General features: G+C 35.5%; 4 protein-coding genes, 1 non-coding gene and 1 pseudogene across 16 annotated transcripts; 3 read left to right on the top strand and 3 right to left on the bottom strand.

Moving 5' to 3' along the window:
• Window positions 1-35,817: 35,817 nt before the first annotated feature.
• LOC136232819 (uncharacterized) lies at window positions 35,818-42,067 on the bottom strand. 4 transcript variants are annotated; one of them, XM_066022272.1, is made up of 3 exons: window positions 41,871-42,067; window positions 37,935-38,088; window positions 35,818-37,486 (listed from the first exon to the last, which is right to left on the bottom strand). In XM_066022272.1, exons 2-3 carry the CDS (start codon window positions 38,077-38,079, stop codon window positions 36,147-36,149), a joined length of 1,485 nt encoding a protein of 494 aa, XP_065878344.1. In that variant the 5' UTR covers window positions 38,080-38,088; window positions 41,871-42,067; the 3' UTR covers window positions 35,818-36,146. The 4 variants fall into 4 exon arrangements, with proteins under 4 accessions (XP_065878344.1, XP_065878335.1, XP_065878320.1 ...); XM_066022263.1 differs by lacking the exon at window positions 41,871-42,067 and adding an exon at window positions 39,371-39,651; XM_066022248.1 differs by lacking the exon at window positions 41,871-42,067 and adding an exon at window positions 38,834-39,650.
• Window positions 42,068-52,413: 10,346 nt separating this feature from the next.
• LOC136232805 (plant intracellular Ras-group-related LRR protein 7) lies at window positions 52,414-58,333 on the top strand. Of its 2 annotated transcripts, none has more exons than XM_066022230.1 (10): window positions 52,414-52,868; window positions 53,489-53,558; window positions 53,747-53,793; window positions 54,280-54,388; window positions 54,562-54,647; window positions 54,964-55,054; window positions 56,474-56,559; window positions 57,355-57,441; window positions 57,539-57,677; window positions 58,147-58,333. In XM_066022230.1, exons 1-9 carry the CDS (start codon window positions 52,770-52,772, stop codon window positions 57,647-57,649), a joined length of 786 nt encoding a protein of 261 aa, XP_065878302.1. In that variant the 5' UTR covers window positions 52,414-52,769; the 3' UTR covers window positions 57,650-57,677; window positions 58,147-58,333. The 2 variants fall into 2 exon arrangements, with proteins under 2 accessions (XP_065878302.1, XP_065878309.1); XM_066022237.1 differs by having other exon boundaries at window positions 58,144-58,333.
• LOC136218119 (F-box/kelch-repeat protein At5g26960-like) lies at window positions 58,110-64,929 on the top strand (annotated as a pseudogene).
• Window positions 64,930-66,112: 1,183 nt separating this feature from the next.
• On the top strand, window positions 66,113-70,588 carry LOC136232790 (zinc finger transcription factor YY1-like). 3 transcript variants are annotated; one of them, XM_066022222.1, is made up of 6 exons: window positions 66,113-66,375; window positions 67,330-67,388; window positions 69,095-69,294; window positions 69,500-69,535; window positions 69,628-69,771; window positions 69,915-70,588. In XM_066022222.1, exons 1-6 carry the CDS (start codon window positions 66,290-66,292, stop codon window positions 70,440-70,442), a joined length of 1,053 nt encoding a protein of 350 aa, XP_065878294.1. In that variant the 5' UTR covers window positions 66,113-66,289; the 3' UTR covers window positions 70,443-70,588. The 3 variants fall into 3 exon arrangements, with proteins under 3 accessions (XP_065878294.1, XP_065878280.1, XP_065878287.1); XM_066022208.1 differs by having other exon boundaries at window positions 69,451-69,540; XM_066022215.1 differs by having other exon boundaries at window positions 67,295-67,388; window positions 69,451-69,540.
• Window positions 70,589-78,318: 7,730 nt separating this feature from the next.
• On the bottom strand, window positions 78,319-89,110 carry LOC136232762 (uncharacterized). Of its 6 annotated transcripts, XM_066022172.1 has the most exons (20): window positions 88,900-89,110; window positions 88,365-88,510; window positions 86,142-86,280; window positions 83,728-83,813; window positions 83,285-83,640; window positions 83,124-83,190; window positions 82,853-83,037; window positions 82,722-82,788; window positions 82,319-82,626; window positions 82,169-82,235; window positions 81,886-82,055; window positions 81,741-81,804; window positions 81,309-81,655; window positions 80,792-81,230; window positions 80,602-80,699; window positions 80,398-80,441; window positions 79,775-79,949; window positions 79,445-79,589; window positions 79,074-79,195; window positions 78,319-78,836 (listed from the first exon to the last, which is right to left on the bottom strand). In XM_066022172.1, exons 4-20 carry the CDS (start codon window positions 83,783-83,785, stop codon window positions 78,681-78,683), a joined length of 2,868 nt encoding a protein of 955 aa, XP_065878244.1. In that variant the 5' UTR covers window positions 83,786-83,813; window positions 86,142-86,280; window positions 88,365-88,510; window positions 88,900-89,110; the 3' UTR covers window positions 78,319-78,680. The 6 variants fall into 6 exon arrangements, with proteins under 6 accessions (XP_065878244.1, XP_065878237.1, XP_065878254.1 ...); XM_066022165.1 differs by lacking the exon at window positions 88,365-88,510; XM_066022182.1 differs by lacking the exon at window positions 88,365-88,510 and having other exon boundaries at window positions 86,142-86,235.
• A 15,372-nt stretch (window positions 89,111-104,482) lies between these two features.
• Window positions 104,483-104,589, bottom strand: LOC136215883 (small nucleolar RNA R71). Its single transcript, XR_010682886.1, has one exon. It is a non-coding gene; the product is annotated as a small nucleolar RNA R71 (small nucleolar RNA).
• Between the last annotated feature and the right edge of the window lie 8,376 nt (window positions 104,590-112,965).

Genomic DNA, 112,965 nt, shown 5'->3' with positions numbered 1-112,965 from the left:
ACTGGAGGGAGAACCCGAAGACTTCCATGACCGAAGGAAGTTCCAATCAATAGTATCGAAGGCCTTCCTGATATTAATTTCAGAGCCATATTCCCACCAAAGCATCGTTTCTGAACATGTTAACCCCTTTGGAAGCAACAATAATGCAGTGATAGTGCTACGACGCTTGACAAAACCGAACTGATTCATTGAAACTATCCAAGAAGCAATCACTACTAGCAGGTCAACTAGAACTAAAACTATCCAAGAAGTAATCACTACTTGGTAATGATTTTGTAGCTGAAGTTACTCATCATAATAACCCTGAAGTTTTCAATCTGATTTGCCCCGTCTTCCTTAGGAATATGAGCCATAATGTTTGGGTTAAGGCTAGGAAAAATGTTACTGGTACCAAAGAAACTGTGCACCATTCTACAGATGTCCAAATCAACCACATCCCAGAAACGCTGGTAAAAAACATTGTTGAAGCCATCCGGACCAGGGGCACTATATATCCCTATTCAAGTTGAAAACTGACTTACAGATATCCTTGTCCGAGGGGCCGGCAGTCAAGAAAATAGTATCGTGATTAGAGACGAGGGACGAGACAACTGTAGCAATCAGTTTAAGACAAACAACTTCAGAAGTACCTTTAAAGAGATTGGAGTAAAATTCCACTACATGCTGCGATATAGAGATCAGGATATATAGTGTTGAATGCCATTATTGCTGTCTAGCCAAAGGATGATGGATCATTCTCATTGATTGAGAGTCTCATCTAGGCGACTTATATGTGTGGACCATTGGTGTATGATAGACGTGTTATGGAGATCTGGATTGCAAGCGGTTCCTTATAGTAAGAAGCCAGACTGATTGATCCAAATATGTTAGTACATTCGGTTTAGTCTCGTAGATCCCGTTATATGTTATCACATGATATTATACAATCTTAGATAATTTTTGTACACATTTGTTAATTTTGTATTGAAGTGTATATATACTATAATAAGGTTTTTCAACCAAAAATTGATTATTTGAAAAAGAAAATTAATGTTAGCATAGGATTATTAAATAAGAATGATATGAGCCTGCAAGCAAATACAAATGAGGCAGTGTGTGATAGATAAGCTAGCTAGTGCAAGTACAGCTACATCTGCCACATTTGGTTCCATTAACTAATTATATTTCTTAATTTATTTTGTATTTCTTATTTTGATATTTCTTAGTTTCAGTCCAATTTATTTTGTATTTCTTAATTTCCAATGGTCCTTCTAAATCATAGCATGGGTTGAAGCAGTTTTTTTTTTTTTTTTTTTTTTTTTTTTTTGCTGTTGTTTTTATTTTGATATGATTCCTAGCAATTATATCCCTTTGAAAAAAAGGTAGTGTCGTTTTTGATGGTGTAATTCACATGCCTATTTGTATTGCATACTTGAGTATTTTCTTCATCACAATTTCCATGCAATTATAAGAGATATTCCTTTTTTTAACTTTTTATTTCTTTTAATTATTTGAAAGAGCAAACATAATAAACTGCTACATTTTTCTGGATCCTAATTAAATTAAATCATTCGAGGATTAATTTTCTAGACATCCACGGACTGTTGATGTCGAAATTATTCTATTTTTTTAAGCAGATTAATTTGATTTGTGTTTTTCTCATTTTTCACGTTTTTTTTTCTCATTTTCATGTTTTTCGTTGATTTTAAATGTGTAAATAAAATTTTGTGACTATACATTTAAGTTAACTAAGTAAACTTGTAATGTTAATTACATTTTAAATTTGACAACCAAACATAGTAATAGAATCACTATTCTATTCCATTATAACTTTGATTGCATTACAACTTTGATTATATTAATTACATTGTATCACAGCGTATCAAACCAAATGAAGCCTTATATTTTATATCTAAGTAATCCGTAAACACTTCAATTAAATCATCTTCTTGTAGAAATGGAATTGTAGATATAATATAAACTAGTAAAGTCTCTTTCAACAAGAGTTGATATTCTTTAAATTATAATATAATTGAAGAGAATTGTATAATACAGAAAGATGTTAATAAGGTTGTAATGTGAGAAAAGAGGGCAGGCAGCAATTGCCAAACTGTAAAAGAGTGCCGGCCTTTTGCTTTAATGAATTAATAGCAATACTACACTACTGCCGGCCTGCGCTGGCCCCTGGCTGGCTTCTAATTGAAATTCCTAGCATTAATCGTTATGCCAAAATGTCTCATTAGCTCACTCTCTTCTCATTAATACTTTCTTTCTCCATTTCCACTAATTTAAACTAAACTATCTCTCTCCTCTCCCTTGTTGCCGGCACTCTACTAGCTGTAAGTTGTCTCTTTTTCCATTTTCTTTATTCAAATCATCAACTGTGCTCCTGCTTACGTTTTGCACTCTTAATTCTGATCATTAGAGAGATAATCAATTATTTAATTAAGGTATATATTCATCAAATGAAGCTACATGTGCATGCACATTATATGCTATATGGTATTTAGCATAGGCAATTACCCAATTATTGATCAACTACTACTTCAGTATCATTTATTTTATTAATTAAGATTCTTATTACTTTGTTATTTTTTCTAAAACAAACCTAGCACCACTGCTGCTTTTATAAAGGGCCTAATCATTGGAAGCTGCTCACCGGAACAATCTACTTTACTATATATGTTGCTTTATAAGGAGCATAATATCAAAATAAATAATAAATTCAAGAAATCAAATAGGCTTAAAACCAATATGTTATCCTTCAGAACCTTCATTGAAGCTAATTATTTCTCTAGGCATCTTATCTTTTCTTGGCTTCTTTGGATTCCAACCGACAGGTCACTCTAGTATTTTAAAGGTTTAAACCTCTACTTTTGTATACTCTATTTTTTATAAATTAAAATTTAATTAATTTTTTTATAGAATCAAGAAATAAACATCAAATTTTTGAGCTATTGGTAGAGAAAGAAGCACTTAGAAGTTGTATTACGGTTAGAATAAACTAAAAAAAATGTCGTTTAACTTTTTTTTTCTTTTTGCAAACGTAGGTCCGTGATTTGAAAAGTTGCAAACACTAGGACAGAAATAGTGTTTAGCTATGCCTTATTAGCGACGCTTGCAATTACTAATTGTAGCTAAAGATCATTGGAGTCGATTGCTTGAAACAACCAGCTCCAATAATACCTTATTGGCGTCAATTATTGAATTTAACCATCTTTAAATGTCCTGATTTTAGAATACGTATTTTTTTGATGGTCATTAACGTTGGTTGTTTCAAACAACAGAACCCAATGACCCCAATAATTAGGGTCGGTTAATAAAAACCCGACACCAGTTAGTGTTATTGGTGTCGATTGATCACATAACCGACGCAAATAACCCTCTTTAGAGTCGGTTATTCATATAACCAGCCCTAAAGATCTAATATATATAAACCCAATTTTGTCTCTCTCTCTCTCTCTCTCTCCATTCCACACGTTCTCCTCTTCTCTCTTCTACGACACTCTCTCATGCTCTCTACTTGTGATGAACACTGTCGATCGGCAGTCTCATGATGAGGAACCCTTTATTTTCCCGTAGCGGTGGCAGAAGATGATGGAGGCATCACTAGGATGATGATGATGATGATATATAGATGAGATTTATGAGTTCTCAGCCCCATGATTCTTCGATTTCATAGTAGGCGAATCGGAACAAGATATGCATAAAGCCGAACTCTAGTTCGAAAAGGGTCTCAGCTATGCCCCTTCGTATGTTTTCCTTCGGCTTTTCCTTCTTCTCAATCTCATCTTTATGTCTTTTTGGATGTTAATTTATGCTATCACTTTGTTTTTAAACTTAAGGTTTCTGCGTAGTTCTTTATGTCTGTTGGGTATTTCCTTAATAGTTGGATTTATTTATTTAACTAAAAGATATTTAATAATTATAGGTTATTAACCATAATATATATATTTCCAACCGACTCCAATACCTGGTCATTGGGGTTGGTTGTTGCAAACAACCAACCCCAATGACCCCCTTTAGCGTCGGTTGTGCATAAAAATCGAAGCTAATAACCAGCAAAAATGACTCCGAAAAGAAAGGTATTGGAGTCGGTTGTTCCAACAACTGACTCCAATGACCCTCTTTAGCTTCAGTTACAATCGACGCTAAAGACTCTGTTATTAGCGTCGATTTTTCGACCGACGGCAAGCATTAGCGTCACCCCCTCTTTGGAGTCGGTGGCTATAGGTCATTTCTGTACTAGTGAAACGAAGGTATGTAGTGTAGTTTGTGAAGTTTGGAAATTCAAACATTTCGTTAAAAATTATTATCGTGGCTATTTACCCAAAAGGGAGCGATTTGGAGAAATTAAAAAGTCTAATTTTGCAAATTGCCTCCTATATAAGACTCAATTTCATAAATTAACTAAACCGCGTATGTTTTTTAACCGAAAAATTGACTCACTAATCCTTTACACAAATCACAACTTAATGTTTGCAAGTTTTTAACCGCGGGACAGACTTTTCAAATCAAGCAAACCGCAAGGTTTTTCTCCTTTTGTACTTTACCATTAGTGTTAATAGAGAAGTTGTGAAATAAATTTTGGAGGGCTCCTATTGTGTTGTTCTTGTTGAGAGTCGATGATTGAAAAAATAGATGTATTATATTGTTATTGATTTTCGATTCCATTTTAATTTACTACATTCCTGTTATATATATATGATTACTATTAAAGTCAGATACAAAATAATAATAATTTATGTACATATTTTTTAAAAATTGAGATCTAAATAATTGTTGTAATTAACATATATTTAGGATTGGAGACACTTTTTCAAGGGTAGACCCTATATGAAATATATTTCAATTGAAGGCCTCTTTGAATCAGAGGCCCTAGACGACCGCATAGATCAACTCGCCCTAAAGTCGGCTCTATTCCAACTGTAGCCAAACCTACGATGTTTCTCATCTTTCCAAAGGTTACCGTTGGCGTATTGGTGATGGTCTTTTTGTTCGTATCTAGGACAGCCCCTGAATCCCCTATAACAATTTCTATTTTCCTCCTCCACTGCTCTGTTGAACTTAAGTATTAGTGTTTCCCCTACAATTATGCGGGAACTAATTGAAAGGGATCAACATAGAAAAAGTGCCAAACAGAGAAAGAGTCGGAGAACACCGCTCAATCAGAACCATCCGCAAGAAACAAAGGAGGCTGACAAAAAACGACAGAGGAAGCAGAGTTTAGGTGAGCAGTAGCAGGCCCCACGAACCAAAGCTAATAGAACTCAAAAGCATAAAGAACGTGGAGCAAGAACGTGGGCAGGTGGAGATCGTGGATAGTCCACAAAGAAATAGAGCCCGTCGCACAAAAGGGAACCGACTGAAGGAACGTGGGTTAGTGGAACAAGAACATGGGCACAGCAGTTACCAGCATTAACAAGCCACAGTATTTAAAGAAGAGAAAAAGCAAGGAAAATGATCCAACTCAAACTGATTCAACAAAATGAAATCAAATCAAGCCAAATCCTAATGGAAATCAAACAATTCTTACATTACAGACTCTAGCTATTATGCAACCTTAGTATATTCATTCGAATTTAACTTTTAACTTGTAAGCTCTAGCTCTAGCCTCTCAGTTTCTATCAACAAAACCATTCGAATACAATGCAAGCAATGATTTTCCCTTTGAATTCTCTCTTTTGCAACATCTTAGTGTATGCATAATCGGTCTTCTAGATTCCACTATGAACTCTAAGCACTTTTATGTCCTTTAAGCTTTTTACACTTTCATTTGATTAGAAGTTAGATCTAGCTCTTAGTTCTTTTGTAGTTTTTTGACAAAGCTACTGGCACGCTCGCAATCCAATCCAATCCAGACAAGAAAGGCACCAAACAATTAGTAGGGTCTGTGATCTTTCTGCAAGACTTGGGATGTGATATGTGTATATTATACTTATTTTTACACCTTAATTCTCATGATTTAATTGGATAATTAAGCTACTAATGGGAATTTTTAGTGATTTTTCTATAGATTGAAGAAAGAGGACGTTGGTAGATCACTTGTGCTTAATTGGAGTGAAATTGATATTTTGGAGGAACAAAAAGACCAAAATGGAGAACCAAGGATCAAAGAGATATTTGAAGAAAAACATATTCTGCTTGTTCAAGGGTCACTGCCTGTTCAGTGGAAGAGCTCATGTTGTGCACAAGGAGAAGAACAACCATGAATAAGTGAGAACAACTGTTCGGATGAAAGATGAATCCAAAAATGTGGATTATCACTCTTCCCTGAATTATTAGAGATCCTTCTTGAAGGAGAAATTGAATTTGCTGCAGAACAGCCATGATTGTGAAAGAAAATAATAAAGCATGGGCTGTCTGACTGTTCAGCAGACTGTTTCTGTCTGTCAGAACAGTCTGGCAGACCATATCTTCAATATTTTAATCTATCTAGAACAATGATTTCTGCTAGATTTTTTTGGCTATTTAAAGAGCCCTCTTGTATGTTTTGAATCATTCAGATTTTAGATCTGAATCCTTAGTTTGTAATTGTGTTTCTAGTTATTTTAATGCATTGTTGTTCTTTCATTATTATTTTGTCTTCCCTCATTCAATTATGAGTGAGTAAATCTATCAACAGGTATGCAGCTGAGCAAAAACAGGTAAAAGGGCAGGTTAACTTCCCTCTAAAGTCATTAAGTATAATTAGCTTGGCTGTTCAATGAGTAATTAACGTTAAATAGGAGTAGCTAACCTGTTTCTGAGCAGAGCAATCACGAGGAGACTCTCTTTGCAAAGCTGAACTTTCATTGAGCACATTTAATTATGAAACGGAGACGTAATTAATTAAATGTTAAGGGTTTTAATTGTTCAAATTAAATGCTTTCCCGTTCTTAAAGCTTAAAGATATATTAATCTCAAGGAGACTTATTTTGATTGTTTTTAAAGAACGTTGGGAACAAGGGACACCTGACTCAACCGATTTTCGTGAAAGATACCTTAAGCCAAAGATGTTTCTACTTAATGAACAAGGAGCGAAGTGCCTGTTCACTATCATTTTTGTGCATGCTGTCTGCTTGTTCTTCCCGAATCTGTAATTAAACTTCTTTTTAACTTGCTTTATCTTTTTATTTTATCAAATCAACACCAACTCAGTTCAAGTGATTAGTTACCTTCAAACTTGACTGTTCTCATCCTTTTAAGTAATTATATTCAATTGTTCAATCCCTGTGGATACGATAATTTACTTACACTTTATTACTTGTACCTAGTGCACTTGTTAGTGTTCACATTATATGACAACAAGTTTTTGGCGCCGTTACCGGGGATAGAAAAAATTAAATATATTACTTTTAAGTGCACCAGTTGGTTTTGACCTGTTTGTTTAAGTGTGCAGTGTTCAACTTGTTCTATTCACCTGTTCACAGAGTTCAACCTCGAATAGAACAACGACCTGGATTTGAAGAACAACCAGAGGAACAACCACCCGAACAAGCAGAGAACAGAGAGGAACTATTCTTGTAAGGAGGAAATGGCCTCAAATTTCCAGTTATTGGTAGGATGCTTACATGGAGGCTACCAATCTTGAAGATCTTGCAATGGAAGATTTCTTTAATCAATCTGATTCCAATTCATGGAAGCCAAGCCTTGAGGAACAAAGCAAAAGTTCTATCCCTTTGAAAGAATATAATTCTCATGTGGAGAAACTATTATTGGACTTTATGGCAACCACAAGGGATCAATTTCAATCATTGGAGAATAGAATGAATGAGCTTATCATTGCTTTCATGAATCAAGAGCAAGAGGAAGAGGAGGGCAAGCTTCTTGAACAACCAAGTGAACAAGTGAGATCTCCCAATGAAGAAGAATTTGCGCCTAAAATGGAGGAGTTTCAACTTGAACTTGTAGAATGCGAGCTTGATCCGACTCAATGGGCTCTAATTGAAAGCCACATGTCATCCTCATCAATTGAGGACCTTCTTACTTTTAGTTTTAAACCTCTTCATTTTTATTTTTATTTCTTAGTTTCTGCCCATCCACCATCCTTATGGACATTTATGCTTAAATCTTTGATAGGTTCGGTGGAGGAAGTCTCCATAATGTTAAGCTTCAAGGAGAAATTGATGGAGTTGAGCAAGGTGTTTAAAAATCGCCGACACCTTTACCTCTACCTCATTTGGAGAATTTGTGCATTATTTGAATTAAACATTCATGGAGAGGTAATTAGTCCCGTTGTGGACTACACATTAAGAATTTGTGAGGTAAAGTAGTGTAGATTTAATTTCAATTTTAAATAAACGGTAATAATTAGTTTAGAAAAGTAGTTTATTTATTTTATGCTTTATTTCTAGATTACATTTAGGCTGTTAGCACACTCAGTTGTTCATGTCCTATTATATTTTGTATACTGATGTATTTGCTAGTTTTGTTTTGTTTATTCTCCTTATTCTTCTATTGCTTAGTCGGGCATTTGTGAGAAAATGTAATTTATGGCGTGTCCCATTGTTCAGGAAGCCTTTCTCACCCCTCTTCTTATGCTTTTACTATTATATCTTGGTCCAGTGAGGACAATGTCATGCTTAAGTGTGGGGGAGAGGGTAATTTTAGAAAAATCATGATCTTGTGCTTAAAGCTTGAGAAGCTTAAGAATTGTTTGATTAATTTTTCTAGCATCAATTAAAAGACTATGTTTGAAAGTTTATTTTAGCATTGAGACAAATAAATTAGTATTTTAGTTTATGAGTTTTGACCTTGTCAACTGTTGAGGTTTTATTTTATACTTTTGTGTAGATATCATGCTTTTAAATATAACTTTTACTTTGAGAATGCTTTATTCTTGTTGATTTGTGAAAAGTAAGTTGACTTAGTTATTGAAGAATCAAATGTAAAAATTTAACCCTCAAATTGTGAGTTTTTGAGCCTAAAATCAGTTAATTTTTCTTTGTGAGTGAGTCTTCCATAGCTTGTTAATGTCAGAACTTGCTTAGTTGCCATGCCAAAATTGCATGTTTATTCCCAAAGTAAAGTGCTAGAGGCATAGGGGTAACCATTTGGCTTAAATTAACCTACCTATGTGCAAAATTGAATATCCTCATTGTAGTGAGCCCACTTGAGCTTAACCTTTCCTTGATAGCCACTAGATTGTTTTTCCTTAGCCTATTCTCAATGTCTTTTCCTAAACATACCCACATGGCTAATATTTTGCTTTGTAAAAATTTCCAAATGTGTTTTGTTAAAGAAAAGTGCTTTGCTAAGAGAATTTGTACTTCATGAAATTTGCCTATGTAAAAAAAATTTAAAAAAAAAAGAGAAAGAAAAAAAATAAAAAAAGGCAAAAGTCCCCTTCTCGTGGTATCAATTTGTCAAAATCATAAGTGACATTTTAAAACATTCCCTTGTAATGTAAATGTTCTGAGCATAGTCGTGCAAGTTGGGAATCGTAAGATTATAGCCATGATTAACCTTAATATTTCCTATCCATACCTAATCACCCTAGCCCCATTACAACCAAAATGAAAGACCTCTTGATTGCTTTTGGGTTTGGAACAAAGCAATGGAGTTTTGACAACTTTGCAAGCCTATGGGATTAAGCAAGTATGCCTAGACTGTTGAGTGCTTCAATTTTCAATACCTTTAAACACATTTGAGTGATTGAGTGGCCACTTTGTGAGACATTTTGATTCGAATTGGCTTTTTCTTCTTCTTTTGCATTTTGGCTTGTTTGAGAGAATTCTTGGATAAAGTTAAATTTGTTTGTTTTGATATCTAAAAGCAAAAGTATGATTTCTAAACCTTTCTTAGTTGACAGTCTCTTCTTTCATTATCTTGTTGCTAGTTTAATTTATCTTTCATGCTAGAATTACTTACCCAAACCATTTCTTTTATTGTTGCTAAGAATAAGTTTTCCTTTTCTTGAGGACAAGCAAAGATCTAAGTGTGGGGGTATTTGATATGTGTATATTATACTTATTTTTACCCCTTAATTCTCATGATTTAATTGGATAATTAAGCTAATAATGGGAATTTTTAGTGATTTTTCTACAGATTGAAGAAAGAGGACCTTGGTAGATCACTTGTGCTTAATTGGAGTGAAATTGATATTTTGGAGGAACAAAAAGACCAAAATGGAGAACCAGGGATCAAAGAGGTATTTGGAGAAAAACATATTCTACTTGTTCAAGGGTCACTGCCTGTTCAGTGGAAGAGCTCATGCTATGCACAAGGAGAAGAACAACCAGGAATGAGTGAGAACAACTGTTCAGATGAAAGATGAACCCAAAAATGTGGATTATCACTCTTCCCTAATTTATTAGAGATCCTTCTTGAAGGAGAAATTGAATTTGCTGCAGAACAGCCATGATTGTGGAAGAAAATAATAAAGCATGGGCTGTCTGACTGTTCAGCAGACTGTTTCTGTCTATCAGAACAGTCTGGCAGACCATATCTTCAATATTTTAATCTATCTAGAACAATGATTTCTGCTAGATTTTTTTGGCTATTTAAAGAGCCCTCTTGTATGTTTTGAATCATTCAGATTTTAGATCTGAATCCTTAGTTTGTAATTGTGTTTCTAGTTATTTTAATGCATTGTTTGTTCTTTCATTATTATTTTGTCTTGCCTCATTCAATTATGAGTGAGTAAATCTATCAACAGGTATGCAGCTGAGCAGAAACAGGTAAAAGGGCAGGTTAACTTCCCTCTAAAGTCATTAAGTATAATTAGCTTGACTGTTCAATGAGTAATTAACGTTAAATAGGAGTAGCTAACCTGTTTCTGAGCAGAGCAATCACGAGGAGACTCCCTTTGCAAAGCTGAACTTTTATTGAGCACATTTAATTATGAAACGGAGACGTAATTAATTAAATGTTAAGGGTTTTAATTGTTCAAATTAAATGCTTTCATGTTCTTAAAGCTTAAAGATATATTAATCTCAAGGAGACTTATTTTAATTATTTTTAAAGAACGTTGGGAACAAGGGACACCTGACTCAACCGATTTTCGTGAAAGATACCTTAAGCCAAAGCTGTTTCTACCTAATGAACAAGGAGCGAAGTGCCTGTTCACTATCATTTCTGTGCATGTTGTCTGCCTGTTCTTCCCGAATCTGTAATTAAACTTCTTTTTAACTTGCTTTATCTTTTTATTTTATCAAATCAACACCAACTCAGTTCAAGTGATTAGTTACCTTCAAACCTGACTGTTCTCATCCTTTTAAGTAATTATATTCAACTGTTCTATCCCTGTGGATACGATAATTTACTTACACTTTATTACTTGTACCTAGTGCACTTGCTAGTGTTCACATTATAAGACAACAGGATGACATTTTTTAGCCTATGATTACCGAAGCCATGAGTATAAAGGAAGTTTTCAATTGGCTAATTGCTAGTGGTTATGCAAATATTACCATGGAGACCGACTCTTAGCTTGCAACGGCTGCCTTTTGCCATGATTTAAAGACTTTTTTAGAGTTTGGTAGTATTTTACAAAGTTGTTATCTTCTTGTTATCAAATATATGGTTTAAACATTGTTTTACCCTCTTTGGTAAAAAAAAATATTGGTTTTTTATCTATCTAAAATGTTAATCTTTTATGTCTTGATTTATTATTTGGTAATATTTGCATCATGACCTATTTAAAATATTGGTCTCTCCTAACTTATTATTTGATAATATTTATCTTCCGACCAATCAAAATTGATGAAATTTCAATTAATGTAGATGTATAAATTAATAGTCATGTTAACACCTTAACCTACCTAAAAGAAATCATAAAAACTTAACGGAACTATTAATGGAACTGTTAAAAATTTAACAAAATTGTTAACTTACCATCAACATTGGTTGCGATTTCACTAATTTTGTTGGATCATTGGGAAAATATTACCAAATAACATGTCAAGAGGCCAAAGATTAATATTTTGGATAGATAAAGGGAATAATAGGCAAGGTTCTTAAAGGGATAGCGATTCTCCGAAAAAAAATCTCCACGGGACAAGGAGAGAGCTTTTTTTATCCTTAGATTAAAATGGGGAAAAGGGATCATGGAAAATGCCCCTCTCCACCCCATGATGGTCAATTTCCAATTTTATTGGAATTCTCAAAATTTTATATATATATTCTTTAAATATTAATTGTTTATACTTAATAAATATAATGATAGTAGTAAACAAAAATAAAAATTATATTATTTGTATTTTAATTAAAATGTTAGATTATGATATATAGTTTTCTTTTCTTAATTTGTTTTTTATATAAATTTTAATTAATATTTAAAATGAAAAACAAAATGATAAAATCTCCACCGAGAATTTTTTACTATTAGATGTCATTTAGGGATCTAGCTCAAGATAGTTTTATCTTAATGAATAGAGCTTAGACACTGATACCACTTGTTGGTCCATTGTGAGATAGAATTAGTTCCAAGAGAGGGAGTGAATGGAACTATTGGGTTAATTTAACCATTTATAAATTTTTCTCACTTATAGTTCAATAACACAGCATAGAGGCAAGTTCCGTTTACTAAGTTAATCAATCAACAGAGCTTGATTCTGCTTCTGACCTTACTACACAGAAGATAGCCCGCATATAAGAGCTTCTATTAGAGACTTAAGGATTTGCGATCTATTGATACACAATAGTCGGAAGCGTTACGTATGACATTAATTTTAATGCAAGCAAATATCAAAAGTAAGTAAAGTAAGCATATATCTCCTTCTGGGTTTTAATCCACTAATGAACTCTTTCAACAGTAAAGCACAAATTTTTACCATAGATACAGAGATTGTATAAAGTACCTTTCTTTACACTCCACACTCAGCTATCTATCTCTCTCTAGTGTTTACTTAAAACCGAAGTAAACAGAAGAGCTTCTGATCCTTTTTACTATTGATGATTTTTGTTCTAAAAACTAGAACACATACTTAATCACTCTCTCTAAAAAAATATTATACTATGAATTATGAATGTGTATTTTTTTGCTTTTGCTCTTTTGTTGCTTGAATGCTTGAATCTCTATATTTCTCTTTGATGATCAAGTGTAAAAGGAAGCTTTTTCTTGGGCTTTTATAGTGAAGCTTGGAGGCTGGAGCTTTCGATATTCAAAAGGTTCATTGGAGACAAAAACGACTTCTGTCGCTTTCACCTTCTGACTTCTGATTCAAAAGTTTACCGTTGCGAACGCCCATGCTTCCATCTCTTTAAGTCGTGCACACTTTTGACTTCTGCTGAGGCAGACTGATGGCTTGAGCATTTATGCAAATAGTAGAAGTTGTTGGCAGGAACAAGCTTTCTGTCACTGTACTTCTTTCTCTTTTGGGACGCGCTGTGTCAAACACGGAGTCAAAGCTAGTGTTTTCTGTCTTTCGGCTTCTTTGCTTTTAGGCCTTTCTTGCTTCTAGATTATTCCAGCTTATGGGCCAGAACCAAGGCTTTGGGCCTTTATTTCATTTAAGGCCCTTCTTTGTTTCTAGCCTTATCTTATGGTTAAACACAACAAAACCCTATGTGGAAATTGTGTTTCAATAGTTTCATCTCCCAATTAAAGCTTTTTGTGCACATATGACTCGAACTTGGTCGAGACTCTAGTTTAAGCGGCTCACACTCTTAACCATTGAGGTTAACTTTAATTATGTTAATAAAAAATAGTTAAATATTACATTTATTGTTTTTTAATGTAACATGTAACAATTAGTTTTTTTAATATATTAAATTATCGAACATTATGGAAAACTGAAGTAATTTATAGTAGATAGGTAAACTATAGATATGGTACAATTTGATAATGTGACATATGGTACAATTTGATAATATGACGAGGATTATGGACACTCTTTCGGGAAAAAAAATCTGGATTGGATGCCTATTTAGAAGAAAGAGTTGTTATTCATAATGATGAAATAGACCCTTAATTTGATGCATTGAGTTGATGGAGAGAGTATAGTTTGAAGTTTTGTATTTTGTCGAAGATGGCTTGTGATATCATATCAATTTCAATCATAGTTATGGCTTCAGAATCAACTTTTAATATTGGTGGTAGAGTTGTTCATCCTCATTATATATCTTTGGACACTAATATAGTTGAGATGTTGTTTTTTGGTGGTGAATTGTATATGGACTTTTATGGTTTGAAAATGGAAATTTTATGTTTCTTATTAAATTTAAATTTTTTTTGTAAGTTGTCAAAATATTGATTTTGTATTTTGTTTTATGTAGAATGTTTGAGAAATTCACATGATTGAATATCCTATTCGATTACTTCATAATTTTATTATGCTTGTATATTTATTGTTTGTCAACAAAGGTTAGTATTTTCAAATATTTGAAGAATTGATGTTAATCGGTTTTTGTGTGTGATTGAAACAGAACAAAACGTAATTGAATTTCTAAGGTGATGGAGGGACAAATTTAGGATTTTGAGATCATTGATGAATTAATTATTTATACATTTTTTTATGTAGTAAATATTTAAATTTGATATTATTTCATTTGTTATTAGATGAGCTCATTCACGAATACAATAAATGAAATGCTCGTGAATAGCTCATTTATTTGTTCAGGAGCTTCGCTCGTGAGTTTGCTTATATCATTAATGAGTTGTCTAGAAGGCAAGTGCTTGAACAAAATTAATGAGCTGCTCGCGAGTAAAACTTGTGAATAAATAAACAAGCTACTCATTAACAGCTCGCGATCATATAATTTTCTTAATGAATCGAGCTCGAGGTTGAGCTCATCCATTTTCTGCCAAGTGGAGCATGAGCATGCCAAAGCTCAACTCGACGTATCTCAATTATAACCCTACATATATATATATATATAAATTGTTGTTTCCATTAAAAAAAATTAATAACTTATAATAACCTATAAAAAGTTATCAATGGTTTAATGTGAATTTAAGAACCACATAATGAGTTAGAAATTTTATTACTTAATAAAAGAAAATTGATTTTTTTTAAAGGAGAAAACTGAATTTTTAATGAATAAAAAAATTGATGACTATATATAGTTGTCTCTATAGTTAAATTTTGCAAAGAGCCAAATAAAATAAAATGAAAATAAAAATATATATTAAAAAATGAGAAGCTTGGTGTTGTTTTTTGTTGCTTTTTCTATGGGAGCTACAATTGCTTTTTCTCAACGTGGTTTGTTCAATTTCTAATGCTCTTCCTTTTTTTTTTCTTTTTTTTCTTATATTTACACATTCTTTTTTACATATATACTCATTAATCGGTTTAAGATTGCTTATACGCCCTTTAATAGCTTTTCCCTCAATTAAAATCTATTGTATATATTTCCAACTATTAGTTTCTAAAATAACATTATTATTTTAAAAAATTTAAGAATAATAACCTACTAATGAGTAATATATTTTTGGGACAAGTAAAAAAAAATCTCGTGTGTTTTATCAATTTGTAAGTAAAAAAATGTTTGTTTTCGCAAAAAATTTTGTGTATATTTTACATAAGAAAAAAAAGAATTTGACTATAACACTATTTTTCATGTCATTAAAGTCAATATTTTATTGTACCACATCGTTAAAGTCAATGTATCATATTATCAAAGTCAATTTATCACATTATCAAAGATTAATATCATTACTCAAATTTATTCTTTTTGCTAACCGTGCATCCTCTTTTGCAAAAAAAAAAAATATATTCTATTTACAAATTGATGAAACCACAGAGGTTTTTTATATACTTTCCCTTTATTTTTTTTATATAACATATCAAATTTAAATGTGTAAGTGTTTTTTTTTCACAAGATAAAGTACTAAAATAGCCTCATGATTTTTGAAAAATTGTCAATTTTTCTCCGTCGCATACAAAATTTATCAAATAACACAATTAAAGTTCTTACTATAGTAGATTTTTGAGATGTCAAATGACAAAAATGTTTGTCAAGTTGTAAGGCTGCAAAATGAAAGTGGGATTTGAATTGAAATATGTGTTGCCTAAGTGCAGAGTGGTTAACGACACATTCATCTAATGTTCAATTTCTATTAGTAAGAACTTTAATTATTATCATTTGACAAACATTAAAACCGAAATTGTGATGTTTTATATGCGAGACAAAATCAAGTCTTCTTAAAAAAAAAGTTAAACTATTTTGATACCTTATTTATTTTTTCAATTACTCTCGATGTATGCAACTCCTTTCGTAAGTTTTACTATGGGTTTGAGGCTTTATTTGCTTTTGGGCTGGAGATAGATCTTTTACTATTATAAAATACGAATGATAATTTAGGTTATTGAATCATTATAAAATCGTATTTTCATGTCAGAAATTATTATCTTCCTATATAATTCAATATTTATTGATTTATTAATGTAAAAAATGTTGGAAAATGCAGATTGCAAGGGGAATGTGAACATACAAATTACACAAGGCAAAGTAGCTTCACAACCAAATGGGATTCCAACATTCAAGGTTGACATCGTAAACATGTGTTCAATTAACTGTTCAGTTTCGAATCTCCATTTTAGCTGTGGAAATTTCAGCTCTGCGATTCTTATTCTTCCCAACATTTTTAAACGACTTGCCATCAATGACTGCCTTGTCAACGATGGAAATCCGTTAGCTTCCGGAAAAGTTATCTCGTTCTTTTATGCCACTTCCTTTCAATATCTTCTCTTTGTTTCTTCTTATACTTGTATACTTTGATCTTTTTTTTTTTGTTATGTTCTTTAAAACCTCAACTTCAAAAGTTTTGTAATCAACTTAGTTTACACTTGTGTTTGTTTTGAATGAGGAATGGAGATTTTAAAGAGTTGTCTAGAAACTTTCTTTTAAAGAGAAAGGAAAAACTGAACTAGTTGCTTAATTTTATTAAATCGCCATTAGTAGTTTGTTACAACTTTCTTGTCACATGAGGCATCTCTAATAGAGCTGCAAATATGCAGCTAGACTTTCCATATATACTCCAAATCTATAGTAGGGAATTTCTTGCAACATATTTATACAAGGTAATTTTTTATTAGGTTTAATAGGCACTCAACCCTTTAAACTTGTATTTTTTTTTCACCTGACCTCCTCAACTTAGGGGACAACCTCTCAACCCCCTCACTCTCCAAAAACATCACATACAACCCCTTACACCACTGTGTTCAGTCAAAATATTGACCCGTGTAGAAAACGCGCTCGACTGTTGACCACACCAATGCCACGTGTCATTTTTTTATTAAATTTTTCCATATTCGTGCGAGGTGCTGTCGCTGTTTTTCGTCGCAACTTTATCGAGGTGCTGAGGTTGGCGACAGTGGTCGTCGAGGTGAAATGTATCCAAGTGATTGTTACAAAAATGACACGTGGCATTGGTGTGGTCAACAGTCAAGCGCGTTTTCTATACGGGTCAATATTTTGACCGAACATAATAGTGTAAGGGGTTGTATGTGATGTTTTTGGAGAGTTGATGGGGTTGAGAGATTGTCCCCTAAGTTGAGGGGGCCAGATGAAAAAAAGTTACAAGTTTAGAGGGTTGGGTGCCTATTAAACCTTTTTATTATTATTAAAATATTTATACTTTATTACTTTTAAAATTTTAAAATTTTATTAGGACTTCTTCAAAGTTTTGAAGAGTAGCTTATGGTCTAGCCCACGAGCTAAACCTCCGGCCATAATAGTTTCTTACATCAAAGTTTGTATCTTTGCAATATGAGACGATATTTTCTATATATCATCTCTTCTGCCCAACCGACTCATTTTACATCGCTTGATTTCCTTCCTCAAATTATTTAACCTGATAATCTAATTAGGATAACGAGTGATAACTAAAACTCGGACGAGAATAGTCTTAACTGCTAAAAAACATAAACATGTTATAGTTTACTTAGCTTTTATCATCATTTTAATCAAAAACAAATTTGGATCCACTCTATTTGGTTCCAAATATTTTTCTAGAGTTTTCTGCAATTTTTCTAAAATATTATGTATGTAATTTCTGAGATTTAAAACTATTTTCTGTACTTTTAAAATATTTTTAATATTCCAAAAATCAAAATAAATATTATGTTCGTCCAAAAATTAAATAAAATACTCTAAAAAATCAAAAAAATCGCAAAAACACATGGTCTTCCCGAAAACTGAGGTTAAAAACCGCATGCCTTGTGCCACAATCGCTACCTAGACCGTCGGTGCGTGTGGGAGACGTGTTGCCAAGTGGCGAAATCTCATTTTCCACTTATGATGCGAGGCATCTCTCCCTAGGATCGGGTCCGAACAAGAGAAGTCGAAGGAAGAACCAAACACGAGCAACAAGCGAGTAAGGAGGCCAAAACAGTGCCACACAACAGCTCAGGCACGCTCCGCGTAGATTGAGTACTCATCCGGAGAAGAGTTCAGCAGCCAATCTACGCTCCGCGTAGAATTAGGCACGCTCCGCATACCTTCATTTTAAGGAACTTGCTCCTTACTCCAGCTTCCTCCTTAATTACAATCCTGCCACTCTTTATTTACAACCCATGCCACTCTCTATTTACAATCATGCCACCCCTTTACCATTAACCCATTTTACCCTTACCTTTATATTTTAATTAGTTATGTAATTTGCCCTTTTATGTAATTTGGCAATTAGGTTTTTGAGATGATATAAATTCATCTCTTTCTCTTTGTAATGTTTAACTTTTATCAATCAAAATTATATCATCTTCTTCAAGAAGTGTTTGTTAAGGTTTTCACCTTCAACAATGGGGGATCTTTGATTTCCTACGGATTTAGTCCGTAAAACCCGGGATTCACTCCTTCTAGTTTAGCTAGAGAAGAACATCTTTGTTAGTTTACGATTAAAACTAACACGTCCCGAAACCGATCTATATCAGTTGGTATCAGAGCCGATCGTTTTCCTTAACGGAGAATTTTTTCGACTATGGTTCAACCAAATTCATCTCCAAGATATGAAGAGACCTTCAACAAGGGGTTGGAAAATCTAAAAGCCATGGTGATAATGTATCATGAGAGTTGTAAGGAGGATTTTTGGGTGATAAACGAGCTATCGAGGAAGCTTGTGGCACCCATGGAGAGCCACAAGCAAGGATACCGAAATGATCCCCAACCCGCCATAGAAGTTCCTCTTGAAGATCCATCACCCATCTTTTCTCCTTTGCACATTGAAGAGGTAAGTCCTAAACTTCCAATTTCTCATATTGAAGTTGTGGATAGTCCTATTGCTAGGAAGAGATTGGATGTTTTTGATGTTGTTTATGATGTTGAAGTGGATTTAGATTCTCACTGTGGATTTGTTGATAATGATGCTATGAATGAGAATGTGAGTTCATGTATGGATGAGGAGGAAGGAGAGTTGGTAGGTGAGAATATTGGGAAAGCCCATGTAGCAAGTGATGCTCTTCAAGTGTTTGATGAAATGCCCCTTAAGCATAACTTTACTTGTATGTGTGAGGAGAGTGGGGGTGTTATCCTTGAGGAATGGGAGAGTGAGTTTGGAATTGTCCATCTCTTTGTGGAGGATGAAGAAACCACTTGTTGTGTGGAGGTTGATGACTATGGAGATGGGAGAGATGTTGGTGGTTCAACTATAGTTGGTTGTAACATGTCGTTTGGGTCGGGTAGCTATTCAAATGGGTTAGCCAGCTTGAACTATAGGGAGAAGTGGGAGGAAATGAAAGGTCGTGGGAAAAGATGGATCATTGATAAAGATGGAAATGAATGTGAACACAACCATGAAGAAGAGGAGATTGATGAAGAGGAGAACCAATCCGAGAATGAACTAGTAAGACATGAGGAGTGTGATTATTATGAAGGCGAATTTGAGGATGAGGTTGGAGAGAGAGAGCACGCTTCCAAAGATGAAATATGTGAGGATGGTGAACTTTGTCATAGTGCATATAAGTTTGATTATGATGAAGATGGTAGAGTTTACCATGGGGAGGATGAACGTCGAAGCATTGAGTGGAACCAATATGGGGCCGCTTATAAGGAAGACGAAGATGGGGTCTACTATGATGAGAATGGACGTCGGTGTGTTGAGTGGGATCGACACGGGGCTCCTTATGAAGAAATGAGGGTAGAGTATATTGTGATGATGAGTTGGAGGATGTTGAACTGAACTACCATGAAGATATCTACGAGTATGATGGAGGTAGATTCCATCATGAAGATGAGTTTGAAAATGTTGGGTGGAACCGAAGTGAAGATGCTTATGATGATGAAGAAAATCGGTTCCAAGATGAGGATGAGTCGAGAAGTGTTGAGTATGAAGACACCTATGAAGTTGATGATGATGGCAATGAGCATAATGTGTATTTGGTGATGAGGGTGCCAATGCCTAGTGAAGAGGAGCCTAGCCAACGTCATCGATTATTTAGAACTCGATGCTTAGTTCTTGGGAGGAAGTGTGAGATGGTGATCGACGGAGGAAGCCAAGTGAATCTCATTAGTCGGTCCGCCATGATCAAGTTTGGGTTGGTTCTCGAGCCATATCCTAGACCTTACCGCCTTGGTTGGGTCAACGAGGTGGAAAAACTTCAAGTTACTCATTGGTGTAAAGTTTCTTTCACTATTGGAGCTTATGGGGATGAAGCTATGTGTGATGTTGTGGAGATGGGTGCTTGTGATGTGCTACTTAGTAGGCCATGGCAATTTGATTGTGATGCCTCACATGCGGGAAGAAGCAACACCTACACCATATGCAAAGGCGGAATCCGATATGTCCTTACACCTTTGAAGAGTTCTCCTAGTAAGAAAACGGAGACCACTTTGGAAGATTGTCCAACTCGGGAGTTGAATGTGAATGTGTGCATTGGTGGAACGGTTGAGACATTGAATCATCTTGACTTGGGTTCCATAGATGAGCTAGCTAGCCACTCTCCTCGTGAAGTCAAATCCAACGAGAAGAATGAGGTTGAGAAGGGGGGTAGCAAAGTTGGAAGTGAGGAAGTAGAGCCGATGTTCAAGGGTGACAAGCACGTGTCTTTCAATGAGCCACCTAAAGGGCTTTCTAAAGGGCTTCCACCTTTGATGAAGCTACCACGAGACATAGCTTGGGATCCGGGAGATAGCGCACCTAGCTTTACATATGGTGAATTGAGCTCTAGAGAGGAGGATAAAGGTTGCTCTATGAAGCCTATTGATAGCACCGAGATGCCTAGCACATGCCACATGCAAAAGAATCGAGTCGCTCATTTGGTAAAATCTGAACTTATTCTTTTGTGCTTTGTTGAGATATTTGTGTTGGAATCTTGGATGTATATGTTGAGGGAGAACCTTCCCTATGATGAACCCATGAGAGGTGATATTGTTGTGAGGGATTTGAACTTTATGTTGAGGGAGAACCTTCCCTATGATGGGACCATGAGGGGTGATCTTGTTGTGGGCTTTGGTGATTGTTTGTTGAAGGGGAATGGCTTCCCGTGGAATATAGAGAAGATGGAAGGGAGTCAAGACTTGGTAGATTCAGAATTCACTATTGTGTGCCTTATTGACATGTATGTATATGGGTATATGTTGTGCTTATTGACGAAGCATCAACCTTATGTGGAGTCAATAAGAAGCAATCTTGTGATAAAGAGAGTGGAGTTTATGAAGTCTTTGATGAATGGGGATAGCCGCCCAAGAGATGTTGAGAAGGTAGAAGAAATTCAAGATTTGGGGATTGATGGCCAAGTTAGTAAGGTGGCAAGTCTTGAAGTTCCGGGATCGTTAACCCAAGGTGAGGGAGGAGCTAATCTAAGTGTCCTTGAGTTCACTATGAATTGGGTTGACAAATGTCGCCGGGATATTCTGTTTGATGTGGGCTATGGGCAAGGAGAGATTGAGCATTGTAGCCGGGTTAGTGGAATGAGTGATAGAAAAGTCCGGGCATATTCAATTCAAAGTCATGTTTGGGTTATGAAGAGTACTCAAGGGATCGCTCCAATTTGGGTTGATATATGGTACCGAGACATGGCATTTGAAGTTGGCTATTAGCGAGTGGAGATTGAGCCTAGCATCCGGGTTGATGGCGTGAGGTATATTGAGGTCCGGGCATATTCAACTCAAGGCCATATTGGGGTTTTGAAGAGTGCTTATGGGATTGATCCTAGTTGGGTTGATACGTGTCGTCGGGACATTCCATTCGAGGTAGACCAAGAGCGGAAGAAGAGTGTGTTGATTCCTCAAGTTCGTGATGGGGAGATCAAGAGGATCCAATGGTGGTCCGTTCAACAATGTGAGGGGCGTTGGAAGACCATCCAAGCATTTATTGGGAAGTGGTTTGACAAGCTTCGCCAAGACATACCATTCGATGTTGGTAGAGCATTCGATATTGGTGGGGATTGGGAGATGAGTACCACGGAAGATGAAGTCTGGGGTGAGGCACTTGTTGAGATATGGGGAGAAGCTCGTGAGGAGAAGGTGAGTCCGGTAATATGTGGAGTGGACTTCTTGAATTTATCTCGAACAACACCTTGGTTCGATTTGAGGGCTTGGTTCCGCTCAAAACGAGCACGTCTCATCAATGTGTGGCAAGTAACTTGAGGTCAAGTTCTTTTTAAGAGGGAGTGTATGATGCGGGGCATCTCTCCCTAGGATCGGGTCCGGATGAGGGAAGTCGGAGGAAGAACCAAGCACGAGCAACAAGCGAGTAAGGAGGCCAAAACAGTGCCACACAACAGCTCAGGCACGCTCCGCGTAATTTATAGCACGCTCCACGTACTTGAATGTCTGATTCGGAGAAGAGTTCAGCAACCAATCTACGCTCCGCGTAGATTTGGGCATGCTTCGCGTAGATTGAGTACTGATCCGGAGAAGAGTTCAACAGCCAATCTACGCTCCACGTAGAATTAGGCACGCTCCGCGTACCTTCATTTTAAGGAACTTGCTCCTTACTCCAGCTTCCTCCTTAATTACAATCATGCCACTCCTTATTTACAACCCATGTCACTCCCTATTTACAATCATGTCATCCCTTTACCATTAACCCACTTTACCCTTACCTTTATATTTTAATTAGTTATGTAATTTGCCCTTTTATGTAATTTGGCAATTAGGTTTTTGAGATGATATAAATTCATCTCTTTCTCTTTGTAATGTTTAACTTTTATCAATCAAAATTATATTATCTTCTTCAAGAAGTGTTTGTTAAGGTTTTCACCTTCAACAATGGGGGATCTTTGATTTCCTACGGATTTAGTCCGTAAAACCCGGGATTCACTCCTTCTAGTTTAGCTAGAGAAGAACATCTTTGTTAGTTTACGATTAAAACTAACACGTCCCGAAACCAATCTGTATCAACTTATGCGCCACATGGCTTCAACTATGAAAAACTGCTAATCTAATTAACAAGTGGGTTTGATTGAAAATTAAAATGAGTTTAAGCTTTAACTTAAAACCTAGTTAAACCAAATTAATAATGTATATATAACTGAAACAATTTCAATTTTAAATGTGATTCTCAAATGCAACAGTTTTGCTGCCTAAATGCAACACTTTGCTTGCTGCACCAAATGCAACAATTTCAGAACTGGTGCCTTTAGTGCAGCAGCTCCATATTTGATATTTCCCAAGGATTTCTAACCTAGCCTCCTTTATATAGGCTAAGTTTCTTTGTTCCATAAGGATTAGACAATATTAATCATATGTCAAATATATTCAAATATATTCTAATTTCCTTATTAGGCTAGTATTTGTATTTCCATTAAATAAGTAGATAGGATTAATGCAACTAGAATTCCTAATTATCACAATCGTATTTCACTCAAATTCGAATTAGTACATGTAAATAATTCCTAGAAAAAAAATATAGATAATAATATTATTTTATTATTAATATTATTTGCATACTTACTTTAATATAATAATAATAAAATCTTAAAAAGATTATCAATATAAATTAATTAATCATATAAGAATAAACTTGTTATTTATATAAAAATTTATCAAAACTTAGAAACACTCGTATAGTTTGTTTTTAAAAACAAATAAACTACTTAGTATAATATATATAAATCTAAATACTAATATAGATTATTTATCCTAATTTTTATTAGGTAAATAAGTTTTTTTTTTTGTAATATAAGGAAGGTGTTTATCCCAGAGAAAAGAAGAAAGAGAAAACTAAGAACGAACCACCTGACTCAGAACTGATCCCCTACAATCAGATGCAAGGATCTCTTGGAGACTTGAAGGAGGCACGTCAAATTCATGGTGACCCAAAGGATACGATCCTGCAAAATTCGCCAACTAGTCAGCTGTCATATTTCCTTCCTGATACGTGTGCACAAAGATGACACCACATTGCCTGCCCCTAGGAGCTTTACATGTACTGATAAACTAAGAGAAAGGATGATGATCGCCTGTATCACCAGTCATAAATTGCAAAGCAATTTTCGAATCCAATTCCACTATCAGGTTCCTTATTCCTTTCTCCCAATCTAGCTGTAAACCCAAAAAGAGGCCCCATAACTCCGCTACGAAAGAGGTCTAGAGGCTAATATTCTCTCCAAATCCACCACACTATAACCCAAGCTCGTTTCTCAATAGTCCACCTGCAGAGGCTAACCCAGGGTTCCCTTTGCAGGCTCCGTCAGTGTTTAATTTAGTCCATCCCGGGTTCGGAGGGTGCAAAGAGATCCAAATTAAGCGTTGACCAATCAAAGGTCCATCATTTAGTGTTCTTTCGGCCCGAATATATTCCTCACAGAGTATTCTCAGTTTATCAATTGAATATGCATTAGGAGAGTTAGAACTGAATACCTTTTCATTCCTCCACTTCCATATCCACCAAACACCAAATGCAAAAAAGGTTGGCCATTGAATTGTTCTGAAATGTCCCGTATGCACCAGTGTTAAGCCCAAAATATACCTAAAATATCATATATAAATATGTTAAATTTACATTGAAATCGTGCTAATTATATTCATTTAGAGTACTTTTACGTCTGTATATACTTCTTTGATGCAAGGTACTTAATTATTTGGTTAAATCCAAATAGGAGCTAAAACGGAGCTAAAACGAGGGAAAAACCTAAGTTACGTGCCAAAAATACGTGTTAATCAGAAGACCGACTCAAGGAGACAAGAAGCAGCCGAGAGACGGGGAAGAATGCCTCTGTCGCGACTGAGATTTTTAAAATCTCAGTCGCGACACGCTGATGCCAGTCACCGAGAAATCGAAATTTTCAGCCTTCCTACGTGCCCCCTGTCGCGACTGAGATTTTCAGAATCTCAGTTGAGACATCGAAGAATTCTGCACAGCTTTCACATGTTTAAATCCAAAAAACGCGTCTGTTCGTTTGGATAAAAGCGACCCTTCACCAGCGGACACGACCCTTCAATTACAACCCTTCACCAACTATAAATAAGTGATTCATTTCAGAAATCAATGTTGGTTAAGTTGGAAAAAGTTAGAGAAATTAGAGAGTTGTTATTATGTTGAAGAAACTCTGATTCAAAAAGAGTTAAAAGCTTTAATGTTGGAGATAAAGTTTTGCTTTTTAATTCCAGATTAAAGTTATTTCTAGGTAAGCTCAAGTCTAGATGGAATGAACCGTTTTTGGTTGTTAAAACATTTGATTATGAAGCTTTAGAGCTCGAAAATTCCAAAGGCGATCGATTTAAGGTTAACAGTAATCGATGCAAAATTTATTACGAAGGAGCCCCAATTCAAGTAATTGAATTCGTGGACGAATTCTATGAAAATTAATTTATTTAGTTTTCATATTTTTAATTTTTTAGTTTTTCTTATTATATGTTCATAATTTTTATTTTTCTTTCTTTTTAATTCATCTATTTTTATTTTTATTTTTAGGTTAATTTATTTATTTTTTTTATTTTTATTTTTATTTTTTATTTTTTTTTATTTGTGTACAAATAAGGTTTTGTAAAATTAAATTCTAATCTAGTCATGTTTTGAAAATTTTCCTAAAGTGTTAAGTGTTTTTGAGAAAAATATATATCTAGAAATCTCAGTTGAGATTCTCCATGTTTCAGGATTTGGGAATTCTCAGTTGAGATTGCGGAAATCTCAGTTGAGATTTTCAGTATTTTAAACATTTTGAAATTAACTGTAAGAGATTACAGACATCTCATTTTAAATATTCAGTCAGTTAAATCCAAAATGTATCAGTTGGACATCTTTTATTCTTAACAGACACAACCTTTCACTTATGAAACCTATATATTCCTGTAGGTTCAGAATTCTTTCATTTCATTTCATCTCTTTCAGATTTCTGAATTTCTTTCTTCAATTCTAAATCCTACAGACACAATCTTATTTCACAAACATGACCAAATCCCTAAAAAATGTTAGGAAGAACACTTCTGCTCGAAGCAAGAGAGTTGATATCTCTTCACGCTATGGAGCATGGTTTCCAATCTACAATCATGATGAGGGAAAATGATATTTGCAGTTTAGATATGCACAATTTTGTGGCATGCTGTATCTGGACGAGTTCCTGAACGAAGAACTCGGGATAAGCGATGACATGAATCGCTATCTGAAAAATTTGGGATGAACCAAGTTTGCTTCCATGAAGTTTCCTATTATTGGAAACTGGGTACTAGAGTTTCTGTCTACTGTTCGTTTCGTCAATAAGAGGCGTGTTCGTCTCATTTTTCGATGTGAGGGTAAGATGTTCACTTTTGGATACCCTGAACTTCATTCTTGGTTTGGTTTTCCTCCACGGGACACCACTCCGCATCATCCTGGCAGAGATATGACTTCTACAGATATCTGGAGAATGTTGACGGGATTTTGGAGATTCAATCCACATCTTGCCTACAACAAATCAATAAATTCTAACTCCATGCTGTTTCTTCACAAATTTCTCTGCCATAGCCTATTTGGTCGAGTCAGAAGCAGTGTCATCCAGGATACTGATTTGTATGTTCTAGGTGATATTTTCCAAGGTAACACAATTAATTCCTCAAAGATTTTGATGGAGGGATTAGTTGTCGCTTCCCGTTCGAAGAATCGGACAATAGGGTTTGGGAATATTATATGTGGAATCATTCTGGGTTCCAAGGGATCAATTTCTGTTCCTTGGACTGATAAGGAACCATTTCCCATAATGAATTACGAGTTTCTGGAAAATGAGGGACTTGTAAAGAGAGAGTTTTGTTCTGGTCCAAAATTTCTTTCTCCTGCAGAAAGGCAAATCTTCATTCAAGCGAAGATTGATAGGGCCACTGCACGTCGTATTCCAATTCATAGGGATACTATTTGAGTTTATGTTGTTTGTTTGTAAATAGTGTACATATGATTGATGTTTTAATGCATTGATGTTTTTATGTATATATGTAATAAGGTATTTTATTGTATTTCTTTTCATTATGATTAATAAAGTGCATTAATTCTTTCATTCATTTCTTTTAATTAAGGAACAACCTTTGGTTTTCCTTCAATTTAATGTTTCAGTTTTGTTTATTTCAGTTTCAGGAATTAATACTTATCATTAATGTCACTTAATTACAAGAGGATTTGAATTAATCATGTTGATATTGTCAAATAAGTCCAGTTTTTAGCCAGCAATTCCAGAATCTCAGTTGAGATTCTGAAATCTCAGTTGAAATAGCGAAAGAACCAAGTTTTAGGAGAGTTACCCCCCTGGAAGGCTTACTGTTGCGACTGGTATGACGGGAATGGGGCTGATTTTTGCACTTATTCCTATTCCTACTCTAATTACATACCTATTAATCTATCCTAATCAATACCTATACCTTACACCTATATAAATCACCTCTATTTACACTAATCAATCATCTTTTACTCTTCCCAATACCAAGATTCACTCACCTTCCCAGTATATCTTTACCCTGTTCATCTTCTTCTTCCCTAAATCGCCACCATTATCTTTACTCTACCATTTATCTCTTTCAAATTTCTTCATCTCTTTCACCAAATTTCACAAAAAATGCCTAGACAAAAGACAGTTGCTAACAAAACCAAAGCCACTGAAGTCAATAGATTACGGGTTCAATATGGAGCACCGTTTGATATTGCGACGGAGGCCGAAGGACGTAAGTTTCGCCATTTTTCACATACCCAAATTGAGTTCGTCGACATGCCTTTTCTCGATACTGACACGGTAAACGTATTTTCTTTTACCGAACGTATTGATGAATTTTTATCCGTTCTTGGTTGGACAAGATTTACTAGTATGCATTTTCCTAGTACTAAATCGCATATTAGGGAATTTTTGGTCACTCTAACTTATGATAAGAATAGAGGTATTATTTCTTTTCGAAATAATGGTGTTCGTTTTAAAGTCGGGTATGCGGCGATGGGCCGTTGGTTTGGTTTTCCTAGTAAAGATTTTTATTCTAAACCAAAGAAGTTTGATGCACACACGGTTTGGCATTCTTTGACCGACCTAGATGTTTTTCATCCGAAGAACACATCTAGCAAATTAATTAAGGATAATTGTATCTTTTTCTTTCACAAATTTTTATCCTTCTCTTTATTTGGTCGGGTTGAAAGTTCAAAGGTGAAAATCCGTGACTTGTTTGTGCTAGATTGTATTTTTAAGAATTTGACCATCGATAGTATTGGAATGATATTTAATAATTTGGTCCGAGCTTTCGCTTCACGTAATAAGCAAGTGCCAATGGGTAATTTAATTACCGGCATTGTTTTGGGTGCTCGGGGTGAATTAATGGATTATCAAAATATGCCTCATGTTGGTTTGCCTTCCTTGGATATTATGGCACTTCAAAGAGCCAATTTGTTGAAAAAATTGGGACCACCCGCTTTTATCTCATACGAGGATCGTACAAGACGTGTTTTTGCTACTTTGGGTGGTGAAGCTTCAAGTTCACAAGGTTTAGGTGCCCAAGATGATGATGAGGAGCATGATGAGGAATATGAAGAGGAGGCGGAGGAGAATGTTGATGCAAATGCCCAAGAGCAAGCAAATGAGGAACCAAATATTGAAGAACAAGTTGGATGGCAACGTGTTTTGACACAAATGAACGAGCATAACCGTCACATGAATTTGCGGTTAGATGAAGTTGTTGCCAATAATACCGAAATGAGTTCGAGGATAAACACGGTGGATGCCAATATCACTACTTTGAGACGTGAGCACAAATCTACTCGTCGCCGGTTGCTATCTTTCTTCCGACGCCAAGGAGTTGAGACTACGCCATCACCACCGAGTTCACCTTGATAGGTTTTATCCTTTCTATCTTTAACTCATTTTCGTTATTATGTTTTATTAAGTTTGGTACAATATTTCTAATTATGTTTGGTACAATTATCTTTATTATTTTGTTTGAATGATATCGTACCATATTTTTAATTCCCATTCGTATGATTTAATTTCGTACTATTTTTCGTGTTTTATCGCTTTTTGCACCAATGAGGACATGGTCCAAATTAAGTGTGGGAGGAGATATTTCATATTCGTTTTAATTTTAAGTACGAATGAATGCAACGAATGAGAATGAATGCTATATATATAAATGCATGTTGTTATTAATGTTTAAGTAAAGTATATAATGCAACATTTTCAAAACAAGAAATGCAACATTTTTCAAAAATAATGACAATTTTTCATAAACGTAATTTTTTTTTGTCAAGTATATTTTTCTTATGTTTCAAACACTTTAACTTTCAAAATAATGTTAAACATATTTTAAGGTTTTCATTATTAATAATATTTCTATACGGGCAATTTTTTTTACACATATTTTTACAAATCTCCAAAACGCTTTTTATCAAAACGTCTCGAGTAAATGTATATAAGTAAAATTTCTTTAGTTTCAAATCTCTATTTTATATCATGAATTCATGATAAATATAAATCTTATTTTCAATTTTCAATTAGGTTTATAGGCATAAATCAAACTAACAACTTTAGCTTTTTAGCTCGGTATGATTTTCGTCTTACATTAAAAACCAATTGAAGTTTTTAAGGAAACTTTAGCCATAATACATGTTGAATTTCAAGTCAATATAGGATGAATGTGCTATTTCTCTTTTCCCAATTTTTAATTTTTTTTCATTTTTATAACTCGTGTTAATTAAATTAAGTAGTCGTATTCTTAACTTTTGGCCACGATTGAGACCAACCGTATCACAATCGAGGTATGAAAGGGAAGAACATTAAGTACCGTTTACTTTTGGCCACGATTGCGAGCACCCTTATTACGGTCGAGGTATGAAAGGAACCTTAGAAATTAAAGCAAAATTAAACGTGTTTAAAGTTTTAAGTAACGATTGCATCCACCCATGGCATGGTCGGTACCTCTTAAACAAACACAAAAGCAAATTAATTCATATAAAGTCACGGACGAGACCACCCTTATCACGGGCGTGACTAAGTAAATATATTAAACCTAAGTCCTTAATAAATCTATATTTGTAATAGTTTAGGTTTGGGAAAGGAAATTTTGTGCTTTGAAATGCCTTGAGACGAAAGATTCAAAAACATGCGTGCTTACACCGTCCCGAATACTTCAATATAAAAATTGAGATACAAGACGAATGATATATCTCTTTTACACTAGCTAGTTTGATACTTTGCGTATAAATTTACCATGAAAAGTTTATCTTTCGGTTTAACTAATTTAAAGAGGAATATATGGATATATGTTCTATTTATAAAGAGATTGATTAAAGAATAAATTCAGTGAAATTTTGCTCGGGACTAGCAAAAGCTTAAGTGTGAGAGTTTGTTAAGCCCAAAATATACCTAAAATATCATATATAAATACGTTAAATTTACATTGAAATCGTGCTAATTATATTCATTTAGAGTACTTTTACGTCTTTATATACTTCTTTGATGCATGGTACTTAATTATTTGGTTAAATCCAAATAGGAGCTAAAACAAGGGAAAAACCTAAGTTACGTGCCAAAAATACGTATTAATCAAAAGACTGACTCAAGGAGACAAGAAGCAGCCGAAAGACGGGAAAGAATGCCCCTGTCGCGACTGAGATTTTCAGAATCTCAGTCGCGACACATTGATGCCAGTCATCGAGAAATCGAAATTTTCAGCCTTCCTACGTGCCCCCTATCGCGACTGAGATTTTCAGAATCTCAGTTGAGACAGCGAAGAATTCTGCACAGCTTTCACATGTTTAAATCCAAAAAATGCGTCTGTTATTTTGGATAAAAGCGACCCTTCACCAGCGGACACGACCCTTCAATTACAACCCTTCACCAACTATAAATAAGTGATTCATTTCAGAAATCAATGTTGGTTAAGTTGGAAAAAGTTAGAGAAATTAGAGAGTTGTTATTATGTTGAAGAAACTCTGATTCAGAAAGAGTTAGAAAGTTAGATTTCATTTCTGTATAAACAAACTTGATGTACACAAGTTGTTATTAGATTAGTTATAAACACAGTAGTATTAGTTTAGTTTCAAAGGTTGATCAGAGACAAGTTTTCATTCTGGTAGTGGACCTAGCGGTCTCTATTCCGAAGATTCAGCGAGAAGAACTAACGGCTGAAGTGCAAAAGGGTCTGACAAACCTACGGAGTTTGAGGGAAAGATTGACAACCCGGATCTCAAAGATTTCGTCAAAATGCTATCCATGTTTCTTCCTCTCTGTTAACTTGTGAAGATTAACAATTCACTAATAATACATTTATTTTATTCAATATATTCTTCCTGTTGTTATTTTGATATTGTTCTGACAAAATGATTTTCAAAATGATAAATTGGTGTTTTTATTAAAACGTTTTATACAATCATATTTACAAAGAAACTTTGTTGAACACTTGAAAGAATTGGTTTTTACGGATGATATGATCGTGATCGCGGCTTATCGGATATAAAATACTGATTTGATTAAGGTAGAAATCTGCTCCGATCTAGAGAGATTTCTACGCTTCAAAGCCATCTAATTGCATAAATTCTTGTATTATTCCAAGTTCATAATCTTACCAAAGTTATAGTTGCTTTCTTTGCTTAATGAAAATAAGTTTTATACCTTTGATTTATTTCAAATACGAAAGCGTCTGTCTTGTAATCAAAATCTCAAGACAGAATTGTTCTCTAAGTTCAATATAATATTCTCATCTAATCCTAATTAATCCGAACCAATACAATTAATTAAACGATTTTTTTAAGTTAAACCTAAAGACGTGAATAAAACTAAATTAAATAAGTTTTAGTTAAAAAGCGTTCCATGTGGGTTCGATATCTTTTATTACTACAAGCGTATACCGTGCACTTGCGGAAATCGCTCAACAACTAGATTAGACTGTAGCCAACTATCAAGAGGAAAATTGAAAAAACTCGTCTGATCTCGAGAAAGAACCATCTTGTTCCAAATTAATCTTGCAACCCCTTTGTTCTGTAACATGTTTATAAGTCTCCTTTGTGGCCCTTTTGTGAAGTAAAGGCATTCCCAAGTAAAGACCCAGATCAGTAGTGCCAGTGAAACCTAAAATATCACAAACCCCTTGCCTAGCAGCAATTATAGTATTGTCAGAGAAGAAGACTTTAGATTTATTGAAGCTAACCTTTTACCTTGAAGCCGCACAACAATTGTGAAGGACACAGCGAATGGTCAGTGCTTGAGTTTCAAAGATGTTCTTTAATTGGTGCCTCATTAATTACAGTCAGTGACTAGTTTATGTGTTAAATTCATAGTTGTTAAATCGACATTCGACTCGTGACTCGAAATCTCATTTTGTGAATCGGACTCGTGAATCGAATCGAATCGTAAGGTTCGGATCATTTTCAAAATGCTATAAAAAATAAAATATTGACCATATTTAACTTTCAATATTAGTCCAAATATGCAATTCTAATATCTAAATAGAAATTATATCAAGTTATAAAAGAAAGTAGAGACAGACATAACATAGAAAATAGAAAGAATAAAGAATAGAAAAAGATAATAATAAATACATAGAAAAGAAGAGGGAAGGTTTTGGAATTTGTAAAATGAAGAGACATCTAATTGAAACTATTTGTGTTTCATAACTTCTGTACGTTTTTTTGTTTTGTTTTTGTAAAATGAATAGTCATTTTCTTATGTGTTCATTTTTTAGTTGTTAAAAATTGATTTTTTTTTTAAATGGTGACTCAAGTGACTCGGTGACTCGTACGATTCTAACAATTATGTTAAATTTCAAAGATGTTATTTAATTGGTGGCTCATTAATTTAGACACACACATTTTCACTTTGCTTGGTTGATATATGTATATATATATTTAAAAACAAAAATGATTAAAGAGTTTCATATTATGAGCATATATCAGTATTTGGCGGTTGGACTATTCTTACTCAACCTTCTCCTTTTCCAGTTCAACTCATTAACTTAACCATTTAGCTATATAGCTTCACAATTATGAAACCGAAAACAAAAAGCAATTCTTTGCTTTTTTTATTAATTAGGTTAAGATATAAAAAAATATATCATGTCCGTGTTCACAACTTGATCCTAAAAAAGTAGTGTTAAGATAAATAATTTGAGTACGTAATAGTTCTAAAAGATAGCGATGAATGTAGAAATGAACTGGGGAGGTGTTTGGTTGCTTTTTTTCATGCTCCTTTTTGCCTTTCACTTTAGAAGGGAGAGTTTTAGGTGTTTAGTTAGTGACGTTAATGATCTACTGTTTACCTTTTACACCCAAAAAGCAGCATTTTACGAAAGCAGAGAATCTCTGGTTTTTGAAAAAACAGTTTTTTCTAACAGCAAACCGTAATAGCAACAGCAAACAACAATAACAAATTGTAACAACAAACAACAACAGTATACAGTAAGTAAAACAAACCGACCCTGAATCTAATATCGGAAATAGAAAGAAATTTGCTGATATATATTATAGTAGATGTATTGTTGCATAAATTGCATTTTTAATGGATATATATATGTATATAAAAAGGTGCATGTGTATGTGTTGTTGATAAGAGTACTGGTAAAGGTGCATGTGTAGATCAGCAAGTTTGCACCAGCAATGCTTCCGGAATACTCATAATTATCATTTTAATAAATTAACAATTACATCTTAATTATTTTCTTCAAAAAAAAAAATAAAAGAATATAAGTATTTGTTTTTATGGGATGGGACCCATTTCTTACCTAGTCTCCTTCTCAGTGAGTTAGCACACCACCACTATCACACTATAAATATAAATATAAATTTGTTGTTTTTTTTTTTAATTTTAAAAATATGAGTTAGGAAATTAGCAAAATTTGCATATTCCTTTATCCCTCCGGGATAAAAAAAAAAATTATTCAGTACTTATTTCGTTTACATGTTTTTATTTGTTGTTAGTTGTTTGCTATTTATTATTGTACTAATAAATAGTTTCTGTTAAAAATAATTATTTTAAAATTTTATCAAACAATTTTTATTTCATATTTAGACTTTTTTTTAAAATCTCATATTTAGACCAAAAAAGCAAAAAAGCAAAGGAAACTAATATTAATGTTAGTTGATGCAAGTAATGTATTGTTGCTTTGTTTCCACTATGTACCTGAGTTTTAATTAAAGCCTCCATTTTCATTCAATTTAACTATATACTTAATCCATTCCTGAATAATTAGTAAGTACACTTATAAATACATAAAACAAAATTAGGGTAGTAGGTATGGTGCTGAAACTTAATTGCATAAATGCCCACTAACCTAATTTTATTAATTACACTTCCTGTCCTTCCTTAGCCCTTCCAATCCAATACTTGGTTTGGAATTGCCAATTTCATTTTAACATTTTTTCTTTTTTCTTTTAACATTTTTTTTTATTTCTTCAATACACAACTAGCTAGCTAAGGTTTGACTTTTTGAATGATTATAATAACATACAGGACTGATCATTTAATGAAAGGACATGAAACATCAATTATCAAATCACATACATAATACTTCAAAATATTATAGACAAAATAAAAAATATTTTATACGAGGATTTTATTTAAAAAAATGTTGACTGGATGGTCTTTAAAAGAGAAAATCCAACATTGGTTTTCATTTATCAATATAGAGAGAGAGGTGTTCCATCTATTTATATACTGTACTTAGTTTCATCATAATTAAATAAGATGAAAAAAATTGAAATTCAATTATGGAGTTAGTTTAAAATTCAACTAAAATCACTCTAATTTAGTTGGAGTTTACTGCAAGAATTCTGATAGACATGCTCAAAAATTCTGATAGATAGCCTAAAAGCATATATAATAATAAGGTTAATAAAAAGCTCATTAACCCCTCAATAAAAAAAAAAAATTGACACCATTAAGAATAGTTTAAGTTTATTAAACTTTTCTCATCTGCTTAAGCAGAACGAGGCTTTCAAAGGCAGCCTTTTGAGTTTTTCTAAAAAAAAAAATTTAAAAAATATAAAATATATTATTAAATTAATTAGTAGGTCTTATATTATTAAATGGTTGCAGTGTTTAAATATTGGAGAAAATAGTTTAATAAAATGAAAAAAATTTAAATTAGTATATGACATGTGTATTGAGTGATTGATAATAGAGTGTGAATAGATATAAATAATCAATAGGAGTAATTATATTTACTTTCATAGCTTTCCTTTAACTTTTTAGATTTATTATTCTATCTTGACTTCTCGAATAGGAAAGAGCTTCTATTAGCACCTTATTTTCTAATAGCACCTTATTTTCTAATAGCAGTTGTCTAGCTTATTCATCTTTTTCTTCTTATTTCTTATCTTATCTTTTCCTAAATTTCAAGTTTCCATCAAATTCATTATTTGATCATGTCCACAACTTGAAGCATTTTTTTTTCCTTTGTTTAAAGAAAGAAAATAGCATCTCAGAATTAGTATTTTTTTTTTCTTTAGCATATCAGAAAAGATAGCAATCTCATTCAGTGGAATATCATATCAGCCTTTTCAATTTGACCATCACTGTTTAAAGATGCTGGGTCAATAGTCTATTTTGTTCAAAATAATCCAGCATGCTACAAATATAAATATATGCTACAATAACAGTAATCTCATTATAAATTTCAACTTTAATTTGTCAAAAAAATACTATTGCTCCATTAATTAATGGGAAACAATATTATTCCTTAATACAAGTTTGTAATCCCTTAATGAGAATCCAAAAAATGCAGATTCAACATATCAATCAAATAATTCACCTTTAACTAATGAACTCATCTTCTATTTTACAGGCTATGTACAAATGAACTCTCTCTATCTCTCTTCCCCATTTTTCTTGGTTCAAAAATTACTACAATCTATGGTGTGAAGCTAATGCCTAAGACAACAAGTTCTTATTTACCTTTATTTGGTAGCTTAGACTTATGTCATCTCTTGACTTCTACTTCAGTGATCCTCCTCCAAATACCTCCTCAATCATGCTACAAGTTGATAACAAGTCATCATCAATTTTTGGGCATTCCACATCCCATAATTTCACATTGCAACCTTCTAATTCTTCATCATCTTCCCTACTTCCATAGCTTAATCCATTATACCTACATGACCACTGGGTATCACTTTCTTCCCTGCCCGTATCAGACGACGTGCAGGACTCGTCTTGGACTTCTCCATCTATCATTCTACCGTAATTGGGTGTCAAACTACACCTATCAAATGATATCTTTGGGCATGTAGCTAAAAAGTTGCTGCCATCCCTATCATCAGAGGTATCATCTGCATCATATCTGTCACAGGTATGTTGATCGTCTTTCTTGCTTTGAATATGAGCATGATCATCTAGGTGTAGAGGAGACTCAAAAATAGAGTCACCATTGTCTTCTGTAATTTCAAGCTCATCGTCATTGTAATCATCACTCCCTTGCCATTCATCATCATCACTGTCGTAAATGCCATTTGACTTGCATCGGTTCTGTTCAGCTCGCATTCGAAGCATAAAGACATTAAAGTAGTAGCTCACAATGTCCTCTTTGGTTCTAGAAGGGAAGACAGCAGAAAGACGGTTCCAAAAGTTCCTGCCCAGTGACATAGGATTTGACAATACTACCTCATAGAACAATTGTTCTTCCTCCTCACTCCATTTCGCTGCCACTTGCTCTCCCATGACACTGAACCCCAACCCTTCAAATCTCTCCGTTCCAACAGTTCTCTCGAGTTCATCTCTTGCTTCAACTATGTGCTGTCTGACACATCTGATAGAACCATCATCCAAACAGCAGCAGTCAATCTTAACATTTTCAAGCTCATTAACACTTCCCAAATCAGGCATGGGAATGACACAAGTCCCCATCAACCTATCCTCGTCATTCTGGGGAACAAGACGAGCATCTTGAAGTGATCCAGGTGTACCTGAAAACTTTGTTTTTAACTTATAATCCTGAGGACTCCATTCTGGGATGTCAGCTTGATGATCTGATCCAATTGGAACAGCTTTTGTTGGAGGATAACGCAAAAGCAAAGAATATATGTCCTCATGGTGAGTTACAGCCCTACTCGGATGCTGAGGGCTAGGGCTAAAATATTCAGAGCGACAAGATACATACACTGGTAGCCGTGGATGGGAAGCTTCTTCATTAAAACCAATGTTAGAGGAAGAAATTAAACTTCTTCCAGGAACATTGTCCTCCACATCATTCCTGGCACTAATTGGAAATCTACCATTGATTTCACTGCCAAGCTTTTCATGGTGTTCAATAGCATTTTCAGTGAGTCCAGACTCACCTTCACCAAATAATAAAGTAACCTATCAGGTTTATTACAAAATAAATAAGGAAATTTTTCCAATCAAGCTGTCTCGGCATTTGACAACATTATCAGAGCCAAGACTTCAGTGATTTTGATGGAAGTCAATGCAAAAGAACTAGAAGCTTCCAAATATCTGATAAATCAGTCATTACGGGAAGAGAAGGGACAGATAAGGGAAGGAACTAATAGAGGGCCATGGAAACCATCAACGAACCAAATTCTGAGTTCAAAATGTTAACCGCATTGAAAAAAAAAAGAAACTAATAGAGGGGCCAAACAAAATTCTGATGATTAAGGCTCTAGGTCCTAAATGTAAGTGGTTTTGAACATAAAAGATAGTGACTTATTGAACTTTGAATTGTAGGCCAAACAACGTGATTTTTCATTCCTAAAATCCATTAGAGATCAAATAACCTTGACTCACCTTGAGCATGAATTCTCGGAGAACGAACCTCCATCGGAACAAATTCCGAAAATGAGACTAGCTCATTATTGTATTCCACTTGTCTTGGGTGCTTACAGGAAATGCTATATGTTTCCTCATCATAAAAAGATCGTTTTTGCACCATTTTAACTGCCTAGAAAGATTAAAACATATTAATGAATGCAGATGAGGCCATGAAAATGATTAGCATCCAGAAAGTGAGAGTCCAATACTTATGGAGCACATGAAGTAAAACAAAAACACATCTTATGATGCATAAAACACAAAAGCAGCAAAACACATTTTGCAACACATAATGTATGTTAGACTACAATATTCCATAACTTAGAAGTGTGAAGCAGAATTAATATTAATGCAAGTTGCATTGGCATTATATAATTCCATAAAACTCATATATGCAACTTCTCCACCTTATTCACACCTAATCAGCAATTAAAAGCAACTAAGAAAAATAACTTAAAATGCAATAAAAATACATTAGAGGAAATAAAAAACATAAATTGGCATGGTCTTTTAATTGAAAGCAACACTTAAAGTGTACATGTAATAAAGCTTTGTCCTTAGTCAATAAATTGCATATATATGATTCGGTAAACATCTACACAAGTTATTTCATAACTATAAAATTGTTATGTAGGGAAGTGGGGTCAGCTCAATCTATAAAAGGGACTCCTTTTCTGTTCAAGGGCAAGTTGGTAAAATATATAATATCACATCACCTAAATTAAAAAAAGAAAATAATTGCCCAGCTCTCTATAATTTTGCCAAATATTATCAATAATCCTCTTTTCTTTTCTTTTTTCCATATATCCCCAGATTTTGACTTTTATCAATCATATTTCAAATCGAACTTAACGAAAATTAAATCGTGTTTATACCTCAAAAAAGGAAGTCTCCTTAAATTGATTGAAGGAATCGCTAAGATAGGAAAACGCAGCGCAGAGCAATTAAGGAACCTCAGGAATTAAAATTTACTTTATCCCCAAAAAAATTAAAAAAATTAGACAAATTCCTGATGTAACCCTAGATCTCCAAATTCTTGAAGAATTTCAAAAATTACAACTCAACGAACAGATGAATAGAAACCTCCCAAAGAATACGAGTCAAGATCTAGTAGATCTATGGATCGAAAAACCTTGTAAATAAAATTCCGAAAGAAACAAAAATTTACAAGACGTAAATGAACGATTGATTAGAAAACGAAACCCAGAAGAAGAAAAAATCGCATGTGATTTCAAGGATCTCGCAAGAAAGATTTTAAATTAACCCTAAAAATGGGCAGAAAAAAGGTAAGAGTGAAATTGAGATCGATGAACAGAAAAACAAAAAAGAAACGAGGAGGATTGAAATCACAGATTTAATTGACGATCGAGAAGGAAGATTAGATCGAAAAAAGGGTGAAGGTCAAGAGATACCTTTTTTTCCGCGATAGGTTGCCCGGGAAACCAAAAAAAAAACAATAAGGGCACGTTTTTTTTGCTGTAATTACGAGAAATGCCCTCTAATTTTGGTAAATGATAAACGTATAGTGCTTGATAATTTTATAATTGTATGGTGGCCAAAACTCACAAGAATGTTAAAATTACCTTTTCATCCCTAATATTATAATAGCCATATGTATAACTTTTACAACGTTTAATACATAATTATACACCTAGAATTTTTACAATTTCCTGTTTAGGACCCTCAACTTATATTTGGACTTATTACACATCTAAACTTATCAATTTGAACCTCTATCAATTTGAACCTCTATCGCCCGCCCTAATTTACTCAATTTGCTTGAAACGTGTTTAGGTGGAAGTTTGACTTGATAGTGTCATGTCAACTTTGAATCTGAAAAGTCATCAAATAAGGGTATTGGAAATCCAAAATTAATAAGTTTAGGTGTGACAAACCCGAGACCATAGATGCCCCGTAGCTTTAGGCATAAACCGACCACAACTATCCCAAGCCACACAATACCCCGATCATATAGAGTATATTCCATGTTTGTCAAAATGCATATCAATTTGTCAGGAATCGTTACATCTCCTTTATGTAATTGCAGAATACTGCACACTCCAAGAAAATCATTTAGATCCGTGAAATATCCCAATCACATGAATTTGCGCACCGTAACTTTGCTAACATCAATTCCTCAAACCCAATCCTCATGTCGGACAAGGCCGAAACTCCAACGAATCCCCTATCCAAGGTGCATGCCAAATATAAAAACATTTATATGATGTCTGTCACACCCGACCCAAATCGGCATCGGGTATGAATGAAAAACAAGGTAACGAACTTTTAACAGTCTAAAAGCTAAACATATTTTCTAATAGATAAAAATTCATTTAGACTACCTAAAGTTTTATTAATTATTAGGCTTGAACTCGATAATTCTATCAAGCTTCCTACGTATCCCGAACGTCTTTTAATCTTTAAATCGGGAGCCACATAATTCTACCTATTTTAGGTAGTTCTAATAGGTAGTTCTCTTAACTTATTAACTCATTTTAACTTATTGATTTGTTGATTGACACGCTAATAACTTAATTGTATATTTCACTTTATCACTATATAATTTAATAAATATATATATATATATATATCATTTTATCAAAACAAATCAAATCCAACAAACCGCTTTAACAAACCGACTCGTAATTAAATAAACGTAAAACATTATATTTCAAATCACCAAGCATTGAAAACGTAATACAAATTTACGTGTCCATCCTCGAATTCCACCCGTGTAGCTTATCATAAGCTCAATCATATCAATAATCGAGATATCTCATTCATATCTCGCCTTGCCTAACGTTAGGACTACCAGCCGTGCACTCTGGCCATACCGCCCTTAGGTATGGTCTTACAATTAATACCCCTACCCCGGGCAACCCTAGATGGACAAAACCATTTTATCTTTGGCAATCCTAGATGGACAAAACCATTTTATCTTTGGCAATATCACAACATAAAAATCATATTGGATTTCGATCCAAATCACATAAATAATAACAATATCCGTAATAGCTTTCTCAATCCAAAAACAATTCGCATAAGATTATCAAATTCATTTTCTCGACCAAATTTCCAGAACACCACGATAATAATAATTATTCTTCAAATAATCAAAATCAAAAGTATCGGAATATTTAAACAATTTAATAAAACGTATTCAAAACTACTTAAATCATTAAATCATTTAAAACTGAGACTTATTTTTATCTGTCACCAGAATAGCTATTTTAGTCCAAATATAGTTATTTTAGACCAAATATACCGTTAGACTCCTCATATGATCATAAGTCTATTCGAACTAATCTTACATTCAAATTATTTATATTCAACTTTATACCGACTTTAATTGGTAAATATCGGTATTAGTCCTTCTAATTTATAATTAATTCGATAAATTAACGTCACTTAATTATTATAAAATTAAATTTTAAACCAATATTTTTTTTATCAGACTATTTATATTCGTTACCGAAATTGTCAACTGTACACTAAACTGGTATCATAAATTCATATCGTTAATTCTGACCAAAGATTCAGTTAGATTTATTAAACCACGCTAAACTACGCCCTAATTTCATATTCAACTTATTCTACTACTTTTACATTCAAATTATTGATAAACTTTAAAATGATCAAATATTCTTATTGGTCCATTTTGGACTATGAGATAAAACAACGTACCTAATTCAGACTAATCATACTTTTAAACTCGTTACCCGACTAAAAGTCTTAATAACAAAATTTACTTCGATAAATCTAAACGACAGCTAGTCTAAAATTTATATTTTATTAGTAATTCATAGACGCTAAATTATTAATTATCAATCTTTGAAGAAACTATCGAAACTATACTTACTCAAAATCATATTTATAACATTTTAAAAATAATTAGATATAAAATACAGTTACCGAAATGTCGTCGTTCGTCACCGAAAATTTGTCGTTGTTCCGTTAACAGCCGCCGGATTACACCACTTCCCCACCCATATATCTTCTTCTATCAATTTTATGTGTCCCTAAAAGCTACAGTTAAAATTTGATCTTGAAATCGATCGGTCGGTTCGATTTCCGGCAACCGGGAATTTCGTGAGGCTGGGCATCATTTAGCCCCTTTAACCATCACCACTCTTGCTCTCTCTTTTTCTTTTTCTTTTTTTTTTTGTTTTAGGTTAGTGTATCCTTCCCTTCCTCCTTCATATATAAGATGGAGCTTCTTTTTTTATAGAGATAAATTTAATTATAATATTAAGTACAACATTCTTTAATAATTGACACATGTAATTTGAATTAGTTGTATGATTGACACCTATATGATGATTAATACCTATGTTTTACATTTAAAAATTATTCATTAAAACATTTATATTAATATGTGTCACATTTGTAGTAAACATATGATTGGACGGAGACATTAGTCTTTGCTTTATAATGACAAGTGGTGTAAACTTTTTTTTTTTTTGGTAGAAAAGGAAAAGAAAAATGAATAACAACAAACTACCCAGGAATTAGCCTAGGGAAGCTAACCCCAATCCTATCTTCTAAGAGAAGATGAGAGATGAAACTAGGGGAAACAGGAAGGGTAGTAACGCCTAACGTCCCTTCATGGCCCGCCGCCGCCAAGTGATCAGCAACACGATTCTGCTCTCTAAAAATGTGTCTGAACTCTACGAACTCAAAGGAGGAGCAAAGCCTTATAATAGCTTTGATGAGGTTGCGACTGTTAAGACCCATAGAATGATTCTCAGAAATCATTTTGATTGCTTCCAAATTATCAGACTCCACAGAGAGCCTCTTAACACCCAGCCTTTTAGCAAGATTGATTCCAGTAAGAATAGCCCAGAGCTCCGCAGAAAAGGAAGAACCCAACCCTAAATTCTGGGAGAACCCAGAAAGCCAGACGCCCCCTACATCTCTAAGCACACCTCCAGCCGCAATCTTACCGTTACTGAGGCAGGAACCATCAGTATTCAGCTTCACAACCCCCTCTCTTGGCCTGCTCCATCCCACGAGATGGACATCACAACACTGAGAGGCTCTGGCAAGGGACTCTCCTTTGAAACTATCGATAATAGAGAAAAGTTTTTTCGAGAAGAAATCAGCTAAGTTTGTCATAAAAACAGTTTTATCTCCAAAAATCTCCTCGTTTCTCCATTTCCAAACTTGGTGACAGATAATAGCAAAGAAAATGTCACCATGCTCCATGTATGGAAGCAACTTTCCTCTAACACCATCAGAGAACCAGTCGACCTCAGAATGTGCCATGAAGGAAGAGAAAATATGGTGTGGGAGAATTTTCCTCCAAACCTCTTTACTATTAGAGCAATCTCTAAGAGCATGGCACAAAGTCTCAACATGGCCTCTGCATCTACTGCAAGCTCCAGAATCAGCCAAGTGCCTTCTGTGCCTATCCGAATTAGTAAGAAGCCTGTCCTTAACGCCCAGCCACAGGAAACTCCTAATACGGAAAGGAACTTTAAGGGTCCAAATCGACTTCCACACATCCGAGGGAGGGTCAGATCTAAAGAGAGAGAAAGCTTCAAAGGCCGATTTGCAAGAATAAACTCCATTGTTAGTCAGCGCCCAACAGTGCCTATCCAAGTCTTCCTCTTGATTACTCACCTTCACTCCCCGCATTCTAAGGAGAGTCTCAAGGCTAAAGAAAGTATCAAACTTTGACCAGATCCAGTCCCCTTCCGAGTCAACCACATCGGCAATCCTCCAGTTGCGTATATCACTAGGCGGGGGGGAAGAACACACCTCAATTAACGGTTTATCCCCAATCCAGTTATCAAACCAGAAACTAATGGACTTACCATTCCCCACCTCCAGGCCAACTCCCGAGCAGAACTCATCAAACACAGCACTAAGTCCTTTCCAGAGGAAGGAACAATTAGCAACTCTCTCTTTCGGGCCCCCGAAGATTTTGTCTTTCCGATACTTACCACAAAGGAGGCGAACCCAAAGAGAGGAGGGGTTTTGCCACATACGCCAAAGGAGTTTCATTAATAAAACTTTATTATTGTCCTTTGCTTTCCTAATACCCAGACCCCCAGAATCTTTAGGCTGGCAAACCTCACTCCAAGGCACAAGATGGATCTTCCTGCCCTCCGCAGCTTCCCCCCACAGGAACCTACGGTTAATCTTGTCAAGATCATTAAGCACAGGATCCGGAAGCTTACAAGCCTGCATGATGTGATTGGGAGCAGCACAATTAACAGATTGAATTAACGTGAGGCGGCCAGCGAGAGACAGAGTCTTGGCTTTCCAAGTGGCACACTTCGAATTAGCTTTATCCAAAGTCTCTTTGAAGGAGCCTTTAGACACACGCTCACTATGGAGGGGAACGCCCAGATACTTCCCAAGAGAATCAGTAAGAGGAATACCTGAGAGATCACTTAATCTCTTACAGACTCTCTGATTCATATTCTTAGAGCACATCATCCTAGATTTCTGGATATTAAGCTTCTGCCCAGAGGCCGAACAAAAACAATCCAGAATATCCATAATGACTCTCAACTGCTCCTCATTACCCTCAAGAAAGATAAGGACATCATCTGCAAAGAATAAGTGAGTCACCTGGGGACAGAAGCTGTTGATCGCCACAGGGTGGAAACTCCCATTATCAATCGCATCCTGAATCAGGTGAGAGAGCCTCTCCATAGCAATAACAAAAAGGAAAGGGCTCATAGGATCCCCCTGACGGATTCCTCTGCCCGGGGAAAATTCCTCCGACATATCCCCATTGACCATAACTTGAAACACAGGAGAAGAAATACATACCTTAATTAAACTTCTCCAGCTGTCCGGGATTCTAGCTCTCTCAAGGCTCTCCATCAAGAAATCCCAATTAATTCGATCATAGGCCTTATCTAAATCCAGCTTCAGAGCCACAATGCCTTTCCTCCCCTTCCTAATCTTCATCGTGTGGACCATCTCTTGGGCGATCACCACATTATCCATCATTTGTCTACCAGGCACAAAGCTACCCTGATTCTGACAAATGATCGCAGGAAGAATGCCACGGATTCTATTAGCCACAATCTTTGTAACAGTTTTGTAAAGAACATTACAAAGACTGATAGGTCTCATATGCAAAAAGGAAGAAGGCTTATCAATCTTAGGAATCAGAACCAGGAGGGTTCTATTAACCAGCTCAATATCCTTCGAACCACTGAACACCCCCAAGACAAAATTATAGATGCCTTCCTTCACTACATCCCAATGCTTATGGTAAAAGCCCGCCGGAAGACCATCAATCCCAGGAGCTTTAGAAGCCCCAATGCTGAAGATAGCTTGGTCAATCTCTTTTCGGGAAATAGGTTGAAAGGCCTCCTGACTACAATCCTCACTGATTAAAGGAAATGTAGCAATAGAGTGAGCCCTCTCCAAAAGAACAGGTTCCTCTTTGAACAGCTCTCTGTAGAAATCCAGGGCTAAGTTTCGAATAACCTCATCTTCATAAACCCAATCACCATTAGAATCCTTAATGGCCTCAATTCTATTTCTCTGCCTTCTAATCAGGGTAGAGAGATGGAAGTATTTGGTATTACGATCGCCATCTCTAATCCAGGACTTCCGAGACTTCTGGAACCAAAGGAACTCCTCCTGCCTAAGCACAGCCTCCAGCTCCTTCTGAAGGGTTCTGAGGAGGCCCTCAAGGCTATGATCAAACCTCCCCTCCAACCTGCGTTGAATGCCCTCCATCCTCTTTAATAACTTGTTCTTCCTTCTGATAATATGCCCAAACACATTCCTATTCCACCCCTGCACCTTATTAATATGCCCAAACACATTCCTATTCCAACCTGCGTTGAATGCCCTCCATCCTCTTTAATAACTTGGTCCACAAGTGGTGTAAACTTTTAACTCCATTTATTATTTATTTATTTATTATTTTTTTTAAATAAAATAAATCTGAAATTTGCTTTTACGTGTAAGTGTAAAAGTCATTAGAAAATATTAACTTTGATCCTTTTAATTTATAACTTTTTATAACATTTACCTAAAACTTTTAATTTACATCTAAAACACATTAAATTGAACTCAATAATATACTTAAAATTTTTTATAATTAATTAACACTATTTATTTCGAAAATAAAAATTAGAAATTTTAGAAACGGACGTGACAATTTCCATCCCTATTTGCCACCGTAGCCCTTTAACAAACACTTCCCTCAAACTCTCCATATCATACTCGGCTTATTAGAACCTAATCGAGATGACAAAAAATATCCTCTAGCGAAATATTTAGCTTTGAGAATCCTACAGAATAAAGTATCTGGTCTGGTAACAAGGATCCATGTCTGTTTAACGAGTATGGCGGAATTTACAGCCCTTATTGACAAAAACCAAGACCACCATGTTCCTTTCCTACACATCACTTATTCCATGAAGTCCAATGAATACGCATTTTCCTTGTTGGATTTGAAACCCACTAAAAGGGAAAAGATTGTGAATCGAATAGACTAACGCTTCATTTCTTAAACTTTTTGGCTAAAAAAGATGCTTAATGTTTGAAAATTAATAGCATGATCCGAGTCTGTCTCGTACGTCCCCAAGAGCTCTTTTAAAGTCCGAGTTTCTATAACACTTTTCACTTTTATTTTTTAGAATAGTTTTTTTATATAATTTAATAAAAAAAATTAGTTAAATGAATAATTGTTTCTTAAAAAAGAAATGTAATCAAAGATACACATTAAATTTAATGGATTACTATTTACCGCTCCAAATTACTCATCACCATCCCCTCTTGGACACTTTTGCCCTTTTCATTTTTTAAACTCAAAAATTGAAATTCTCTCAAATTTCTTCGAAATTTAAAAACTCGAACAACATTCATGGGACTTAAACACAGTGAAGAAAAAAGACTAATGATTCTCCGGATAAGTATTTTTATTTGAAAATCGAATCGAAAACACGAGTTTCGTCTTCGGATTTGGAGAAAAAATTCATCCAAAATGTGCTAAACGGGTGATTCACACAAAACGGATAGTTCATCCGTTTCTACCTAGGCGGAATGGTGTGAATCACCCGTTTAGCACATTTTGGATGAATTTTTTATATATATATTGATTAAATCGGTTAGTTTTTTTAGACGATTTTCAATTAGTGTAAATAGGAACTGTAGTTATTCGATTTCCTCGACGTTCTCGAGTCTATTTTTCATAAATCCAATTTTTGGCTCGGGAGAGAGAGGATATTAAGTTTTTGAATGGAAAAATGAAAAGGACGAAAATATCCAAAAGAGGATGGTGATAAGTAATTTAGGGGCGGTGAATAGCAAAACCCGAAATTTATCCCTAACGTGTTAAGAAAAGTGCATTTAAGCGTTGTTTGATAACTAACTTAATCACTTCAATTAAAATGTTAAACATATATTTAATTTAATTGCGTTTGATAATGGTTGTTTCTCCATCACTTAAATTAGTTAATTAAGTTAAAAATCACTCATTTTGATAAATCAAAATATTTAACTTAACATTTTAAGTAAACATTATTTCGTCTCAGCTTCGGGTTCCGGGTCAAGGTTCGGTGTTTTGTCTATGGAGGAAGATCAAGACTCGGATCCTTCTGATAAGCAGATTGATTTAAGCATGCCTGGTCTGGAGTCGGTAGAGCATGCCTCTAGTCTGGGTAATTCTATTAATCCTCTCTTTGTCTCTAATGCTTCTGCTAAAGGCAAAGAGATTCCCCAGTCTATCCTGTCAGCTGGGAAGGGTTTGAGTAGGGAGGCGAGTACTCTACATCCTCCTGTTGATGCTCCTATTGGTAAGACTATAGGAGTGAGTAAGTTAAACATGAAGAATCCCAAAGGGAAACCTAAAAAGAACCTTCATGGTTTGAATTCTTTGGATAAAAGGGGTCCTTCTGGGACCGCCTCTAGGCTCTCCGGAGCCCCAAACAAATACCTGATCTAGGGTTTGGGCCTGCGTCTGTAGTCTCCCCCTCTGATGGACTTCTTCGTTTGGAATGTTAGAGGTGCGGCGAGCAAGGCTACCCGCATTCATGTCAATGATCTCATTAAACAGTTTAACCCTTCCTGCTTTGTCCTTCTTGAGACCAAGGTTAGTGGAGCCAAAGCAGATGAGGTGGTTAGAAAGTTTAAGAATTGGAATTGCGTCAGGTCGGAGGCTACTGGCCGGGCAGGGGGGATTTGGCTCTTTTGGAAGCCAGGTCAAGTCAATATTGATATTGTTACTATGGACAGTCAATTCATCCATAGTAAGGTGTGTTACCCGGGTAATAAACCCTTCTTTATTACCTTCGTCTATGCTGATCCTATTTCGACTAACCGAAGAAGGCTGTGGGAGATCCTTCATTCTTTTAGCTCTAACATGGTGGAGGCGTGGTTGGTTGCCGGGGATTTTAATGACATTGCCCTCTTGAGTAATCAGAGAGGAGGGGGTAATCATTATGTGAACCGGTGTCTTAATCATAAGCAAAGTATGGATATGTGCGGGCTTTCGGACCTGGGTGCTGCTGGCCACAAATTTACCTGGAAAAGGAATAGTGTGTTTGTTAGGTTGGATAAGGTGTACGCTAATGTTGCAGCGATTTATAGGTTTTCTGAGGTCAAGGTACTTAATCTCCCTTTCCGTCACTCAGACCATTGCCCTATCCTCATTAATTTGGTCAAAGGAAATCGGCTGAAAGGTAATAGACCTTTTAGGTATCTGGTGGCTTGGGAGTCTCACCCCGAGTTTAAGGATTTCGTTAAAAGCAATTGGCATCCCCACTCTGATGTTCTCCTCGCTACTGAGGAATTCAGGAGGAATGTGGCTGTTTGGAATAAAAATACTTTTGGTCATATTATCAGGAGGAAGAACAAACTCTTGAGGAGAATGGAAGGTGTTCAGCGTTGCTTGGAGGTTCGTTTTGATCATAGCCTGAATGGTCACCTAAGAGCTCTTCAGAACGAGTTGGAAGCTGTGCTTAGACAGGAAGAGCTTCTGTGGTTCCAGAAATCTAGGAAGGTTTGGATTCAAGACGGGGACCGGAATACCAGGTTTTTCCACCTCTCAACGATCATTAGGAGACAGCGAAATAGGATCGAGGCTATTAAAGACGCCAGTGGTGAGTGGATTTTTGAGGAGGAGGACATTCGGCGCCTTGCCCTTGATTTCTACAAGGACCTGTTCAGAGAGGAAGCTGTGGACCTAGAGAGTGCCCACTTTGGCATTTCCTTTCCTCGTTTGGGGGAGGATGCTATTAATAATGCTTTCCATCCCATTGAGCTTAAAGAGATTGATCTGGCCTTCTCCAGCATCGGTTCCACTAAGGCTCCTGGTATTGATGGTATCCCCGCTAGTTTCTATCATAAACACTGGGACACTGTTAAAGAGGGTATATACAACTTTGTGTTAGGTGTCTTTGGTGGTTCGAACGATATCAGTTTGGTTAATAAAACCCTCCTTGTCTTGATTCCTAAGGTTGCCAAGCCTTCTTCCTTTCTCCAGATGAGACCCATCAGTCTTTGTAATGTCTTGTATAAAGCTATTACTAAGATTGTGGCTAATAGAATCCGGAAGATCCTTCCGAATATTATCAGCCAAAATTAAGGGAGCTTTGTTCCTGGAAGACAATTGATGGATAACGTTGTTATTGCCCAGGAGGTTGTCCATTCTATGAAGATTAAGAAAGGCAAGAAAGGGATCGTGGCTCTCAAGCTGGATCTGGAGAAAGCCTATGATAGGTTGAACTGGAGCTTTCTTCTGGATAGTTTAGCCAAAGCTGGTATCCCGGAGAACTGGAGGAATTTGATTGGAAAGTGTATCTCCTCTCCTGTTTTCCAGGTTATGATCAATGGGGATATGTCGGATGAGTTCTCTCCATCCAGGGGTATTCGTCAAGGGGATCCTATGAGCCCCTTCCTTTTTGTTATTGCCATGGAAAGATTGTCTCACCTGATCCAAGAGGCGGTGAGCAAAGGGACTCTCCACCCTGTTTCCATCAACAGACATTGCCCCCCTGTTACCCATTTACTCTTTGCTGATGATGTCATGCTTTTTGTGGAGGGTAATGAGGAACAAATTAAGGCTGTGATGGATATCCTCGACTGCTTTTGTGAGGCTTCTGGCCAGAAGATTAACATCCATAAATCCCGTATGCTTTGTTCCAAGAATATGGATAATAGCTTGTGTAGAAGACTGAGTGAGATGTCTGGCATTCCCCTGACTCAATCGTTTGGGAAATACCTTGGGGTCCCTCTTCATAGTGACAGGGTGTCCAAAGCCTCTTTTAAAGATATTCTGGACAAATCTAACGGTTTGTGTGCTAGCTGGAAAGCTAATTCTCTTTCCCTTGCAGGTCGCCTTACTTTAATCCAGTCTATCAACTGCGCTGCTCCAAATCATATCATGCAAGCCTGTAAGCTCCCTGAGCCGGTCCTCAATGACCTTGATAAAATTAATCGGCGTTTTCTGTGGGGAGAGTCTGGGGATGGGAGGAAGATTCACCTGGTCCCTTGGAAGGAAGCCTGCCAGCCTAAGAGCAGGGGGGGTCTTGGTATAAGGCAAGCTAAGGACAATAATAAAGTCCTGTTAATGAAGCTTCTTTGGAGAATGTGGCAATCCCCCTCCTCCCTTTGGGTTCGTCTTCTGTGCGGCAAGTATAGGAAAGATAGAATCTTTGGTGGCCCGAAGGAGAGGGTTGTCAGCTGTTCCTTCCTCTGGAAAGGGCTTAGTGCTGTTTTTGCTGAGTTCTGTACGGGGATTGGCTTGGAGGTGGGTAATGGGAGATCCATTAGTTTCTGGTATGACACCTGGATTGGTGACAAACCGTTGATTGAGGTGTGCATCGCCCCTCCGCCAAATGATCTCCTCTCCTGGAGAATTGCTGATGTGGTGGACTCGGAGGGAGACTGGATCTGGTCTAAGTTCGACTCCTTTCTTAGCCTGGAGACCCTCCTTAATATTAGAGGTGTGAAGATTAGTAATCAGGAGGAGGATAAGGACAGACACTGCTGGGCCTTGACTAATAATGGTTCTTATTCTTGCAAATCGGCCTATGAAGCTTTTACCCCTAATAGGGCTGATCCTCCTTTGGAAATTTGGAAGTCCATTTGGGCCCTCAAAGTCCCCTACCGCATTAGGAGTTTCCTATGGCTGGGAGTCAAAGACAGGCTCCTCACGAATGCAGATAGACACAGAAGGCACTTGGCTGTATCTGGTGCCTGTAGCAGATGCAGCGGCCATGTGGAAACATTGTGCCATGCTTTGAGGGATTGCCCGAATAGTAGAAAGGTTTGGGAACGGGTCCTTCCTCACCACATCCTTCCTTCCTTTATGGGGTTCTCTGATATTGACTGGTTCTCTGAAGGCGTTAATGGGAATTTGTTGGCCAGTATGGAGCACGGGGCTATTCTCTTCGCTATTATTTGTCACCAAATGTGGAAATGGAGGAATGAAGAGTTATTTGCTGAGAAGACTGTCTTTATTCTTGACCTCCAGTTTTACTTCTCGAAAAAACTCTCTGTTATTACAAAGAGTTTTGAAGGAGAGCCCCTGGTTCACCCCTCCCCGGTTAAAGAGGTCCAGTTAGTTGGTTGGAGGAAGCCCAGGGAAGGGGTTGTCAAGTTGAATACGGATGGCTCCTGCCTTAGTAATGGCAGAATTGCTGCTGGTGGAGTTCTTCGGGATGCTGGTGGCGCCTGGCTGGCTGGGTTTACCCATAACTTAGGTACGGGCTCCTCCTTTACTGCAGAGCTCTGGGGGATCTTGTCTGGCATTAAACTCGCCATTCGCATGGGTGTTAAAAGACTTTCGGTGGAGTCTGACAATTTGGAGGCTATCAACAGGATTTCGGATAGACAGGCTGTTTGTCTTAAGAGTCAGAATCTCATTAAAGCCATCTTGAGGCTTCGTCCTGCCTTCGATTCTCTTACCTTCTCCCATATTTATAGGGAGAAAAACCGCGTGGCGGATCGCTTGGCAGCTGCTGGGCATGGGGGGATGTTAGGTGTTTCTACCCTTTCCGTTCCTCCTTCTTTTCTGTTACCTTCTCTTCTTGAGGATAGGATTGGGGTCAGTCTTCCTAGACTGATCCCGGGTTAGGTTTTTGTTTGTTTGTTTTTTTTTCTTCCCTTCTTACCAAAAAAAAAAAAAAAAAAGTAAACATTATTTCGTGATATTTTTATAAAAGTTACATCATTCAACACTTACATTCAACACTTACAGCATTTATAATATTCATACCTTATTTTTTCAACACTTAATTTTCCGTAACAACATCTTAATCTCAATGTAAATTTAATTGTAGTGTTTTCAAGTAAGATGAAATTTAGCTCCACATTATAAAAAAAAAAAAATTAAAAAAACTAATTTAACTGATATTTAATAATTATACTGATCGTTTTAAATTTCTAATAAAATTAAATTCACACCATACCATAAGCGACAACTAAATTTACTTTAGCTTAAAAATTAAAAGGTTAAATTTTGCCATTATCTGAAAAGTTGTAAACATGGCAACTCTCTTTCTGTCTCTTTGTGATCAGCGAATTGATCGGAGACCAAATTTCAAAAAGCACTTGGCAAAATCCAACTAAACCCGTAATCCGTAAGGGAGTTGTTGGATTCCTCCAACGATCCTTTCCAACAAGAAAATGACGACTTTGCAAACTTGACCTCCCACTCTCTTCTCTTCCTTTCCGTCTCCTCTCTTATCCTGTCTGCCTTTGGACACAGAAACTCTCCTTTCTCTCCTTCAACTTGGTCCCCAAATCGCACTTTTCAGTTTTGGTCGCTGCTTTCTAATACTTCTGTGTTGATTGCGTGAAATTTTTTATCAGAAGAGGGTTGAAAAGAAGATGGGTTGCTGTGCTAGTCAAAATGCAGACTCCAAAGCAAACAGGATTGCCCGATGGCGATCTACGGGCATTGTTGCTATGCGTGATGCTAAATTGAAGGCAATTCTATCTCTCTATTCACTTTCCATATTTCCAAAGCTTAGATATCATGGGTTTTGCTCAATCGTGTTTTTTTTTTTCAATTTTGATCACGCTTTCTTGTTTTGTTTTTCCTGTTTGTATGTGTGTTTATGTCTCTGCCTATATTTTTATTAGCTCCAACTGATGTGGGTGTGTGCATGGATATGCATGCATTCTGCTAGCTGATTTGGGGATGTAATGTGATCGAGTTAATTAGGGATTTTATTTATGCTTGTTGGATTCTTCATATATATTGTAGGTTTAGCTGGATATGTATGGATTTTGCTGGTTTCTCTTAAATTTCAAAATTTTTGCTACTTCTGTTATAGTAGTATTTATTTACTCGAGGAAAACAGTGTATAACTGGAAGACACATCAGTGGCGAATGACCTATATCTTAGAATTTATGCTCCAGTAATTTGCTTGGACTCTGTTTGTGTTTGTTAGGAGTTAGGAGTGGGTGGAAAACTTTTGCATCTTAATAGTTTAAATATCAGACACTGATACCAGATGAAGAAGTTCTGATCACATTGATCCGACTAGAATGTGTTATTTTCCTTGCTTTTTGTTTGTTTTCTTATCTAATTTTGTATGAACAGACTTTTCCAGATGAGGTTCTTGACCTGGACAGAAGTGTGCGCACCCTTGATTTAACTCACAATAAACTAGGTAACGACTGATCTACCCTTGGTTGAGTAAAGAATTTGATTCTAGAATTAATTGCCAATTTTTGAACTTCTTTTTATAATGATGATATGATGGAAAGAACGATTAAGCGTGAAACCTAAACATCATTGGAATGTGCTTTTTATTTTTCCTCAATGAGTTGATAGCTTTTCTAAATGTATTTGCTGCAGTTGACATTCCAATGGATATTAACAAACTAGTCAATATGCAGCGCCTGGTAAGACTTACAAACTTGCCATTCATTGAATTTATGCCACAATTGTTATAAGTCTGAGTCCTTGGGCCGTCTTGACTAGCACCTCTACAAGGGAAAGATGGGAGATATTTAATAGACATACCCTTATAAACTTAGTTGCGTGCCTTCTACCTAGCACAAAAGTAACTCACCAAATCTTGAAGCCTCTTTTCTATGCATTTCCCCCAAAATATGCTGAAGGCTGCAATTCTGTTGAAAGTATTATTTGTTATGCATCCAATTCAATCCATCCACACTATAGTATCTTGAATTCATTCAAACAATTTGATCCTATTGATTATTCTATACTGTTTTCGAAATAGCATCATCTTCATTCACAAGGCTTAACTATATGCATATATTCTTTAGCTTTCTGGATGATCATATTGAATATTGAAGTTGAAGGTTCTTATGTCGGAAGCAAATTACCTAAAACTTGATTATGCTGAAGTAATTTGTTTATTCCAGGTCTTAGCAGATAATCTTATCGATCGACTACCAATGAACTTGGGAAAACTGAAATCTCTTAAAGTTATGATACTTGATGGAAATCGAATTACCTCACTTCCTGATGAATGTAATTTTCTTCTCTAAATAAGTAAGATGAGTTTTTTTGTTATTTGCTTATTGTTTCGTGAACATGTTTATAGATTTTCCTAATAGATGTATCTACAAAAGTTAATACCGTCCTCATTTCTTGCGTATCAATGTTTGACCAAGTCCTAACAAGTATTACTTTTTTGTTTCTAGTGGGTCAGCTGGTGAGGCTTGAGCGGTTGTCCATCTCCGGAAATATGTTAACTTCCATGCCTGAGACAATTGGGAGCTTGCGCAATGTGAGTGGCACCTAATAAAGAAATTATTGATGGGGAAATTGTTTAATAAGTTAATTAGCTGCACTGCGCTGATACAAAAGAAAAACTAAAAGAAAATATCTTAGTTGTAAATTGTAATAGATGGATCTATGATATCAGAATTCATTCTTGAAAAGTTGTTGAATGTCAGTGTCAATTGAAATTCTGTGTCTTCAGCTAATTGGAATTAACTAATAGATGTTTTCCTAAGCTTGTACACTTTTACAATTTGGTTAATATGATATATGGCATGTCTCGTCAGACATCATGATCTGATGTAGATTGTTTAATGGTGCAGTTATCTCTTCTAAATGTATCAAATAACAAGTTAAAGACCCTCCCGGAATCAATTGGGTGCTGCTTCTCTCTGGAAGAATTACAAGCAAATGGTAGATATATATATATATATTATGATGTTTCTTTCAGCTTTAGTTGTTTTCATTACATGTCCCTTTCTTCAGTTTAGTATCAGTACATCCTTTGGATGTTGGGACTTGTATGAACTTTTAAGATGATATTTATGCAAGACAAGACTCCATCAATCCACTCTTTGAAAAAAGCAACACTTATTTTGCTCATATGACTATCACTTTCTGTGAGGTTTCACATTACCTCTTCTTTTTCTTCTCTTTTCTTTTTATAGTCATTGCTACTTATTGCTTTTGTTATGCGAGTATAACTGTTGACTCCTAATGAAATAAAGGCTTGTTAATAATGGAAGCTAATGACTGTGATTTTAATAGTTTTTAGAAGAATCTTGCATACTTTGGAAATTTGCAGCCATGCCCTGGATGTGAGTTATGCCAGATGTAAACTATCTAAGGACTAGTATTTTTGTAGGCTCTATGACCTAACTCTACCATACTGCAATTGAATTGATTCAGCCGTTGTTGAATTATTTCTGGATTATTGTAACCTGTGTTGGAAATTGCATTGATCTGGCCGGGCCGATGCATATCTCAGCAAAGTAATAACAAAAGAAAGAAGAGTAGATCTTGTTCTCTTGATTGCATTGGAGCTATACAAGATGAATGATTGATACATAATTTTAAAAGAGAAAAAGGGAAGACTTGCACATGGTTTTGCTTCTTCTTGTTTGTATGCAAGCACATCTGTGTAGGTGTTTACTGAATATACTAAATAGATTAAACGGGGAATCATCATTTTAGTTCTTCCAATTCCGTGCATATCTCAGCAAAGTAATAACAAAAGAAAGAAGAGTAGATCTTGTTCTCTTGATTGCATTGGAGCTATACAAGATGAATGATTGATACATAATTTTAAAAGAGAAAAAGGGAAGACTTGCACATGGTTTTGCTTCTTCTTGTTTGTATGCAAGCACATCTGTGTAGGTGTTTACTGAATATACTAAATAAATTAAACGGGGAATCATCATTTTAGTTCTTCCAATTCCGTGGGTAAAAACATCCAGAAATTTGATACCACTTGCAATAACACTGTTGTTTAGCTGTGCGCTATTTAGTTTTGAGATGCTTCTTTGGTGATAATAATTGCTGCACCATTTTGATGAAAGGCATGGCTGTTTCGATTTTGTGGATAAAAAGATTTAATCAAATTGGCTTGTACTGTTCAATGTTTCTTGTTTGTAACATCTACATTGTCTAGAATTTTCATGGAAAGACTTATCTGAGTGTGCCGTCAATGCATGATTATTGGTTGCAAAAAGTTTATTATATTCTACATCATTCGTACTTGGATATTTTTGGATGAGGTCTATGTTTATGCTATTAGATATAAATAGTCCTGTTGTTACTACTTAATCCTTGCTATCTTGGCCATCTTTGCAGATAATGCTATTGAAGAACTTCCTGCTTCAGTATGCCATCTTGTTCACTTGAAGTCACTTTCGTTAAACAACAATAATTTGGGCAAGGTAGCATTGGGCTTTCTTCTTTTCAGGCTTCTTTGAAATTTTAATAGGATATTTAGTTTGATAGTTCGGTCTCTTTGGTTTACGGCAATGGGCTCAGTATGGCCAACTTTCTCTAAAACCTTTTCAACTCTTACTAATATATATACCCTATGCCAATTTGACAGTTGACTCAATTATCATATTTACATTCTATTTTGGGTCACTAGTACAAATACTACAAAAATTCTTGGTGTAATAAGAAGCAATCATCCGACTTTTGTTTGAACTCGAGAACGGTCTCGTGCTAGGCTTCCAGAACATAGCTCAAGAGTTGACATTTGGTGGACACTGGGTCAAACTGAAACGTGATTAGAAAAATCAAACCATTCACATATGAGTTTAGGTTGTATAGATGAAATAATTTGAACATGTTTTAACTAGCTGGTAATTCTTCTCATTGAATTTAATTCGAGAACAAATTTTGTTTTATATAGGTATGATAATCAGTTCAAGTCATGACTGAAATTTATGATAATCTGGGATTTGACATGTTATTGCCTTGTTAATGTTGCAATTTGACATTATTGGTAATGAAGAATCCAATGCTCTTGAGTTTCTAAGTTTTTTGAATATCGTAAGAGTTCATATTGGATATTTGAAAGCATATCTTCCCATTAACAGATGACGTCTGAACAATATTTGGCAGGGCTGCACCTTAAGATGTTCACAATTCTGTTCATTCTTGTTTGGTTTATCGAAGTGTAGTGGATTTTATCAGTTGTATATGAGCCTTTTTATATTCCTTGGCTTTTATAGATTCCTAATGATCTACTGAAGGACTGCAAATCTCTCCAGAATATTTCCCTGCATGACAACCCGATATCCATGGATCAATTTCAGCAGGTTTGCAGTCACCAAGTCTATTTGTTAAATTCGCAGGAAAACTATGTAATTCTACTGCTTCTGTAACAACTGAAATGTTTAAACAATTTTCTTCTAGATGGAAGGATTTGTCGAGTTCGAGTCAAGAAGAAAGAAGAAGTTTGACAAACAAATTGATTCAAATGTGATGATTGGTTCAAAAGGGCTGGATGAGGGTGTTGATCTATGATGATACCATCTTGGAACTTCTTGTAAAGGTAAGCTCTGGATAGTGCTTTTTATGGGCGGACATGACTTTTTGAGTATGGTGAATCATTTTTAACACACATTTAGGTACAAGTTTGTTTTTTGAAATCATCCTTGAATATGTGAATGAATATAACTAATAGTTGATTTCAATGCTTTGGTTTGGTAGCTAGACATACGATGCAGATGTAGATAATGTCAATGAATACATAATATGTAAAAAGTTAGTCAATTTACATAAAGAATACACTATTTGGCTCTTGTAGTTGACACAATTTGTAGTTTTAGCACCTGTACTTCATTTTTAGCACATTTGACTCGGGTACTAGCAATCCTATATGTTATTTTTGGCACATTTGACCCTTATACTTAAATGTTTTTGGCTGATAACATTACATAATTGACGGATATAATCTGAGCGGGTACTTTTTAACGTAACCGAAATGACAACTTATAACGTGTGTTACTTGTTTCCAGCAGAATGCATCTCAGAGTTGGAAGGTTGGAGTAATGGTGATATCACAGAATCTGTGATTGATAGCTTGGGATATAAAACATATATTAATAGTTTACAAATCTCAATGTAAATTATTTGTACATGTGGCCGTTTGTTTGCCTATTTATGGAATGGAGGTCTTTTCTTTAATATATTTTCCTATTTGAGATAGCAGTTTTTGTTGCATTTCATTTTTGTACAGCCTTTCTCCATTTTTCTTACTTCTTAGCTAGCGTTCTTTAACCGGATTCCCGTCAAATATTGTTTTTTATTTTCTGGACAAAAAATGGATAATATTTCCCATTCCATACTCTCTGCAATCGGACCAAACATCTACATTATCACTTAGAATGGAATTATACATTCCCAGGAAGAAATTTGCCACCGCTGTTGTCTCCAGAAAAATCTATGTCGCCGGTGGTGGTTCTAGGGCTGCAGCGACGGTCAAGGAGTATGACCCGGAGAGTTATTCATGGACCGGGGTCGCACAATCTCCCAGGAAGAGATTTGGGAGGGCGAGAGTGGGGATGCTTTCCCATCCCGTCCCTAATACTTTCAGGATGGTTTTGAGAAATTCCAAAAGAAAATTCGGATATTTTTTTACCTTTGCAGCTGCCCGCAGGAGTCCCCACGGGTAATGGGAAATACTTATGAAACAAACAAACAAAAAAATTATCCGAATATTTAAAGGGTGTTGTTAAACCCAGCCCCAATTTCCCACCTCTAGCCCCGTGAAAGAACGAAAGTACCCTTTGAGGCTTTGAGGTGGGAAAATGGGGAAAAAAACCTCTCCCGGCATGCGGGCGTGAGGTAATCACGCCTCACCCTGTGGTGAGGCATGAGGTAATCATGCCTCACCACAGGGTGAGACGTGAGGCTACCACGTCCGCACCTACGGTGAGGCGTGATAGCCTCACGCCTCACCCTGTGGTGAGGCGTGATTACCTCACGCCCGCATGCCTAAATCTCAAAAAAAAAATGTTGATAATTGTGGTTAACTCGAATTATCCGTTTAGAAATAAAATTACGGCATTTTAACTCGGATTACCCTTTAACAAATAAAATTTAAAAACATAAACATTAAAATAAAAATTAATAAACATAAAAGAGTATATATAATATCAAAAGTGTTAAAATGTATGAAGTTCTACAAAAATAATTTAGCTCGCCCGACGCCACGCCTCCATAAACTCATCCATCTCTTTCTTAATGCGTGGAGCATCCTCGTCAGATTGGTGGGTAGCCGCTAGTTGGATGACACGCCACAACCAGCTAATCCACTGCAAAAAAAATAAATAAATATTAAAAAATAAACGCATATAAACTAATACTAAATAATAATATTAAATAATAATAAACTTACAAATTCGCTGTTGGCGCGAGCATGCTGGACCGGTCCAGCCTGTGGTGCATAAAGGAGATGAGGATGCGAATATCGCATATACCAGTCCATATAAGCAGGATCACAGGCAGTGGGATCGAATCCAACTGGTCGGCATCTCCTCCGATCAATGCCCCGAGCCGATGAAAATCTCCGCCAGGTATCCTCAACTGTGACAGAGGAATGCGTGAGCTTGTACGATAAAGATCTCCTTGGTCGTACTGCTTTATCAGGTCTAATACGCTCAGTTGGGATAGGCTGAGTATATCCGACCTATCGCAGCGCTCGATCGGGCATATACGGCTCGACGATGTCTCTACACCGTATCCAACCGGCGTAGGACACTCGAAGCCGATCATCATCGGGGACAGGACCATAAGGCAACCAAGTCACCTGAAAAAAAATAATACTCAATAATAAATAATAATATACTATAAATAATACTTAAATTAATTCTAAAATTTTATAAAATACCTCTGCTGTCGTCATACGGTCCAGCTGCCCGCGTATGGTATCTAGTCGGGCGGTCGTCTTGCCTGGTACCCCGACCTCCCATCTCAGTGCATAGACATGGTCAGCTGGGATCACGTGAGCTAGTCTATGCGGCCGGAACACCGGAAAATACTCGTATATCCACGCCTGCAGCAGGGTCAAACATCCGCATATACCAGAACAGTCTCCTCTGCTCGCTATCCCCAACTGCCGGTACAACGTGGCAAGTGTAGCAGACCCCCATGAAAATCCAGCTGCCCCTCTGACACCGTCGTAAACCTCGGCAAGATGGGCCGGCCTAATCCTATCTCCACTCTTGTCAACAAACAAAGTGGATCCAAGCATAAGCCACATCCACGCTGTGGCCCGAGTAGCGGCATCCCTATCCTGGATGACAAGCCTGTGTACAGCCTGAACAAATACACCTCCACCACTCCATAAATGTCGGCCCGGCAACAGAAGTTGTTCCCGATCCACCCCAAACATCATCATGCACATGGCATGAAGCCCGTCAGTAGTGGGAGACTCGAACACCATCGGACCGTGGATCGGGATCCGAAGAATCTGTCATACATCATGTAGCTGGATAGTCATCTCCCCGAACGGCATGTGGAAGGAGTTCGTATCGGGCTGCCACCGTTCCACGAACACAGTCAACAGCGGAGTGTCGAGGTTCTTAAACATGATATGTGGAAGGTGAGACAAACCAGTCTTCTCGATCATCTCCTTCAGCTGTAAAATGACACATATACAATTTATACAATTACTGAATGTTTTTTATGTTTATAGTTAAAAATACAAATTACAATAAATGTTGACAAACTATATTATTCTTACCTCGGGTGACGCACCAGAAAACCACTAATACAAATCTCGGCATGCTGTTGATCTGTTGTAGCATGTCAGAAACAACCGAATCTCTCCTCCCAGCATCCGTAAGGCAACATGTCTTAGAAAACTAGGAATCACGAAACCATCAACGGGGCCACCATCCACCGGTCCACTAACTAGCCAGCTCTCGTTCTCACTAGCTTTAGAACGTTTGCTGGTCCCTGAAAGTTATAAAATTATACTAAAGTTGTAAAATTATACTAAAATTATACTAAAATACTAAAATTATACTAAATTATACTAAAATTATACTAAAGTTATAAAATTATACTAAAATACTAAAATTATACTAAATTATACTAAAATTATAAAATTATACTAAAATTATACTGAGTTATACTAAAGTTATAAAATTATGCTAAAATTATACTAAAGTTATACTAAAATTATACTAAAGTTATACTAAAATTATAAAATTATACTAAAAAATACCTGTAGTCGCAAAGCGACCTCCTACGCGGTGGGTGGGCTGTCTGCCTGGGGTCGGCTGCTCATCGCTATCCTCAACCTCGCGATCACGTGCAGCTGCAGACTGTCGCAGTACCTGGGCTACCACATCCAGGTAGTCCTCCACAGAATCGCTATCAGGCTCTCTGTCACCAAAATCTGTCGCCCCCTCTGATCCATGAATATCGGGCTGATCCACAATCGGCCCCCTCCTCAACTGGTCTGTCGCAGCCCCTCTCCGCCTACGACCGGATATATCAATACCATGCAATCTCGTATGGCGTGGTGTATCATCCTCGTCGTCCATATCTAGACGACGAGCAGATGACGGGATGGATTTCCCACCCCTAGTAGGCCGCTCCGTCTACAAAAAATTACATCTAGTTAATAAAAAATGATAACATATAAATTATAAATTACACTAAATTAATTTAAATGTAAATAATGTAAAATTTAAAAAAAAATACTTGGGCGTATGCAAATCACGCCCGCAACACTGGTCGGGCGTATGAACATCACGTCCGACCAGTGGTGTGGGCGTTCGAGAATCACGCCCGACCAGTGGTGCGGGCATATGGCTATCACGCCCGCACCATTGGTCGGGCGTGATGCTCTTACGCCGGAACCACAGGTCGGGCGTGATGTTCATACGCCCGACTGTGATTCCGACGATTTTCAAAATCTGCCAAACAGATTCAAATCAAAGCGAAATTCAACGAAATAAAACCGTAAATCTTACCATTTTCGCTTTCCCTTTGCGACTTTTGTCACCATCCATGATTCGGTTCAAAAATTAGTCCGGATTTGATCGATTATTGTATAGGGTTCTTGAGAGGTTTTGGATTTTTTCAATTTTGGTGAAAAGGATAGTTCGGTCTTTTCCCGAGGCTAGAGGTATAAATTAGTGGCTAGGAATAGTAATTCACTATTTAAATTAAGACATTAAGTACCTGTTTGATCGTTTTTATCATCTAGATGTTACTTATCCAAGCTTTCTACATTTTCGTTATTTTCGGTTAATCTTTGCAAATTGACTAAGCTCTACTAAATTAAATTACGGGTAAATTACACCCATGGTTACTGAACTTTATCCATTTTAACATTATGGCCACTGAACTTCAATTCTTAACGGTATGACCACTAAACTTTACATTTTTTAACATCGGTGACCATTCAGTTTTAACTAACTCCTCAAAATGACTGTTAACGATCTCAAAATGAAAATATTCAAGAATTAAAGTTGTTCAGAACGACATTTACTATGAAACCATATTTTTTATTTTCCAAAATCACATTTTTTTTAGCTTTCTTTCTCTAAAAACTTACTTTCTCTCTCCTATCCAAACAACGCCTACATGACCTCAAAACAAAAAATTTCAAAAATTAAAATTCCTTAAAATATTATTAACTCTTCGAATTTTTTTATTTTGAGACCGGCAACGGTTGTTTTGAGGTGTTGAATGGCCACCGGTGTTAAAAAGTGTAAAGTTCGGTGGCCATACTGTTAAGAACTGAAGTTCAGTGGTCACAATACTAAAATGATAAAGTTCAGTGGTCATGGGTGTAATTTACCTATTAAATTACTATTCGAACAAAAATGGATGAAGTCTCACTTTTTCATCATACAATCTTCATAATTTTGTTTTTTTTAATCAAAGATAACAATAAATTAATGAGCTAAATCTTGGCAAAATTGTAACAATGAAACAGAAACAAAACTCGATAATAAATTAAAAAAAAGAAGGGCAAGTGGATAAACGAGAAAACTGTGCTAACACATGTGTCATCTCATTCGCTTGTCGCCGTATCCATTTAACTGAGTAAGAGTCATTTGATGTGAGAATCGATCGTATTTGAAAAATTCTATCCTCAAATTCAGAATGATCAACAGATGTAGAATTTCTATCATCAATCACTTGTTTAGCATCAGATTCGAAGACCACGTTCCTTATTCCACCAGCTTCTAGCCATTGCATAGCTTGTAATAAAGCTTCGGTCTCACATTCTCTTGTTGTCGGACAACATAACAGACCCGCACATCTCCCTATTACAAACTGCTCATTTGCATCCTGTATTGCTGCTCCCATCCCTGCACGACCATCAGCGTTAAAACATGCTGCATCAACACAACACGAGAGAACTCTTTCTGATGGTGGATACCAAGCCGTGCAACCAGCAGATGAAATATTTCCTACTGCTGTATTTCCGATCTATTGTTCCCCTGTATCAGTCTGATTCCTTAAGACATTAGCTTCTGACCAATCATTAAGTACAGTACAAGCTTGAGCTACAATCTGATTTGTTGTGCGAATCTCATCCTCCCACGGTTCATTACATATCACACAATTACTACATACTTGTAATCCGTGAAATTGAAGATTCACACGCGTGGGGAGACAATTGCGTGCTAGTTGCCAGCCAAAGTACCGGACTTTATGTGGAATTTCAGCATACCATAATTTCATAATTTTGTTTTATGTAATTATAATGCTATTATTATTTTTAACTTTTTATACAAAGGATCAGAAATTAATTAAGCCCAAACTAAACAAAAAGTACTCTTGAACAAAAATTGTTCTCCAACGACAATTAGCTCTAATTTTATTGGGTCAAATGAATATCATAATTAAGTACAATTTTCCCAATTTTATTTATGTTGTTCTCCATGCACTAATTTTATTCTTTTTGACATAATCATAAATCACAAAAAGCTCTAAAAGACGGTTCCCAACAACTGCTACTCGACCACTCCAGCGGAAAAGCTAAAGGTTGCATAACATCGCGAAAGAAAATACAAAAATCAGGATAATATATATATATACATATATATATATATATTTTTAACAATATAGTTTCGAAGATTATCGCAGGTATTTTTCGAGGATCTCCACAGGGTTTTTCGGTGGCAGGGCGGGGATTTTTATGTTTCGGAGGTAGTAACCCCACCCCTATCCAAATTTAGTCTTCGGAGGTAAAATTTCCTCTGCTCCAAATAATTCGGTGTTTTCCCGCCTCCGTCTATCTAGATTCCCACGGTTTTCGAAGAACCTCACCCCCGTTGCGACCCTTAGATTTGGGTGCATCATGGCAACTGTTGATGGCGTGTTTTATGTGATTGGGGGGCTTAAAATAGCTGGAGATGAATTCTCACGCACCGTTGGGACAACTGCTCATGTCTATGTCAGTTTAATGGACTCGTACAATGTGGATGCACGTGTGTGGCTTAGAAGTTAGGTGATTTCAGGTAGTGGGTGCGTGGTAACAGCTTGCTTAGCCGCTGGGTATGTTTAGATTTTTAGCAAGCCACGCGACAGAGCTTTCGTTTTGGCGGTTCGACGCGTATAGAGAACAATCCAACATTGGTTTTGGTGAGTGGCGTAGGAATAAAAGTCCTCTGGTACTAGCTTATGTGAGATTAGATAGTATAATAAGATTCGGCTGCGTAGAAGTAGAAGGTAAGGTGGTGTTGGTTAAAGTGGCGGAATGTAATGACAATTTATTAAAGAGAAGTATAAGAAATGTTAGGGGATCGAAGGAAGGATTGGTTTTGGTCTAGAATGGAGAGTGGAGCAGAGGTTCTGATCTACTAGAGGTGATTCAACCTGTCGTTTGTGTGACTGTGGAATGTTGAGCCGCTACTGTGACACTAATATGCGCATGTGTATTATTTTGTTAGTAGACAAAATGATAAATGTAACATGTAATCTAATTGGAATTGAAACATGCAGCGACTTTTATTAAAAAGAAAAAAAAGATGTGAATTATATTATTGATTCTTTTATCTTTACTAAAGGTTAAAATTTTGAATGCACAACAATTTTTGGTGTATTGACAACATATTGCGAGTGAAATTAAAATTATGTTTTTCTTATTTGTTATGTACCTCGTCCAATTTTTCTAACTCATAATTATCCATTTACGGGGTTCTCGGGTTGCAAGTCATCAATTATTTTTAGAATTTCAGTTTTGATCGGAATAGAGAAACATTCATAATTTTTATAAGAAAATATGAAAAGAGTAAAATTATCAAATATGGATGATAACTAATAATTTGGGGTGGTAAATAGCATTCACTATGCCACCTTTTTCGGATAAATGTATGTCATTGGAAGTGCAATTAAAGAGAGAATCTTTTTTTCGGATAAACCTAAATTGATTGGGTAAATTACACCAATGGCCACTGAACTACCCATTTAATCTTATGGTCATTGAACTTTAATTTTTAACAGTATGATCATTGAACATTACACTTTTTAACATCGGTGGCCACTCAACGTCTCAAAACAACCGTTTAAGGTCTCAAAATAAAAAAATTCAAAGAGTTAATGATATTCTAAGGAACTTTAATTCTTGAAAATTTTCGTTTTGAGGTCATTTAGGTGTTTTTTTTATTAAGAGAGTGTGTGAATTTGTAGAGAGAGAAAACTCCAAAAAAATGTGATTTTGAAAAATAAAAAATATGGTTTCATGGTAAATGTCGTTAAGAACAACTTTAATTCTTGAATATCTTCATTTTGAAGTCGTTACCGGTCATTTTAAGGAATTAGGTAAAGTTCAATGGCCACCTGTGTTAAAAAGAATAAAATTCAGTGGCCATACTGTTAAGAATTGAAGTTTAGTGGCTATAATGTTAAAATGAGTAAAGTTAAATGGCCATGGTTGTAATTTACCCTAAATTGATTGGATCGGGTGGTTTGAATCCGGATTCAGAGTCCTAAACATTGCAGACTAATCCCGACATGAACAAAACGCTCGGAGCTTTCTTCCTCTTTTTTCCTTTTCTCTCTTTACTTCTAATTCCGTCCCTTTCTCTCCCCTTCTTCGAATTGAAACCTTAATTCGTATGTCAAATAAGCTCTACCCATTGACCCTAATTATTCTCAACTACTTCACAACCCTCTAAGAGACAGGGGTCGATGGAGAATCAGTTTGCCCACAATTTATTTGAGAGACGCCCCATTTTCAAGTCGAAAGCTCCTTCTGTTAAATGGATCAAGGAGTGGTAATTCTTCTTCTTTTTCTTTGGAACTTTAATTCAATTTTGATTTCTTTGCAAATAATTATAGTTTCTGTTATTGTTTAATTGTTGTTGTCGATAGTAGTTTATGCAAAATTGAACCAATTAATAGAAGCAAGAAATCAACGTTGCTTCTTTTGTGCTGTTTGTTGTTTTCAATGAGCCAAGTTGAAGTTCTAGCAGGAAATAAGTTCTTTCTGTATTTTGGGAAGCATTAAGCTAAAAATGTTTCGCATTTTTTACATCGCCAGGGTTTGGGATTTCTAGGTTACTGCCAGTTCAATTGACTATATATTGTCTCATTTTATTCAATTTTTTCTTTAGCCGTTTGTTTGGTTGTTGAGATGATTTAGGGAAGAGTGTTACTTCTGATTTTAGGCTCATTGAGAACTGTATCATAGTCATAAGAGCTACAAGAAGCAGAAACAGTAGAAAGAGAAATTACTTTCTGTTAATTTACCACTATTTAGACATTGTAAACTTAAACGTACAATTTAGAGTTTGGGGCCTTTCAATTGGGTCTCATCCCTTTGTTTAGTCGTCTTAGTCTTTTGTCTGCTGCAACTCTAGGAAGGTTGATTTGGACAGTTTTCCTTAGAAGTGACATTTAGTTTCAGTGCATTGAATATGTAGTTAAACATTCAACAATATGATTGAAGTTTGGTGTCTGTCTATGATTACACTTCCATCTCTCTTTTTCTCACTCAATGTTATACAAGTCCAGTCAAGCATATAAACGCTGTGCATAAAGCTGTAACTGAACCTTGAACTTTTGACATTATTCGAACTCTTCTTTTTCCCTCTGTTTTTTAGTTTTTGGCTCTATGCTATGCTTCCTTGTATAATGTTCTTGTTCGACTTTAGTTGTGCTTATAATCTATCAATTTACCTTTATGAACTTCAGCGTGAAGTGGTCGGGTTCAGTCATTATTTTCTTAGGGTGCCTCAAGATGTTGTGGCTACTGGCGGGAAGTGTTTTGTTATGAAATGGGTAACAGGTATGTTGCATTTATTTCCTATTATTTTTTAAAATGAAATCAGATTTACTTGTCTCTTCTAGTTATGGTTTTGAATTTTGGAACACTCTCTTGAAAAAGGGTCTTACGCAAAGCTAAACAATTGATCATTATTACCACTGGGATGCTCTGATGTGATTTCAGTTAGACATGTACACACAAATACATTGTTTATGGAAGTTAAATTGTTCTTATATATGTTGCAAAATATTGAAGTCATCAACCTGGGTTTGTGGAAAATTTGTGGTGCAATCATGTGGCTCAACACAAATATATGAAGTGCTTCATGTATTCAATCTTGTTAATAATGTAGAAATAATAGACTGAAGGCCATATTCTGTGGCATGCATCATTGACACGTGTGCATATGATATGTCATCCATGATCATTTGACTTCCAATTTACTTCTATTATTACGTAAAAGAGTGCTTTAAAAAAAATAAGCAATACTTTGTGAGTTTTTAGATATTATCAACTTTATGAAGAAGAGTATTGTATTGGTTAGAGGACCGCATTGTTAGTTTTTAAATCAAGTGATTAGTAAGAAAGAGAGAAAAAAAGAGTAATTTTAAGATATAGAATTTTTGATGCTCACAGACAAATTCCACCAATCTTGGTGGGTAAAGAAGCTGGTTAATAATTAACAGTTCTCTGATTTTTTCAGTTTACTCATTAAACATCTAAACAATGTTTTAATTTCCTGAATTCATTTATTTATATTTTATAGTATCCAATCATATACTGTTCTCGGAAAGAAGTGGCAACTGGCAAGCAATTTACACAATTGGGTGCTTAAATGTTTGAAAAGAGCAGGATATTAACTTTTTCGCCCCTAGGCTGAATTTGTGTTGGTCTCTCTGTAGGTTGTATGTGGGGAATATGATAAAACTACTTTTGCATTGCTTTTTGTGTTATCTAGAAAATTAAATTGGAATTTACAACTACCTTGGGAATCAAAAGTTATGAACTTGATATAACTGAAAAGGAGAGAGGAACACTGAGATTAACTTTGAATGAAAGTTATTGAAAATGACCTTTGATTGTTACCTCTTTTAGAGGATCTTATAAGGAGCAAGAATGAATGAAAGGAAGAATCCATAAAGCCGATCTCAACTAGTTAGGATTAAGGTTTGGTTATTTGGAGTCAAAAGTTAAGGTTTGGTGATTACGAGACTTTGTTGATGAAATCAAAGATGTGTCATCTTATAGTATTCTCCGTGCAATTATACATAGTCAACATCCATGATTTTTGTAACACACGGAAAATTGTGCCATCTGCTTTTCAGATTTTGAAAATATTTTAAAAATTTAAATTGTGTTATGTTTTTGTTAATTGAGTGGTTGTTTGTCTTGTTCTGATTGGTGCTTGCACTTTGTTTTAGGCTATGCTTGGTAGAGATGAAGGAAATCAGGAAAGAAGATGAATCTAGTAAAGAATAAATTTCATTAAATGCAGAAAACGTGTCTACAATTGACAATACATTTCCTTTTCTCATCCTTTTTGTTTCAGAAAGTCACAGCCTTAAACAATGTTCGTTTAGCATAATGGTGTGGGTTTGATCCAGTTTTGGGTGGTTTCTGGGTTTGATGTACAAGGATAAACCTCTAGAGTAGGTTTGAAGGAATTTGATGTTGAGGCTTTAAGATTTTGATTTGATTACTCTTACTTCTGCTTATATATTATATAGAGAACCAATTGAAGGCCCTGAAGGAGAAGGCGAAAGAACCACCAGCACCAGAGCCAGAACCAGAACCTACCACTGAGGTTCTTTTCCTATGCAGTTATGAAGGTTGCGGGAAAACCTTCATAGATGCTGGTGCTTTGAGAAAGCATTCAAATATCCATGGAGAGAGGCAATATGTTTGTCATTATGAAGGATGCGGAAAGGTGCCAAAATTAGTATCTTTAAAATTTTCTAAGGGTATTATGGTTGTTTAAAAGAACCTTGAAAGTTAAATCTACTTCACGGTTTCAAAAAATTTCTTTTGCTATTATAATTTATCTTTTCTAAAGGTGCTAAATTGCTATGCCTTGATATTTCAGAAATTTTTGGATAGTTCAAAGTTGAAAAGACACTTTTTAATTCACACAGGAGCAAGAGATTTTGTATGTCCTCATGAAGGCTGTGGTAAGGTGATCATCCTATGTACTCTGAAGATGCTACTTTGTACCTTTACGCCCGATGTTCATGTTTTCTGAATTTGATTATTCTAACTTCAGGCATTTTCCCTGGACTTCAACTTGAGGTCACATATGAAAACACATTCACAAGAAAACTACCATATTTGTCCATATCCAGAATGCGGGAAGAGATATGCTCATGAATACAAGCTGAAAAATCACATTTCAGCTCATCATGAAAAGGTTAGTTTATGTTACTGATACTTTGTTTCGCTATAAGTTCTCTCTTGCAGGCCGACCGTTTTCGTGTGTTATTTCAATAGTATGTTTTTTTTTTCCTATGCAATATAGTAATCTGATGTTCAGTATCTGCACGAGTATTGCAGCATTCTACTCCAGAAGTACCGGTGAAATTTTCCACCCCTGTGGAGAAGATTGTTAAAGTTGCAAAGCCTACATCAGCGACCTATGGTTCAGCTTCATCGGATCGACCTTATGCTTGTCCTTATGATGGGTGTATGAAGGCCTACATACATGAATACAAGCTTAAACTCCATCTTCGTAAAGAGCATCCTGATGAAAATGCTGAGCATGTATCGCCAAATTTGGACAATGACATGGACGAGGGTAGCGATCAAGATGCTTATACTGAGAAGCGTGGGAAAAGTCAGAAACAGAGCCGCGCAAAACCAAACTTGAAGATGCCTCCTTCAAAACTGACGCAAAGGAAAGGCTCTAGTCCATCGTGTGCCACTTTGAATGTGGCGAAAAAAGCTTGGCCTGTTAAGGAAGAGACGTACGAAGAAGAAGATAGTGAGGAAACAGAGGAGGAAGATCGTGACAATGGAGAGGATGGATGGAGATATGGGGATAATAATGAGGATGATGATGAAGAAACAGAGTATGAAGACTGAAGATCAAAGTAACACAAGGATAGTTGAACATTTAACCTTCCCCCTTTATATTCCTTGTATTATACTATTTTTTCTATTCTTCTTAAAATAAATGCTTAAACAGAAGAGATTTGTAATGATTTATTTGTTCTATTTTATCTCTTTTATTTTTCTCCCAAATTATGGTTATGATTGTTGAATTACAGCTTTAAGAATGCTGTCAGCAATGGAGTCGAATTTTTCAAGTAAAGCTATAGCTAATTCGGTAAAAATGTGACTTCTCATTCTTATTTCTGTGGTGCAAGTTACTATAAAGATCATGCTTACTTTTAATGTATAAAATAGTGTAATGTTATACTTAACAAAACACATTTTTTTAGTCTTCCTATTTCAAAAAAATACATTATAAGGTCTCCATCAGTCAATATTAACCTTATGGTCTTTCTGTTTATTTTAAAAAAAAAAAAAAACTTACCGTAGATAGAAAGTAACAGTCATTTTGTATACACTATGATTGTCCTGAAAACTAAGATATATTTGGTTAAAAATCTAAAAAATAGACAAAATGGTCAAAGTGTTAATGGTGACAAATGATAGGGATTTATAATATATTTTTCAAAATAGAGGATTAAACAATGTGTTATATAAAAAGTGAGAACTAATAAATTATTTACCATATATTTTAAAATCTATAAGTTTTGTTTTAAAAGTTGTGTTGGAAAATAGATACCAAAAAATATTTTGCGGTGGTCATCTATGTCTTAGGGAATTCCCTTCTGAATCAAATAATCTCTTGTTATTGATCCTTGCAAACTTTTTCCTTCCACACCCTCATTCATCTCATATTCTTAAGATAACATGTTAATGGATCCTTCTCGCATACACACCTTTCATTCATCTCATATTCTTCCAATTTGGAGTCCTAAACACTTTACTTCACACTTGCATTTCAACTATCTAAATCAACAACTGACAGTGCATACTCATTATAACTAGGCTATGATACTAATTGTTGCGGTAACAAATAGTAAGATGAAAGCTAAAGAGATAAAATAGCGAGTTAAACTTCGCAAGTACACAAAAGTTTAACGAGATTCAGCAAATTTTGATTACATAAGAAGAAGAAAACAACAATCAAGTTTTGAATGAAGAATAACAATTGTTGTAGGCTACTGGAAACAAAGTCTTATATCTAGTTTTTTTTTTTTTTTTGGCGAACTTATTTATTTGTGTCATTTTGAATAATTCTTTTCGTTCATTATTATTATTATTATTTTTTCACGCATTTTTTGCTCTGTACCCATTAATTTGGCTACTTGGGCCATTCTGCCATTACGCTTGCCAGGTTTGAAAGGTAATCATCATATATTGAGCAACTTACCCAAAATTTAACAGTATCTTCAACTAGCACTTGCAAAAAAATACAAAATAAACAGAACCCTCTATTAAACTTTATCCTGCTTGATAACAACCCAAATTATTCTTGAATAAGAAATAAGGGAAAATTAATAGAGATAATGACAAACCATTATTTCTTCTAAAAGAGATATTTATGCATGATTAATGTGGAATTAATGATAATTAATGCAGGGGTGAATATGCAAATAATGAGGAAAAGGAAGGAGTTTCTAGCATTATGCCACACCACGTGGACCATGGCGAGATACGCCATAACGAGATACGCCCGATGAGAGCGAGTAATGGAGACCCGCCATTGTTCTCAAGGAGAGCGTACATACGCCTTGACGGATCCAAGAATACCAAAAGGCGCCTTTATTACCATCCATGAATGGGAATAAATACAATTAAATGGCAATTAATAGTCATTAAAGGGGAATAAAGATTTGACTGTTCGAATACCTCAACTCTGAGGGTTTTAATGATAAATGCTGGGATTAATGGAGAATTGATAGCAATCAAAGATGAGTAATGGCACAACTCTTCACCTGCTTCCCCATTAATGCTGAAGGTTACAGAAACCTATATAAATACCCCAGCTTCCTAGGATCAAAGGTACACTTACTGATTCTCTACTTTTGTGCTTACAGTTTATTCTCAGAAATATTACTGACTTTGGCATCGGAGTGTCTCCGGCCGATCCCAACGGCGCCTCACAGGGAAGTGCTCCGATCAAGGATTTTTCCACAAGTTATCAATTGGTGCGGTGATCGTGGATCTCTAACAAACAGAAGATCACAAAATCTTGATTGTATAGAGTTTCACAAAGAACAAAACAATGGAGTCAACAGAATAGAAATCACAATCTCAAACTTTGGCTCAATCAGTACAACAAATCTATCCAAAGATACAGTTCTCCATATATTGGTGGGAAATAGTTTTCTATATTAAATCTGGAATTTTATGATGAAAAAGATAAGTTTCCTCCCCTTTCTTATTCCATTTTTAATTAAAGAAAATTGAGATCCCTCACTCTTATAAAGTGCTATGAATATCATTACATGTTATTATGATAAATCTAATAAACTGTGAAAGATGAAGTCATAGACACAAATCTTTCATTAAATCTTGCATGCTTACTATGCCCTCATATTTTTATGCATGACAAGTATAATATGATATTATCATTGAATTAGTACAAACGCATGTATAAGACCCGTAATCTTGGGATTTACAAAAAAAAATTCATCCATTCAATGTGATTTTGTCATTTGATATTAAAATATCATAAAAGGGCTCATGTAATTACATATGATTTAGATCTGGTCGGTCTTTTGGATGAACATGCATATAACTATTAGAAGAAATTATAAAAAGATCATATTTGGTTTTTCCTTGTACAATTCACCATCTATATATGGCTTTTCTCCTATATAGTACTTTTAATATCAAAAATTCATATTTTTGAATATTGTTTTGTCAAACAGTTATTTCATTCCCTTTTTTACAAGGATGTGTCTATTCATATAAAAAATGTTTATTTGACATTGTTAGAATTTCTGTTACCAACACAAGAGACTTGAAAATATTGAGTCTATTTGTAATTATCTTGTAATTGTCCCTAACTATTAAGGCCATTATGGGCCGATGAATTACCAAATTGGATAAACAAAACTTTCATGTCCTGAGCTAACTACAAAATAGTGCAAGTGTCGGTTTCGGATCAGAACATTAATTTATGCAAAATTCTTAGGATATACATGAGAATTCCTTAAAGATTGGAGGATTGTATGTGAAGGTAGGTGAGAGTGGATTTTGAGTAATTTTCCTTACACTCCAAATTGGAGGAGAATCATGGTACATGTATTTTTCTTCCAAAATTACCCTTTCTCTTTTATTTTATTCGTACAAATGAAATGATATAAGAGTAATTTTATATATAACTATATTATTAAATCATCACTTACCTTTCTTTAATTACACCTCATTCAAATCAGGCTTTAATGATCTCTGAATGCCATTAATGTATGGATGCACAATATTAATTGCAAGTAAATAGCAACTATGTAAGATATCTTACCCAATATAGAATGTCATAACTTTTATGACGTTTAAAATAAATATGCTATCTTGGATATTAATGTGCATTGAAATACAAAAGGACATTATTCTTAAACCATTCTCATTATGGTTATTTATTAAGAATTCATTATGATATTCATGTGCAGTAGCAATCTTTATGGTTATGACCGTTATACGTGATATTATTATTAAAACAAGCACGATTAAAATTCTATTATGAATTTGTTTGACATATAATATTTACTCGGTTTTATCTTTTGACTAAGTTCATTCTAGAGTCAGGGACCAACGCGAAGGAATTATTAAGTTGATTCCAAGATGAATTAACAATTCCATAAAGAGAATTGCATCATACATGATATTTGCCAACAAGGCAAATGCAAACATTCTTTTGCTATGAAGTATGTTCCATGGATCAAGCCATTGATCCCCAAGGTAAGTGAATATAGCTTTTATGACTTACCACAATCTTTTAATAATGGACAGAGTATGCCCCACTTCTGGAGTTCTTTCAGTGCTAACCCACAGGTACAAGGGAGTTGCTAATACTACAACCAGTGCAAACACTGATATGAAAAATAAAGCTCAATCCAAAGAAGTGTATATGCAGAGTCACTTCAGAAAAATTCATTGACTATGTCATTAGCAAAAAAGGTGAAAAGAGCGCCTAAATAAAAGCCATGCGAGGAAAAAGGTGAAAAGAGCGCCTAAATGAAAGCCCCACTATGGGTGAGAAAGATCCAGAGGTTGAACGTGCGGATCATCATACTAGAAAGATTGTCAACAAGCATATCAAGGTATAAAACAATTCCTAGCAGAACCACCCTTGATGAGCAGACCAATCTGAAGGGGAGACCTGCATTTGTATCAATCTGTCATGGATAAAGCTATGTGCACCGTGGTTATTCAAAAAGAAGAAGGTCAGCAGTTCTCCATCTATTATGTTAGCAAAATGTTGAAGGATGCGGAGATAAAATATTCGAAGCTAGATAAAATGGCTCCCACGGTTGTGACAACATCCATCCGCGTTAAACCATAGCTCCAAGCATAACCTCAATATGATCGAGATCAAGATCAAGAGCCGGCTTCACCATCATGATTCAACATTGAACACATAGATGATGAGATTGAAAGGCGAGTACATGCCGCTGTAGATAGACAAGAGAACAATTCAGAAAGATACGCCATCCAGTTAATAGGAATTCGCCATTCGCAGCGCGGATCACGGGGTACGAGGCGGAAAAAACGATTAAAGCTTCCAACTTGCCACAATATAAAAGAAAAGAATCAATATAAGCGGGACATTACATATCCCGAACCCAAAGGAGGGGAGCATGTAACCGTTGGAAGAAACGCCAAAGCGTACTACAGGTTGGCCACCACACTGAAGCTTACTGGGAGCTGGCAAACTAGATAGCTTTGTCTAGAATAACAAATAACAAGATGACAAGCAGAAGACAGATCCCAAAAATAAATTCAAAAGTGTCATTAATGTCATAGCAGATGGACCAGTGTATCAGCCACCCGTGGAAAAAGCAAAAATATCCGCTCTGGATAAAACATCCCTCCATTGCTCCTTTTGCAGAAACAGGTCCAGTAATCTCTCCACATGCAGATGCATTGGTAGTAACAATGGAGATTCAAGGATGGGAGATAAAATAAAGCGAGTAAAGACACGGGCAGTTCTCGCAATGTCATCACCAAAGGTGCATTCGCCAAACTAAAGGTTGATCCGATCCAAATAGAAACAACCATTGTTGACATCATTGGAGTGACGGGTCACACTATCCAGACCAAGGGCCAGAGGTTGCAGCCCTAATTTCCATCCGTCGTCTGACAATGTACATTCCCACCAGCAAAGGAGGAGTAATGATTAGCGGGAACCAAAAGGTGGCTAAAGAGACTTATACTCGGCGTCACAATCAATCCGCCCACAATCCAAAGAGGACGAAGGTGAGAAATATTAACTTGTCACTACAGCTTTGGGCGACACAGAAACGCTCCTTATTGCTGATGGAAAGCGGGTGCGGATCGCCAAAGGATTAAAACTTGAGATCAAAGAGGATGTTAAAAAAGTTCTCATTGAGTCTGAAAGCGTATTTACATAGGAGAATGAGATCCCCACAGGAGTAAGCCCAGATGTGATTACTCATAAGTTAAACATCATTGAGGATGCGGTTCTAGTTGCTCAGAAAAGACGGAACCATGGGCCTAAAAATCAGTATTTTTACATATTCTTATATGTGCATTAAACTGTTATAGTATCCTATATTTTATAATTTATTCTTTCTCGCCATACTTCTTATATTCATTTGCCTAGCTTTTAGTGCTGATATACGCCCAGTGGCTGGCGAATGAAAAGTTCCACAGGTGGATCAATTACCTCAAAGATAGGACAATTGATCCCATCACGGGCGGATCCCCTTTCCATAAAGATAAGAAGCACAGACCCTCAGGAGCTTTCAAATGAGCTCAACTCTCTCCTCAAAGACAGGAAAAGGATTGACCACCATCAAAAGCGAGTTAAAATCGTCTCAAACATGAGATCATTACACCCTCAACTTTCTCGTCAAAGATAGGAGAACACTCTCATGGGCGGATCCATCTTTAGATGATCACCATTCGAGAAAGAGTTAAAACATTCCTTGGACGCAAGGACTTTACACTCTCTCACTCCCTTCCCAAAGAAGGGTTCACAAGTCCTACGGGCGGATCGCTTCACCTCAAAGATAGGTAGCAAGTTGATCCCCTAGACAGCTTTACTTCCTCTAGAAGGAATAGAACAGCTTCAAACCTTCACAAAGGTTCGCACAACGGAGTATGGCTGGCCACCTACTCCATATTAAATCCTACAAACTTATATATTTACTTACGCAAACGTAAAAGTAAATGGCGACCATAAGGATTAAAACAATTGTACTTAAGTTTTACAAACAATCGGACAATAATCTAAGCGGCGGATCGATCTACCTCAAAGATAGGAAACAATTGATTGCCGTCAGAGACAGAGTTAAAACATTTCTCAGACGTGAGAACTTTACACTCTCAAATACTCTTCCCAAAGAAGAGTCTCAAGACCTGGCGGCGGATCGATTCACCTCAAAGATAGAAAGCAAATCGATCGCCTAAGGCAGCTTAACTTCCTCACCAGGAATAAAAGCTTCTAAACCTTCACAAACGTTCACACATTGGGGTACGGCTGGCCACCTACCCCAAACAATCAGAGAAATCCTAAACCAGATTCTAGAAAATTACTTGCTAAAAGATATAATGCATTAGTAAAAATAGTTCTGGAAAGCAAAGGGTTCATCCAACTAATGAAGCCTCGTCTTCATCTCCAAATAATGAAGTCTCGTCTTCATCTCCAAATAATGAAGCCTCGTCTTCATCATCAAAATAATGAAGCCTCGTCTTCATCTCCAAGCAATGAAGCCTCGTCTTCATCAAATTCATGAAGCATCGTCTTCATCCAATTCATGAAGCCTCGTCTTCATCCAATTCATGAAGCCTCGTCTTTATCCAAACAATGAAGTCTCGTTTTCATCAAAGTAATGAATCATCATCTTCATCATAGAAATAACAAAGTCTCGCCTCCACAAAATGCACAAAAGTCCCTAAATGGCTGATCATTCTTACTGATCCCTAAGTGCGGGTCATTCTCCTCAATATGGCAGAACTGAACAAAAGAAGTCCCTAAGGCGAACCATAATCCTCTGTCATAGGAACAAATGGTCCCATAAAGGGCGGGTTATTCCCTTTCTAAAGGAAATATAACTCTCAAGAAGCCCCTAGAGGATAACAATGGATACGATTGGCCACCTATCCACAAGGAAGCAAAAGCCCCTAAAAGTGCATCATATCCATATATGATCCCACATAGGGCGGATCTTGTTCATAAGATCCCGCATAAGGAAGCCCCAAAAGGCGCATCATTTCCATATATGATCCCCCATCTAGGGCGGGTCCACTTTCCTCCAAGATAGAAAAATAAAACACCATTTAGACAGCCCTAAAGAGCTTTTTATACCATTAGGGGGGCTTCTGATAACAACCCAAATTATTCTTGAATAAGGAATAAGGGAAAATTAATAGAGATAATGACAAACCATTATTTCTTCTAAAAGAGATATTTATGCATGATTAATGTGGAATTAATGATAATTAATGCAGGGGTGAATATGCAAATAATGAGGAAAAGGAAGGAGTTTCTAGCATTATGCCACACCACGTGGACCATGGCGAGATACGCCATAACGAGATACGCCCGATGAGAGCGAGTAATGGAGACCCGCCATTGTTCTCAAGGAGAGCGTAGTAATGGAGACCCGCCATTGTTCTCAAGGAGAGCGTACATACGCCTTGACGGATCCAAGAATACCAAAAGGCGCCTTTATTACCATCCATGAATGGGAATAAATACAATTAAATGGCAATTAATAGTCATTAAAGGGGAATAAAGACTTGACTGTTCGAATACCTCAACTCTGAGGGTTTTAATGATAAATGCTGGGATTAATGGAGAATTGATAGCAATCAAAGATGAGTAATGGCACAACTCTTCACCTGCTTCCCCATTAATGCTGAAGGTTACTGAAACCTATATAAATACCCCAGCTTCCTAGGATCAAAGGTACACTTACTGATTCTCTACTTTTGTGCTTACAGTTTATTCTCAGAAATATTACTGACTTTGGCATCGGAGTGTCCCCGGCCGATCCCAACGGCGCCTCACAGGGAAGTGCTCCGATCAAGGATTTTTCCACAAATTATCACTGCTAATCAATATACACTTTGGTAAGAACTCCATATATCCATGTCATCTTCATCTTCATCTCCATCTCCATCATACTTGGGACATTCAACTCCACCTCCATTCCCTACATTATCTTCATCGATTATATCCTCATCACCACGCTCCGTTTTTGCAGTATCCTCCTGCAACCACATTTATGAATCGGTAAATTTTGCATCTCAAGACCGATAAGAGTCAAATATATAACCTTTTCAATCTTATATTTCTCCTTTCCTATGGGTGCTTCCTAATTGCAACTCAGACTGATTTTTTTCTCAGCATCGTAAGGCCATTCACCAGCTTAATAATTAAAATGACTACTTGCTAGACTGCATCTGAAGCACCAGCTGAACAAACAAAACAAAACACAGTATACTTACATGGGTTTCAGGATTTAACTCTGCCTCCTCATCTGAAGCTCCGGCTGAACCATCTTTGTTGGACTCATTCTCTCCCGGAACCAGCTGCAGTTGCTCAATTACTTTTTCAAAATAAGAATTATCTGCAACAATACAAAACAATAATGTCAGAAGAAAACTATTTGTATAAATTATTTTTATTTAACCTATCAGATTTTTTCCGTTAACTTGCTTTATTTGACATATCTAGCAAAAGCGAAGAACCGTTTTCATTATGCCCCATCTCTCCAGATAAGAGGAAGACTAAAATCATTGTGTAAATCTTCGAAACCATAATGATGGATTTAACAGCATAAATTTGGTTGTATTTCAGAAGTGTGATATACTGTCACCTTTAGCTCGACTGCCGAGAGCTTCAGAAAGCCGTAATGGATGCTGGCGCTCTTCCTTCTTATATTTCAACTTCATCTGATGACGTGTTTTTCCAGGGAAAAGTTGTTGTATCATTGAAAGATCAGTCCCAAATTGACGAATTCCCTGAAACAATTCAATTGTTGATGCTTGTATCAGTTAACATATCACATACACGAGATGATAACCCATTGGATTATAAAAAGCAAGATACATAAATCAAGAAATATTTGACCCATAAATATGCCAAGTCCAACATCTTAGAAAGATACATCAGTTCACTTTCTTTTTAGAACTAGAGTCACATTTACCTCGTAAAACAATTCTGTGTCTTGTTTCGACCATCTAGATTTGGGTGTTTTATCCATGAAAGAATTGTGATTGAACAACTTGTTTGATTGATCTTCAGCGTAGCCTCCATCTTGTTCTGAAGCACCAGCATCCTCTTCATTAAGAGATTCTTCCCCATGGGCCGAGTTGTTAGACCTTTTTCAGCAATCAAAAGTAGATGTCAAATGGATAGACATAAAATAGGAATGACACAAATAAGGACTACTCATGAGCAAGTAAGTGCTTCCTTCCTATACTAAATTGATTGGAGAAAAAACTTTCACACTTTCCAATACCCACTACTGCCGAATTATTCTAAGCAAAACATATAAGTAGTTGTCTAGATGTCACAACATGATAATAAATAATTGAAATCTTTGACGTGGCAATACATGAAAGCTGGATTAGTGTAGCCATTTCCAGCCCTGCTATCTATAGAGAAAACAGTTGATATATTGTCCTTGAGGGGATACACATCTGGAGAATTCTATTTACTTAGTGCTCCAGAAACATACATTATTCACATGTAGCAATAGCATCCAACCAGACAAGTCCAATGAAAATAGAAGTCAACTATGTAAGCCTGCTGTTACTCATTACATACCTCTGATCAGTTGAAGCATTTTTTGATGCCTTGGCCTCCTTAACCTGCATGAAAGAACAAATGAAGATCAAGCAGAGAAAAAACTGCAGTGCAGTATTCCAAGGATATATAGTTCAATGTCTTTGAGATGCTATTAGTGGAAAAAACCGTAGAAACTTCCAACAAACATGTCACATTCTAGAAGCAAAGACTTGGACTACATACTGCTAAGCTCTCCTTGTACCCTGCAAGCAAAATAATATCTTTAAAAGGAAGCCTCTGAAAATCAACTTCATCCTCCGGAATGCTAAGCAAATCTTTCACTGCATAAAAGCAAAAAAAAAAAAAAAAAAAGTTAATTTCTTCCAAGAAAGAATAGTCTTCAAATGATCAGGTTTAAAAATATTGAAACTACATCTGTTTTTCCGACGAGTGGAATGAGAAAACTTCTTTTGCGGCACTTGAGTTGAATGTTCTTGCGCATCATTGTCTCTCTTGCGTCTTCTACCTGGATTTTGGGTCTTCGCTGCAGGTTTTTGTGATTTTTTTGTAGCTTTTTTCTTTTGAGATGTAATTTTTGATCTATCTTCATCTTCATCATCATCCTCATCCACTCTGTAATCATAATCATTATCATCATCTGCAATAGAAGTACTGGGAGTTTCAGAAGGGAAGCTGCCATTATTATGAGTTTCATCCTCAGGCTCCTCAACAAATTGTGGACCAGCAGTCCTTTTCCTTAGACGCCTGGTTGGTTTGTCACCTTCATTCCCATCGCCAGCCAAGGAAAATTGTTTGGACTTGTGAGGAGGATGTGATACTGTAGATGGTTTTCGCTTTTTACTCCTAGAACTCTGAGGAACAGCCAAATGCAAATTAGGACAATAGCAACTCAGAATACCAAATGATTCTATTCAATTTGAAGAAATTACCTCGTTCGCAGGAACTCCATATCCATCTTCTTGGTACAAAATATTTGCATCACTAGATTGAGAAGCTTCAGCAACGTTTATATGTTCTTCATTCATTGGTACCTCAGCTGTAGTAGCATCTGGGGGAATGAAATTGCTAAAGCTCATAGATGAATAATCAAGAACCTCATCTGATGGGAAAGTAGAAATCAAGCCCTCATTCCCATACACTGTTTCAGAAGTAATAAATGGAGTCTCTGTTGGAGGTGCGACAGACCCAACTGCATCCTGCGGAACATCGGTAACAGTTGGCTTCTCTTTACCATTTAGTACCTTGGGCTTTGGCTGGAATTTTCTGGAACAAGATTCTAAACCAACAAAGGCTTAGTACTAAACAAAAACCACAACACGGTAGAATGCATATATGATGCAAGCAGCTAGTTTTGATTATACCATATACATTGGTTGAGTCAGGTAAAAAATCTGGCCTTTCCACGTTGAAAAAGGGTCCTGATTCCTGAAATACCCAAATAAATACTAAATCAACCCATATTTTCATAAAAGATTTCCTGAAATTGATATAAGTGCATATCCTCACCTCTGGCTGCAGTCCTCCATCATCTGCTTGAACAACAGATTCATTACAAGTTACTGAATCTAGGACTGCTGTATTGCATGCCTTGAGTATTGAAGAGTTACCAGAGTTTTGAGTTGGAAATCTACATTGTCGTTCTGTCTCCTCATCATTTGAAGTAGGAAGAGGAATCTCTGGAGGATGTCAAAAGAAAAAGTAAAAGATAAATCCGCCATCATAGTTCACATAATAAGAAGACAGCCTCAGATAAAATGGTTCGAGAATTCAAAGAAATGTTTACACCCACCTATGTTGCTTGGTGACTGGCTAACAAAATCATGAATATATTCCAAACCCAAAAATATGTCTGCATTCTGAGAATAATAGGATTTCTCAATATGCAATTTTATAAAATAAATAAATAAATACCAACATATAACAGACACTAGTTTCTTGCCTCTCCTATTGGTTTTTCAAAGCCAGAATGTGTATCACTGGATATAACTCCAGAGTTTGTGTAGTCATCATTTCTCAGTGGCTCTCTGGTTACCAAGTTCTCCGAGGTAGTTAGAGATGAATCAACTGTATTAGTCAGTTCACCACCTCCAACCTCAACAAATTCAGCAGACAGATTTGCTGAGACAATAGTAGCTACTGTAGCAGGCTGTTCCATTCTACCGCTAGAAATGGGCATAACAATTGCCTCAGATGCTCCCTTCCTGGGCTGGACCTTTGTTTTAGGTTTAAATTTGCCACCAACTCTTGCTGCAGCATTAATTGAAGATAAGAACAACTGCCCATGAAGCTCAAAGATTACTAATGTAATAGGATATTGCATTTTGCGTTAATATATGAATTACCATTATCTACAGCAGGCAGAAAAAGAGCATCAGCAATAGGGTCCAATTCTAACCCCAAGGAACCTACCTAAGAGCAAAAGAATTATCAGAAATCATGCATGCATGAACAGGAAAAAGAAAATATATCTTACATCTTCTGTTGATTTCATAAGGCGAGAGCTCCAACCACTATTACCATCAGATGCTCCATTCTCCCAGTTCATAGCATCCATTGAGTCCAGTTCGTCCAAGCATAAACCATCGTTGTCATTCCGAGGTTCTTTGGCTACAGAAAAAGTAGCCAAGGACAAAGATGTTGATTCCTTAGACCTGTTATCTGCAATAGACTAGTCAGTTGAATCATCAAGTGAACTTTTAAGTGAAAAGACATAGACTGGGCTTTAGCTTTATTTTTAGACTCACCCTCCCTTGCAGTGGAATTAGGAACATGAACATCTAAAGAGTGCAAATCAGGCTGCAAAGGGTCTGCCTGAATTGAAAAGAATTCCAGCATGAGCACGGTAATAAAACTTATAAATCATACAGTTGGACTAGAGTAGTTCAAGAAAGGTTATAAAACTTACTGTTACCAACAAACCAGAATCTTCATTAACTTTCAAAGACAGGGAATCTGAAGAATCTGGCTCCTCTATTCTTGCAACAACTTGAGTTGAAGAATTCACTGGTTCGCTCTTCGTGTTTTCTCTGTTATTTTCCAAGATTTCTTCTTTTTCTATCAATGTTGATGAAGCTACAGAAAAACCAGCAGTACTTTTCAATCTATCATCCACGGTATCAACAGTCTGAACAGACTCCACCATGTCCAAGGAAGTTTGAAGCGAGGACCTAGACTTTTCCTTGACATTGCTTGGAAGCGATGTCGAAGTTGCCTTCCCTGGTCGTAGTTTTCCCCTTGGTTGAAACTTCCCAGCAACCCGAACTGGTAACAGATTCGAACAACCATTAACTTGTAGAAGATCCAAGGCAGCTAGAGCAACAATGCAATAAGTTTCCAAACATCACCTACCAGGGTTGAGAGCTTTTTCAGGAACTAAATCGGCAAAAGGGTCCAAATCAGAATCCATTGAACCAATATCGATATGTATTCAAATTCTGTTTACACCAATAACAGTTGCTTAGAACAAGGGGAGAACCCGAATACAAAATAAATTGGTCCAAAGCTAGGTCAAAATCAAATTAATGATAATAATAATATAAAAACTCAATTTCAAATCAAACAACTATGGAAAGAAACTAGTAATATAAAATCACAGGTACATGAAATGTAAATACTTCCAAAAAAACGAGGGAGGTTCTGCTGGGATGGGCAGGAAGGCCAACTACATGGGTTACATGGGTTGACCCATTTAACCCATTTAACGAAATCTAATAAAAAATTGAACAAAAATAAATAAAAAAAAAGCTTAAAGGGCGGCCCGGTCGCATTACGCGTCCCCGCTGAGCGAGGGTCCGGGGAGGGGTCCCACCACAAGGGTGTATTGGGGGCAAGCCTTCCCTTGCCAATTTAATTGGCAAGAGGCCGCTCCTAAGACTCGAACCCGTGACCTCTGGTCACACGGCAACAACGTTTTACCGTTGCGCCAAGGCTCGCCCTCTAAACGTGAAGACATAAAAATCGTAAATAAAAGGGGGAAAAACATGAAATGAGTTACCCGGATTGACTCATTTAACCCAATTAACTAAAATGTCAAACAAGTTAATTAATGTAAAATTTGAGATAGATAGAGAAATAATGCACAAACAGCTTCCAATTGCATAGATTGCAAGTTGCAACCGTCTCCAAACCTCCAATTGCAAGTTACAAACAGCTTCAAAATTAATTAATGTAAAACTCCTTCAAAACCATCTTCCAATTGCATAGATTTATAAACCAAATAATGTAACATTTCTAGGTGTCTTATCAGCCTGTGCTCATGGTGGCTTGGTGAAGTAATCTCGTTCCTACTTCAAATTGATGCAAGATTACAAGACATTATGCTAGTGTGGTTGATTGTCTAGGCAGAGCTGGACTTTTGGAAGAAGCACAAGTGGGGAGGTTCAATGAAGCCAGAGAAAGCTGGTTATTATGTGCTCCTTTCCAACATTTAGGAGGCTTATGAAAGAAAAAAATGTGTGCAAGGCACCTGGGTAAAAGATAATTTAATGTGCAGACCTTGCTAGTGCATCAGTGAATACATAATCATATGATTCATAGGATATGTAGCAGAACATAAATTAGAACATAAACCAATTTCAGCAAAATTGAAGTTTAACAAAACAAAAACCAATTGCAAATCCAGAGTCGAAATTTAGCAAAACTGAAGTTGAAAAAAATAAAAACCAATTGCACAGATAAGAAAACAGTAACTCGACCAGATTTAATTAAATTTTGCAAGACTATAGCAGAGAAAAATAAAGATAAAACACAAAGGAAGCAGATACCTAGAAAAGGGGAAGAGCCAAGAAGGAAAAAGAAGATACCTGGAATTTATATATCAAACGGCGGAATATTAATTTTTATATATATATAGAAACTGCAGTATATCATTACTATTTTAGTTAATCCTTATGCGGCTGAGAAGAAGAAGCAGAAGGAGGTCAATTTGGGAGAATGGAGGAATCAAGCGGCGGAATCGGCTTTTGGGAGAACGGTGGAATCGGCCATGGTTTTATCTGAGAGTTCTGTATCTGTGATTGTTTTAAGATGATTAAGGGGCATTTGTTTACCAACTTTCACCTTCTTTTTCCTTCTCACTTAAAAAAAAAAAAATGAGAGTTTTAGCTTTTGTAACAAAAGCATTTTCCGAAAAGCAAACCGGCAAACAGCAGGTAATCCAAATGGATCCTAAGAAATTAATGGGTTAATGGGTTCACCTGCCAAAAACTTATCCAACCTTTTTATTATACGGGTTAAATGGCTCAATCCATTTATGACCCAGCCCATAAAAGGGTCAATCCTAACCTATTAAATGATGGGTTAAATGGATCAATAAATGAGTTATGACTATTTTGACACCTCTAGTCTACACATAAAAAGAATGTAGTCTACAGTTGTCCAGCTACAATTACAACTGAATCTAAAAAAAAGTAGTTTCTTAACATGTTTATATTGTACAATTACAATCAACAATGAATCTCCATAAATTTTCATGCTTGAAATCAAAGCAAACCTCCAAGGAGACTCCCACCAAAATTCCAATTAAACCCTCCGGATTCTAGAATCGAAGCAAAGCAAGCAAAAAGGGCGGCCCGGTCGCATTACGCGTCCCCGCTGAGCGAGGGTCCGGGGAGGGGTCCCACCACAAGGGTGTATTGGGGGCAAGCCTTCCCTTGCCAATTAAATTGGCAAGAGGCCGCTCCTAAGACTCGAACCCGTGACCTCAGGTCACACGGCAACAACGTTTTACCGAAGCAAAGCAAGCAAAGAAAGAAAGAAATTACCTTCCAGAAGAGAAATTAACAATGAACCACACAGCATCAGTTGATCCGAGGAGGTGAGTGAATTTCGGGATTGAACCTGCGATTACTTCTCCAGCTAGCCATTTAGGTATTGAATTAGGGGTTTTATCGATTTGATTTGCTGGGTAGGGGTAGAGAGTGAATTTAGATTAGATTTTCATTTCATTTTTCTTTCCTTCCCCTACTTAAATATATTTTAAAAAGAGATTAAACCCATATTTGATCACTTTCATATCCAAAATTTAGTCATTTGACCATTGTGGTATCATTTGGTAACACTTGCCCATTGAAATATTCGGATAGGTAACATTTAACCCATTTTGGATGGAAAACTAACAGATTTGTTAAATTTCTTGCCACATGACAATTTTTAAGATATAAAAATTTAAAACAATTGCTATATTTGCATGTCACGTGTCAAAATTTGTGTCATGTGGCAAAATATTTAATAAATCGGTTAGTTTCCATCCAAAATGGGTTAAATGTCACATATGGGAATACTCTAGGGGCAAATGTTATCAAATAATACCACGGAGGCACGTGACAAAATTATGGATATCACAGGGGCCAAATAGGGGTTTAATCCTTTAAAAAATAAACAATAGAAAATGTAAATTTCATAAAAAATAGTAAATGGTATTTCTTTACCCACAGTGGTAAGATATTTATTTTTTATTGGCGTTCGGGCTACTCGAAGAAGAAGAAAAATCTAATAGGTGGCATTCGTAACCTTCGAAATGACATTCTATTCCAAAAATGGAAAAATAACAAGGAAATATGACCAAAAACATGGAATGATCAGTGACCATGAGAAAGAAAAAAATACATAGGGAACAATGACATATCGACATTAGCATTTTTTTTTTTTTTTAAGAAATCGATATTAGGATTAGAAAGATGTAGTGTTTTTCTGCATCAGGTAAAGCTCCACTGTCCATAGCAAAAAAAAAGTACTTAAATATATTTTAAAAAATTAACAATAAAAAATGTAAATTTGATAAAAAAAAATTGTTAGTAATAGTAGGTCTTTACCAACGGTGGTAAGACATTATTTTTTGAATGGCATTGGGGCACCTCGAAGAAGTAGAAAAATTTAACAGGTGGCAATTGTAACCTTCGAGATGACATTTTATTCCAAAAATGGAAGAATAACAAGGAAATATGACCAAAAACATGGAACAATGACATATTGACATTAGCATTAGAAAGATGTATGCTTTTCTGCATCATGTAACGAATAAACAAATCAAAGCAATGACATTATTTCAAAAGAACAGAGCAGACATGTGTAAGTTTATTTCAATGAAGAAACGAAGTTTAGCACAAAAATTCCAATAATGAATTCCAAGTCCAACAACAATAGTTTACTACTTTCATAATGGACATGTGTCCAAATCACCAAGCAATGAACCAAAGACCTGAAATTGAATTCGCCAAACTTACAATTTTCAATATACAGTCACCTATTTGGGAGTCAAACAGGTTATACTGGATCAAAACCCGTAATCACTGTTAATTGTTCCTTTTTTTTTTTTTTTTGCTAAACCCAGATCACCTATCTAATTTCTAACCAAACCCAGATCAATTGTGCAGCTTAAACCCATATCAAAAATCACTTGCAAAGCTAAACCCCTTGTCACCAAATTACAGCAAACGAAAACCCACTTCACCAATTAAGTTTAAGCAATACCCAGATTACCAAATGTAAATATTAATAAACGAAAATTTCTCTGGCCATGGGTGAGCTAGGTAGGGTATTAAGACTCCTAAAATCACTGTAAAAAGAATGGAAAATAGAAAACCGCCCTACCTTTCCATCAACATCGTCTATCTTCTTCAATAAAAGTTAATTGTAAGGACTAACCTTGGCTTATCTGCATAGCCCATAGAAAGCTCAAAGTGATGAACACGGATTGTGGGGTCTCAAATTCTAAGCCTATTGAGACAGACCCTCTAGCAGGGAGGATCTAGGATTTTCTACGAGCGGGGCAAACTATATATATAGAAAATAATAAATTTACAAAAACTAACAATATAAATAAAGAAACACTTGACATCAAAGTAACAAGAATGCACATCAGAAGCACACATAATAAGAAAAGAAAAAAAAAAGTCCTATAGTAGACATGAAAAGGGAATTAGTGGTATGGAATCCAAATGAAATAGCCTCTTTCCAAAGCCTTCCATCGACATGAGAATTTTCACCTTCTACTAAGATTCCTGTAATGATTTGGTCATCCTCTGTTTCCAGGACACGCTATTCAAACTCGAGCCTGAGCTTAGACTTGCATTGCTACAACTTTCAGTCATATACTATATCAACAATGATGAATAGGGCTATTCTTCTGATCCTATGAAACAAATTTACACAAAACATAAAATATGTTCTGCCTTGGCTACTCGCCTTCTATTAAATTAACTGCTCTGAAGATTATAATGAAAACATTCTCTAGCATTAAGTCACTGGATAGAAAATGCATAAAAACTGATTAATATGAACTTCAAATTGTTTCAGGCATAGAATTTGAAAAAATGATTGTCGAAATACCACAAATTTTATAGAGAAAATAAGATCTGCAAATCACGAATACTTTAATCAATTTAATCCACAGAAATAAGCAGAGAACGGGACATTCAAACAAAGAAATCAAAACACATACTGCAGCAGCAATTTAAAGTGAAGAACAACAAAATAGAACTCACAATTGATACAAGAGAAGGAAAGACTGAAGTAAAGTACCTTTTGAAAATTGAAAATTGGAAAGCAACGGCTGCGAACCGCGATGAATGGTGATGACTGGTATGGTGAGGAATCAGGCAACACGAGGAATTGGTTGATGTCTGTGTGTTGCGAGAAATCGTAACACAGGGGGAAGGGAGTGGGATTGGGTTTTTGTCTACAACTAAACGACAGCGTTGTACAAGTTTAGTTGGATTTCAGGTTCTTTTGTTCGATTGCTACATCGATTATTTCAAGTTTAGTTGGATTTCAGGTTCTTATTTTATTTTGTTAAATTTCATCATTATATTATTTAATGGTGAAAGAAATAAAGTAAACATAGAAGGCACCATAATTTAGACTTCATGTATAAAATAGTATAGGTAACGATCCGTCCCGAGGTGGGTGGCATCGGGGTAAGAAGGCCTGAGCAAGGAGCGGCCCTAAAAGATGGCGATGGAGCAGGAATGAACAGAATCCCATATCGGAAATGGAAAGGAAGTGGTTGGGGCTTATTAGTAAGATGTGAATCCAATACATGCAGACGCGTTTTAAAGCCGTGAGGTCCAATGTGTTGGAATTAGGCCAGAGCGGACAATATCTACATAGTATTGGACCAGGGTGTTACAAGCTCAAGGTGTTGGATTTGGACCAGAGCGGATAATATCTACATGGATCAGGGTGTTAGAGTATGAGAAATTATATTGTACGCCGGGCACACCACATCAGATAGAGGACACGTCCTATTTCATTTTAAATGTCTTTTTAGGGATGATAAGGATCTGCCAAAATCTCAGTCTCTCTCTGTTCGAAGACCACCTCCGCCGAACCACAACCACTTATAACCATTTGATGATTCTTATAATTGCGAGATCAGATATAAAACTTGCAAACTATTGAGCACTATGAAATCTAATTGTGCTGGAACTTCAACCAATTTGATGGAAGTGTTCAATTTCTAAACCCAGAAACCATTCTAATCACAAAATTGTTAGAGCCTTCTACAACTGATACTGATGTTTTTGGATTCTCAAAATTAACAGGTTTTTGGATTCTCATGATATGAATTTTTGCAATTAAAACTTTTACAAATTTTCATATCCAAATTCTAGTTTTTGTTGCTTTCAATATTGTGGAAAGACTGTTCGCATATCAAATCTTTCAATTATCGGAAAAATCAAGTGAAACGAGACAGTTCCGGCAAGTGATGGTGACAGTTAGAAGAGAACATATAGAGTAGTGGTGGTGGCCGGCCTAGGAGAGCTGTAATCTCACTGCCGGCGGTCATCTTCAGAAGAAAGAGAAATTAGGTTTTCGGCAGCCTCATCCCCCATAAAGCTACTTTTAAGAGGCAACATGATTTTTCCAAACTATCGTGTCCTTTTTTAATTGGCCATAGCACACCACATCAGATTATGATGTGGTGTGCCTGGCATACAATATAATTTCTCGTTAGAGTATACATATAGATTTAATATTTGAGAATATATCAATTTACATTATATGGCACGTTAATTATATTATTCTGTTATCGAATCTTAAATTAGTAGATTTGTTTAAAATTTTAAATCTATATTAATATCATTTTATACGTGGAGTCTAAATTGATATTTCACTAAAAACCACAAATCTACTGTTTTGATATTATACCGTTGTTTTATTATTAACATGGTGGGATGGAGTGGGGGGCTGTGATATAACTTAAAAACTTCTTTTAAAAAGTTATTGCCACTAAATTTAGATAATTATTATTATTATCATTTCAATTTAAAATTAAGATTTTTATTTATTTATATCTTAAAGGATGAACATTTTCTATCCTTCTAAATAAAAATAAATATAAAATTATTTATAATATTTATGTGTACATTGAAAGGTTAATGGTCTTTTATCAGAAAAGTTAGGAATGTTTCACTATTTATGCAATGATTGAGCTATTCAAATCGCTTTTGTGAACGATTATTCGAAGCTGAGACATCAGAACTACAGAGAATGGTTAGAAGCTCCAATCAGAAGAGGGGGCGAGCAAGGAGGTTTGAGATAGCTCGGGGAACTAGGGGGAGGAGGCAGAGCCGACTCTAGTATGTTATAGGCCCTAGGCAACTCTCATACTCCATTTTATTTATATATTTAAATTTAGTAAATAGAAAATTTAATTAATTCTTGACTGGACCAAGAAAATCCAAGTAAAACTCAAACTTTTGAGGTAATTTGAAAAGAGCAAAGCAATTAACAAATATATTATGATGGAATAAGGTACAAATTCCTATGGTTATTAAGAAGAACAAATTTAGCTTTCATGTACAAAACAGCACAATCTTAACCCTAACGTTTAACAAAAGATGCAATTTTAGACATCATTAATGGGATATGTGTTTTTTCATGTATAATTTCATATTCTAGCTACCTCCTACATCTAGCATTCTAAGACACGTATTCTGTTAATGAAAAATAGCTCATATTTCATTAATGATGTTTGAAGTTACATCATTTCATAAATCTTAGGCTTGAAATTATACTGTTTATACGTAAAGACTAAATATGCTCTCCTCAAATAATAATATGGACAAATTCATAATTTATCCTTGGTGTTGTTAAGAGAGAAATTGTGAAATAAATTTTTGAAACTCCTATTATGTTATTGTTAAGAGACGGTGATTGGAAGAAAAAAGAAAAGACAAATGTGTATTATTGTAGATTTTTAATTCTATTTTAGCATATTGTATTCTTATTTTCTAACATGATTAATTTTAAATTTAAATATGTGATAATAGTTATTTATGTTGATATTTTTTTAACAACTGAGATTTCAATAGTTATTGTATTATAATTGAAATAAAATTTGAATCATATAAATAAAAAAAAATATAAAAATTGAATTGGAGGCCCTTGAAAAGGGGAGGCCTTAGGCGAGCGCCTAAGTAGACTCCCCTTGGAGCCTCCCATAGGCGGAGGAACAGTGAACTATGGTGTTGGGGCAGTTCGACATCTATTCCAACCGAAGGATCACATTGGCAACCATATAACAATACTAGCTTGATCAACAGTAGAGGGAGTGGGGGAACCCAAGCACAGGTTATTGCATGTGGTTTTCGAATGAACAATGTAGTGCAGCCCTTCAAACCGGTTAGTACAGGAGAAAGAATAAGGAGAATCCCAATTGACCTGACTCGCGAGTTAGTAGGTGAATCTGATACAGACATCTACAATGATGAAAATGAAGGCATCGGCCTCTAGGATGACAAGAAATGCGGGAGGGAAAGGATTTCAGTGGGTGGAAGTAAACATCCAATGAATGAGTCGAATATCAGTGGTCGTATCCTCACAAAGATTCGGTAGAAAGGATTTATGAGAATGCTACTCTTCACGGTGATGTGGGGTTCACTTCAATAGAATTATAAGTGCGACCAGACATTCAGGTCCACCGGACCAAATCCGGTCTGAGGGACTGGTCCGGGTTCATTGAAAATAGTGCATCTCGAAACTCATCTGGATCAAATTCAACTGTCAGATCCTAGTCCATGCTAGGCAAAACACATGGCTACATAAAATCAAGTTCGGGCAGGTTACCCTTATAGTCATAAGTAAACAGAGATCGAAAGTAGTTAAATATTACCTAGTGTATGTCCGCCTCGGTATCATCCCATGTCCTATCCTCTCATAATAGCTGCGTGATTTTGTTACATTTTTCACGCACCGATAACATATGTTTCTCTCTCTTCCCGAAGCCAAAATCTTTGACCCTTTGCTACCGATATTACTCTTCCTTCATAGGTAATTTATTTAATTCGTACTTAATAATATTCACTATGATAATTATACGTGGATCATTAGATAACATATTTTGCTTAAGTCGTAAGGTACATCAGGCAATACACTTTATGAATCTAGCTTCATAGTCCATGCCCCACTCTTTCATAACCTCTGTGTTACTAGCGGACCTCTAATACACCTCCAAACCCATAGTTTTTCACTAGTGCTCCTTGATCAACCTCGTAAATTGAGCTTCCCATAACCACCCATTTTCTACTCAAAAATGTATATTTCTTCCTCACTGTACTCCCTATAGAAGTTCGTAGTTCAATTGGGTTATGACCAAAACAACTCATGACTAGACACTCTAATCGGGCATTTAGAAAATAATCCAAACAATCTTGAGATACAAGATATCTATCTAATCTCTCATCGAAAAAATACAGAGTTCCCTTTCCTTGTTCCCACGTGAATCTACAACTCATCAAAAGTAAATCAAACAAGAAAATCAAACAAGTCGCAATCCCCTACGACATCATAAAATCCCTGAAACAACCACTTCAGGTGAGGAGCCCCACCTTGTTTATTCGACACGAATAAAAGATCATTGCAATCTCCAATAACACACTATAGGAGCAAGGATCGATTCTTCAGGTTGTATAATAAGTCCTATGAGAGTTGTCTATTAGACTGGTCTCATTAGCCATAGAATCCAATACACTGCCCATTTCAAGCGATTTTCATCAGTAATAAGGCTCTGTTCTTTATTACTGAAAAAAACTGAACTGAACTGAACTGAACTGAATGCTACTGAACTGAACTGAACTGAACTGAACTGAATGATACTGAATACTGAACTGAACTGAATTTAACTGAATGCTACTGAACTTAACTGAATGATACCGAACTTAACCGAATTTAATCGAACGTAACAATAATGATGATATTAGACTTTAAAATAATTTAATGATAATATTGGGCATTAATAAGCTTATAATAATAATAATAATAATAATATTTCTACCAAAAAAAATAATATCAATAATAAATAAACATATTATTAAAGATTAAACTAAATTAAATATCAAATAAAATCTAGGCTCGATAAAATCCTATGACATTAAATAAAAATGAGTCTAATTTAAATTAAAAATATAAATTACATACAAACACAAATTTATATATAATTTAAAGCCTATGAAATTAAATACAAATTTTTATATGAATACACACTCTTAACTTTTTATTACAATTAAGTATTAAGGTACAAAAATACCTTTAACGTTTTGGGTCCGGGGTTATTTTACTCCTAACGTCTAAATATGAATTTTCATATGAATACAAAATCTTGACTCAATTTATCAATGTTAAGGGTAAAATTGCTATTGGCTTCTAATATTAGGGATAAAATTGCACTATTTGAGATATTAAGGTAGTTGAGCCAGTTAATTTTTTAGAGCATTGTAATGTAAACGTATTAATATAATATTTATTTACTTTTCGCAAAATTTGCAAATAAGTTGCACCAAATAATTATAATTATAATAAATAATGATAATATATATAATGATAAAGCATAAATTATATATAAATATAATTATAATGAAAATAGATAAATTAATATATAATAAATTATAATAATTATAATAAATTTCTGAAATTATAAATAAATAATGATAATAATAATAAATTATATATAAATAATAATAATATATAATAATTATAATAAATAATGATAAATTATTGAATACTGAAACTGAATACTGAACTGAACTGAACTGAACTGATTGTTACTGAAATTAAGTAATAAAGAACATGGTCTAAGAAAGTCAATATGAGATGTTGAGTAAGGTCCTGTCTTTATCACTTAATTTCAGTAACAATCAGTTCAATTCAATTCAGTTCAGTTCAGTTCAGTCCACTTCAGTTCAGTTCAGTATTCAGTCCACTTCAGTTCAGTTCAGTTCAGTTCAGCATTCAGTTTCAGCATTCAGTTTCAGCATCCAGTTTCAGTATTCAGTAATTTATCATTATTTATTATATTATAATTATTTATATATAATTTATTATTATTATTTATCTATAATTTATCATTATTTATTATTATTATTATTTATAGTTTATCATTATCTATAAATTAGATAAAAGTAAGAAATGATAGTTTATTAAAGTATATATGGTTTAATAAAAAAAATAAAACTAAAGTATGCATCCATATTTAAAAATTAGGAATTGCATCCATATTATGAATTATTTCTCAAATTTATCCAATTTATCAATGTTAGGGATAAAATTCCACCATTTTAGACGTTAGAGGTAAAATTACTTCTGACCCAAAACGTTATTTTTGCACTTTAACCCTTAATTAAAATAAAAAGTTAAGAGTTTGTATTCATATGAAGATTTGTATTTAATTTCATAAGCTTTAAATTATATATAAATTTGTGTTTGTATGTAATTTGTATTTTTAATTTAAATTAGACTTATTTTTATTTAATTTCATAGGCTTTTATCGAGCCAAGATTTTATCATCCCGGGCTTTTATTTGATATTCAATTTAGTTTTATCTTTAATAATATATTTATTTATTATTGATATTATTAAATTTATTAGAACCATTATTATTATTATAAGTTCATTAATGTCCAATATTATCATGAAAATTATTTTAAAGTCTAATATCATCATTATTGTTAAGTTCGGTTAAGTTCGGTAGCATTCAGTTAAGTTCAGTAGCATTCAGTTAAGTTCAGTATTCAGTAGTATTCAGTTAAATTCAGTTCAGTATTCAGCAGTATTCAGTTCAGTTCAGTTTAGTTCAATTCAATTCAGTTCAGTTTTTTTCAGTGATAAAGAACAGAGCCTAACTCAAGTAATCTCCACTTTATTCATCCAAAACAAAGCAAGGCCTCCACTGTGGCCAATTCAATTAATGGAAATCTAATGATTAAACACTTTATTTTGGCAATCTACTTTCACTAACTAAAGTCTCTGATAAGAAAATAAATAAAGGCTTTCGGGCTCGAACTAGGTTTTTCAAAAATATAACTGCACATGAGTTGTCCAACCCATGACAGTTCCATGCCACACCAATCATTGCTATCGGCGGGGTTTTCTTGGGACCCGACTGATATCATATGAGCGAGTAACTCTCCAGTGTTGTTCCCATCATTCACATCTGCGGCCTAAATCTGCCATTATTAAAAAAGTATTTATAATAATTGAAAATCCTCTTATTAAAAGCTAATTATAATAATTAAAAATCTCCTTTCGGCTTTCGGGCTAAAAATCCTCTCGTGTACTTTTTTTTTGTATGCTAATCATTTTTTATATAATGGAATGTAAAACAATTTTTATTAGTAAAGTATTTTGCTTTCGGAGCATGGTAAAATTTTCTAATTTAAGAGTCGACTTCGACTTCTAGTCAATGAAAATAGAGCGTGCATATAATTGCATATCATACAAGAGTATAATCAGTATTACTTCGCAGTCTCTTATACTTTGGATCACCCTGAGTTTTCGCAGACTCTTATACTTTGGATCACCATGAGTTTGGTATACCTCTTGCAGATTTCTATGGAATCATTTGCAATGACCATAGATGATCCATGATAAGTAAAACTGTTCGTTTGTAATTTCACTTTTTTTTCGTTTTTTTTTTTTTGGTTCCCAAAGCGTTAGCCTTCCTTAATACACCAAAAAAAACAAGAGTAGAATAAGTATTACGTATGCTGAGTTTCCCGGATTTTAATGAAAATGTAATTTTCCTTTTATTTTTGTATGGAATCAATTTTTTAGTTTTTGTATTTTCATTTAATGTAAAAGGAACCCGTCAATATTTTCTAGAAATAATTTTGACTAATGGAATATTAATCAGTTTTGGCAGTCATATACCTAAATAAATAGCAAAAGGCCTCCTTAAGTTTGAATTTGTCATTCTTCAGAAAGAAGAAAAAAAAGTTTGACTAATGTATTATATTATTCACATAATTTTGATATTTATATAAAATCTTATAAAACTATTTAGTTTACACTTTTACAGTTCAAATTAATAATATTTCATGTTTAAAATGAATTAAAGTACACAATTTTTAATCTTAGACTTTTTCTAATGATATAATTAACAAGCATATTAATTATTGATAACATGTAAATAATCGCATTGGATACGTATACCAATGAGCGTGTTTCGGTAGAGCATAACTGTCATTAACACGTGAACTAATAGGAAGAAATCATGAATTCGCTATACATCAATCCAAATTCACGCATATATTTACATGATGATGGTACTCACCAAATTTCATTAGTCACCAAAGGATATTCATCAATGTCATCCTTACACATGTCCCGAGTCACTGTTAGAGCACGCAAACTGTCAACCTGTCGGAACTACCTCTAACACCTTATAAATAGAAAAGGTAGATACGCACTAAAAGATGCATCATCACAAAACCCTAAAATTCTAGCATTCTTCATATTCTTCCTCAAAAGCTCTACTAACTTAAGCATCAAAGTGACGCTGATTTTCAATCCTCATTTGATCAATTTTTTTGTCTTATTTCAAGAAGTTATCCAGTCAAATAACCCCCAGGAGTTCTCATATTTTGCCACGTTGTGGACGTTATACTACATTCATGGCTCACCTTAAAAGATTCTACAATCCCAACCACTTCAAACTTCCCCCCGCCAAATAAAATCTCCTCTTAAGAACCCAAGACTTCTTTGGATGATAGTCGGATCCTCTATCAAGTTCTTATAAATCACTCCAAATCTGTAATAAACACATGAATGATTGCCTACGCTCACTGGATCCTGAAAGCGAAAAGTTCATTTATGGGATCACAAGGAAACTCATCTATAATGTGGACATTGTGAATAAGATTAGAAAAGAGCATGTTGCATAGATGGCGCAAATCTAGCCCCAACTCAAAAGTAATAAAAGAAGATATCAAATGCTCAAACAACCAGAACTCCGCTGATTGTTTCACTAGACATCATATCGTCCACAACAGCCCTTGATAGAAGGAGACCTCAAATATTTCAGGGAAGGAGAACTCGAGGAAGGTTCAAGGAGAGGGAACACAGTCCATGTAGGAACTAAAGTCATCTTTCTAGGTCACCCTCACTACCTTCTAGCGAGAGCTCCCCTTCAGCTAAACGTTCACTCTAGGATCAGTTTGTCAGCAAATATCTCAACAATGATGATAAAAACTCCAAAAAATATCATTGACCTCATGCCTCATGATCGTCATTTGCATCAAATAAAAGCTACTAAGCCAAGATCTCCTCAAGATCAACGATCACCTTATAAGCAACTCTTTAGAAAATCATCAGGACTACCCGACTTTGTTGGAGAAATAAGACATGTAAAAAATTGTTGGCGAGGAGATGATTCGAAGATTAAAGAGTGTTATAATAGACAAAAAAAAAATTGATGCTCTCATTCCGGAGGTCATGGATACCAGTTCACCACTTTATGCACGCATCTTGAAGGAGTCAATGCCTCTTAGCTCCAAGTATTCGTCTTTGAAAGAATACAACGAGATAATGATCCCACTGTGCACATCAAAAAATTTAAAAACTCATTGGAAATTAGAACAACCACATATATCGTCATGTTTTAGTTATTCCCAACCACCCCTAAGGAGGCAACCATATACTAGTACGAGAAACTCCCGATGGGGTCCATCCGAACTCTTATCCAGATGGCTATAGAATTCTCCCATCACTTCATCACCTCCATTTTGAAGTGTAAGACCATATATGGCCTTAACTATTTGGTCCAATAAAGGGTTGAAACTCTTTAATAGTGGGTGTAGAGGTTAAAAACCCCACCATACATGTCTGATATCCCAATGTGATGTGGTAGTGGACTCCATATCTACGAGTGTAAATATCTAGCTAAGGAGCTTACCACCAAATGTTCCTAGTCATTTCTGGACCTCATGAGATAAGTTAGAGATTTTGTGAGATAAGAAAGATACAAACTCAACCTAGTGTTGAAGGACCTTTTGGGTCCAAATAATCACTAGAAACAATAGCATCATGGAGAAAGAGAAAGAGACTGGAAGATACATGAGAAGACTAGATCGCAACTTTGCACCGCTCGATGCTCCTAAGAAATAAGTATTGTATTAGGTCGAGAAAAACAAACAACACATTGAGTACCCGTCGAATCTCAAACACTCTAGTCGCTGAGAAAACAAAATTTACTATGAGTTCCATAAAAGCGAGGGTCAAGATAAAGAGGACTGCAAATAGCTAGCTTTCGAGCTGGACAAAGATAGTATAGAGAGGCATATTAGAGCTCTTTTTAAAGAAATCGGTAAGGCTTCCAAAGACATGATTGCACAACCTTCGGTCCATAATCCCTAAGGAATGATAAACATGATAGCTAGTGGGCCTCTGGGAGATAGGTCCATAAAGAGGAAGAGGGTATGTGGAGACAAACACTGACTATATAAGTGTTGTTCATAGTTCTCATTCAAAAACATAAAAAATGCACCGAAAGAGACATATGAAGATGCAATAATGATTGAAATATTGATTGAGAGCTTCACAGTTTACCAAGTGTTCACAAGCACGAGTATTTATGCCAATATCATTACTAGAAAAGCCTACGAACAACTCTAGGTATAGCTAAAAAGTCTAGCTCCTATTTCACCTCTAACGATACAGATCAATGGCCATACTATCTCTTTCTTAGGCAGTGTGAGGTTAAAATTTGAAGTAGGAGACAACCACTCGAAGTGGCACACCGAAGTGGAGTTCCTTACGGTGGACACTATTCTCCCATAAAACTCCATTGTAGATCGACAACTTTTGTCAAAGTTAGTTGGTGCACTTTCCATATACCGTCTAACAAACATATCTGCACTGAGAAGAGAATGACTGTCACAAAGTGGAATCATAAGATACCCTAGGAAATGTAAATGATATCGCTCCAAATTAAGCCCACAAAGCCATAAAATCCTCGAGGAAGAGAGAAAAAGGGCAAAGCAAGTTGGTGCACTAGAGAACTTATGGGTGGCTGAAGGGAAGTCTGTTCAAATGGCACTGAAGCTTCCAGCCAAAGCAAAGGAAATCATAACTGAAGCATTGAAGCAAAACATAAAAGACTTGTTGGTGTCCCTAGTTTATAGGCATTGGTTCTTGTAATTTGTATTATACTTTGATTCATCTTGTATATATACACTATTTGTGTCATATTGATAAAGGCATTAATCTAGTTCATTTATATCTTGTGTTATAATATGATTAGAGTACCCATTGATTGACAATCGTAAAACCTTATTCCAAGTCTATTCTAATCATAGGAATTAATAGAACCACAAACTTATATATTCGATGATTGTATGATAGTAATACATACTAACCATAGTACTTGTTAAGTTAGTTATGAATATAAGTATGTGTTGCACACATGTGACTAGATCGATCCGCCTGAGAAAATTACGTGGTGGTTGTGTCATAAGTTTTCTTAAGTAGGTCTCTAATTGTCTTCAGACTAGATTTCATTATAATATCATTGTGGAATCTGGTTCACTTTAAAATACACCTAATAGGTCTGTAACAGGCCTCTTATTTATCATATCAATATCAAATGGTAAAAGACAATAATAGATAACTACATGGTCCCTACATCTTTAGACTACTCATACTTTGTCTTATTTAGGAGTTGTAATGGTTTGTTAAAACCCACTTATAGTCTGTGTGTCGTGAGCCCACTACCAACTAAGGGTAACATAGGATCGTTTGCATAGAACATCCGAGTTGAAACTTATAAAACTGGACATTGGAGAGATAAAATTAATTAATTTATTAACAGTAAAATGTCAAGGTAATTAATTAGTGCTCAAATTAATTGGTTAATTGTTACTATATATCAAGGTAATCAATTATTGGATTTAGGGATTGAGTATATAATTTTTTTTTTGGTAGAAAAGGAAAAGAAAAACGAACAACAACAAACTACCCAGGAATTAGCCTAGGGAAGCTAACCCCAATCCTATCTTCTAAGAGAAGAGGAGAGATGAAACTAGGGGAAACATGAAGGTAGTAACGCTTAACGTCCCTTCATGGAATTAATTGATTAATTTTTTTGCAGAATGTAATTAATTGATTTACAAATTAATAGAATTTTGGTAAATAATTAACTAAATTAATACGTCAATTTATTATTTGATATAATTTATTTTAGTTAGATAATTAAATTTAATCAAACTATAATTAACTGCATAGTATAAATTCTTTTGGTATTTATTTATGTAATTAAAATAGATTTGGATTAAGTTTGTAATTAATCAATTAAACCTAATTCTATTAGAACTATAAATACACATATAAATCATTGAACACTAATTCTAACCTAGCACAGTACATCAAATTTTCGGCCCCCTCTTCCCAAACTAAGGAATTTCAGCCAGTGTGTATTCTCTCCCAATTTATTCCCTTCTTCGACTAGCATCGGCTCCATCTCGAGAGGTGTCTAGGCACTAGACTGTAGAGATCAACTACTTTGTGGATCCTGCAGCAATCTCTAGAAGAGACATAAGTATAAATTTTTATTCCTTGGTAAATAAAAACGGTTTTATTCAATCAATCATTAATGGACAAAGATCTAAACTCAACGAATTCAAAAAATTTAAACCGCAATTCCACTGTGCAAGAGTTGATTAACTGGGTAGAATCCCTAACAAGAATTTTCTTGGGCTCCGACTAATATTGTTGTTGTCTCACTAGAGGTCATGACCCACACGTTGGACGTAGATCTAAAAGTCAGGTCGATCAAGCAAAATAAAAGAAATCACGAAGCAGACAGATATAAAGAAATCAAAACTGAAATTAACAAGCTCTTAGCTTTTAGAAATGTCAAATGGTGCACTGTCTAGAGTGGGTCGCTAATATCGTGCTTGAAAAAAGGCTAACAACAATATTGTATGTTGAATTCACTGTTCTCAATAAATCTTGCCTAAAGGACTCGTACACGTTATCCTGCATTGATATGGTAATTGACTCGACAATAAGGTACGCCATCTCTCTATGATAATTGCAACATCTAAATATCATCATATCCTAATGGCTCCCGGGGATATGGAAAAGACTAGCTTCATCACACATGAAGGGACCTACTACTTCAAAGTCACGCCCTTTGGATTCAAGAATGTGAGGCACATACTAGAGAGTGGTTAATAAGATCTTAAAGTATATTATAGGGAAATAACTAATTTTATATGGATGATATGATCATCAAGAGAAGACTACAGAGTAGCATGCAACAGATCTTGAAACGGTCTTTAAGGTGCTTTGGGAGTTCGAATTGAAGTTGGACCCGGAAAAATGCACCTTTAGTGTAAACTTAAGAAAATTCCTTGGGTTCATGATTTTACAAAGAGGAATAGAGGCCAATCCGGATAAGATCAAGGACATCATCGAACTTGCACCACCCAAGACAGTAAATGATGTGAAAAAAACTTAATGACAGGATAAACGCCCTCAGTCTATTCATTTCCTGTTTGGCAAAGTGGTGCATGCCTTTCTACAAAAGTCTCAAAGGGGTTAAAAACATGAATTGGATGACAAATGACCAAACTTCCTTCAAAATGCTAAAGGAATTCTAAGCCTCTTCCCTTTTACCGAGTCAGCTAGTTCAAGGCGAAACACTCTATTTAAGTGTGGCTGTTAAGCCCAAAATATACCTAAAATATCATTAATATTTACATCAGTTTTGCTATGAAATCGTGATGTTTATATCTATTTAGAGTACCTTTACGTCCAAATATGTTTCTTTCATGCAAGGTACCTAAATATTTGGTAAAATCCAAATAGGAACGAAAAGATGTCAAAAACGAAGGAAAAACCCTACAAAATGAGTCAAAGACGACGAAAATCAAACGCACCGAAACGAGGATGAGGACGAGGTCAGGAACGGAGAATAATCACCCGTGTCGCGATCAAGAATCCTCCATTCTCGGTCGCGACACGCGTCACCCAGGCATTCCCTCTTTCGTTCGAAGGCTGAAAAAACTGCTTCTCCATTCTCGGCCGAGAATTTATATTCTCGGTAAGTTCAAATTTTCAGGCAGCCCAATATACACTTATTCGTTTTCAAAGATACGCATCCGTTCGATTGGATAAGAACGTCTCTTCGCAGCAGACACGTTCCTTAGACTCGACTCCTCAACATCTATAAATAAAGAGTTGATTTTAGAGTTGAAAAGAATATAATTGAAGAGAAGATTTAGTACAGAATTAATGCAGAAATTCTGAGTCAAGCAATTCAGAGTTAGAAGTTCAATTTTGTTAAAAAGCAATATGATGTACACACATTGTTTATCAAATAATTACAAACACAGTAGCATTTAGATTTAGATTAAGATTTGTTCATATTAGTTTACATTTTGGTAGTAGAAGTACTCGTCTCTATTCCGAAGATTCAGCGAGAAGATTAAGTAGAGGATTCGACCCAGGAGCCTGACAAACTCTAATCGAGGTTCGAGGAAAGGATTGACAACCCATTCACTTGAAAGTCGATGAAAGCTTCCATGCTTCTTGTTCTCTGTAAACTTGTATCAAATTCATACTTCATCTAATAAAGTTCATATAATTCAATATATTTTTATGTAGCACTTCTGAGAAAGATTGGAAGTGAGTTCTGGTGTTTTCATTAAAACATAGTTAAATTCAAAATCATTACAAGGAAACTTTGTTGAACACTTAGGCAAATTAATTCTTGCATAAGTATTAATTTTGTTAAGGTAGCAATCTAACCCGATCGTAGGAGGATTGTCTGCGGTTCAAAGCCCTTTAATTGAAGGAGTTTACGTTATTACATTTTTATAATTTATACAAAGTTTAAAGTTGTTTTCTTTGCTTAATACATACGAATACATTTATTCTCTTTTTCTAAACACTAAACGTTTCTGTTTTGTAAATTCATACTCAAAACAGAATTGATTTCTAACATTCTACATATTCTAATCTAATTCTTATTCTATCAATCTCAAAACCAATTTCAAATAACGATTATCTATTTATATAAACCTTAAGTCGTATTTAACCTACACTTAAATAAGTTTTTGTTGAAAAACGTTCCCTGTGGGATCGATATCTTTTTATTACTACAAGCGAAACCGTGCACTTGCGGAAATCGCTCAACAAGTTTTTGGCGCCGTTGCCGGGGAACACCAAAAATTTTAACAAAAATTTAGATTTTTCGTGTTTTATTTCGAATCTAGGTTTATACATACTTATTTTAACTTTTGTAATTTATAAAATTTAATTTACTAACATATTTATTTTTCAAATTCTGTTTTGAAGGTAGTTTCGGTTCGTGCAAGATTTCAAGTTCATATGCAGTTCTCGAAGATTAGGCATTCCACCAAAACCGCTAGACCCAGAAATTGAAAGAACCATTAAAAAGAAAAACAAAGACAAGAAAAACAAAAATAAACAAAATTCAGAACCACAACCAGAAAAAATGGCAACACTTATGGATTACGCTAGGCCAGGAGTGGCCGGTGTAACAAATAGCATAGTTAGACCCCAAATAAATGCAAACCAATTTGAAATTAAGCCAGCATTGCTTAATATGTTGCAAAATAGCGTAACATTTTATGGGTTGCCTAACAAAAATCCTAACACCCACCTAACAAATTTCCTAGAAATTTGCGACACTTTTAAAATAACAGATGTGACTGCCGAAGCAATCAAACTTCGCCTTTTTCCTTTCAATTTGAAGGACAGAGCCAAAGAGTGGTTAACTTCCATGCTAGGCGCAACATTTGAAACTTGGGACCAACTAGCCCAAGCATTTTTATCCAAATATTTTCCTTTAGCAAAAACCGCAAGAGTCATAAAAGAGTTAACATCTTTTTCGCAAAATGATGGCGAAACTCTTTATGAGGCTTGGGAACGTTTTAAAGAACTTCAATGTTTATGCCCACACCACCAATTGCCCGATGCACTTTTAATGCAAACATTTTATAATGGATTAAATCCTACAACTAGAGGTTCATTAGATGCTATGTCGGGAGGGTTATTTATGAAGAAGACATCAGCCCAAGCAAGAGAACTTTTGGAGGAGATGGCAATCAATAGCAGTATGTGGCCCGCAGATCGTGGACATATACCGGTGGTGAAACCATCATCCTCAACCACATCATCTGTTAAAGGTATAGTGAATCTTGATCCAGTCGCGATGTTACAAGCCCAATTTTCTGCCTTATCGCACAAAATTGATAGGTTTATGGCACCGTGCGATACAAACGGTAATCCAATCCAAACGGAAGTGGATTATGAAGTTATGAGCGAGATTGAACAGGTAAATTTTGTCCAAGGGCAAAACCAAACTAATAATCCTTATTCTAATACCTATAATCCTGGATGGAGGAATCATCCTAACTTTAACTGGAGGGATAATAATAATAATGGAAATGCTAATCAAAATCGTACCAATAATTATCAAAATCAGTCAAGAGATACGATTAGCACTTTATCTTCTAAAATCGACAAATTTATAGATGCTATCGGTGGAAAAATAAGTAATCACGACGATGGTTTTAAACGGATCGTCAGCTTATTAAAAACCACTCATCTAGCATCCATAATCTGGAGGTTCAAATTGGACAAATTGCTAAATCAATTCCATCCCGAAAAGTGGGAAGTCTTCCCAGCTATACGGAAGAAAATCCGAAAGAGCATGTAAAGGCTATCACTCTTCGTTCAGGGAAAAATTACTTAGGTCCGGAAATGCCTGGAGATTCGACTTTACCAGGAACTGATTTACCAAAATCCAAAGAAGATACATTAAACACAGAAAGTTCACCAGTTGACTCAAGTACAAAAACTTTTGTACCCAAACCACCTTATCCACACAAAGTCCGAAATAAGGACTATGATAAACAACTTTTAATGTTTTTGGATAAACTTAAAAATTTGCACATTAATTTGACGTTTATGGATGCGATTACGCAAAGTCCTAACTATGGTAAGTTCTTAAAGGATTTAATTTCGAAGAAAATTAGTTGGGAAGGCATTTCATCAATTTCGCTAACTGAGGATTGTAGTTCAATAGTGTCAAGCAATTTGCCTACTAAACTCAAAGATCCCGGATGTTTTACTATTCCGTGTAAGTTGGGAGATATCAAATTCCCAAGTTGTCTTTGTGATTTAGGAGCAAGTATAAACTTAATACCATTGTCTATTTTTAATAAGTTAGGTTTAGAAGAAGATATCAAACGTACCAATATGGTTTTGCAATTAGCGGATCAAACCACTAAGAGACCATACGGTATAATTGAAGACGTTTTAGTTAAAGTTGACAAATTTATTTTTCCTACCAATTTCGTTATATTAGACTTTGCATATGACGTTAATTGTCCATTAATTTTTGGTCGACCGTTTATGAACACGGGACGTGCTCTAGTCGATGTGTCGGAAGGAAAAGTAGTTTTAAGGATAGGAGAAGATAAGATCGAGTTTAACATGAACAAAGCGATGAAATATCCTATGGAGGAATTCGCTTGTATGAAACTTGACTTAGTTGAAGAATGTGTCAATGACATTATTCAAAAAGAAGAAATAATAGAACCAATAATGGGAGAAGAATTAGAAGATAAGGACCCAGAGTCTTTGATTCGAGAAGATGGACCAGTTCTGCCTTCAATTGTAATACCCCCTAAATTAGAACTTAAAGAGTTACCAAACCATTTGAGGTACGCTTTCTTAGGCGAAGGCAATTCTCTACCTATAATTATCTCTAACAAATTAACAAATGATCAAGAAGAAAAATTGAAAGAAGTTGTTAGAAATAGGATAGGAAGTATGGGATGGCAAATTTCAGACTTAAAAGTAATTAATCCTAGTATTGTAATGCACAGAATTCACTTAGAAGAAAATAAGCCACCTAAAGCGGATAGGCAAAGACGCTTGAATCCGAACATGAAAGAAGTAGTAAAAAATGAGATTACTAAACTTTTAGACAATGGAATCATTTATCCTATCTCGGATAGTGAATGGGTTAGTCCAATCCATTGTGTACCTAAAAAGGGAGGCATAACTGTTGTAAGGAATGACGAAGGTGAATTAATACCTACGCGAACCACCACCGGTTGGAGGGTTTGTATAGATTATAGGAACCTAAACAAAGCAACCAGGAAAGATCATTTTCCTCTATCTTTCATCGATCAAATGATCGAAAGGATAGCCAGTCATGCTTTTTATTGTTTTCTTGATGGTTACTCCGGATTCTTTCAAATTTATATTTACCCGGACGACCAAGATAAAACAACGTTCACATGTCCTTATGGAACCTTTGCATATAGGAGAATGCCTTTTGGTCTATGTAATGCACCAGCAACATTTCAACGTTGTATGACTGCAATTTTTAACGATTTCATTGAAGATATCATGGAAGATTTTATGGATAATTTTTCGGTTTACGGAGATTCATTCGATGCATGTTTAGGAAATTTGGATAAAGTTTTGTCTAGATGTGAAGAGACGAATTTAGTGTTAAACTGGGAAAAATGTCACTTCATGGTTGACGAAGGAATTGTTTTAGGTCATAAAATATCTGAAAAATGATTAGAAGTGGATAGAGCAAAAACTTTAGTGATAGAAAAATTACCCCCTCCAACTACTGTTAAGGGAGTACGGTCATTTTTAGGACATGCATGTTTTTACAGACGATTTATAAAAAACTTTTCTGTAATTTTCAAACCACTTACTAATTTACTTATGAAAGACTCAACCTTTGATTTTAACGAAGCTTGTGTTAAAGCTTTTGAAACATTGAAAGCAGCTTTAGTCAGTGCACCCATAATTGCTAAACCCGATTGGGATTTACCTGTTGAAATCATGTGTGATGCAAGTGATTTAGCCGTAGGATGTGTTTTAGGTCAAAGGAAGGATAAGAAACTTCATGTTATTTAGTATGCCAGTCACACACTTTCCGGTGCACAATTAAATTACACCACAACCGAAAAAGAAATGCTAGCGGTAGTTTTTGCATGTGATAAGTTTAGGTCGTATCTGCTTGGATCTAAAGTTATTATATATACCGATCATGCAGCTTTAAGGTATCTATTTGCTAAGAAAGATGCAAAACCGCGTCTGATTAGATGGGTTTTGTTATTACAAGAATTTGATATAGAAATTAAAGACAAAAAGGGAGTAGAAAACCTTGTCGCCGATCATCTATCAAGACTTGAAGATGAAAATGGTCCTATAGGTGAAACTATCGGTATACGAGATGATTTTTCTGATGAATATCTCTATCAGATAAAAAGTGTCATGTCACCATGGTATGCGGATATAGCAAATTATCTCGCAGCTAATATTGTTCCAGAAGGGTTAAGTTTCCATCAAAGGAAAAAATTCTTTTTCGATATTAAACAATATTTTTGGGAAGATCCTTTCTTGTTCAAAACTTGTGGTGATGGTATGATTAGGAGATGCGTTAGCGAAAATGAATACGGGTCTATAATGTCAGAATGCCATTCAAGCTCTTATGGAGGGCATAACGGCGTTAGTAAAACAGTAGCTAGGATATTAGAATGTGGATTCTTTTGGCCTACATTGTTTAAGGACGTTCGTTCATTTATTATTCGTTGTGACAAATGTCAAAGAACCGGGAATTTAGGAAGGAAAGATGAGATGCCTCTCACAAACATGTTAGAAGTTGAAGTCTTCGACGTGTGGGGGATCGATTTCATGGGTCCTTTTCCCCATTCTTTTGGTAAAACTTATATTTTAGTAGCTGTAGATTATGTTTCAAAGTGGGTTGAAGCAATTGCAACCCCTACGAATGATGCTAAGGTCGTTGTTAAGTTTCTCGAAGATATATTTTGTAGATTTGGATGCCCTAGAGTCATGATTAGTGATGGAGGTACCCATTTCATAAACCGAAGTTTTGAGTCACTTATGCGAAAATATGGAGTACACCACCACGTATCTACGCCATACCATCCTCAATCGAATGGTCAAGCGGAGATATCAAATAGAGAACTCAAATGGATTGTAGAGAAAACAGTTTCGTCTTCAAGGAGAGATTGGTCTTGTAAACTTAACAATGCGTTATGGGCATATCGTACTACATTTAAAACACTAATAGGAATGACACCATACCGTTTAGTGTATAGGAAAACATGTCATTTGCCAGTAGAATTAGAACATAAAGCTTATTGGGCTATTAAAGCACTTAACTATGATTTACAACAAGCAGGTAAGAAACGATTATTCGACTTAAACGAGTTGGATGAATTACGTCATTTATCTTACGAAAATGCTAAAATATATAAAGAGAAAGTGAAAAAATGGCACGACGCCAAAATTAAAGTCAAAAGCTTTAGCGTTGGAGATAAGGTGCTGTTATTTAATTCATGACTCCGATTATTTCCAGGTAAACTTAAGTCTAGATGGACGGGGCCATATTTAGTCGTTAAAACATTCGACTATGGATTTAGAGCTTGAAGGGCCTAACGGAGTTCGCTTTAAAGTTAACGGTAATAGATGCAAAATCTATTATGAAAATGTTCCAATTAAGGAAATTAAGTTCATAACAAGATTCCATGAAGATTAGTTCGTTAATTTTCATGTACTTCTTTTTGTTTTAAATTCTTAGTTTAGTTTTTTTGTTTGATTTTTACACATTTTTATGATTTTTAGTTTTCAGATGAATTTATATCAAGTTTTGAATGCATAAAAATATGTTTAAGTCATGTATTTAGTCAGATTTTAGGTAAATAAATCAAATTAGAAGAAATTAACAATTCTCGGTCGAGAATCCAGGATTCTTAGTTGAGAATTTGCATCTTCAGAATTGTCCAAGAAGGTAAGCGAATTTTCTGATCTTACCGAGAATTTAAATTCTCGGTCGAGAATCAGAAAATAAGGGTTACGACGCCTAATTTCCCTATTGAAATCAGCGTGTCGCGACCGATAATTGGGATTCTCGGTTGCGACACGGGTGTATTTTGCACCTGTCAGCCTTGTTTTCTTATTCTTCCTGCAACATAGCTGTTCAAACTTGAAAACTTGAGTTTCTTCAACTCCAAGAGGTCTGATTTTATGCCTTTTCGCATTTAAAAGACACACTATTTCGCCCTATGATCCCTATAAATGACGCCTGAGGTTCAGATTTTTGTTACTTACCTTTCTATTCATCTCTATCAGACAAACTTCTGATATTCTACATACACTTTTCAAACAAAGTTCCAGAAACCTTTTGTTCCTCCAAACACCATGACAACTAAGCATAAATCTTCCAAGCAGATCACTGCTTCACGCAATAAGCGTCCTGACTTGTCAAAACGCTACAGTGCGCCATTTCCTATATACAATCATGATGAAGGCAGACGCTACTACATACTTCGCTATAAGTTCTTCGTTGGCATGTTGTATATGGATGAGTTCTTGAATGCTGAACTCGGAATCAGCGATGATATGAATCGCTATCTAGAGAAATTAGGATGGACCAAGTTCGCCCAAATGAGGTTTCCTATCATTGGCGATTGGATTCTCGAATTTTTCTATACAGTACGTTTTGTGAACAAGCGTCGGGTGCGTCTCAGTTTTCGTAGAGATGGCGAAACCTTTACATTTGGATACCCTGAATTACATGCCTGGTTTGGTTTTCCCCCAAGGGATACAACCATACGTCATCCTGGCAGAGATATGACATCAAGCGATATTTGGAGAATGTTAACAGGATTTTGGCGTTACAATCCTTGTCTCGCCTACAACAAATCCATCAACTCCAATTCGATGTTGTATTTACATAAATTTCTGTGTGACAGCTTGTTCGGACGCACGTTCAGCAGTGTTGTCAAATACACAGACCTATACGTCCTCGGTGATATTTTCCAAGGCAATACCGTCAATACCTCAAAAATCTTGATGGAAGGTCTTGTTGCCGCTTCTCGATCCAAGGATAAGAAGATTGGTTTCGGCAATATCATCTGTGGGATAATTCTCGGGGCTAAAGGGACTATTTCTGTTCCTTGGAGCGATGCTGAGTCCTTTCCAACATTGGACTACGAGTTCTTGGAAAGTGAAGGCCTCGTGAAACGTATCTTTAGGACAGGCCCGCGTTTTCTTTCTGCACCAGAACGTCAAACTTTCGTGCAGTTAAAACTCAAACGTTATAGGGCCATGCAAATCCCGATTCATAGGGATGAGTATTTAGAGTAGTTTAGTTTAGTTTTGATTTTAAGTTTGTAAATATATTTATGTTTTGTATATATTAAATTTTTCTTTGTATTTATGTTTTGTTTCATTTTGTACATATATGTTGTTCAATAAAAATTTCAATTCATTGTTAGTTCATTTCTTAAGTTTGATTCTGGTTTATATTAATTCCAATTTCTATATGATAATCCATCAAATCTTTATTAAATCCATTTCATGTTAATAAATTCTACTCATTATTACAATATGAACATGATAATGATTTTAATGAACTTATATGATCTTATATAATGATTATCACTTATATGAGTTAAACTTATTTTGATCAATTTTTGTATCTTTATCCAACTTAACAGTTTAAGGTTATAAACAATAAATTAATACACACATTAACTTACATTTAATTACATTTAAGATGATTCGTTTAACTTATATGTTTTAATGTCATTTAATGATTCATTAATCTTAACTAAGGCATTCATGTCTCATTAATTTCCAATTAATAAGGATAAACCTTTGGTTTTCCTTATATTTAATGCTTTTTCATTTATGTTTTTGAGTACAGGTACAATTTTAATTCATTTCAGAACGTCATTACCCAGAAAATTGCACGAATAGAGTTAAAATACGCAAATTTCAGCCACCAGGGGCCGATTCTCGGCCGAGAATTAAATATTCTCGGTAAGTTCAGCGAAACCATGTAAATTTTAGAGAGATATCTCTCTGAAATTACCGTGTCGCGGCCGAGAATCCGGATCCTCGATCGCGACATGCGTGCTGTAGGCGTGGGAAGTCCGAATTTTTGCACTAAATTAAGCATATTCCTATTCCTAATCTACCTATAATTCACTCTATTCAACCCTATATATACCTACTCCTTACACAAACATCAAATCACCTCAAATTTTAACCAATCCATCACTCTAAACTCTTCCCAATACTCAACTTTTACTCTTCCCCATTTATTCACTTACTATTCACAATCAATTACCCTTTCATCTACCTTCTCTCTCATTCAATTACACCCTACTATTCCCAACTCTTCTTCAACCTTTGGCTATTCTCTCTACATCTCTTCTTCATTATTTTCAAACCCTAACACCAACAATCATGCCTAGAACCAAAGTTCCCGCCAATCGCACTAAGATTACGGAGGTGAATCGTCTTCGTCTTCGTTGTGGAGCTTATTTTGACATTGCTTCCGAAGAAGAGGCGGCTTGCTTCACACATTTGTAAGAGCGTTAAATTTCTCTACTCGAATTAATGCTTACCTTGATACTTTAGGTTGGCAAACTTTTGCTTCAATGAGATTTCCTAGTATTATGGAATATATTGTAGAATTTTTGGTTACTTTGCAACTTGATAAGAAGAAGACTTCTATCTCTTTTAGAAATAATGGTGTGACTTACACCATAGATTATGAAGCAATGGGAAATATGTTCGGTTTTCCTACAAGTGATTTCTATGATAAGCCTCGGGATTTTGATAATGACACCATTTGGAATACTCTTTCGGGTCAAGCCTATTTTAATTCAAAGAATACTTCAAGCAAGATGATTAGGGATAATTGTTTGCTTTACTTTCACAAGTTCTTGAGTTTTTCTTTGTTTGGTCGTGTTGAGAGCTCCAAGATTCAAGTTCGGGATTTGTTCGTTTTTTATTGTTTGTTTAAAGGTTTACGGGTTGATAGCATTGGTATGCTATTTGATAATTTGTATCGTGCTTCGAGGGCTCACACCATTCAAGTCCCTCTTGGTAATTTTATTACCGCTATAGTTTTGGGTGGAGAATTGGCCGATTATGATATGTCTTCCTACCATGGATATGTTCCGCTTTTGAATATTTTGGCTCTTGAGCGAGCTCACTTATTGCTTACTTCGGTTCCTCCAGTTTTTGTTTCTTATGAGTCACGTATTGCCCATCTTCGTGGTAATATGGGAGGAGGAGCTTCAAGTTCTCAATTTGTAGGTACCGAAGAAGGAGGAGAGGAGGAAGAAGCGGCGGATGCACCACAAGCACAACCCCAAGCCCAAGCACAACAATAAGATGATCCGGTTGATTTAAGGCAGATTTTGAACCAAATCAATTCCCATAATTGCCAAATGAATTTAAGGATTGATGATTTGGTTGAGAACAATATGG

Source organism: Euphorbia lathyris, chromosome 1, assembly GCF_963576675.1.
Source record: "Euphorbia lathyris chromosome 1, ddEupLath1.1, whole genome shotgun sequence".
NCBI classification, from domain to species: domain Eukaryota; kingdom Viridiplantae; phylum Streptophyta; class Magnoliopsida; order Malpighiales; family Euphorbiaceae; genus Euphorbia; species Euphorbia lathyris.
Note: the sequence above shows the minus strand (reverse complement) of the source record. Positions and strands in the feature narration are given on the sequence as shown.

Excerpts from the sequence above, each read along its gene's own strand:
- LOC136232819 (XM_066022272.1), bottom strand. The coding sequence starts at position 38,079 with ATGGTGCAAAAACGATCTTTTTATGATGAGGAAACATATAGCATTTCC. Across the intron at positions 37,487-37,934 it reads TCCGAGAATTCATGCTCAAG|GTGAGTCTGGACTCACTGAA; the intron begins GTGAGTCAAGGT and ends TATTTGGTGAAG.
- LOC136232805 (XM_066022230.1), top strand. The coding sequence starts at position 52,770 with ATGGGTTGCTGTGCTAGTCAAAATGCAGACTCCAAAGCAAACAGGATT. Across the intron at positions 54,389-54,561 it reads TACCTCACTTCCTGATGAAT|TGGGTCAGCTGGTGAGGCTT; the intron begins GTAATTTTCTTC and ends TTTTGTTTCTAG. Across the intron at positions 54,648-54,963 it reads CAATTGGGAGCTTGCGCAAT|TTATCTCTTCTAAATGTATC; the intron begins GTGAGTGGCACC and ends TTAATGGTGCAG.
- LOC136232790 (XM_066022208.1), top strand. The coding sequence starts at position 66,290 with ATGGAGAATCAGTTTGCCCACAATTTATTTGAGAGACGCCCCATTTTC. Across the intron at positions 69,541-69,627 it reads CTCATGAAGGCTGTGGTAAG|GCATTTTCCCTGGACTTCAA; the intron begins GTGATCATCCTA and ends TTCTAACTTCAG. Across the intron at positions 69,772-69,914 it reads TTTCAGCTCATCATGAAAAG|CATTCTACTCCAGAAGTACC; the intron begins GTTAGTTTATGT and ends CGAGTATTGCAG.
- LOC136232762 (XM_066022172.1), bottom strand. The coding sequence starts at position 83,785 with ATGGATTCTGATTTGGACCCTTTTGCCGATTTAGTTCCTGAAAAAGCT. Across the intron at positions 83,641-83,727 it reads TGAAAAAGCTCTCAACCCTG|TTCGGGTTGCTGGGAAGTTT; the intron begins GTAGGTGATGTT and ends ATCTGTTACCAG. Across the intron at positions 79,950-80,397 it reads AATGCTTCAACTGATCAGAG|GTCTAACAACTCGGCCCATG; the intron begins GTATGTAATGAG and ends TTGCTGAAAAAG.